The 125,571-nt window shown below is 42.7% G+C and overlaps 1 protein-coding gene and 1 long non-coding RNA gene across 3 annotated transcripts; one reads left to right on the plus strand and one right to left on the minus strand.

Moving 5' to 3' along the window:
* Positions 1-29,684: 29,684 nt before the first annotated feature.
* Positions 29,685-33,591, plus strand: LOC148123636 (uncharacterized). Its single transcript, XR_015740615.1, has 2 exons — positions 29,685-31,866; positions 31,933-33,591. It is a non-coding gene; the product is annotated as an uncharacterized LOC148123636 (long non-coding RNA).
* Positions 33,592-49,264: 15,673 nt separating this feature from the next.
* On the minus strand, positions 49,265-108,069 carry LOC113451858 (F-box/LRR-repeat protein 19-like). Of its 2 annotated transcripts, XM_087919156.1 has the most exons (13): positions 107,751-108,069; positions 107,531-107,573; positions 96,576-96,780; positions 94,010-94,153; positions 93,833-93,919; positions 92,638-92,847; positions 89,943-89,975; positions 88,360-88,500; positions 67,748-68,448; positions 64,843-65,006; positions 62,587-62,748; positions 52,586-52,804; positions 49,265-51,485 (listed from the first exon to the last, which is right to left on the minus strand). In XM_087919156.1, the coding sequence occupies exons 3-13, from the start codon at positions 96,747-96,749 to the stop codon at positions 51,268-51,270; spliced, it is 2,253 nt and encodes a 750-aa protein (XP_087775282.1). In that variant the 5' UTR covers positions 96,750-96,780; positions 107,531-107,573; positions 107,751-108,069; the 3' UTR covers positions 49,265-51,267. The 2 variants fall into 2 exon arrangements, with proteins under 2 accessions (XP_087775282.1, XP_087775283.1); XM_087919157.1 differs by lacking the exon at positions 107,531-107,573.
* Positions 108,070-125,571: the final 17,502 nt, after the last annotated feature.

A 125,571-nucleotide genomic window follows, 5' to 3' on the forward strand; every position in this document is an offset into this window, starting at 1 on the left:
GTGCTGACCCGGCCCGTCTGTCAAATTTTAAAAGTCAATGTAGCCCCCGAGTCAAAAAAGTTTGCCCACCCCTGCTTTAAGAGAATCCTAAAAGTGTAATTGGGTGTGGTTTCTCAAATGGCCATAAGATAGAGCCAGAAACCTGGGTTGTCTTAGTCTCAGAAGTGAGTGAGTCTCTGTTTCCTTCTGTTGGAGAGTTTTGCTGTTCCTAATTGACTGTTATTCATGGATCTGATGTAAGTCTGATACTGAACTGTTTTTGATACTGGACTTTGTTATTGGATTATCCCTGGACTGACAACTGACTGCTTTAACTGTGAATGACTTGGACTGCTTGTTTGGACTTTGCTTAAACTTTTATTGGAAGTAAAAACCTACATTTACTGTACAGTGTATCTGTGCGCTGTGTGTGTATTATTCAAACACTTCTCTCAAATACGTCTCCCTGTATGCGCTCATTCTCCTAACGGGAAATTACCTCAATACTGGTTATGGGCCCAGGCCATACCAGGCTCAGATAACTGAGAGTTCGTGTGAATACACAGTGCTGTATACAGACAGCTGTTTACTGTTTAATTGTGGGTTACTATCCTGGTAAAGATGGCACAAGACACTTCAACAAGTCTATCACTGATAACCCGGTTGGATGGAACAAACTATGTTTCCTGGTCTATGAAGTGCAGTCTACTTCTGCGTAGAGAAGGTTTATGGAATGTAGTTCGAGACCCACCGGATGTAAATGCTTGGGATGCAAATAATGAGGATGATGCCAAGAAGCTTGCTGACTTTAATCGAACCAACGAACGAGCTCTTTGTATAACTGGACTAACACTGAGTGACCAGCAGCTAGTCCAGATTTGTGGAGAAGAGTCTGCTGCTAGGTGTTGGGAGAATTTGAAGAGGATTTTTGTTTGTGACAGTGTAGGTGCACATATACATCTTACATGTAAACTGTTTTAGAGCACGTCTTCTGAAAGGTGGAGATATGTTAGCTCATTTAAACTTCATGAAAAGAATTTTTCAAGAGCTACATGAAAAGGAACTGATATTTTCAGAGCTGCATCAAGTTTACATCATTCTTTCCTCATTGGATGAAAGCTATGATGATTATGTATCTTCATTGGAAGTCCTGCCCAGAGATAAACTGACATTGACTGACATAACCAGAAGATTGTTAGAAGCAAGAAGACGGCTGACCTGCATCTTGTGAGAATCCAGCGGGTGTGATTGGTTTACAGTAAGAAAAGGGGTGTGTTGTGTGAGTCCCTTGGCTCATTTGGGCTAAGCAGAGAGAGGTTAACCATGTGAAGGTTGGTTCACAGTTCAGGGCCTTTTGTGTTTCCCACGCTGGTTGACACGATCCAAGTCAGTAATTGATTGATTATCTGCCATCAAGTTGCTTTTGACTCTTAGTAACTTCTACTATGAGAATCTCTGTAAATTGCTATTCAGGTCTGATAAGGATGTGACCCTATTGCTGTTGTCATTTGCGGCTTTGTTCCGCATTAGAGGGCTTCTCATTGAGTCCAATGCATCAAGAAAGACACCAAGCCGGTTCAGTCTTGATGAGCAGCCCCGAGCACGCTTCAGGAAGCCCTTTTATTGAACAAAAACGTCACAAAAAGAGAGTTCAGCCTACTTTACATGTTAAAAGGGTTGGGGTCTCAGTGGATATATTGTAGCACCCAATCACAGTGCTTAAGGGATACAAAATAACCAATCCGTGCCTGCAGTCCAGCCAGTAGCCCAAGGTGGGCAGCATCCTTTTGTTCCCTGATACCTGCTTTCAGCCTCACGTGAGGCCTTGCAGGTATCGAAGACTCCTTGCTCACGTGAGGCTTGGCATATATCAAAACTCCTTGCCTACGTGAGGCTTTGGCATATGCCCAGGCTGTTAGATGTGGATTCGCTGCTGCATCTCCTCTGTTTTAGTTTTACGCAGAGGGATTTCTTCTGGTTCTTCGCTATAGTCCATACAGAAGCCCCTGCGCATGTTCTCATCGGGGTCCTCTGAGGGTATAGCTTGTACAGAGATTCTTTTTCCCAGAGGGCATTGACCTGTGCAATGGCGCATTTTTCTGCTAGCAGTGACAGACTATTAGAGATGGTGCGAACAAAGATTGGTAATATACATGGAAGAATAACACACCCAGCAGCAATAATACCTATGAGCGCTATTATAGCTTGTAATCCTGGCAGTTTTGGGAGCCAGGAGCCAAAGATATTTTTGAGGTCCATACCTCGCCATACTTGATCTGGATTGTAGGTTAATTGTCGCATCTCAGTGGTTAACTGTGCTACAACTTTGCCAACCTTGTCAATTTGAAGACAGCAATTTGTGAGATTAAACCTTCCACATACCCCCCTTCCTTGGCTAATAAATAATCCAAAGCCAAGCGATTTTGATAGACAGCTGTGCGTAATTTGTCTGTAGCAGTTGCAAGAGTGTTTAGAGCCTTATCTATTCGTTGACCTGCTAAATCTAAGACAGCTTGCAAGCGAATGATTCTATTAAGCATATATATGGGGTCCTGAATACCCATAAGACCCGTCTTGGGCCCAAGTGGCCATGCCATAGGTGCAGACGATTCTCTGTGAGGTCCAGGTGTCCCCTGTGTATTCTGATTGGCAGGGGAAGCCTGCAAAAAGTATTGTCGGCTTCCCTTTTTTGCGTGAGACAACATGTCATAAACAGGGATGCCTAGTTCCTGCTTCACTGAGATTGGAAGGAGGAAGAAGGAAGGTCTTATCCATCCCAATACACATGACCCTTGCCAATCTGCTGGGAGGATGGGTAGGCTAGGTTACCGCAGATCCAATACATGTCATTGGGTGCAGTCCAGTTCTGGGAGGATGAAGTGTCCCTGAGATAAGGGAGGAGGGTTGTGTTGAATTTTGTGGGTGTGGTAGTAGCATTATCAGGTGCTGTCCAATTCTGGTAGGAGATGTCCCATGTACCTAAACAAAGGAGATGTCCTACCGGAATGGACCCATTTCGGGAGAAGCAGTTTCTACCGATTAGATTGGTAGTAATTGTCCAGATAAGGGGGTCAGGGGCAGTTCTGGCTGTTATGTTTCCTATAGAAGACATGTTGTTGAACAGTGATGGCGAGGCTTCTAAGGCTTGCCATGGCCACTGTTCTCCTGTGGTGGTTCCCCCGCAGACAAAGCAATTGGTTATTGCAAGTTGTTTTGCAATTTTTTCTGCCATGTCCATGAATAGGTTTTTGCTATTATGCTGGTATCAGGGCTTTATCTAACTTCCTTAAATTATTATACACTGACCAGCCTAATGATGTTTCCTTACCCTCATATATCACTTCTGTTTTTATAGTAATGTAGGTGTTTGGGTCTGCTCCTATGCCATCGATCCCTATACCATAGGTATCCATGGCAGGGTGTTGTCTGGAGATAGTGATCTCTACCTTGTTGTCCTTGGTAGACCCTGATACTCGTTTAAAATGTGACAGATGATTGCAACCTGAGTATCCTCCCCAGTGTAATCACAGACACAAGACCAACCCGAGCATTCAATGGAGCCCCGCAAGGGATCCAATGATTAGGGTTTCCTACAGCCCAATTGATGGGCGTGGGACACAAATACTTATGATCATGAGCATATTTGGTTTTCCAATCATCTGACCCACAAGGATATCCCCTGGTTTGGAACAAGCAATGCAAACATCAAAAGTTAAGACAATTGGGTCAGTACCATCCTTAAGCACAGTGGTGTGATTTAGGTAGTAAAGTTTTCCCTCCTTCAGGATCGGCTCTGCCAGAGGCTTTTGGAAGTCCGGCCCACAAAGTAACATTGAGGCGAACAGCCGCCTTGGGGTCATAGCAAATAGTTTTGAGTTCATTTTGCATAACTGATACATAGTCCCGTTATTCTGGCAAGTTTTCCCAGTAGAAAGGCATCTCTGAGGTTGCTGGGTATGGTAAATGAGAGTCAGTCGAGTGAAGCCTGCTTGTGTGGTTTTGGTCAAGCAGGGGGTGCAGTCATCTGGTTTGGTGGGTTTTGTGATCTTTTAATCCTACGCAGCAAAGGGGGTTCTGAATATGAGTGTCAGGCTGATTCACTAATTGTCTGTGATGATGATGAGATGAGCGAGTCTGAGGATTGTCCAGGAGCTGTAGGTGTTGCGCGTAGAATCATGGAGGCGCCGACCTGAACAATAGTAGGTGGTTGTAGTAGGATGGGATATGAGGAGTGTAGCTCGAGGGGTTGTTCAAAGGTGTTGACCCGGAAAGAGGCGTTGCTGGAGATGTAGGACCATGGCTGAGGGCGTTGACCATCTGAGATAAGGAGGAAAAATGTCCCAGGATGCAGTGCAGGTCAGCAGGAGGGGGGTGTCTGGCGTGAAGTATGTTACTCTGGATGGAATGGAAACTTTGAGGCGTGCGCAGCAAGGTGGAAGAGGAGGAGGAGGAGGGGCCAGCGAAGCAGCAGGGCAGATCATGTTGATATGTCTGCAGCTGGTGGTTTTGCTACCTTGGGGTGGTATGGCCTGACGTGCGTCCAGGAACCCACAGGACACGATCTGGAAGCTGGATAGCTGCGCAGCTACGACCCCAGGTGAGGAGATCAGCAGGACCCTTCCAAGCAGGGTCTGGCAGTTGGCGGTAGTACACCTGTGGTTTGGGAGAATCAGGAGAGGGGAGGAAAAGTGCGCTCCGCTGCTGTTGTAGCAGGGGTGCCAGAGAGATTGAGGAAATTAAGCGTATAAAGACAAAGATTAAGGGTGTTTTGCATCGCCGGGAGGCCAAGGGGTTTTTTCCTTTGGCCAGATGTCGTTCTAGTGCTGTCTTTAAAGTTAAATTGGCTCTCTCTGCCAGGGCTTGTCCCTGGCTGTTGTAAGGGATCCCAAATTTGTGGGTGACCTGCCACTTAGAGCAAAATTCTGACATAGCCACACTAGTGTATGCAGGACCATTGTCTGTTTTTATTTCGTTTGGGCGTCCCAACGATGCAAAGGTGCGAATGCAGTGGTTAATGACATGTTTAGAGGCTTCTCCTCTCTGCATGGGTTGCCATTATGAACCCTGAATAAGTATCAATTGTGACATGCAGATACTTCCAGGGGCAAATGGGGGAAACTGAGTAACATCCATTTGCCATATTTCACAGGCTTTCAACCCGCGGGATTTACTCCTAAGGGGATGGAATTGGCTTGCTGACTGCAGGTGGGGCATTGCTGCCTGATGGCTGAGGCTTCTGCCATGGTAAGGTTAAAATGTTTCATGAGGGCTTTGGCATTTTGATGAAAGTAAGAATGGCTTTCCCAGGGAGTTAGGGTGTGCGTGGTCATAATACCTGCAGCTGCTTGATCGGCCACGTCATTGCCTTCCTGGAGAATTCCTGGGAAAGGCTGGTGGCTGCGAATGTGGCCTACAAAGAGAGGGTGTTGTCGTTGTGCAACAAGCTGTTGCAGTGTAACAAAAAGAGAGAGAAGGTTCTTGTCAATAGCAGGAGAGAGGTAAGAGTCGTGGATGGTAGAGACTATTTGGGTAACATACAGGCTGTCCAAGATCAAGTTGAGGGGTTCGCTGAAATTTTGAGGACTAGTATGGTTGCAGCAAGCTCAGCCCTTTGTGGTGAAGTCTGCACAGGGGTGGTTTTGGTGTGCCATGCTCCATTCTTTTGCCAAGCACATGCCCCTCGTTTCGCTGCCATCAGCAAATATAGTCAGGGCACTGACCAAAGGTTGTTTGCTGATGGGAGAGGAGAAGGAGATGGGTATGGTTCTAATGATCTGAAAACGTGGGTCAGCGGGTGGGTGGCAGGGAGATAGCCCAGGCCAGTCGGATAAGGCCAACTGAAGCTCCTGGGAGTTTTGGAATAGAGGTTCCCAAATTTGCAGCGAGAAGGGGATAAAAAGTGTGGAGACATCTATCCCCATGAGTGCTTTTGTGCGGCTCCTGCCCTTTATGATTAATTGAGCCAATTGAGCTGGTTTGGAAGTGATGGAGCATCGGGGGTGTGGGAGAGATGGATCCACTCTAAGATGTGGAGCTTTTGGTCCTTTGGGTCACTGCCGCAGTCAAGAGCCTTGGGGTGGCTAGAATGACCATATCTAGAGGAGTATTGGCAGCGGCCCTATCCACCCATATTCTACGTATGTTCTCTTCTATATGGGTCAGCGCTTGAAGCTGAGGTTGCTGCAAGGATATTTTGTCAGCGGGCCCTTTTCCCCAAGTAAGGGCTTCGAATAGTGGAGAGAGAGTGTCAGTGGTTAGTGACAGGAAAGGTCGGGCCCAATTAATGGTGCCCAGATATTGTTGAAGCTGAACCAGGGTAGGTTGAGGAGGCAGAGAGAGTGAGGGGAGTGAAGGATAGGCAGTAGTTGAGAGCATTTTATAGCCTAGATATGCATAGGGAGTCAGCACTTGCACCTTTTCAGGTGCTATGTGCAAGCCTCCTTTGCAAGGATGGCTTTCAGGAAAGAGAACGAAGCAAACACTGTACCTGGGGGTCCAGGAGCAGCAACAAGGATGTCATCCATGTAATGATACACCAGAAATTGTGGATAGGCAGAACGATAGGGTAACAGGACCTTATTTACATAGTGCTGACACATGGTGGGGCTGTTGAGCATGCCCTGAGGTAGGACTTTCCATTGAAAGCGAGAGGAGGGAGAGGAGTTATTCAGACACATGGGGAGAAAGTACACAGTTCCTGGATGTCAATTTCCATATCTTCAGAAGCAATTAATTGGAAAGATATGGTGTCAGCCTTTGGAGTGGGGCTGGCTGACTGCCCCCTCTAGTTTTCCTGCAGTTGGGGGTGGTGCTGCAACACTGGTTTGCCCAGTGGTACCCTTTTTTTTGCACCTTGGGTAAATTGTTTTTGGCTTGTTGTTGTTTTGTGGATTGTCCCTAGCCCTACATTGTGCTTTGAAGTGGCCTGGTTTCCCACAATTGAAGCAATTCCCAGCCGGCCTGTTTTGAGAATTTGCGTGCTGCAGGGCCATTGCCAGGTGTTTCATATTGTAGGAAACAGTCCCCACGATTCTGCAAGCCTTTAGATAGTCCGAGAGGGAAGCCCCCCCTCGGGCAGCCAGAGGCTGCAGAATCCTTTTACAATCCTCATTTGCATTCTCAAAGGCTAATTTCAACAGAAGCTCTCTGCAGGCCTCTCCATTTGAAATTTGCCTCTGGACAGCCTTTTGGAGAAAAAAGGAGCTGCTGTTGGTGTTAATGAGACCTCTGACATAAGGTGCTTGAACGCCATACATGGCCACAGCTTGTTTTAAATCTCTAATTAATTTCATGGATAAGGGTTCAAGCCTGGGCACCAAATTCCCAGCTCTATCCCCTACATATTCTATGGGGCAGAGGGAGAGCTCCTCTAGGGTAAGAGAGCCCTCCTTGCGCCCCTGTGCCATGGCTTGTGCAACTGCTCCCATGGGTGTCTGATCCCCCACAGGATTTAATTTAGGAGGAACCAAGGGTTCAGGAGCTGTGGGGAAGAGGCTTCCAGTGGGAGAGCATCTTTGGTTTTGGTCTCAGCAGCATAGGGAGGGGGACCTCCTGCAAGGGGGGGGCTGCCAGCGTTAGTCAGCGCTGAGCTCTGAACTATCAAACATTCCATTACCACCCTCCAAGTGGTTAAAATCTTTGGCGGAGCCCTGGGAGTATCATGAAAAAGTCACCCAAACGTTGCCATGTGGAGACTTTTAAGGACCCCTTTTCCGGATAAGCCGGACATTGCGTGTGGATGTATTTTAAAAGGGCTCTGAGGTCCTTTTAGTTGGAGCCAGGAGCTTTTTGCCCTGACTCCTAAGAATCAAAATTGAACTCTTCGTTAATTCCTTAATTCTTGCAGATGCACCATCTGCACTTTAGAGAATTTCCCGCCCATACTCACCTGAAGGGAGGATTTCTCCTGGGGAAGGATCCGTGACTAGACGGCGTCCCTGGGTTGCAACTGGCTCGTCCGGCCGGGTGAGATGGGAGGTTGAAGGCAGGCGGGTCCGCTTCTTTTCAGCAGATCACGTCGGGGTCACCAGATGCGGCTTTGTTCCGCATTAGGAGGGCTTCTCATTGAGTCCAATGCATCAAGAAAGACACCAAGCCGGTTCAGTCTTGGATGAGCAGCCCCGAGCACGCGCTCAGGGAAGCCCTTTATTGAACAAAAAACGTCACAAAAGAGAGTTCAGCCTACTTTACATGTTAAAAGGGTTGGGGGTCTCAGTGGATATATTGTAGCACCCAATCACAGTGCTTAAGGGATACAAAATAACCAATCCGTGCCTGCAGTCCAGCCAGTAGCCCAAGGTGGGCAGCATCCTTTGTTCCTGATACCTGCTTTCAGCCACGTGAGGCCTTGCAGGTATCGAAGACTCCTTTGCCTACGTGAGGCTTGGCATATATCAAAACTCCTTTGCCTACGTGAGGCTTTGGCATATGCCCAGGCTGTTAGATGTGGATTCGCTGCTGCAGTCATTGAGTCAGGAAGGAAGGAAGGAAGGAAGGAAGGAAGGAAGGAAGGAAGGAAGGAAGGAAGGGGGAAGGAAGGGAAGATGGAAGGAGGGAAGGAAAGAGAAGGGAAAGGAAGAAGGAAGGAAGGAAGGAAGGAAGAGAAGAGAAGGGAAGGGAAGGGAAGGGAAGGGAAGGAAGGAAAGAGAAGGGAAAGGAAGATTGAAGGAAGGAAGGAAGAACGGAGCAAGGGAAGGAAGGAAAGAGAAGGGAAAGGAAGATGGATGGATGGATGGAAGGACGGAGGGAGGGAGGGGAGGGAGGGAGGGAGGAATGCAGGGAGGGAAAGAAAGATGGAAAGAAGGGAAGAAGGAGGGAAGGAAGGGGAGGGAGGAAGGAAGGAAAGGAGGAGGAATGCAGGGAGGGAAGAGAAGGGAAGATGGAAGAGAGGGAGGGAGAGAAGGAAAGAGAAGGGAAAGGAAGATGGAAAGAAGGAAGGAAGGAAGAAGGGAGTGAGGGAAGGAGGAATGCAGGGAGGGAAGGGAAGGTGGAAGGAAGGGAGGGAGGAAGGAGGGAGGGAAGGAAGGAGAGAAAGGGAAGGAAGACAAAGGAAGGAGGGGAAGGGAAGGGAAGAAATGAGAAAGAAAGAAGGAAGAAAAAGAAAGGGAAGGGAAAGAAGACAAAGGAGGGAAGGGAAGAAGGAAGGAAAGGAAAAGAAAAAGAAGGAAAGAAAGAAAGAGGAAAGGAAGGAAAGAAAAGAGAAAGAAAAGGAGGGAAGGGAGGAAGGGAAAGAAGGCAAAGGAGGGGAGAAAAGAAGGAAGGAAAAAGATAGAAAAGAAAGAAAGAAGGAAACATGGGAAAGAAAAGGAAGGAAGGAAAGAGAGGAAGGGAAAGAAGACAACAGAGACAAAGGAAGAAAGAAGGAAGGCGAAAGGGAAAAGAGGAAAAGGAAGGCAGAAAAGAAACCAAAGGAAGGAAGGAAGGAAGGAAGAGGGGGAAAGAGCCAAAGAGAGGAAGAAAAGCAGCGGGGGCCGGCCCCTTCCAGGAAGCCTCCTGGCTCTGGCTGTTGCTCTGGACCCTCCCCCGCCGCCCAGGGCATAAATCCAGGTGCGCTCACCTGGCGCGCAGGTAAAGGCAGTGGCGTTCGCTTGCTTTCCCCTCGGCTCTCCTTCCTCCTTTCCCACCATGGCCAACTCGAGCTTGCAGCTGCTAGGCTTCGTGCTGGCCCTACTGGGCCTGATCGCCGACCTGACGGCTACCATCCTGCCCCAGTGGCGAGTCTCGTCCTTCGCCGACGGCAGCATCATCACCGCGCAGTCCTACTACCTGGGCCTCTGGATGGAGTGCGTGTGGCAGAGCACCGGGCAGCTCCAGTGCAAGGTCTACGACTCCATACTGGCCCTGGGCGGTGAGTGGGCTGGGGGGTGAGAGGGGGGAGGTCTGGAGGCCGCCCACGGGGGCCTGGGTGGTGGGGGGGTGAGAGAGAGAAGGAGAAAGAGAGAAAGAGGCATACCTGTTGGGCCGGGCCGGGCCGCGCCTTTGCCCTTTCGACCCCGCCGTTCGCGGATTCAACCCGCAGCGGCTGCTTCGCGCCTTCGGGCGCAGCTGGCCACGCGTGGGAGGCCGGAAAAACCTGTGCGGTCGGGCGCCGCGGCCTCTCCCCGCGGGGCCCGATCGAAAGGAGAGAGAGAGAGAGAGAAAGAAAAGAGACAGAAAGAAGGGGACAGAAAAAGAGAGGGGAAGAGAGAGAAAGGGACAGAGAGAGAGAAAGGAAGAGAGGAAGAGGGTAAGAAAGAGGGAGATAGAGAAGAGAAAGAGTAAAAGGGAGAAAGAGAAAGAAAAAGGGGCAGAAAGAGAGAAGAAAGGGACAGAAAGAAAGGGAGAAAGAAAAAGGGACAGAGAAAGGAAGAGAGAAAGGGACAGAAAGAGAGGAAGAGAGAAAGAAAGAGGGAGGGAGGGAGGGAGAGGGAAAGAAAGAGAAAGAGGGAGATAAAGAGAAAATAAGAGAAAGAGTGAAAGGGAGAAAGAAAGGAGAGAAAGGGTTAGAAAAAGAGGCAGAGAGAGAGAAAGAAAAAGGGAGAGGGAGGGAAAGAGGGAGAGAAAGAAAGTGAAAGGCGGAGAGAGAAAGAGAAAAACAGAGAAAAAGAAGGGACTCCCCCACCCTTATTTTTTTAAACCGTGGGAAGAAAAGAACGCGGGGAAGAAGGGAATTTTCTGATCAGGCGAGGTCCGGCCGAGATCGCGGCGACTGGAGGGGCTCCCGGGGCGGGAGAGGAAGCGGGGTTTTCTTTCTTGCGGGTCGTGGGGGAGAGGGAAGCAGAGAAGCCCCCTGTGCATGCCCCGGGGCACTTTTGGCTCGGTTTCTCCACTCTCCTCTTCAAAATGGCCCCCGTCCCCTCGAGTGGAGGCGTGAGGGTTGTTCGTTTCTAAGCCAGTCCCAATTTTTGGGTGGGTGGGTGGGAGACACGCAAACTTGAAGCGAACCCCGACCTCCCACCCAAATATTCCGCGCGAGGATATTTCTCTGCCGTGGGTGGGTCGTGGGAACCTGCTGGACGGCACGCCTCCGGGAAGGGAGAGGGTGTCTCCCTCCCCTCTTGGCCTCCCCCTCCCCTTTTTTCTACCTTTCTTCCCGCCCCCTCCCCATTTTCAACAAGAAATCCCTTTATCTCCCCAGCTGGCTCTTTAAATCTCGGAGGCTTAAATGGAGATTTGTCGCATTTCCAGCCGGGCGGTGGGAAGATTTCCAAAAGGTGCTGTTAAAGCCTTAACTCCTGCTTTAAAGCAATTCCCCTTGGCAAACAACGCGGCCCCTCCCTCTCTCCCTCCCACCCCAAACAGCGCCCCCACACCCCCAAAAAACATCTCCCCGGCTTTGGAATTCTTCCAAGCACCTGTTACCGGTTTGTCTGCCTTAATTTTCTTAAGAGAGAGAGTGAGAGAAAAAGAAATAGAAAGAAAGAGAGAGAGAAAGAACAAGAAAGACAAAGAAAAAGAAAGAAAGAGCCTTCCACTTTTTAGCTGAGTTTTTCCTCTCTTTCTTTTTCCCCTCTTCTCAAAAACTGCCAGGGCTGGTTGGGTCAGTTGCTTGGGCCTTCTTCTCCTCCCTTCCTCCTCTCCCCTCCCTTCCTCCTCAGATGGGAACCGGCCACACCTTTAAAGGTAAAGGTGACAAAAGACTCAGGATGACTTTCTCCCCCACCCCACCCCCAGCGGTCTTTGAAGAAGGTGGGGCAGAAAGGGGGAGGGATTGCTTGCTCTCTTGAGGAAACAAAAAAAAAAAGGCTTTGGGGCTGGCCTTTTTGGTTTTCCCAAACAGGGACCTTTGGTATAACACACACCTGGCTAGGTGGGAGGGGGAAATCACAGGTGAGGGTGCTGAAAAATCCAGGTTGCCAAATTAAAGCTTGAGTCACTGCAAATTCAGTTCGGACAGCAAATTAGAACTCAAAAGAAAAAAAAACTTTCAAGAAAAGCTCTTTTTTTTTTCAACCAGGGGCAAATTTTAAGACCAGTGGACTTCAAAACTCCCAGAATTCCCTAGCCCTCCCGGCTTCAAGTTTGCCAAGTTTGAGAACAGCTAGCACTAATTAAATTTAATTAATAATAATAATAATAATAATAATAATAATAATAATAATAATAATATTAATAATAATATATCCTCCGGCGCTACCTGAACAATTCCTAGATCCTTGGTTAGGACTTGAGTTGTTGAGCTACCAACCAGCCCCAAAGGCTGTGAATCTCACTAAAGATTTAATAATAATAAATTAATAATAGAAAAAGGTTTGGTTCATTGACATTGCAATACCTGGTGATGCACGAATTGAAGACAAGCAGGAAGAAAAAATCATACAGTACCTACAAATTGACTTACAAATTGAAGTTGAGTGACTTTGAGAAATTGTGCATTATCCCAATTGTGATTGGAGCCCTTGGAGCAATACCTAAAGGGATGCCTCGCTATTTGGAAATTCTGAATTTATCAGGCTTGATAAAACAAAAAGACCACTCTACTTGGAACATCTTATATCATCCCAGGCTACCTGAACAGTTCCTAGGTCCTTGGTTAGGACTCGAGCTGTTGAGCTATCAACCAGCCCCAAAGGCTGTGAATCTCATTAAAGATTATAGAATAATATTAATATTAATAATTAATAATAATTGCATAATCTGCCGATACATCACACAGTCCTAAATGCTTGGGAAGTGTTCGACTAGTGATTTGTGATACGAAACCTAGCATAGTTCTCAGTTGCTGTGTACACTAGTTTTTTGTGTATAATATTGTTGAAAGGCTGGAAAATGCCTTTCTTTTGAGGATTCGATTTTCCTGCTGGGAGGGCTCCGGTGCAAGGACACAGACAACTGCTTGGAAGCTGGTTTATTTTTCAGGAAGGCAAGAGATAGCAAGAAGTCTGCGTTCCTGGGGCTAGCTAGCTAACCTTGAATGGTGAATTCCTGGTTCTTTATACCTTTTTCCTCCCTTTGTGTGTGAATGTTCGTTTAATGTTTAGATATTAAAAATCCTGTCAGAGTTTAATTTTCACCAGAAGGCATACTTAGCGAGGTGTGGAAAATAACTCTGCGGGGTGGCTTGATTGCCCTATCGGTTCTTTCTTAATCTCCTACCTTTATAATGGTTTTTTTCTATTTGTTTCCTGGCAATCTCCTGTCTGTTTCCTATGTAATTTATTCTGTGTCTTTTGTTTGTTTTGCTGATTGGGCCTGTTTTCTTTTCCTAGCTTTCTTAATTACTTGGCTTTTGTCTAGGGGGCTCCTTTCAATACTTTTTATTAAATTTCTTCTCCTATGCAAGTTTGTTTTTATGGCTAGCCTAATGTTCCCCTCGGGTTTTTCCTGCTTGGGTGTCACCACTGTCCTGGTGAAGTTCCCTTTCCACAATATAATAATATAATCCAGGAATTGGCCAGGTTTTCACATAGATGCTACCAAAAACACACACACAGGTATTTCAAAGATATCTTAAAAAGTTGCCAAAATTAGGGAAAAAACTTCATTAAATGAATGAAGCGGATGAAATTCTGAATCAGCTAATCCAACCAGGTTGAATTTTATTTATGGATGCATTTATTAAATTGATACGCTACCCCTCTCGCTATCGAGTGGTTCCAGGTGGTATTAAAATTGGTAAAATAATTATTGCAGTCCAAAAATCCCCCCCCCCCATGAAGTCTGGGTAAATATCTCCTTGGGGGTCACTGCTCCCAAAATTGGGGGCGTGGGAGATTTTCTCCTGAGTGAAAAATAAACCCTCATCCTCAGCCATTCCCAGTCCTAAATGGCCCTGCATGGAGGGAGACTCCCTTACAAGCTTGGTTTTTCTCAAGATGGCATCATAAAAAAGGTGCCAAGGGAAACTCTGCCCAGCAAAGTTTAGTCCAGATCCTTTTATGCGGGAGTTTCTTTGCCAAAGAATTTAGGATTTTATTTGAACATTGTTATTTTTAACTGCAGAATGGAATGCAGTGGGACAGAATTGGGTGCCAACTCCAAAATCTGATTTTCTTTCTTTTTTTGCTCCTGCTTAGGTTGGCACTGTGCTGTAGCTTTGTTGGCCTGCTAAAATAAAAACAATCAAATAGAAAATAAAATAGAAACGATCAAGTAGAAAATAAAATAGAAATAATCAAATAGAAAATAAAATAGAAAAGATCAAATAGAGAGGAAAAAGAATAAAATGAAATAGACATAATAAAATAGAAATGAAAATAGTAATATGAAATAAAAAACCAATAAAAATCAAATGAAATAAAAAGTAAAATAGAAGTAAAAATAACATGAAAGAAAAACAAAACAGAACTTCAAATAATAAAATGAAATGGAAATAAAAAAAATTGGTAACTCCATCCAATATCCACAACTGCCTATCCCAAGTTCTTGGAAAGGACTTGATAGACAGACAAAAATGCCAAAAATCCAGTCTATCTGGGTGGCAAACCATAGCATAAAATAAAACTAATCCTATGAAATGAAATCAAAGGAAAGAAAAAATAGTCAAGTAAAATAAAAAATGTTCAAATCAAAACAAAAATAAAATTAAAAAAACAAAAAAAATCTGGTCCTGGTAACCAATCCAGATTGGCTCCTGCAAATAAAGAGTCCAATAAAATAAAAAAGAGTCAAATGAAATCAAAATGAGAAAATAAAAAGAGTCAAATGAAATAACAAGAATAAAATCAAGAGTCCAATGAAATCAAAATAAAACAAAAATAGAAATGAAATAAAAAATAAAAATAGTGAAATGAAATCAAGAGTCAAATGAAATAAAATGTTAAAGTAAAAATAGCCAAATGAAATCAAAATAGTCAAATCAAAATAGTGAAATGAAATCAAAATAGTCAAATGAAATCAAATGATAAAATAAAAACAGCCAAATGAGATAAAAATAGTCAAATGAAATCAAAATAAAACAAAACAGTCAAATGAAATGTTTTTAAAAATGAAATCAAAATAGCCAAATGATATTTTAAAAAATCAAATGAAAATAATTAAAAAAACAATAATTGCAAAAATTAAAAAAAAAACAATAGAAAACAGAGCAAAACTTCAAAGGGCAGCACAAATTTTTTTCCTGCCCTCTTTGCTGGGTTTCTACCTTGTTTCTCTTTTGCTTTCAAAAGAGGTTTGCAAAACCTCTTAATAAAGTTTTGCAAGCCAGGAGACCTCAACAAGTCTGGTTTGGTTGTCGAGACAAAAGTCAGGCCCAGAAATGAGGAAATTTGGATTTGGACGTTCCCCAGAAATGGAGCAATGTTTTCATAGGTGTGATGTCAGGAAGGGTGAACCAGGTGTGAAAAACATATATTCGGTCTTCAGGATTTCCCAGTGAGCGGGAGAGGAAGTAAAAATTCTGGTTGACAGGTAGGGGAAAGAAACTGGGAAGAGCTGAGCCACGATTTCCTGGGCATATCGTGTTAAAGGTGCCAGGATGCCCGTCGCCAGTTCAGCTAAATGCCCTCAACTAGATAATTTCTGCCCTTTCTCATCTCTGTTTATATAAAACCAAAGTGTACACCTGATACCTTATCAGGGTTTCATTACTTGGGAAAACAAACCGAGTTTACCTTCTAACATAATTCAACCGCGGGGGTCAGCTAGCCAGGGCAAGGGAGAGGGCAGGTGGGAAGATGGGGAGGGGTTGGGTTTGGTTTGTTGTGGTGGGGGGGCACAGAGGAGTCCTGGACTGCACTCCTTTCACAGGTGTGATCCACAGGTGGAAAACTTTGACTCCGTCGTGCCAGGAGCGAGGTTGGGAATTGGGCAGAGAGGTGCAGGTGCGTTAACAGTGGCCCCAAACTCACCAAAGTTAGGGAAAAGGGGTGCATCAGAAGAAGGGGAGAGTCCTCATATGGGTGTGTGTGTGTGTGTGTTTTGTAAAACAAAACAAAAGGGAAACAAATCAGGTTTTTGGGGAGCTGAAAATGTGGATGAAACGAACGTTTGCTTGGATGGCCATGTAAGAAGAAAGTTGAGAATTAGGGGCACCTGAAAAAAAGACAGTAAGGAGGGACCCCTCCTTCAAGCCAAGGAATCCTGGTTCCTTGCACTTTCCTCCTTCAACCTTTACACACACAAACACACACACTAGGAGCAGAAAGGGTAGCAATAGAAACATTTTCTGTGGTGGTGGGCCAGTTGGTTTTGTCGAAATGGGCACAGAGCTCTTTGTTCAGGTAACTGTTGCTTTGGTTTTGTACGTGTGTGTGTGTGATGACCTTGCGCCTGAGTGCAGTTGCTGGCATACCTGCCCCAAGGGAGGGGTGATGTCACCTTGCCACCGAGGGCCTCTGTGGGGCGAGGAAAAGGTTGGGGCCAAGCTGGATGGTGAGACAGCCTCTCTGGAAGGAAGAAACAAGCACAGGTGGTTTTGAAAGCACTTGAGGAAGTTTGTGGGGGCGGGCGGGCATGGAAGGGCCCCCTGGTTTAGGGGAGGGGAGCGGGTGAAAAAGGCTTCCCCTTGGAAGGGTCTCCTTTTTCTCCCCCTGCCCCACAAGGCCAGGGTTTTTTCAGCTGGATTATTGCTAGAAATTGCTACATAGGGGATTTTCCAGGGGTGTCTGCGGGATGTCATTAAAACTAGATAGGTGATAGGAAATAGATAGAAAATAGAATAGATAGATGGATGGTTGGTTGGTTGGTTGGTTGTGTGGATAGATGACAGATTGATTAGATGATAGGAAGTTAGAAAATAGAGAAATGATATAGATAGATTATAGATTGGTAGATAGGAAGATAGAGAAGATAGATGATAGATTGATAGATAGGGAGATAAAAGAAATGATATTCATAGATTGATAGGAAGATAGAAGAGAGAGCGAAATGATATTGATAGATGATTGATAGAATATAGTTGATAGGTAGATTCCTACATATATAGATACATATATAAAAGTAGGATAAATAGTCAGATAGAGCTGATAGAACTGATAGAAGTTGGACAGATAAAATGTATGGATATGATATAGATGATAGATGATTGGTATAGATAGATATGATGGATAGATACAGTGGATGGATATGATAGAGTTAGATGATAGATAGGTGGATGGATGGATAGATAGAGCGAGCTGATAGAAGACAGATGGACATATATGATGTATGGATATGATAGAGATAGATAAAGCAGATAGATATAGATAGATAGATAGATAGATAGATAGATAGATAGATAGATAGATAGGACAGATAGGACAGATATAGAGATAGATAGAGATAGAGATATAGAGCTGATGATAGATAGATAGATAGACAGACAGACAGACAGATCATAGAACAAAGGTCTTCAAACTTGCCAAGTTTAAGACTTGTAGACTTCAATTCCCAGAGTCCCTGAGCTAACATGACTGGAGGAGGAATTCTGGGAGTTGAAGTCCACAAGTCTTAAACTTGCCAAGTTTGAAGATCCCTGTCATAGAATAATAGGGTTGGAAGGGACCTTGGAGGTCTTCTAGTCCACCCCTTGCCCCTGGCGGGAGATACTACACCATTCTGGACTTTCTTGAGGCCTTGGTGGGACGGATACACATGCCCATAGAAAGAAGAACAGAACAGAACAACAGAACAGTTGGAAGGGACCCCAGAGGTCCTCCAGCCCAACCCCCTCGCCCAAGCAGGAGTTAAGACAGTAGACAAAGACAACGCAGATGACCTTATCCCCCCCCCCCAAAGGAAAATAAGGTAAGACATTAGTCTTAGATACACATTGAAGTTTACGACATGCAAACCATTTGAGTGTCATAGTTTATAATATAAAACTTACCGGCAGGATAAGGCTGTGTCGACTCTCATTTTGGGGGGGACTTTGTGCTACAAACCAGGGACTGCAACCCCCCCTTGAATTACTATGGCTGAGATGACAAGGAAGGCAATTAAAAGGGGGACTCCAGGCGCTCCTCTTCGATTTAATTTGAATTAATGAAAAGGAGTTTATAGGATTCTGCTCCATCGCTGTTTCATGTTTGTCCTGCAATTCAATGACAACCCACAAAGGGGCTGTTCCCCCCCCTTGAGATTTGAGGGGGCTCCTTTGCCTCCCCACCCCTTTTTTCTTGCACATGTTTGCAGCCGTGGGTTTGAAATCTTGACATTTCCGTGTATCCCACAGATAGTTTTTGATGCATTCGACAAGAGAAATAAAAATTTTGCCTTCTGGGATTGTGTGTGTGTGTGTGTGTTTCTGATTCAGAGCGCTGCCCCCCCCCACACCTGTACACACAAATACTCTGGATTTCTTGCTTTCCTGGTGTCCATGGAGTTGTTAAGACAAGGTGTGGCTTTATAGTTGTAGTGTACAAACGGATCCCATATAGACTTTGTTACCTGGATTCCGTTGCGGAGGGAGCAAAGGTGAAAACTAAGCAGTGATATCTTCCCCATCTGGTTTGTGTGTCTCTTTGTCCGTGTGTGTGTGTGTGTGTGTGTGTGTGTGAGACAACATTATGCTGAGCCATGCCAGGCTGGTGACTCACTGCAGCGGCCTGGGGAGGCTCCCCCCACCTTTTAAATTTTTTTAAGGAAAGGGGTAGATCAACCCGTCCAATTGTGGTTTATTTCTGGCTAAGGGTGCAACTTAAACCATAGATCGTTGCGTGTGCAGAGAGTGTCAAGATGAATCCAGGTTTCTCAGGAAGGGACCTAAAATGGCGCCGAGGAAGGGCGGGAGGCAGGTAAAAATAAAAAGCATTTGTGGCTGTGATTGGAACGAAGAATCCCAGGGTTGGAAGGGGCTTTGAAGGTCCTCTAGTCTAACCCCCCCATTTCAAATAAATTGTGTCTTTTTTTTTTAAAGGCAAATTTTTATACCTCTAGGAAGTTGCAAGGAATGTAATTTACTCCGTCGTGGGGGAAGGATCAGTTTGTGCTTAAAAGAATAGTACAAGCCTTTCTTTGTTTTGGAATTAACTTTTATTTAGTTTGGCTTTTCTGAGTCAAATGTGGAAAGAAGCGGATAAACATGGTTGCACTGCCCGGCTTTATCCGTGCAGTTGCAAATTGATTTTGTTTTTAATTTTCATTTTATTTTAGACTCTTGATTTTCCAAGGGGTCCTTGACTTAACACCACCCGCCCAACCGAGCCCCAAATTTCAGTCGCTAAATGAGACACCAAGCAGGTTTTTGCCCTGCGCCCTTTTGCAACCTTTCTGAGGAAGAGCCACTGCATGGTTGTTAAGTGAATCACTGGCATAAATATGAGTCGGTTGCCAAGCGTCTGAATTTGGGACCACGAGGAAGCCACAAGGGTCGTTAAGTGTGAAAAAACCACCCCAGTGATGTCGTAACTTTGAAACGGTCCCTGTTGTACATCAAGGGCTGGGTGTACTTTTCACCTGAATTAAAAAAAAACAAGTTTACTTTGGGCAGTTTACTTTTGACTTGGCTGTAGTTTACTTTATTGCTACTTCAGTTGTCACAAACCGCCCGTCTCAGGCAAGGGAGTCCTGTTTGCCTTCCTTTGTGGGATGTTTTTCTTTTTCATGGAACCTAGCGGGGCTCAGTTTGTAAAGGCTCAGCTGGTTTTACACGGCGATGCCCCCCTAAAAACTTCTTTAAAAATAATGCCCAGGAACTTGTCTGCAAAATGCTGGAATTGTAACCATACCCCTAAGGGCAGTGATGGCGCCATGGGCATGCCTGTTTTTTGGTCATTTTGGGGGCCCTTTTCAGGCCGTTTTTGGGGTCATTTTCAGGCCGTTTACAGGCAAAAAAACCCCACAACAACAGCCCGAAAACGGCCTGAAAATGGCCCCCAAAATGATCCAAAAACAGCCTGAGAAAGGCTCAAAAAATGGCCTGAAAAAGCCCCCCAAATGGCCCAAATACAGCCTGAAAAAGGCTAAAAAAACCAGCCTGAAAAATGGCCTGAAAACAGCCTGAAAAGCCCCAAAAATGGCCCAAAAACTGTCTGAAAAAGCTCCCCAAATGCCCCCAAACTGCCTGAAAAAGGCCCCAAAACCTGCCCCAAAACTGCCTGGAAAAGGCCCCAAAAATGGCCTGAAAACTGCCTGAAAAAGGAAAAGAAAGGAAAAAGATAAAAAGAGAAAGATGGAAGGAAGGATGGGAAGGAAAAGAAAGATGGAAAGAAGGAAGATAAAAGATCAAAAGAGTAGAAAGGAAGAAAAAGAAAAGAAAAAAGAAGGGGAAGGAAAAGAAAGGAAGGAAAGAAATAGAAAGAGAAGAAAGAAATATAAAAAAGATGGAAGGAAAAAGAAAAAGATGGAAGGAACGAAGATAAAGATCGAAGGAGAAGGAAGGAAGGGAAAGAAAGGAAAGGGAAGGAAGGAAAAAGAAAAGGAAGAAAAAGAAGGAAAAGAAATATTAAAAGATGGAAGGAAAAGAAAAAAAGAGGAAGGTAAAAAGAGGAAGATGGAAGAAAGGAAGGAAGGGAAAGAAAGATGGAAGGAATGAGAAAAGTAAGATAGAAAGAGAAAGAAAGATCGAAGGAGAAAAAAGAGAGAATTGGGAGTTGGCGAGGCAAGTCCAGGATGTTGGGGGACAAGAGGGTGCTTCACTGAACCCCCAACCAGGGGGCTCCATTTTGTGCTTTGGAGCAGAGGGAGGCAGCCATGTGAGGGCCAAGGCCAAGGCACCCTTGGGTGCCGAGTGACGGAACCTCTGGTGCCGAGGTGCCCTGGGGTGGCCCCGAGTTTCTGGTGCTCTTGGGGGGGTAACTCATGGCAGCCCCACCCTCATGTGGTTTGCAAAGGTCCTCTCTCTCTCTCTTTCCTTCCTTTCTTTTTTCTTACCCAAAGATTGCCTCTTTTGTTTCCCCATCTTGATTCATTGGCCTCCTTTGCCAGCTCAGTTCTCCCTGCAGGGAAAAAAAACAACCCTGGCAGGTAGGATGGCTGACCGATTATGCCGGATGAATTGAGAACGTTGGCCAGCTGCTGTAATCCCAGCAATGAGGGTGTTTGTTTTATCTTCCCTCCTCCTTTCCTCCTTCCCTCTCTTTTCCTTCTTTCTCTTCTTCCTTCCTCGCTTCCTTTTCCTTCTTCCTACTTTCCTCACTTATGTACTTCCTCTTTTTTCCTTCCTTCTTTCCTTTCTTCCACCCTCCTTCCCTTATTATTTCTTTCTTTTCTTTCTTTCTTTTTCTCTTTCCCTTCTTTCCTCCTTCCTCCCTCTTCCTCTCTCTCTCCCTCCCTCTTCCTTCTTTCCCTCCCTCCAGGTTTCTGGCTCCATCTTATGGCCCTTTGAGGAACCACACCCAATTACAATTTTAGCATTCCCTTAAAGAGACAGTATTAAAATGTCTATCCTGGTTTATATATATCCAATCCAAATGTTAGGTGACTTACATTCCTAACAGCCTTCCTTGACTTCCCCAAAGCTATGCCCTCCAGTCTGTGCTCTGTGGGGGTGCCATGGGCCCTGATTTTGGAGAGGGGGGGCTAATGTAATGCAGAAGGCTGGACCGGAGGCTGTTATTGGGGTCCTGGGATTAGATATTGGATGTTGGGGTGGGTTTTGGAGGACCAGGAGTGGGTTTTGGGGTGCATACTGGAGTATTGAGGGTGCCAGGGAGGGGTATTGGGATCCTGAAGTGTGTATTGGGGTGCTGGGATGTATATCAAATTCCGGGAGTGGGCACTGGGTGTCAGGGTTGGTTTTTGGGGTGTTGGGGTTTCTATTGGGGTCTCAGGTTGTGTGTTGGCTTGTTTATTGGGCCAGGTGGGGTGTTTGGATATTTATTGGGGTGCCAGGTTGTATATTGGCATGTTAAGGTGTCTATTGGGGTGCCAGGTTGTGTGTTGGGGTGCTGGGGTGTTTATTGGGATGTCAGGTTGTGTGTTGGCTTGTTTATTGGGCCAGGTGGGGTGTTGGGGTGTTTATTGGGGTGCCAGGTTGTATATTGGCATGTTGGGGTGTGTATGGTGGTGCCAGGGTGAGAATTGGGGTGCCAGGGTGGATTTTGGGGTGCTGGGTGGATATTGAGGTGCAGAGGTTCTCCATCGGTGGCCAGACTTGGTGGGGAGGGCATGGCTATCAGGACAGACCAGCTTACAAAAACGGGGTGCTGGGGTATCCGGAAAGCAATACCAGCGAAACCCCCCATTCCTGTAGTCAACCCTCCTGGCTGCCTCATTATCAACCCTTTTAATCAATCAGAATGGAGTGGGAAGGGACCTCAGAGGTCTTCTACTCCAACCCCCTGCTCAAGCAGGAGACCCAATATGATTCCAGACAGGTGGCTCTCCAATCTCTTTTTCAAAACCTCCCGAGAGAGAGCGCCCACAAATTTCTGGTGGCAAGTTGTTCTGCAGGTTAATTGTCCTCACTGTTAGGAAGTTTCTCCTTAATTCCAGGTTGCTTCTCTCCTTGGTTAGTTTCCACCCATTATTTCTTGTCCTGCCTTCTGGTGCTTTGGAGAATAATTTGACCCCCTCTTCTTTGGGGCAGCCCCTCAAATACTGGAAGATGCTGTTGTCAGCTTTGAAATTCAGCTGCCACATTTTTTTGAGAGAGAGTTAGAGGAGTTGAAAAGTTCAAGGTTATTCTGTATGTCCTTTTAAGAATGTCCAGTTGCAGTTAATTGGTTCTCGTGATTTATGAAGTGTAGAAGAGGGAGGAGAGAAGGAAGGAGAGAAGGTGGATTCTGTGTAACGTGCAAAAAAACTTTCACTTGGGAAATTGCTTTTGACATACCAGATCTGTTTCTAATAAATCAATTGGAGAGATAACGTCTCAGAGTGATTGATATCATGGATACTTTATGGATGCCTTACATTTATTTCCCAAGTCAACTTTTTTAAAAAAAAGGCTTGGCTGATACCCGGAGTTCTTTTTCCTGAGATGGAGAATTAACAACAATCAACCGAGGTTGGAGGTGTGCAGGGGGGAGTGTGTGGGGACCCTCCCTCCAGAGCATTAATTGAACCTGCCAACCCTTGTTGGGAGGAGATGATGGATGCTTCCAGGATGGCAGTAGGAGAAAGAGATTTGGGAGCTATACCGAAGCGTTTCAACTCAAGAAGTTGTTATAACCCAGAGGTAACCCAGCTGTCTGAAGAGAAATCTTTCTCTAGCCCCAAGCATATGGCTATTCTGTCGGATTGGAGGGAAGAGAGACAATTGGGGTCGGAATTCTCTCAAGAAGACAACCCCCAGATTATTCCTGGAAGTCCATCAAGGGCAGATTTACATCAACAGTTCCAGAATTTAAAGGTGACAGGTTTGGTCTCCCAGTCTGTTTGGACAGGTGGAAGCTTGAGACCACCCAAATTCACTTACCCAAGTATCGTGAGGAATGAGGAGACTATACAGATGCCAGTTGGAGGAAGCCAGAAAGAAGCATCAACTAACAGAGGTATGTTGCAGCCTCAGAGGCAATCCCCTCATTTTCCAGAAGGAATTTTGCCCCCTGCAGAGAGTATCCCTCCATGGTGAGGATTTTATCCAGGCCAGGGGTGGATTCAATGCCAATGGCAGCCAGCACCAACACAGCCCTGATCTGAAGGGGGGTTGCCAGACAGCAGACAGCAGACACATCCCTCCACCCGACCAGGGAACCAGGCCACACCCATCTTCCTCCTGGCAACCACAATTGCGGCCCCAACCAGCAGCAAGACCACAGGGACCCCTATTCCAGAGAGGCACCACCCAGCCAGGATTCAGGGGGCCTACCCAGCCTACGTACGCCACCCGGCCTGTTCCTTCCATTCCAGTACAACCTGCAGGAGCCTGGCATGTGCTACCTCTGCAACCATGACCCAGGCTGGACCAAATACCCTTTGAGGCCGTATTCGATGGCCGCCATGAACATTTCAATTACTTCCTCACTCGAATCCGATCCCATATAGAACAATTTGGAGATCAATATGCCACAGAGCGCGATTTGGTTACGGCCATAACAAATGGGATGAATGAAGGGGATGCTTCAGACTGGGTGGCCCAACTACACAACGAACAAGCCCCCGAATTATACGATGTAAACGGATTTATTCAATTATTAAGACTCAGATTTGAAAATCCAGACAGGGTAGCAGAGAATGAAGAGAAGTTAATGGAAATGAGGCAAGGCAAGCAACCCTTGTCAGAATTCATTTGGGACTTTAGAGGGGTCACAAGCCACCTCATGGATTGGCCTGAAAGAATGACTTTACACTATTTTTAAAAAGCCATTGATCCAGAAGTAAAGAAGGCCTGTGAAATTAGGGGAATCCCAGAGACCTTACAATCATGGTATGTCGCATCCCTCAGCTTAGATCGCAGCATCAACCCACACAGGAAACCCCTTCCAGCAGCCCTGCCTAAGAGAATTGTGGCTAGGAGACCGCCAACCGGATCAGCTGAACCTGCTCATACCCAACCTACCAGGGTGCTGAAATGTTACCGATGTGGCCAAGCCGGCCATAGATCAGCAGACTGTCTGGCCTCTGCTCCTGTACCACAAGCTCCGCAGTCGAAGCCTAATCCAGCTGTTAGAAGTCGGAAGAATCAAAGAAGACCTCCGGCCAGGAGAGGGTTCTCCAAACACAGCTGGGAAAGCCCCCTCTGCGCAGATGGGAGCAACAGACCACCAGACCGACACCACATCCCCGAGAACCCGACCTGCGAAGACGACCCAATGGTGAGTGATCCCATCATACCTTTTACAGTCAAGGTCAAGTTAGTGGTACCAAACACGGGGGAGGCCGGGGAGTTAGAAGCTGTCATTGATACTGGGTGTTCTAGATGCCTTATCAGACTCCCCATCGTTGAACAATTGGGCATAAAGACTAACCCACTAAAACACGCAATCAGATTTGAGCAAGTGAATGGAACCTTAATTGAGGGGGTGGGGCAGCCACTCAGATGACTGAATTGATCAAGATGGAATTAGGGCCCCATTGCGAACTCATACGCTTCATAGTGGCCCCCAGGAGGTCAGAATCAATCATACTGGGACATGCTTGGCTAGACAAATGGGCCCCGATGATCAAATGGGAGGATGGATTCAGAAAAATCTTCATTGGACCGGGCCCATTGCCCCCTCTTCCACCCACTACAAAGCCACCGGTCAGCTTGAACCCAGAGCCTGAGCCAGCATCCATGGCATCCCACCTTCTCCCAGATAACCCCCAGGTACCCAACCAATACAAAGACTTGGCTGAAGCATTCAGTGAAGAAGAGTGTAATGTCTTACCTCCCCATCGAGCCACTGATTGCGCCATAGAATTAGAGCCCGGGGCGAAATTACCAAAACCAAAGATGTATTCCATGACGCCTGCTGAAATAACTGAATTAAGGAAATACATCGACAGCAATTCAGAACGAGGTTTTATTGAGCTTGCCAAATCAAGACTAGCTGCCCCCGTGTTGTTCAAGGAGAAGAAAGATGGTGGGTTGAGATTGTGTGTTGACTTTAGAGGCGTGAACGCCATATGCGTCAAAAACATGTACCCTCTCCCCCTTATGAAGGACTTATTGAACCACCTGTCGAAGGGCAAGATATTCACCAAGCTAGATCTCAGGGAAGCTTACTACCGGGTCCGCATCAAAGAAGGAGATGAGTGGAAAACTGCTTTTAACTGCCCTCTGGGTAGCTTCCAATTCAAAGTCGTACCTTTCGGATTTCAGGGGGCTCCTGCAGTGTTTATGCAGCTCATCAATGAGGTGCTACACCCGCACCTTTACCAGGGGGTCCTTGTGTACCTGGGTGACATCCTTATCTTCAGCAAAACCATGGAAGAACATGTTCAATTGGTCTGACAGGTTCTAGAAAAACTTCTAGCCGCCAAATTATATGTGAAACTCTCAAAATGCGAATTCCACAAAGAGTCGTTGGACTACTTAGGCTACCGAATATCCAACCTGGGGATTGAAATGGACCCTGGAAAGGTGAAAGCGGTGCTGGACTGGCAACCCCCCAGAACCTGAAAACAACTTCAAAGTTTCTTGGGGTTTGCCAAGTTCTATAGGCAATTCATTCCGTCCTTTGCTGAAGTTGCCCTCCTGTTGACGGAGCTGTTAAAAACGGGCCCATCGCCCACCAAACCAAAGCCAAGTCAACCCCTGGCTTGGACTATGGACTGTGAGAAAGCTTTCGAGGCCTTAAAGCGCCTTTTCCCAGCTGAGCCCATCCACCAGCACCCAGACACGACCAAGCCTTTTATTGTCCAAACAGATGCAAGTGATGTAGCGGTGGCAGCTGTTTTGCTGCAAAAGGACTCTCAAGACTGACTGATGCCGTGCGCTTATGTGTCCAAAAAGCTGACAGACACAGAGTGAAGGTGGGTGGTCTGGGAGAAAGAAGCATTCACCATACTATGGGCTTTGTTGACTTGGAGGCATTTTCTAGAAGGGGCGCCAGAGGCCTTTGAGGTATGCACTGATCATAAGAACCTTGAGTCTCTAAAGACCCTTAGGAGATTATCGCCCAAACAAGTCCGCTGGGCCCAATATTTCAAGGGATTCAACTTTAACATTAAATATATCCCCGGAGGGAAAAACGTACTGGCGGACTCTCTGTCCAGAAAACCTCAGTTTGATAGCCACCGAGAGGATATAGTACAAGCCTTAATTTCGAAGCTCAATCTGCAGGCCAAGTGACCACTCGAGCCCAAGCCAACCACAACCCCAAACACCTGGAAGATAAGCTGACTCCAGAATTAAAAATGGCCCTATTGACCAACCCTTGGTTCCTGGACCATCAAACCGAGTTGACAATGAATGATGGACTAGCTTGGAAAGGGACTAAGCTTTATGTACCCACAACCCTAAGACTTCTGGTACTAAAGCGTAGCCATGACTCCCGGCTGGGAGGCCACTTCAGATTCCTAAAACCCTACATTTACTGAGAAGACAGTTCTGGTGGCCAAAAATGAAACCTGATGTCGAGGACTATGTAACAAGTTGCTCAATTTGTGCCACAATGAAACACAGAACTGGAAAAACCCCTGGCCTCCTGCAACAAGTTGCTGAACCAACCCAACCTTGGGAAGAGATCACAATGGACTTTATTGTTGAATTACCTAAGAGTGAAGGGAATACGATCATTTGGACTATGATTGACTTATTCTCTAAACAGGCCCATTTTATAGCCTGCAAAGGACTTCCATCTGCGAAAAAACGTGCAAAGCTGTTCGTGAAACATATCTATAGACTACATGGAGTACCTCGTTGAATAATATCAGACAGAGGGGTACAATTTACTGCAAAATTTTGGAGGGAATTTCTGAAATCCATTGGTTCATCTCAAGGGTTATCCTCAGCTTTCCATCCTGCTTGTAACGGAGCAGCGGAGAGGGCTAACGCCATGATTGAACAATACATTAGATGCTATGTAAATTTTCAACAAGAAAATTGGGCTGAGTTAGAAATACCTGATGATTGCCTGGGGAATTCTGGAAGTTGCACACAAACTTACTAAGATTGACAAACACTGCCTAGATAATGGAAATAAAAATAGAAAAGATTTCTCTCTCTCTCTCTCTCTCTCTCTCTCTCTCTCTCTCTCTCTCTCTCTCTCTCTCTCTCTCTCTCTCTCTCTCTCTCTATATATATATATATATATATATATATATATATATTAATCTCACTTTCTGTTTCTCATATCTTTCTATCCCTATCATCTCTTATTTCTATCTATCATCTATCATCTCTATCTCTATTTCAATTTGTCTCTATATCTCTTATTATTTCTATGTCTCTATCCTCTATATCTCTATCTCTATATATCTGTCTATCATCTGTCTATCCTCTCTATATCTCTGTCGATATATTATTTCTCTATATCATCTCTATATCCCTATAACTCTATCTTACTTATCTCTATATCATCTCTCCTCTATCTCTATCCACCTGTCTCTGTCTCTATATACACTGCTTAAAAAAATAAAGGGAACATAAAAATAAGACATCCTAGAGCTGAATGAATGAAATATTCTTATTAAATACTATGTTCATTACATAGTTGAATGTGCTGACAACAAAATCATTCAAAAAATATCAATGGAAATCAAATTTAGCAACCCATGGAGGTCTGGATTTGGAGTTACACTCAAAATTAAAGTGGAAAAAAACACTACAGGCTGATCCAACGGTGATGTAATGTCCTTAAAACAAGTAAAAATGAGTCTCAGTAGTGTGTGTGGCCTCCACGTGCCTGTATGACCTCCCTACAACGCCTGGGCATGCTCCTGATGAGGTGGCGGATGGTCTCCTGAGGGATCTCCTCCCAGACCTGGACTAAAGCATCCCCCAACTCCTGGACAGTCTGTGGTGCAACGTGGCATTGGTGGATGGAGCGAGACAAGATGTCCCAGGTATGCTCAATTGGATTCAGGTCTGGGGAATGGGTGGGCCAGTCCATAGCATCAATGCCTTCGTCTTGCAGAACTGCTGACACACTCCAGCCACATGAGGTCTTGCATTGTGCATTAGGAGGAACTCAGGGCCAACCGCACCAGCATATGGTCTCACAAGGGGTCTGAGGATATCTCGGTACCTAATGGCAGTCAGGCTACCTCTGGCGAGCACACGGAGGGCTGTGCAGCCCTCTAAAGAAATGCCACCCCACACCATTACTGACCCACTGCCAAACCGGTCATGCTGGAGGATGTTTCAGGCAGAACGTTCTCCACAGCGTCTCCAGACCCTGTCAGGTCTGTCACATGTGCTCAGTGTGAACCTGCTTTCATCTGTGAAGAGCACAGGGCGCCAGTGGCGAATTTGCCAATCTTGGTGTTCTCTGGCAAATGCCAAATGTCCTGCACAGTGTTGGGCTGTAAGCACAACCCCCACCTGTGGACGTCAGGCCCTCATACCACCCTCATGGAGTCTGTTTCTGACCATTTGAGCAGCCACATGCACATTTGTGGCCCGCTGGAGGTCATTTTGCAGGGCTCTGGCAGTGCTCCTCCTGTCCCTCCTTGCACAAAGGCGGAGGTAGCGGTCCTGATGCTGGGTTGTTGCCCTCCTACGGCTTCCTCCACGTCTCCTGATGTACTAGCCTGTCTCCTGGTAGCACCTCCATGCTCTGGACACTATGCTGACAGACACAGCAAACCTTCTTTCCACAGCTCGCATTGATGTGCCATCCTGGATGAGTTGAGCCACTTGTATGGGTTGTAGACTCCATCTCATGCTACCACTAGAGTGAAAGCACTGCCAGCATTCAAAAGTGACCAAACCATCAGCCAGAAAGCATAGGAACTGAGAAGTGGTCTGTGGTCACCACCTGCAGAACCACTCCTTTATTGGGGATGTCTTGCTAACTGCCTATGCTTTCCACCTGTTGTCTATTCCATTTGCACAACAGCATGTGAAATTGATTGTCAATCAGTGTTGCCACCTAAGTGGACAGTTTAATTTCACAGAAGTGTGATTGACTTGGAGTTACATTGTGTTGTTTAAGTGTTCCCTTTATTTTTTTGAGCAGTGTGTGTATGTATGTATGTAAAATGATCGAGACAGTACACTGTCTATTACAGCATCCATTGGTATTCATCTGGCTAGCGTCCTGACAGTGAGTGAGAGAGAGTTGAGGGCTGTTTGGAAACTGAAACTATTTGCTGTGTGAGCAAGAAGGAGACAGCAAGGAGCCTGGGCGTGGCTTAGCTCAACTGTTCTGGACTAAAGCTGCTTGGTGCTCTGAAACTGAAACTGAAACTGCTCTCCTCTGCTTGTGTTTTGCATTTGGAGCAGATTTCTTTTCAGGTGGGGAGGGTGAATGGAACCCCTTAGCATCAGATAATAATAATAATAATAATAATAATAATAATAATAATAATAATAATAATAATAATAATAATAATAATATAGGAAATACTCTTAAATGCTCTGATGGGTATTTGGAAAAATCCTTTCTTAGTGAGCCCCTAGAAGCCAAGAGGAACATATGTGCCCAATTTCAAGTTTGTAGGCTTGACAGTTGTGGAGATTTTGTGATGATGCATGAGTGGTCTTTCGCTTTTATATATATAGAAGAAGATATATATATATAATATAATTTTATTGTCATTTTGCGTGTACACTAATTGGCATACATTAAAATGAGATGTTGTAATTTACACTACATAAACATGACAAAATGAATACGTAGATTGATGGATATCAAAGACCAGTCATTGTGCAGGGTGCCAAGATGTCTCACTGCATGGGCAGCATTTATTACATTGATAGGTTTTTTACAAGAAGACAAAGGCAACATAGATACAGCATCTGGATTGGAGAATAGATACCACATGGGTGAAATCTCCTAACCACATTGGTACAACCTCCCAACCAATCCTTAAGACTAGTGGTGATGTTAGTAAATGAGATCACCTGTAAGTCCAGAAAGTCTGGGACTTTTCAACCCAACAGATAGAGGATGAGATCATGTAACAAAGAGGTTCCATTGGTATCTGAGACACTGCCATTTGCTGCTAGCATCTAGCGCCATCTATAGGATCTCAGTAGCTACTACAGTAGATAAATACAAAATTAGGCATATACCCCCATACATTTTATGACAGAAACAACACAGTCTACATTAGGTTGTATGAGTCAGGGAATTGGAAGAAGAGAGAGAGAGATAAAGGAGCTGAGTTTATTTAATCCTAGATAAAACCAACAGGATACCTGGACTGATAACATGGGCAGATTGCAAAATATCAGAAGTCCCTGACCTTTGGCTTACCGGATGCAAAAATATCCCCCCCCAAAAAAGGGTGTGTGGTGGTTTTGCAACTGAATGCTAGGGGAAAAACAAACAAACTCTAATTGTTTTTAATCATAGCTGTCCAGAGTTACCATGTGGTAATGATGGGCAGTCAATAAATGGGATCAATAAAACATACATAAATAAATAAGATGGAAGAGCAAAATGGCCAGGATGAATCTCTAACAGTAGAAGATTATATCTATATCTATCTATCTATCTATCTATCTATCTATCTATCTATCTATCTATCTATCTATCTATCTATCTTCTATCTAGAAATGGGAGATGTTCATATTGGAGCCAAAAATGAAAAAGGAGAAGCAATCATATTATTGGACAGTGAAGAGGGGGATGTTGTTATTCTAGAACCTGAAGTAACACCAAATAACAGAACAAACCAAAAATCAGAAGCCACAATGAAAAAAAACAGTCCTGCAAAAATAAGAAAAAACGAAGGGTTTGTTCAAAGTAATGAATCTTATTTTTTGTGTATTCTGTTAAACTTTTCATGCTTAAAAGAAGCATTTGCATTATGTAATTCATCGATGAATTACAATGCAATGACATATATAAATAATTTTCTAACATACCTTATAATGCTAAAAATAATAATAAAATAAAACATACATAAATAATTGGAAGAGCAACTAGATGGGGCACTGCCTGACCCACAGAAATGGGGACTTGGGGTTTTTTTTTTTACATCGCCATAAAATATAAAAAAAAGAGAGGATGAGATTCTGGAAAGAGTACAGAGAAGAGCAAGAAAAAGGATTAGAGGACCGGAGAATAAAATATACGAAGCACGGTTTCAGGAATTGAATGTATTCAATTTAATGAAAAGAAGGACTGAGGGGGACATGATGGCATCTTCCAGTATTTGAGGGGCTGCCCCAAAGAAGAAGAGGGGCTCAAGCTATTCTCCAAAGCACCTGAATGCAGGAGAAGCAACGGACGGAAACTAATCCAGGAGAGAAGCAACCTGGAATTAAGGAGGAATTTCCTGACAGTGATGACAAGTAACCCGTGGAACTGCTTGCCACAGCCATTTGTCTGAAATGGTGTATGGTTTCCTGCCTGAGCAGGGGGTTGGACTAAGACCTCTAGGGTCCCTTCCAACTCTGTTATTCTGTTCCACTATTTCTGGGGTAACAGAAATTACATGGGTAATCCACAGCCATAGACAATGGACTCATAGTCCACCAGTATTTCTCAAATTCTGGCCATGCTTTTGGCCAGATAGTGTTGCTAATCTTTCAAGTTCCAAGTCACCCAGCTGGCTTTCATGTCTAAGGTGGGACTAAAACTCCCATTCTCCTGGTGATTGGACCAAAGTCACCCACTGGCTTTCATGCCTAAGGCGGGGCTAGAACTCACCATCTCCTGGTATGCTTGGACCCACAGAAGGAATTTTGTCTCCTGCGCATAAACTCTCAGTGTACATAAAAGCTAGAAGTGATAAATCAGAATCATAAGTCATCCTAAAAATACATTCACCATAAATCATAGGATACAACACTGAGTGATAGTCACGGGAAACTAAAGAAGCAAACTTCAATCGGTTTATAATAGTGATCAATAATTATTAATCATAATTATGAACAGATAATAATCCTAAATAATTCAGGTCAGATAGTCTATTGTTTGGAAATCTTGGTCACTCTAAGAGAGGCGGGCTCTTGTGAGGTCATCATTTTGCTTGACACCCCCCCCCCCCAGGCCTGTCAGTCAGGGCCCTCTAAGGAAAGAAACTTGTGATCCAGAAATCTTCACATTTTTAAAACCTCCCTTTAATTTTTATTTTAAAGATTATAAAAGGGGTTCGGGGGAGGGGTGTCAATTCCTGATAAAAACCAGGCTGCCTCTCTATAAAAGTTTTATTTGGAGCCAAATCGGCCACATCCTCAAGTTTTGCACCTTTGTTCTAGCCAGCCTTGGTGTGGGGGAGGGGGAAGCTAAGATTGGTACTTGGAAAGGAGACCACAAGGAAATCCCAGGGCTTTGATCGGGAGGTTGAAGGAAAGCAATCCAAATCCTTGCACTTCCTTTAAAAAAAAATCTATATACAGTATAAAAGCGAAATGCCACTCACGCATCATCACAAAATCTCCAGAACCATAAAGCCTACAAACTTGAAATTTGGCCTGTCTGTTCCTCTTGGCTTCTAACGGCTCACTAAGAAAGGATTTTTCGAAATGACCATCAGAGCATTTAGAGTATTTTCTATATTATTATTAACGCAAAACACAAGCAGAGGAGTTTCAGTTTCACAGCACCAAAACGCTTTAGTCCAGAACAGTTGAGCTAAGCCACGCCCAGGCTCCTTGCTGTCTCCTTGCTCACACAGCAAATACTGTTTCAGATTCCAAACAGCCCTCAACTCTCTCAGACACTGACAGGACACTAGCCAATATAATATTGTGTATAACATATAAAGATTCCATTTTTAGTTCAACAGTGTGTTGTACGGGTACAAACATTTTTAGGAGAAAATAAAGTGTTTACAACAATATTCATTACATTGGTTTTAGTTCTATAATAACAGCAGTAATAATATTTGCTTATCCATTTTAATAAACCTCCCTCGTATTATTTGTCCTTTTCTTCCATCCACGTTTCTAACTTCTCTTTTTATTAGACACTGATAAAATAAGTCCCCTGTCAAAAAGTGTTCTGTTTCTCTTCCTTTTCCTTAATTGTAAGCGTTAATCTATCCATTTCTGCCCATTCTAATGGTTTTTTTAAAATCACATTTTCCTCCATAGGGATCTCTTCCCTTTGTTCCATTGTTGTGCAAATACAATTCTAGCTGCAGTTAATACATGTAGAATCAAATTTGTATTACCTTTGTGATACCTTGATTGCTTATTGTACCCTATGACTATTATTAAGTGTTGTACCTGATGATTGACTCTTGACGAATGTATCTTTTCTTTTATGTACACTGAGCACATTTGCACGAAGACAAATTCCTTGTGTGTCCAATCATACTTGGCCAATAAAGAATTTTGTTCTGTTCTGTTCTGTTCTGTTCTGTTCTGTTCTGTTCTAGTCTAGTCTAGTCTAGTCTAGTCTAGTCTACTCTACTTATCCAGTAAAATGCCTAACATAAATATTTCTGGTTTTAAATAGATATATGTAAGAATATATACTGTCAACAATATCAATATCGGACTTTACACGAATATAGATTAAAATGTATAGAGTGATAAATACAATAGAGTGTTATGGTACAACTATGAAAACTATAGTTATAATGATGATGTACAACACTGTATATTTAAAAGAGACTATATGTATGTGTTCTGGCCTTTACAACCACTAGCTGATTATAAGGCAGACAGATTAAACTCCACAAAAGCATCCATACAAAGTCTCTTTATTGGTTCATCAGGCATCCTCAAATATAACTCACGGTTATGTCGAGATTCATCTCAATGTCCAATTCTCTGCATAGCTGAACTTTATGGTGTAAAAGGATAGTTCTCTTTTCATTCCGATAATGGTGGAGCAAGGGGGTGAGGCGCCAGCATGCTGCTGGGGTTCAGGCAAGAGTGAAGAAACCTCCCCCAACCCACCAAGGGTCAATTCAGTGACCAATCAGAATTACAGATGTGGCCACATGACAAGGACTACATTTCCCAGGTTACCTTAACTACATTTACCCTGATGCATTCCCTTAAGGGGACAGCTCCCAATTCCTAACTAACTATCCCAATTCCCAATTAACTATAAACTGTCTGGACAGTACAGTATGACTGTGAGAATAATAGTTATAACCAGGGTGTATAATATGATCTATATCTAAAAAGGACTTGATATAGCCAGTTGCAAAACTGGAAATGTTATGTATAATAAAGGAAAATGTGCACTAAAAATATTTTTTCTAAAGAAATATTTCTGGTTTTAAATCTATATGTTGCTTTATCATTTTTTCCCAACCACGTGGAAAATCCTATATATACATACATACATACATACATACATACATACATACATATTTTTTTTTCTTAAGTTTTCGCTGGTACTTACATGTATGGTATTCAGCTTTGTTCGGGTATTTTCCCACGTCATTATAGTTGTGCTTTTAAAGTTGTAGCAACGTTTCGGCAGAATCTCATCTGCCATCATCAGGCTTCTGTATTGTGTTCGTCTGTGAGTCAGACTTTCACAGCTGAAACACAATACAGAAGCCTGATGATTGCAGATGAGATTCTGCCGAAACATTGCTACAACTTTAAAAGCACAACTATAATGACGTGGGAAAATACCCGAACAAAGCTGAATACCATACATACATACATACATACATATATGTTTTCTGAGGTTTTTGCGGGTATTTGTATGTGGATCTTTGGTTATTTGGGTTTTCTCCTGTGTAAAATTGGAAGTATCTAGGCGACATTTCAATGAAGTCTCATTCATCTTCAGGATGCTTTAGCCTGAATAAAGTATTTTTTAATCTTATTTGTTACACGTAGCAAACAGACACATATTCATATTGAATTAGAATCGTTCATTATTTATTTAATCGATGGTTCAAGATATTATTTTTATGCCCATCCATAATAAATTTTAAATACTTTTGAACTGTTTCCTGGGGGAGAGAAAAGCACTCTGCATGAGCCAGAAATCCCTGCAAGGCCACCTGTGAGTTTTGCACATGTGACCCAGGGAAAAAAAAAAGAAGCTAAGATTGATGTTTGGAAAGGAGACCACAAGGAAATCCCATGGCCATCCCAGCAGCTCAAATCACCCCCCCACCCCACCCCTTTCCTGTTTCCCCCAAGCACAAGTTTTCCCGGGAGGGAACATAGAACAAGAACAATAAAGTTGGAAGGAACCTTGGAGGTCATCTAGTCCAACCCCCTCTGCTCGAGCAGAAGAGTCTATTATTCCAAATATTAGCCTCTACCTAGGATTGAACTCACAAACCTCCTGATTGTGAGGCGAGAGCTCCACCTCCAGGCCACCGCACTGGACACAATTTTTTTTGTGGGGTAGCCATTCCTTTTTTGAACCCCTTCCCCACAAGATTTTCCCACGCTTCCCGTGGGGCTTCAAAGGCGTGGAGAGCGATGGAAAGAAATGCGGGGCTTAAGATGGTCCCATGTGAGATGCTCCTACCTGCCGGCCAGGTGAGAGGCAGGTTTGCCCGGAAGGAGAGGGGAGGCAGGTTTCTCCCCCCGCCTCTAACCAGGGAGTCGCACGTGGGAACGGTCCTCAGGCAGAGCGAGTCCCACCCAGCCCTGGCAGTGTGTCTGGGGTGGGTTTATGTGCTTCTGTGCTTGCATATTTGTGGGCTTGTGTGTGTGTGTGGGGGGGGTTCTTTGCTTGTGTGCTTGTGTACTTCTGTGCTTGTGTATTTGTGTGCTTGTTTGTTTGGGTGTGTGTTTGTGGGCTTCTGTGCTTGCTTGTGTGTTTGTGTGCCTGTTTGTGTGTGTGCTTCTGTGCAAACACTTTAATTGTGTTTATAATTTAATCTTCTATTTGTCCCATGTGTGTTTCAAAAAGCTGATATTGTGTTTGTGATCTATCTTTAGCACCTTCTTGTTTGCTTCCCCCTTGTCATTGTGGCGTTTCCTCCTGTATCTGCATTTCCTATTTTTCCTTTTACTATATTGGAATGTTTTAATTACTCTATTTTGTTTTTCTTCTTGGGCTGTTTCTACAGGTGAAACTCAAAAAATTAGAATATTGTGCAAAAATTAATTTATTTCAGTAATGCAACTTAAAAGGTGAAACTAATATATGAGATAGACTCATTACATGCAAAGCAAGATAGTTCAAGCCATGATGTGTCATAATTGAGATGATTATGGCTTACAGCTCATGAAAACCCCAAATCCACAATCTCAGAAAATTAGAATATTACATGCAATCAATAAAACAAGGATTGTACATAGCACAATATTGGACCTCTGAAAAGTATAAGCATGCATATGTACTCAGTACTTGGTTTGGGCCCCTTTTGCAGCAATTACTGCCTCAATGTGGCGTGGCATGGCATGGAAGCTATCAGCCTGTGGCACTGCTGAGGTGTTATGGAAGACCAGGATGCTTCAATAGCGGCCTTCAGCTCTTCTGCATTGTTCGGTCTCATGTCTCTCATCTTTCTCTTGGCAATGCCCCATAGATTCTCTATAGGATTCAGGTCAGGCGAGTTTGCCGGCCAATCAAGCACAGTAATCCCACGGTCACTGAACCAGGTTTTGGTGCTTTTGGCAGTGTGGGCAGGTGCCAAGTCCTTCTGGAAAATGAAGTCAGCATCCCCATAAAGCTCATCTGCAGAAGGAAGCATGAAGTGCTCCAAAATCTCCTGGTAGACAGCTGTGTTGACCCTGGACTTAATGAAGCACAGTGGACCAACACTAGCAGATGACATGGCTCCCCAAATCAACACAGACTGTGGAAACTTCACACTGGACTTCAAGCATCTTGCAGTGTGTGCCTCTCCATTCTTCCTCCAGACTCTGGGTCCTTGGTTTCCAAATGAGATGCAAAAGTTGCTCTCATCAGAAAAGAGGACTTTGGACCACTGAGCAACAGACCAGGTCTGTTTTTCTTTAGCCTAGGTAAGACGCTTCTGACATTGTTGTTTAGGAGCAGCTTGACAAGAGAAATACGACATTTGAAGCCCATGTCCAGGATCCGTCTGTGTGTGGTGGCTCTTGATGCACTGACTCCAGCCTCAGTCCACTCCTTGTGAAAGTCCCCAACACTTTTGAATGGCCTTTTCCTGACAATCCTCTCCAGGCTGCAGTCATCCCTGCTGCTTGTGCACCTTTTTCTTCCACACTTTTCCCTTCCACATAACTTTCTGTTAATGTGTTTTGATACAGCACTTTGGGAACACTTCTTTTGCAATTACCTTTTGAGGCTTTCCCTCCTTATGGAGCGTGTCAATGATGGTTTTCTGCACAACTGTCAGGTCAGCAGTCTTTCCCATGATTGTGATTGCTACTGAACCAGACTGAGAGACCATTTAAAGGCTCAGGAACCCTTTGCAGATGTTATGGCTTAATTAGCTGATTAGAGTGGGACACTTTGAGCCTAGAATATTGAACCTTTTCACAATATTCTAATTTTCTGAGGTTGTGGATTTGGGGTTTTCATGAGCTGTAAGCCATACTCATCTCAATTATGACACATCACGGCTTGAACTATCCTGCTTTGCATGTAATGAGTCTATCTCATATATTAGTTTCACCTTTTAAGTTGCATTACTGAAATAATTGAACTTTGGCACATATTCTAATTTTTTGAGTTTCACCTGTAAATATATTTTCCATTACATGCAAAGCATGTAGACTCATTACATGCAAAGCAATCTGTGTTTCATTGATTGCATGTAATATTCTAATTTTCTGAGATTGTGGATTTGGGGTTTTCAAGAGCTGTAAGCCATAATCATCTCAATTATGACACATCATGGCTTGAACTATCTTGCTTTGCATGTAATGAGTATCTCATATATTTCACCTTTTAAGTTGCATTACTGAAATAAATGAACTTTTACACAATATTCTAATTTTTTGAGTTTCACCTGTATTGGTTATCTTGATTGTTCAAGCTTGATAATCAATGTTTCTAGAAGAACTGGGCTGAGGAGAAGATGGCTACCTTAAGAGCAATCTAAATTTGACTAAAGCAACCATGAGTCTTGCAGTATTATAAAAAAATATGATTCTGATACAGTGCGTCACTGATTGCCATCTACTCATTCAGAAATATAGAATGGGATCCTGAGAGATCTCAGTCAGGCCAATATTCAAGCAATGAATTAAAATGGACAGCCTTCCACAAAAGTTAGACTGCCATAAATGTGTTTTCCCTCAAGAGACCCACATGATTCTTAGTTGTTTCTTCTAGCACTCAGAAACCTCACAGAAAATGTAGAAAGATACAATTGGACATGGGGCACAAGTTCAACCACTATTCATGAAAACAGGTGCGTAATGGAGGAGACAGCTGCCTCCAAAACAACAAGATCTTGTCCATTAGGTTCAATATTGTCCAGATAGGAAGGTGGCATCTCAGCAAGATTTCAGAAGGAACTCTTCTCTATCCTTACCTGGAGATAACAGAAACTAAACCTTGGTCTTTTTGCTGTCAGGTATGCCCTCTTCTACCAAACTACATTAGTTCATGCTCCATTTGAGTAGGTTTCTAGAACCTCATCCTGCAAAGTCAGGTCTCCCAGAGAGCATTGGCTTGTAGCTTGTCACCAAAAGACCTTTGTCTTGTGGTAGGATACCAATCTGATATTGCAAAGGAAATGAGTGCTTCTGAAAATTAGAAAGGTGTGCTGCCTCTGACTTTTCTTAAGAATTTTCCTTCTTAGCAAAAAACAGAAGTTATTCTGCCTCCTTGAGAGGTGAAGAAACAAACTCCTGTGAGATAATTCTCCATTTTGGTTAGTCTCATCACCACTACCATGGCACTTAGTGGCCATCAGAATCGTTCTCAGTCTGTCTCAGGGCTGTGATGACCCAGAGTGTTCCACAAATGTAACAAAAACCAAAACGTAAATAAATGTTCTTTAATGCCTTCAACTTGGCTTCACTGTTCAATTGTTCACAGTTGGAGATTAAACTCTTTCCAAAATAACATTCCAAACAAAAGAAATACAGACCAACTCAAAGAGCAGATAACAAGCAATAAAAAAACCAAAACACACTGAAGAAAGTTCCATGACAGACCAGGATAATTAATTACAAATTTCAAGATGATAACCAGGTATAGTCCATAGGAAGAACGCCAACCAAGATAAACCTCATCCAGGAATAAAACACACTTTGTTTCCAGCGTTTGCTAGCACGCAGGTCCAAACTCTTATGCAGTTCTCACACCTGCATCCCATGAAGAGGATCAAGGCCCTCTCCTCCTGAGTAGACCACATTTTTCCCTTATCCTCTCCTCTCTGTGTGCCCTAGGATGGATAAGGGATGGGCCTGGGTCCTCCTCTGCCTGCTCAGCTGGCCTCTGCCCCTCCCCAGCCTCCTCCACAACCTCTGGAGCCACACTTCCGGAGCCACACTTCCACTCCCTGTCGGCTGTTCCTCCTCTCCCTCAGAGTCAGTGTCCACCAGGGGCATGACACAGCTGAGGAAAAACAGATTGAACTCTGGACCAGTGCTAACATCAGACAATATGAGGCAGCCAACTAGTACAGGTAGTCTTGGACTTAATAACCACAATTGAGCCCAAAATTTTGGTTGTTAAGCAAAACAGTTGTTAAGTGAGTTTTGTCCCATTTTACCTGTCTACCCAGTGTTGTTAAGTGAATCAGTGCAGTTATATTAGTCACACGGTTGTTAAGTGAATCTGGCTTCCTCATGGACTTTGCTTGTTAGAAGGTCACAAAAGGGGATCCTGTGACCCCAGAACACGGCAACGGTCTGGTTTTTGATCACATGATTATGGGGATACTGCAATGGCTATGCAAAAAATGGTCACTTTTTCAGTGTTGTTATTTGGAACCGTCCTCAAACATGATTGTAAGTCAAGAATACCTGTAGCTAATTTTGACTTTTCTGAAATGTAGCAGATTTTTCTACAGGTAGTCCTTGACTTATGACAACAATTGAGCCCAAAATTTCTGTTATTGAGACATCTGTTAAGTGAGTTTTGCCCCATTTTATGACCTTGCTTGACAGTCATTAAGTGAATCACTGTAATTGATAAGTTAGTAACTCGGTTATTAAATGAAACTGGCTTCCCCATGGACTTTGCTTGTCAGGTCCCAAAAGGGGATCACATGACCTCAGGACACAGCAATGGTCATAAGTATGGACTGTTGCCAAGCAGCTGGATTTTGATCACATGATCATGGGGATGCTGCAAAGGTCATAAGTGTGAAAAATGGTCAAGTCACTTTTTCAGTGCCATCATAACTTTGAATGGTCACTAAGTGAACTGTTGTTAGTCAAGGACTACCTGTACTGGGTTGGAATTGTACTGCCAAGGAAGTGTTAGCTGGCGCTAAGCTAGAAGGTGGCTTCTTTGCTACCACGACTACATTATAAATCAGAATAGAAGAATTTTCACATCTCCTCTTTGGCTTAGTCTTAAGTATACCCCAATTTAAGCAGTTTTGCCTTAATCTGGGAAAGGAGGAAAAATGCTGTAACAGAATAACAGAATACAAAATAATAGAATTGGAAGGGACCTTGGAGGTCTTCTAGTCCAACCCCCTGCTCAGGCAGGAATCCCTATACCATTTCAGACAAGGGGTTATCCAATCTCTGCTATCTTAAAACTGGAAGCTGTTCCACAATGGTTGCCCAATCTCTTCTTTAAAAATTCCAGTTTTGGAGCACCCACAATTTCTGGAGGCAGGTTGTTCCACTGATTAATTGTTCTGTCAGGGAATTTCTCCTTAGTTCTAGGTTGTTTCTCTCTTTGATTAGTTTCCATCTATTGCTTCTTGTCCTGCCCTCAGGTCAGAGGTAGTATTCAGCCGGTTTGGACCAGTTCTGGAGAACCGTAGCGGAAACTTTGAGTAGTTCGGAGAACTGGCATATCCCACCTCTGACTGGCCCCTCCAACCCCATCTATTCTCTACCTCCCATTGAGTCCCAGCTGATCAGCTGGGTCTTCTTTGGTTGCCCTGCACAGGAGAATGGAGCTGGAAAGCATGTTAGTGGGGTGGGGAGGGAAGTGGGATTTTGCAGTATCCTTCCCCTGCCACGCCCACCAAGCCACGCCCACAGAACCAGTAGTAAACATTTTTTTAAAAAATAAAGTTTTATTGAGTTTTAACAAAACAAATAAAACATCTTATTTGAGTACAGCATCATTCCGGGTTATCACATTTCCATACAGACACAATTTCATATGCATATTCATCTTATGTATTCAACTTCATATCTTATTACTCTTTTTCCAACTTCTCACTATTTCTCCCTTTACTTCTCTTAATTTTCTTTTATGGTTATCTCATTTTCTTCTTATTCAATTGTAGTTCTTTTACCTAAATTTCTATATATTTTTATTCATTGTACTTATACTTTCGTCTGTCTTGTTTACAATTTCATATGTTCTGTTCCAACATTCTTAAGAAGCAAACCTTTAAATCTTATTATCATATGAAATCTCATTAAACATTGAATTTGTGCATTCTAAAATTATAACATTCAAATTTCTAATATCTATTTTATATCATGTAGATCTCATCATTCAGTCTCTGCTTGGTACTTTCCCTTGAAAATGTAAAAAGAAAAATTCTAAAAACATAGCAAAAACAATATATATATATATATAAACATTAGTAAACAAAATAGTTATTCAAGATCATTCTAGTACTAGTATGAACCTTGTAAATCTTTCACATTTCTTTTCAATATCTATCAATCTTTGAGAACAATTGAAATGTTTCCCTCCCTTCATTATTACTTAACTGTTAATAAGCATACCATTGGATAGTCAGTTTTATCTTATAAATTATTTACTATTAATAAGCAAAATAATTGTTCAAATTCATTCTAATAACTGGTATAAATTTCCTTATAAATCTTTCACATTTCTGTTCAATATTTTATCAATTGCAATGTTTTTTATCAATTGCAATATTTTATCGATCGCAATATTTTAACAATTGCAATGTTTCCCTCTCTTCTTTATTATTGCATTAATTATAAACAAACATACCATTACATAACAATAGTTTTATCTCATAGATTTACTTATTTCATTTCTAACTCATTACAGTATTCTACTGTCACAACACTATCTTTTGTACCTTTGCAGAATCCTCACTTTTAACTAAATTTAACCATTGTCTCTGTGTTTTCTAGCTGAGCAAATACCTTTAATCCCAGTACGTTTCCCCTTTTTCTTTATTTCCTGTTTTTGTCCCTCATAAGTTCTTTCCCTTTCTATCTTTCCCCCCTTTTTCTCATCCCTTTTTTATACCCTTCTCTAATTTTCCCTTCTGTAGTTTTCTTTTCTGCTTCTCCTTGCTGTTATACTTCTTTTTCAGACTATTTTTCTTTTTGGCTGTTCCCTTCAATCTCAAACTTTTAACTCCTTTTCCCCTTTTCCCCCTTATCACACTTTGCATGATTTGATCATTGAAAATGGCTTCTTCTTTGTCCTGCCCTTCTTCTTGCTCTTGAAGCTTTTCCTTTTGCTTTTCATAGTTCAGGATCTCCATTTCAAAAAATTCAAATACGAAGCCAAAGGATCTTCCTCCCCTTTCTGCATCTTCTTTCTGTTTTTTAAGACTCATTTTCAATTCCTCCAGGAGTGAAGGCATTTTAAACACTTTTGAACAACCACCCGATTGACTTTAAGTAAAAACAGAAAAAGAAAAATGAATGCCAAAAACTTTTTTTTAAAATCACCAAATGATCCCAGACTGTTCCTTCTTGTTTCTTTCCTTCACTTTTCCTTTTGGTGGGTTACTGTATCTTTTAATAAGATTTCAGTTACAATGTATCCTTGGGAGTCTTCGAAGTTTCACTGTTAATCCTCTTTATTTTTCCAGGTGGCACTCCATTTTCCCATTTTTCCAAGTCCCACCCTTTTGCCTCCACTCTTCTTCTTTTTAGGGCTTTAAAATGACCAAGAAAAAAAAAACTTTATTCTCCTTTTGACGCTTAGATTTCAGCTTAAGGTTGCCTATTAGTGTCAAAATAGATAATATAAATTTCTTTCCATACCATTTGTAATTGTCAATATAAATGTAAAAAAAGGTTTTTTAACCTCCTTTTCTCTCTCCTTCACTGGTTAAAGATCTTCTTTCAGAAGTATCCCGCTAGGTACTTTTAGATTCAGGGTACCTTGCTTAGATGTTCTCTGTTGTTTACTCCAGCCTGTCCTGCTTTCCACTTTGTCTTCCTCCTGCACAATCTTATCCAGTCGGGTTCTTCTTTGAGGTGGCCATTTCTGACCACCGCTGCAACCACCTTCAGGGAAGGGAGTTTAGACCAGCCAAGGAGGAGAGATGCGGCTCCCCTCCACTCGGCTAGCAATCTCCCCCCTCTTCACCACCTCTACAGGGTGGCTTCAGCCCCGAACCCAAAGGATTGGGCGCTCCAGCGGCGAGCACAGATCAAAACCATGCACAATCACGGATTTCGGTCTGTTGCTGAAGACCCAAACTGGAAGTCCTCCTGGTTGTAAACATTTTTGAATCCCACCACTGCCTCAGGTGCTTTGGAGAATAGCTTGACTCCCTCTTCTTTATGGCAACCTGTGAGATATTGGAATACTGCTGTCATGTCACCCCTTAGTCCTTTTCATTAAACCAGACATCCCCAATTCCAGCAACCATTCTTCATATGTCCCCTAATCATCTTTGTTGCTCTTCTCTGCACTTTCTAGTCTCAACATTTTTTTTTACATTGTGGCAACCAAAACTGGACACAATATTCCCAGTGGGGTCTTATCAAGGCATTATAAAGCAGTACTAACACTTCACATGACCTTGATTCTATCCCTCTGTTAATGCAGCCTAGGACTTCAAGCATATCTGATTCAGCCTTGTTCTGAATGCCTCTACATCTCCAGATGGATGGAGAAGGGTCACTGCTTGTAAAACTATGCATTAGAGCCATGCAAATCTCTCCCACAAAGTCCTGCACAATGAATTGGAAACAAGTCTATGAAAGAAGTAGCCCCATTTTTCCCCTTCAGATTTGCATACAGCAGCTGCCTCCTAAGATGCTCTTGGCTGTGCATGTGCTCACACAGCTGCTTTTCTTTCTTTTTCTTCCTTCACAGTGACGCCAAAGAGCTGTGTGCACATACGAAGAGGAGGTTACAAAGGCTTTGGTGTGGAGCTGCTTCAATAATTCATGGAAAGGTATTTAGCAGAGTTACCCATTGCAGAATAGTTCTTTGGAAGGACTGACAGATGTTAGCAAAATGGGTCATTGAATTTTCCTTTTATTTTAGCCAATCCCACCCCCCTCCGCCCCCATACACACACCTTCTAGTCGGGTAGCTTAAATATTGGAGTTGATCTTCCACAACTCACATGTAAGGAGGAAAGGGTGACTGCGAATGGTAGTAATAAGCCAAGCACTGCCAAAGCATCACACAACCAATAGTGAAAAATTTAAAAAGAGGATTGTTGCTATGTTTTTAGCAATAGCAATAGTGCTTAGTTATATACTGCTTTACAGTCCTCTCTAAGTGGTTTACAGTCAGCCTCTTGACCCCAACAATCTGGGTCCTCGTTTTACCCACCTCCGAAGGACAGAAGGCTGAGTCAACCTTGAGCCTGGTGAGATCTTAACTGCCAAATTGCAGTCAGCTGGCAGTCAGCAGAAGTAACCCTGAAGTACTGCACTCTAACCACTGCGCCACCGTGGCTCATTTTTAATCCCTTTCAACTAGAATCTTGATTTTTTGGCACACTTGCAACCATTTCTATGTTGGCCACAACTGCACCACCTGTTCTCAGCCAGAGAGCTTAGAATTAAGGGACCTTGGAGGTCACCTAGTCCAGCCCCCTGGCTTAAGGCAGGACGACCTTATACCATCCTGGACAAAAGGCTCTCCAGAGTCCAGACTATCAATCAACTAACAATATATCCAGTTTTGGTCACTTTACAAAAAAGATGCTGAGACTTTGGAAAAAGTGTGCAGAGAAGAGCAACTAAGATGATTAAAGGCCTGAAGAATAAAACATAGGAAGAACGGTTGCAGGATTTGAGTTTGGCTAGTCTAGAGAAAAGAAAGACTAGGGGTGACATGATAGCAGTATTCCAGTATTTGAGAGGCTGCCACAAAGAAGAGGGGGTCAACTTATTTTCCAAAGCACCAGAAGGCAGGACAAGATGCAATGGATGGAAATTAACCAAGAAGCAACCTGCAACTAAGGAGAAACTTCCTAACAGTAAGGACAATTAACCAGTGGAACTGCTTGCCACCAGACGTTTTGGGTGCTCCCATCACTGAAAGCTGTTGAGACTGGACAGCCATATGTCTGAACTTGTATAGGGTCTCCTGCTTGAGGAGGGGATTGGCTAGAAGACCTCCAAGGTCCCTTCCAAGCTCTAATCTATTCTAAAAATACAAGCCAGGTTCTGCTAAGGCTTGTAATTAGGGTGGATGGTAGGGAAACATTTCAAGCTGGGTTTTGCTAATTTAACTTTCAATTGGGCTCTAGACCCTCTTAGTGACTGGACAAGGAGCATTCAGCATTAGAACTGTTTCATTCATTCTTTGGACCCAAGTGCTGGGACAAAAATGAACATGATCAGAAACTGGCCTCAATATGAACAGGCAAGGATTTTTCATTTTCCACTAAGACCTTGGCTAATTCAATGTAGACAAGTGAAAATGTCAAAATAGTTGTGTCTTTTGGGGAACCTAGTCAGATCTTTGGATCTCAAGACATTTTAGTTTATTTATGGGACCAAATCACAAACAATGTGGAGGGTGTTGCCAGTACACAATATAATCAAGTCTGCCAGAGTGGTTAAATTTTCTTACCCTGAACTAGCTGATCACAGCCTAGAATTAACAAATCCTGCTGTTGATTAATACATGGCTAGGCTAATCACGCAAACACATTCAGTGTGTAGAACTAAGGCCAAAGAGAGGGGTGCTTCCAATGGTTTCTAAAATGAATTAAGCTACACTGCAGTAGCAGCTGTCATCCCCACCTATCCCCAGAAGGCTGTTGTGAGAAAAGGGACAAGGATGCTTTGTCCATCATCATGGGCTGGTATCTTACTGGTTCCCTTGCCCTCCTCTTTTGAATTTCCCTTGGGAAGTGCCTAATTTTGATGCAAATATAATATGGAAAACCTTTTCATCTCATGTTGTGACTCTTACTGCAAATGACAACTGTTGCAGAAATCTAACAGAGGCACCTCTTAAAAGAATCAGGTTATTGATTCACACCTAAGGCTTTCCTTCAATTTTAATTTAACTGATTAAAGGTACCCCGGTACCATCAACCCCAAACCAGAACCCTGAAGGCAGCATGCTAACAATAACGGAAATGAAAAAATAAAACCTTTGAAAAAAACAAGTTTAAAAATGTTTTTTCCAGAAAATATAAAATAGAAACCTATTGAAAATTTTTTAAAAAAAATAACACCCCCCCCAAGCATTTTTTTAATTCACATTTCTTTTGCAAGTAGATAGAACTAAATATATGTTTGACTGTGCAAGATATGTAAAAGGAGGGGGAGGGAATAATGAAAAACAGGCCTTTAAGATCAAAACACTCATTTGTTTTGATTTTTTTTTATATAGCAAACAGTTTATACAATAGAACCCCTGAAATTCAGATTGGAACCTGGTGTCACGTCCCCCTCCCTCCCCATCTGTAGTGTCAAGGGGCTGGGATGGAGATGTGCAGATCAAACATCACGGAGATGCATTGCTCCAAAAACTGGATTTTTACATTTTTATTTCACCCCCTTGCTTTCTTTCCCATCCCCAGCAGTCTTTGTCTCAATTTCTAGGTGAGGAGCAATACGAGTCTATTGAAGATTAAAGTTGTAGCTGGAGGATAAACAATTAAATTGGTGGGAGATGATGGTTGTGGTAGAAATATAGCTTTGGTCCACTGGGTTGAGGAGCTGCACTGGGCGTGTTTGTGTGAGTGTTTCTGTGGGTCAGAGAGACCTATGGAATAGCTCAGCCTTACCCAACTCAATCTTCTTTAAGGGATGGTGGACCACAAATTTACCACTTGCAGGCAACAAACAGGCTGGTTGAAAACACCGGGATGTAGACTCCAACACATCTGAGGTTCAAGGTTGATGCGAGTCTTGGAATACTTTCTGAAGCTACATCTGGGGGTAGGGACATGTTTCTGGACATGTTTCTCCATGTTCCTTTTCCATTGGGATTGAGAGACGGGCCTGTACCCTGATGCAAGTGCCTGTCTTTGGAGTGATGATTGAGGTGAGGGTTAGGGCGATGGAAGGGAGAGCGATCACGTGTCCATCTCTACCCAGCACTGAGCCATGGATGCCTCTCCACACTGGTCCAGTGGGCTTCCTACCCAACATGTGCAGTCCCTAAAGCAGCAATCTAGAGCAGGAGTGGGCAACTATGGCCCCTTTATGACCTGTAGACTTCAACTCCCAGAATTCCTGAGTCAACATGGCTGGCTCAGGAATTCTGGGAGTTGAAGTTCATGAGTCTTAAAGGGCCATAACTGCCCACCCCTGCTCTAGAGCAGGGGTGTCAAACTCCCGGCCTGTAGGCTGGATGTGTCACGTGCTGGCCATGCCCATGCCCGGTTTAGTGAAAGGGAAAGTCCCAATACATCACGTGATGCTGCCATGACATGAGTTTGACACCCCTGCTCTAGAGTAATGTAACCCTGGGATTACATTCTGTTTTCCCTCTTACTCTTCACCATTTCTTTTTAAACCTGAGGTATTCTTTTCTTTTTTTTCAAGAGTTAAACATCCATTAAAAAAAAAACGGTAAAAAAAATAAACCTCAAAAGATATGCTTGAAAAGAGCACTTCCCTTGGCTGTTGCCACTCTCATTTGAGAAGGAGAAGAGGACAACAGGAGGGTCACCATGGCAGGCCTCCCTCCCAATATCTGGAGCTAGATGACTCTTTCCCTCTTAGTGTACACATCTCCTTTTACATGAAATGAAGAGTGGAGGCCCCAAACTAACAAGGAGGCTGGTTGTGTGGAATGCAACCCAGTTTCCTTGTTTGCACCATGGAGTGTGGGAATGGGATGCAGGCAGGACCACTAAATTGAGGACATGCCACACAGTACATATTTATGCTGTGCCATAAGTTCTGGAAGAGACCCATTGATACCCTCCCTCAAATATACAATATTTCCACCCAAACGTAGCCCCAAAGCCTCCACTTCTCAAAATTGTTTAATACTTGCTCTGTAAGAGTTGTGAGTAAAGGAGAGAACACTCCTAGACAGAAGAAAAAAAAGAAACCCTCCAGAAATGGAGGTGGAGGAGGAAAAATTAAGATACCTTGGCCCTCTTTGGTTAATGGAGTGAGAGGGAAGGACTTTGTTGAATCAGACAAATCAAAAAAAAAGGAAACAACAAAACCAATTTTCTTAAAACAATAAAAAAGCACCCAACAGAACTGTAAAAATAATAAAAAAACACAACCCAACACCGAAAACCTTGCCTCCAATTCCACAAGCTATCGCTGTCTTTTTTCAAGTAATGCTTTAGTAATAAATGAACGTTCAAGTATATATTAAAAGAAAAGATACGTGACCAAATTGAAAATCAGACTTCTGCCATCCTCCCCTCCCCAACACGCACAGAAAGGTGGTGTGTGTCTGATGCCATCTGAAAATTCAGGTGAAGCACAAGGTGAGAAGGATGGCGGGCAGGGTGAGGGAGGAAAAATAAACAGAGGAAAGGGAAGGAAGAGAAGAGGAAGGGAGAAAAGAAGGGCTTTTGGGGGAAAAAACATTCTAGCCAAGGGAGGAGGGTTTCTGGACTGGATGAACGATTTCTTTTGCTATACTTCCCCAATCCAGTCCAGACCGTTTGTAGCAAGACAAAAGGACAGCAAAAAGATTAATAATGGTGGGAAAGACAGAGATGGCAGAGAATGAAAGAGTGAAAGCGAAATGGACAGAATTGGGCACCTTTGAGAACGAGTCCCCACCTGACCCCAAAGACGAAGGTGGCCAAAGGAACGGAGAGAGCAGCACTGAGCAATGTGCTTCCACCTCCGAGCAGAAGGAACAAAAACGACCGACAGCAGGTGCAGTGTCAGTCCAGGACATTCGTTTTGCACCACTTTTCTTTTCTACAGTACTTCTCTCCCCCCTTTAAAAAAAAATATTGGGGGAGGGGGGGAATCCCACATACATACATACCCAAGCACACACATATCCACACCCGAACAGCTGGACGGGGGTTCAAGTTTGAGATTCAGAGGCAGCAGAGAGCAGCCAGAATTAAGAGAAGGCCCGTCTGACTCCTGCTCAGCAATAGTTGGCACTGTGGGTAAGGAAAGCAGGCAGGACGCCCCCCCGTCCCCTCCCGTCCCCAAAGTGGTTATTAAAGCTTATGGTCCAAAAGAATAATAACCAAGGAAAGGAAGGAGAAGATTGGAGGGGGAAGCTGTGAGGATTTTTCTATCCAGAGTCGAAAAGGAGGATTTTGAAGAAGGGAGAAACTTGGAAGGAAGGATGCTTCTGGGGAGAAGTGCTGGGAAGCCTTGGAGCAAAGCGGTGGGCACAGAAGGTGGGACAACAGAGTTGAAAAGAGCTGCCCGATCCACCCAGCCTGCCAATGTCGGATGAAAACAGCCTGGGAGGGAATTTCCTCCAGGAACAGCCCAGGGACCTGAAAGAATACTGTAGACTTGTGTTTTTCAACCTTGGCAACTTTTAAGACATGCAGACTTCAATTCCCAGAATTCATGCTGGCTGGGGAATTCTGGGAGTCGAAGTCTGCACATCTTAATGGTTGAGAAACACTGTGCTGAGCAGACGTGTTGCCCAAGGGCTGAGGGGGCTTGGAGGGAGAGGGAAGAGTGGACTGTTAAGGCCTTTCCTCCCAGAAGGATCCCAACGCATGCCAAGTGAGACAGGAGGTTTAGCACCTCCCTTTCACACATGCTAGTTTACTCCTTTCTTTTGGACGAAGTATTCTCCCTTGTCCCTCTGCTGGTACACAGCAGCAGATACACTGTGCGTACAGAATGCAGCACATGTGTTTCACAGTGTGGGCATCTAGTGAAGCACTGGGGTGAACATTTGGTGGGGCTGCATCCCCAGGAGGCCTCAGCTGCATACTGGGATTGGCTGGGAGGGAGAGTGAGGAGAAGAAAATCTAAAGGGAAGAATACCTATAGAGAAGTTTTGTGGCCTCCAATTGATGGGTGAGGAGAGAATTATGGGTACAAAGGGCACTGATGCAGGAAGCAGATCAAATGGATGTGCCAGCTCCAGAAACTATCCAGTGCTGTGGGAAAGAGAGAAAGCGGTAGAGGCAGGAGGGAGCCCCAGCAGGTACACAGTGGGAAAAGACAGGTCAAAGGAATCCGGAAATCAGCTGCCTGGTTCTTGCTTGGCCCCCTTGGAAAATCACACTGCAGATGCACAACTGGGGAGAGGGCTGGAAAAAGGAACTGGGTAGGCAGGCTGACAAGTACATGCACGTGTGTGCGCAAACACACACACACACACCCTTTAAAAATAATCAAGGCAGCATGTGGGGGGGGAGGATCAGTGAGGTTGGAGTGCACATTTGCATTGAGCGAGGAACAGGGCAGGAAAAACATAATATATCTGACCCCATCAAAGAAGCTGCCTTCTTCCTGAGCCAGCATTTCAAGGCTGAATGTCAACTCCCACCCTCCCCCACCGCCTGCTGCCCCGAGATAGTGGGGTGTACCAATGGTGGCTTGGATGGACATTTGGAGGTGGGAGGGGGAGAGAGGGGAACAACGCAGTGCATGGTGGGAGGAATATGCATTTCCCCAGCATTGTAAAGCGACAAGGCTACCTCGGACCCCACTTACTCCATGGCTGTCCAGGAACAAGTGGATGGGGCAAAAGGCCACCTGGCCCTCAGCAGGCCAGACCTGGGGAAGGGGGCATGACCCCCCCTCCCCCAGCACCCTCTTTGCTGCACAAGTAAGGGGGTGGAGATGCCACTCTGGTTCAGTGCATGGCTTTAAGTAAAAAGGTTCTCCCAGAGTCCGTGTCCAACAGTTGGATTGATGAAGCTGAGTCTTTCTGCGCCTCCACCCCAGGGCGAGTATTAGCTGTCCTTCAGCAGCAATTTCTCCTCGGGGCAACGAAAAGGAGGTGAGGATGCTCTGGGGGTTGGTGGCACGGCGCTGCTGTTGGAGACAGAGTCCTCAGCAAATCGGGCACAGGCCTCCATTGTGATGTGGTGACAGGAACGCAGGTCGATACGGGAGAGGCGTGGACAGCGGCGGAAAAGGGGCAGACACTGATCTGTCAGCCGGTTACATCCTATCAGGGAAGGAAGAAGGAATAGCAATAGCACTTAGAGTTATATACCACTGCACAGTGCTTTAGAGCAGGAGTTTCCAACCCCCGGTCTGTGGACCAGCACTGGTCTGCAGCATGCCAGAAACCAGTCCACGCAAACAAATGAAGCCCCATCCGTGGGATGCAGGCAGCATGTAAAACCATGCCCCCTCCTTTTCGTGGAAAAACCTCTCTCCATGGAACCAGTCCCTGGTGCCTAAGAGGTTGGGGGCCACTGCTTTAGAGCACTCTCTTGATGGTTTACAGAGTCCGCCTCTTGCCCCCAACAATCCTCATTTTACCCACCTCAGAAGGATGGAAGGCTGAGTCGACCTTGAGCCGGTCAGGATCGAACTCCAGGCTGTGGGCAGAGTTTGCCTGCAATACTACATTCTAACTTCTGCGCCACCAAGGGTCCTCCAGAACAGGAGACCATGAAATAGCACTGGTTTGAGAACATGTTCTGAGATCATGAGATAGCACTGGTTTGTTCAGATCCTGCTGTGGGGAGATGGGGCCTGGCTCAGGAAACTGGGCAAGAATTGGGGCTGCTTTTATAGGGGGAAAGACAATTCACCCCCCCAAAATTAGCAACAGCCATATTCTTGGGAACATAGACAATAGGTGGCACAGTGGGATAATGTTATGGCCACTACAAGCAGCCCTCAACTTACAACCATAATTGTGCCTGGAATCATGGTTGTAAGTCATGATGGCTGTTAAACAGATTTGTTTAATAACCATGTAGTTTGCTTAATGACTGCCATAAAAATTGCTGTAAAATTGGGTCTGGCTTGACTTATGACTGCAGCAACTTACAGCAGAAGCTACAGTCTCAATTGTGATCCTAAATCAAGAACTACCAACATTGTCCAAAGTCCCTATCTGGTATTGGGACCTGGACAAGGGGCAACAGGAGACAAACAGGGTTGCAAGGGTGCCATGGAAGAAAAAAAAGATTGAGAAACATTGGGATAGATGTTCAACTCCTTAACCACTATAGTGCACTGTTCTTCTCTCAGGAGGCTGCATCGTTTTGGTCAAGCAGGAGAGGTGGAATTGCCAGTAGGGATTTGACTCACCGGTGAGGTTGAGTTCAATTAGGGTCTCTCGGAGTGGAGAATTAGCAGCAGTCAGCAGGTTAACAGACTGGTCACATACATGGTTGCAGTGGCTCAGGTCCAGTTTGGCAAGCTGAGGGGTGTGCAGGATTACCAAGCGCAGAGATGCATCTGTGATGTCCAGACCGGAGAGCCGTAGTTCAGAGACATTCTGGAGCCGGCCCCGGCTGTCTGTCTGGCCTAGCAGGGTGAGAATAGAGAGGAGAATGAGCTTCACAGGACAAGCCAGGACCTCTGCCCTAAATGGCAGATGCATGAATTGGAAAGCTTATTTTAACAAGCTTGGGCAAAACGACGCACATTTGTTTCACTGGAGTGACTTGGACCACGGAGTCAATCAGATTTTCTTTCCTGAAATGAAGAAGCCATCTGGCTGTCGACAACCAAATAAATTAAATCAAACAGCTTTTTGGCATAATTGCTTTGGGATTGTTCACACTGTCCGTGAAGATTTGCCATGCTCTGACAGGGCTCCAGGTGAAGGATCTCCAGTGCACAATGCATTTGCTGAAGCTTCCCAGCCTGGAAGCACTCAACCAGCAGTGCAGGGAAGGATCCTCTTAGCCTTCTCCCATGCCTTTCAGTCCTTGCTCACCTCTTCCCTACAGGAGGGCCATGAAAGGAGATTTTCTGCCCTGCTGCCTCTCCCAGTCACTTGCCAACAGTAGCTGCAGGGTGAGTGAGAGCCCACACATTCTGAGGGAGCTTCAGGCTAGCGACCCTTAGAACTTGCAGTTTTAGCAGCCCAAACTTGAAGGCTCCTCAGGGCATGGAACGGACACTGGGCTTGATGCCTCAAGCAAGCATCCAGCATCTGCCGCTGTTCAGGCCTGGGACACCCCAGTTCACAGATCAAGAATCCAGACTGGGCTACTCCAGCCTGCAACATGATAAGCTCCAAGCCTTAGTGTGCAGAGAAGGCTCTTAGACTGGGCACTACTGCTAAGTGAAGAAGGCTTGGGCTTACCAGCTCTGACATACGGAGCAGAATGGGCCAGCAACTGCACCAGAGCCCCACAGTGTGGTAGACCAGAAGGTTTGCAGAATAATTCTAAAGGAGAAACATCTTGGTGGTGAGATCTGTACATCTGTGGGTTTCCATCTCTACAGCTTTTTAAGAAGAGTCTGGACAAGCCACTTCCCATGGATGGTTTAACTGGATCACCTGTGTGTAGCAGAGGACTTCAGTAGATGATCCCAGTCATTCCTTCTGATTTTACAATACCTGTAGGAGATGCCCACGCTGAGGGAGGGGTCAAACATGTCATCAGTCATGAGTCCCTTTGCACCCACAAGATATATAAGTCCAGACCATCATGAATTCCTTATTTACCACCAAATTGCTTTAACCGTGAATAGTTCAGATTCTTGACTACCAGCAGTGATGTCACAGCGAAGCAGACGGGGGAAACAGACCTCCGTTATTTCCACCCGATTTCGCCTGTCTGGAGACCTTTAATGGTCAAACTTAACTCTGGAGGGGTTGATGAACGTAGAGGGGAAGCCCCGAAGACTGCGTGAAGAAAGGCAATCTCCTGTTAGAACTAGGGGAAACCCCTTGGAGCTGACTGGAGAGAAGACCGTCAACATGGCCGACCTGAAGCTGTGACAGCTTGGCGAGAGACAGGAAGGGAAAAACCAAGGAGCAATGTGGCTGTGCTGGGTGAGAACTTCCTAACTTTCTGCAAATGAACCTATCCTGATTTAATTATTAAAAACTTTTAGGAAAGTGAGACTCAAAAAAAAAAAGGTGGAGCAGGATTTCTGCTCCCCGAAAATAGCAGTGACTAAGCTTTCAGAGCTACTGACAGATCTGGAAAAGAATGGCAGAAATGACCATAAAGGAATTAAGTTTAAGTTAAATGAAAGCCCGGACCAACTACCTTAAAATAATCTTAAATATTTGAAGATTATTAGGAATACATTTATTAGTACTTTTGGACTGACATTTGATTTGGACCACTTAAGGGGAAACCTTTTGAGCACTTAAAAGAGAGTAAGGGCGCTATCTACTGACCAGAAGAGTGTGTAAGAAGAGGAAGTGACGGTTGTTATATCTATAAAGACCCATAAAGACTCTTGAGATATCCAGAGACAATTGGTGAAGACATTGAGCAGTTTGAGCTGTGGAAAATTGGAAAAAAGAAGGGGAAGTATCCACTTTGAACTTGGAAATTGTGTTTTCATCTAGATACTGTTTTGAAATGAACGCTTGGTGAACTGGTGGGTTTGGGGGCCTTGGTGAATTATAAATTTTGAATCTTAAAAGGAAAAGAAAATATTGGCAGCTGCTGAGATGTAAATCATACAGTATAAAGAAGAAAAAAAGAAGAGATACAGCGACAATTGTAGCTACTGGACTTAGAGGTACAGACAGTGAAAATAAAAACTCTTTACTGAGGAGAGATATACATATAAATAAATCCACTAAAGGGAGACTAAGAATCAGCTTAGATCCTTGATGGCGAACCTATGGCACATGTGCCAGAAGTGGCATGCAGAGCCACTTCTGCTGGCATGCAAGAGGTCACCCACAAGAGCCCCACTGTGCATGCGCCCCCGCCAGCCAGCTGATTGTCGGGTATCTGCCACGCATGTGGCATGCGGGGGGGGGGTTGCATGTGTATGCACAGAGGTGTGTAGTGTGGGGGTTGCGCATGCATGCGCAGAGACGCACGGTGCATGTGCAGGGGGTTGCGCGCACATACGCAGGGGGCAGGGGAGTCGCGTGCGCACTGCATCATGGGTGCAGGCTTGCAAGCGCACTTTTGGCACGCAGTGTGGAAAAGGTTCGCCATCACGGGCTTAGATGGACATTGGACATAAATGAAATTTCTTTGTTTTTGGCTAGCATAAAGGAGACATCCCAGATCCCTGCCAGAGATAGGATTATAACAATAGCAGTGTGGACAGATCTACGTGGATTATAAATTTAAACTGTTGGAGGAAGAAGAATAGAGGAAGCGCCTAGCCTTAAGGGAATTACGAGTAATCAATGGACTCGATAGGACTATTAATTCTGTAGACCAAAGATAGATTTTTGTTAAACAGTGGTGAGTGGAAATTTTAGATTGTGGGAATATTTTTATAGATACTATACCAGAGAACTGAAGGAGGTATATTTGTGGGTGTGGGAAATAGTCTTTCTCTGTGCAGATATAATTCTTTGTCTTTCCCCCTTTGATCAGCTCCTTTCTGAGTGGTAGAGATGACAAGTATATAGAATATGTCTAAGATAGGAAAGAAAGCCTCATCTACACCCTCATCAGCAACATCAGCATCAGCATCAAGCCCATCCAATCAAAGACCAATAGAAAGCATGCTAGGTTTGGAGAAATCAAATTCCCTTCAGAGTATGCAAGCGATGCTACAATAAATCCAAGAAGCCATGATCAAAAGTAAAAAAAAAAAGCTGTCAAAAAACCATGACGAGATTAAGAATGAAATGGGGGAGATGAAGCGGGAGATATGGAATATGGATGAAAAGATAGGGAATTTTCAGCAAATGATAGTTGTTAGGAATGATAGTCACCTAACTGTTGGGTTGGCAATATATAAATCAGGATAGTCATTTAATACTGTTGTATCTTTAAGAGAATGCTGTAATTGTGATTGGCTGAGGTTCCTCCGATGGCCATAAGATGGAGCTAGAAACCTGGTTTGTTCTCTTCCTGCATTTTCCCTATTGCCTTTTGCCTGATCGTCATTCTGCTGGAATTGCTGTGAGTCTTGCAAACTGTTAGCAAACTCCATTTACTGAACTTTGTTTATGATACTGGACTTCATTTTTGGATTATCCCTGAACTGATTGTATTGAATACTACCTGCTTTAACCATGTATGATTTGGACTGTTTGTTGGACTTTGTTTACCCATTTACTGGAAGTAAACCCTACATTTTACTATTCAGTGTATTTGTATGCTGGCTGTGTGTTATTCAACACCACTCTCACTACGTTTCCCTGAGTACTCATTCTCCTAATGGGGAATACCTCAACAATAGTGAAAAATGAACAGAGGATACAGAAAATAGAAATAAAGGCTGAGCAAACAGGAAAAAAAATGGAGGAAATAGATCAAAAGCTATTACAAGCTAACAGAGAATTAGAAAATACAGTAATTTTTCTGGAGATGGAAAAGGCGGCCTACTGACTGAGATTCCAGAATATTGTGGAAGAGAAAGAGGAAGACCTGGCTGATCTGATGACAGACCTGCAGGCTGGAGCACTACAGAAAAATGAACAAGACATACAAAGGGAAATAGATGAAATATTTAGAATCCATATGAATTATGCAAGAAGACATAAACTACCAAAAGAGGTGCACGTGAGATTTACCAAAAAGACATTGAGAGATGAAATATATAAAAGAACTAGAGATGAGCCTTTGAAGTATAAAGGGAGAGAAATTGTGACTTTAAAACAGATCCCTAGGAGAGTCAGAGAGCAGAGAAGACAATACCAATTTTTGACAGCACAACTGATTAAATATAACGTGACTTTTAGATGGCTGATACTAGAAGGAATTCTGGTTACCTGGCAAGATAAAAAATTTAGGGTGGATAAAGCACCCTAGATCAGTGGTCGCCAACCGATGGTCCACAGAAAATTTTTGGTGGTCTGCAGAGAAATGGTGCCCCAAAACAATCTGGGCCACGCGGGAAAACAAGGCTGCTCCACCCACATGCTGACCCCCACCCTTCGGCTGAGCACAAACCTTACTAGAGACTGAGTAGAGAACCATGAAAGCTGGAACTGGAAGGTATGTGGCGCAAGCAGGCCGAAGTGGTGGTGGCTGGAAGAAGCGCTACTCACATTTGCATCTCCTTCGCCGTGCTATATTTTCAGCAGTTGGTGGTGCCAAGGCAGCCCCTTGTTTCTTGCCGCGTCTGTAGTGCAGAGAGAAGCAGCCGGAGTCAAATTGCCCCCCTGCAAACTGTTGTTTCTCTCGCTGAAGTGGTACAAGAAACTTTGGCCAGGCTCTTGAGAGACGAGAGTGACTCCGGCTGCTTCTCTCATCTCTCTCTCGAGGAGTGCTTGACAGCTTGGTTGGAGGGGGAGCCTCTCTCATTCCCCCGTGGGCTCTGCGAGGTGGGCGGCGAGGAAGAAATGCTTGGGAGGAGTGGATTGGTCACCATTGGGCTCCGGGGCGGGTTTCTCTCCTGCTGAGGGTGCAGCCATCGGGTGGGGAGGAAACGGTGCCCGGCTCCCCTCCTGGGGCAGGAGAGGCAAGGAGCAGCAGAAGCAGTGGATGGAGGGCTGATGGAGGAAAGCAACTCTCCTCTTGGGGGGGGGGTGAATGTGTCAGCCTCCCCCCCTTTCCTTGCCTCCCTCCAGGTGAGGCTGGAAGAGCCCCTACATCACTGTCCTGTAAGCTTTTCCTCAGCTGCAGATCTGAGCTCTCTCAATCCTCCCCCCGGAATCTGAAAGGAGCCCCACTTTCTCCCCCTCCCTTCCCCCAATTAATCACCGAGGGCGGTGGTCCTTCTTCAGGAAGCTGCCGGCTGAGAAGCCCCTGGAGGGGCAGCCGAGGGGCGCTGTCCCCCAAGGAGAGCAAAGCCCCCTTTCTGCCTCTGCTTCTCCCAGCAGCAGTTGCCTCAAGGCCCCTTAGCTCAGACACCCCCCCACACACACTCTTCTGTCTCTTTGGAAGGTGCAGGTGGGGGAGGGATGGAAGCAGCTTGGCCTTCCTTCCCTCCCCCAACTCCAGGCAGCCACACCTGGCAAAGGAGGGAGAGGTTTCCTCTGACTTGGGGGAGATATGAAATGACAGGAGACCAGATTTTTTTTTTGGGGGGCTCTTCTCTATATATATATTTATATTTATATCTATATCTCTATATCTATCTATATATATATATAATTTTTATATTAAATATATTATCTTTTATTAAAAAAATCATTATTAGTGGTCCTAGGGATTTAAAAGTATGAGTTTGGTGGTCCCTGAGGTCCAAAAGGTTGGTGACCCGTTTTAGATAAAGCACATGAATTCTTTGAACACCATTTTACTGCAAATGAAGAACAGGAAAGCAGAGAAGAGATAGAAAGTAAAAAGTCAAGACGAAATACAAATAGAAGAAAAAACTCTAGATCAAGAAGAAAGAGAGGAGAAAAATGAGCAAGCAGAGTGAGAAGGTGCAAGAATAAAAAGACAGAGAGAGATAAGAACAACTAGAAGGGTAAGACCTATATATAAATGAAAAGATAGAAGAAGAAATAAAGATGTTATCTATTAACATAAATGGATTGAACTCCCCCATGAAAAGAAAAAAAACCTTCACAAAATTACAAAGATTAAAATTGGACTTAATTTGTCTCCAAGAAGTGCATATTAAAAAGCAACATGGTAACCTATTGGAATACCCCAAAATTGGGAAATTATATTCGGCATTAGGACTTCAAAAGAAAAGAGGGGTGGCACTATATGTTAGAGAACCATTAAAAGCCAAACAAATATATGCAGATGAAGAAGGGAGAATATTAATGGTTGAGGTGCTAATAAACCAGAAACAGATTCTGCTGTTTGCAATATATGCTCCAAACAATAAGCAGGAAGGGTTTTATAAAAGACTCCACAAAAAGATAACTGAAATGGACTACGAAAACGTATGTATGATAGGGGACTTCAACGCAATTGCGGATGCCAAAATAGACTACAGAAGCAGTAAAAAAAGTAAAAAAAATAAGGACACTTCCAAAAACCATTTTTGATATGACACAAGAAATAGGCTGACAGGATATATGGAGAGAGCTAAACCCAAAGACAAACCAGTATACATTCTATTTGAATAGACATCAATCATGGTCGAGAATAGATATGGCGTGGATGACATCAGAAATGAGAACAGACGTTCAGGAGGTAGATATAGAAACAAACGTATGGGCAGACCATAACCCGATAAAAATTACATGGAAGGGACAAAGGAAGAAACTGAGGTGGACACTGAATCAAACTATTCTAAAAGAAAAGGAGTTCATACAAACAGTGGAAAAAGAAATGGAATTTTTCTTTAAAGAAAATAGAAAAGAAGAAACATCATTGCAAACTGTTTAGGACATGGCAAAAGCATACATACGATGGTTAGCAGTAACATATATAGCAAGAAAAAATAAGAAAAAGAAACAGCAGCAAAATACACTACAAGATGAGCTTAAAAATTGGAAACAGAATTGCAGAATGATCTGCAAAAAAAATAAAAGAGAAAACTGAACTAATAAAACATAAACTGAACCTACAACCCTTTTTGTGCCATACAAGATGAAACGGCACAAATAATTAAAATGGCAAAACAGAACTTTTTTGAAAATGCAAATAAGCAAGGTAGAAAGGTAGATGGCTAGTGTATAAGTTGAAAAAAGAGAAAGAGAAGAAAATGATATACAAAGTGATAGATGAGAAGGGGACTCTTCATTACCAGAATGAAGAGAAAAAGAAAACAATCAAGGAATTTTTAGGAAACTTTACAGTCAAGAAAAAATGTCAGAAGAAACAACAAAACTGTCAGATCCGTGTATTTGCCATTCTTCAATGGAAGAAGAAAGGGGCGGGGGTGGGTGGGTTGGTAGAAGTAATCCTTTTTGAAGTAACCTGAACATCTTAAGTCTTGTATCGAATCTGTATAACTTGCACATGGTATACAACTGGGGACTGGAGCCCAGAGGCCTGGAAACCTCTTGGAGAGATAGCAAGAGGAGAAGGGGCCAAAAAATTCCAGCTCAGAAAGAAACTTCCCAGAAAAAAAGAGGGGGGGAATTAACATGTTGCTTCTTTGTATTTGATGAAATCCACATCAGACTAAGGGGAGGAGTTCTAACTCCTTTTATGTATGCTGCATGCCTGGAGGCATATTAGACCCTGCTTTGAATATCACCTGGATAACTTCCTTTTCAATAAAGAATTCCTTTTGAAATACCTAGTTTTCAAAAGTTCATTCTTATCGTTTCAAGGGGAGTCTGAGCCTTACAAAAACAATATTTGGAAAAGGCTGATCTACCTAAAATACCAGACACAGTGAGAGTAATGTTAAATGAAAGAATGACAATGGAAATAACAGAAGCAATTAAAAGACAAAAAAAGAATAAAACACCTGGACCAGATGGGCTTCCGGCAGAACTCTATAAAAATTTACAAGAGACACTAGGACTGTCAATGCTGGAGGTCTATAATGAAGCGCTATCAAGCTCCCCAAAACAAGGACAGAAGCATATATTACCTTAACACCAAATGAAGATACAGATCCTCAACAGATAAAAAAATACAGACCAATATCATTATTAAATATAGACTATAAAATATATGCCTCCATAATTTCAGAGAGACTAAAAAGATTTCTAAACAAATTCATATATCCTGACCAGAATGGTTTCCTACCTAAAAGACAACTGAAAAATAGTATGAGGATTATCCTGAACACATTACTTTGGAATATTACAAAGCCCATTCTGAAAAACAGCTAGCGTTGATCTTCTTGGATGCACAGAAAGCCTTTGATAATATGAACTGGCAGTTTATGACACTACAATTAAAACGTATGGACTTTGGTGAAAACTTCGTAAATATGATCCAAGCAATATATTCAAAACAAATGGTGAAAGTGATAGTAAACAGGGATATAATGGAAAATTTTAACATAAGCAAGGGCACAAGACAAGGATGTCCACTATCTCTAGAAACGGGACCCAAACTAATAAAAAGAACAGAAGAGTTTGGTGAGGTGGCAGGACTAAAAATAAACAAGAAAAAGACTAAGAAATTGACAAAAAATCTTACAAATAAACAGAAAAATGAACTGTTGGAAAAGATGGACATGCAGATAACTAAAAAAGTTAAATACCTGGGAATATGGCTAACAGCAAGATGTACAACCCTCAAAGAAGACAACTACATTAAATTAATACAACAAATAAAGAGAGACTTGGAAAAATAGAGAAATCTACAGCTGTCATTGGTCAGAAGGATAGCCACAAAAAAAAAATGAATATCCTACCAAAATTGCTATTTTATATTTCAAGCAATTCCGACAAAACTAGGAAAAAAGTTTTTTGAGGACTTAAATAAATTGATTCTAAAGTTTGTCTGGCAAGGCAAAAAAGCAAGAATCAAACTGAAAATGTTACAAGAGACCAAAAATTAGAGGGGGTGGGGGGGTGGGCTACCAGATTGGGAGCTGCATTACCAGGCCTCAGTGCTCACATGGTTGAAAGAGTAGATAAATTTGAACAACAAAGGAATAAAAAGCATGCATTTATGTGGTATGCGAAAAGTAAAATACATAGGTACTTCCAAAGGCACTAGATCAGGAATGCTCTGCTTTCAGTATGGGAAAGAATCAAACAGAATCATTACGTGAAAATACCAGTTCTGGCTATCCACGATGGAAGCACTAATACATCCAATAGTTCAGATTCTTATAGAGAGCTTAAACTTATAATAAATCTTTATTCCCATTTGAACTGCCTGGAACTCCTGATTTCTCTGGTGCCTGACAGTACCCAACAACTTAATACAAAGGCCCACATAACACTCTGAATCATAAACTGCTGCTATGGACTGCACTGTGCAATAGGAGAGGTTAAAATGGGAACGGCTAATTTGCAACTCAGTGCACTGTACAAGTACAGTCTATGTTGGCCAACTTAGAGCAGGTGCTGACAATTTTTCTAGAGGCTTACATTTAGCCTGCCTCCACAACCAGTTTTAAAGATTGGCAAAGCCTTGAGAGATTTCATGTCGCAATGTCAACATCCCACAATAATTCAGCCGTTCTTACACGCAGGTATTTTACGAAACTTCTTTACTGTGGGGAAAGTAAAAGAAAGCTGGTGCCGGAGGGTACATATGGATTGCCTTGCAGGTTTTTCCACTTCCTTGGGATGGGAAGAAAAGGTGGCAAAATCTGCCCAGATATCCCTGACCTCCCTCTGTCCTAGAGACCGTTCCCTCCGGTACAGGTAGCTTTACCAGGCTTGGCATCTGTAGCAGGCAAGAGCAGCTCGCGGAGGTGAGAATCCTTGACATCCTCAATCCAACACAAATCTAGGAGCTGTAGGGAAGGGAAGTTGGCTGTGCCAAGGGCCGACACAGAGCACCAAGAGCAGCCTGTTAGGATAAGCTCCTTAAGGCCTGTTGGGAGAAGAGAACATTAAGTGGGGAAAAGAACCTCACATACAAACTATTCCTCCCTGGTTCTAAAGAAACCCACAGCTCCTTCCTCTGTATTCCCACCATGAACTCACCTTTCTACTCTGAAGTTTTGATTTCTGGCTCCCAGGTCACATCCCGTCCTATATGACAGAGTTCCCCAATATTTCTGGCTTTGTGGACCACTACTCACACAAGTGAGATGTGCAGGCATACGCATATGCTCGTCAGCCATTTTTGTGGCCCAGTTGCAAACCCGTCACAGCCTACTAGTGGGTCATGGCCCACAGATTGGGGATCCCTTCTATATGAGGTTTCCTGGAAAGCTCTTCTCTTTCTTGTGGGTCAAACCTTTTCTTTATCCCACAAAACAAGATGGCTGTCCTGATTTTGCTCGTCCTCAAATTCCACCCCTTCCCACAAATGAGCTGCGTGACTTGCATCAAGACTAAATTCTCAGCCACATGCCACATCCCTACCTCCACTTGAGAGGATGCAAGTGAAAAAAAGTTGCAGAATTCAGAGCTATTAAATCTTATCAAACCTTCCCTGTCCAGATATCTTAAGATTGTTGATTGTGGTTTTGGCCACATGAAGAAAAACAATGTTCTCAACCAATCAAACAGAATAGAGCTGTAAGGGACCTTTGAGGTCTACTAGTCCAACCCTCTGCACAAACAAGAGACCCTATACTATTTCAGAAAAGTGACGATCCAGTCTCTTCAGTCCTTATGCCATCCGTCTTGTAAATTTGCAGGACTTTTTTTTTCCGTGTACATGTATACACTTGAACAAGACTGTGGTATTTCTCTGTGTCATATATGTGTGTGTATGTGGGTTTATGCATAATGGTTATCTTTTGAGAGCTGAATGTAATGAAATTTCATTTTAATGTATGTTGATTAGTTTACATTTAAAGTGACAATAAAGTTTTATTCTATTCCATTTCATTCTTTCTTAAAAACCTTCAGTAATGGAGCACCCACACTTCTGGTGGCAAGCTGTTCCATTGGTTGATTGTCCTCACTGGTAGGAAGTTTCTCCTTAATTCCAGGTTGCTTCTCTGCTTGATTAGTTTCCATCCCACCACCACCACCACCTGTCATTTGAATTAGGGCATCAACACTGCAGTGGAAATTAGCCTGGCGCAGGCTCTTTGCTTCTTGAATTTGTTTAATTTCATGTGCCCAGAAATTCTGGCTATCTGTCCCTTGTCCTTTGCCTAGACCATTCAATTACCTTTTCCTACATCCAGATTAACACAAAGTGCAGGGTTTTCAGACCGTGAAAAACCTCACTCCACAATGCCCCCCAATCCTAAAGGGTTAAGCCAATTTAAAGAGAGGAAGCCTTGAGGACTTTGTTCAGGTTTAAACAAAGCCACTGGATTCACTTTTCCTTAAATAAATATGCAGAGTTGAATACTCTGGAATAACCTTTGGAATTTGCATTTCTTGATTCGAACACATTCTTGTTCCAAATGGCTTCACTGTAGCTAGTCGACTTACGACTGCAATAGAGCCCAACATTTCTGTTACTAAGCAAGACATTTGTTAAGTGATTTTTTGCCCCATGTTACCTTTCTTGCCAGAGGTAAGTGAATCACTGCAGTTGTTAAGTTAGTAACACAGGTTGTTAAGTGAATCTGGCTTCCTCCTTGACTTTGCTTGTCAGAAGGTGGGAAAAGGGGATCACAGGACCCTGAATACTTCAACCATCATAATTATTAGTCAATTGCCAAGCATCCAAATTTTGATCACGTGACCACAGGGATGCTGCAATGGTTAAGTGAGAAAAACTGTCATGTCACTTTTTCCAGTGCCATTGTAACTTAAAACAGTTACTAAACAAATGGTTCTAAGTCAAGGACTACCTGTAGTGATTTTAGCCAGGGTGTTTTTTTAATGTGTGGGTTTTCATCTCTGGATAGCATTTGGGAGTTTTGCAGAATTGTCAAGCCCTTGAACAACTGCATTTGGAAATAAAATATAAGTGCTCCAAATAAGGAACAGTTGGCTACCACTTAATCTCTCTCCCTTAAACCTCCCCACCACTCCCAATTTGCCCTCCAAATACCTTGCAACCTGTTCAGGAGCCACATTAACTGCTTCTTGGAGATGTTGGTCCAGCTCAGATCAAGACTGGCTGGCTGTCGTCGGATGATTCCGCTCAGCATGGAGGGAGTGATAGATTTCCGATGGCTCAAGTCAATGTATGTCCAAAGCCGCTTGTCACAGCACCTGGGAGGAGTGAAGGACAGCCAATAGGCAATGATTCACTGAGCTCCAGAATCATAAAGTTGGAAAGAATTACAGGTAGTCCTCAACTTACAACTGCAATAGAGCCCAAAATATTATTGTTGAGACATTTGTTAAGCAATTTTTTCCCCATTTTACAACCTTTCTTGCCACAGCTGTTAGGTAAATCAAGGCAGCTGATCAGTTAGTAATCCAGTTGTTAAATGAATATGGCTTCCCCACTGACTTTGTTCATTAGGTCGCAAAAGTTGATCACATGACCTTTGGGACACAGCCATGGTCATAAATATGGACCATCTGCCAAGCATCTGAATTTTGATCCCATGATCATGGGGATGCTGCAAAGGTCGTAACTGTGAAAAACAGTCGTCCCTTTTTTTCAGTACCATTGTAACTTTGAATGGTCACTAAACAAACTGTTTTAAGTCAAGGACTACCTGTATTTCTGATTCCTCAGCAGCAGAATCCAAATGAAAGCATCCCAGAGAGATGGTTGTCCAGCCTCCATCTGAGTGCATGCATTGAAGGTCTCCCACCACTTCTGCAGGTTCCATTGCTTGAACTGCTTTCATAGTCAGGAACTTTTGTCCTAGCAATTAGGTAACTGAAACCTCCCACCTTAGAACTTGGATTCTGGAAAGTTTGGACTCTGACATCTTTTCAAATACTTGAAGAATGCTACAATATCCCCACATTTTCTGAAAGGTAATCATACCCAGATTTATCAGCCTCTCTGTGTACAGCTTATTTTCGAATCCCCTAAATTTTTTGCTGTTCTTGTTACAGTGTGGATCCCCAAACTAAACACGGTGTTCAAAATAAGCCTGAACAAAGCAGGATAAAACAATTACTTCCTATGATTTGGAAAGTATACCTCTACTAATAGCAATCCCAAACTGCACTTCTACATCTCATTGCTGGTTCGTCATCCAAAATCTTTTTCAGAAGTTGTGTTACCAAGTCAGGTATTCTCCTTTCCACCCCTGTACATTTTCTGAACAAAATTTAACTTATTTGGGTTAAATTTCATTCTGAAAGTTTCTGGTACATTTGTTCCATTTATCAAGGCTGAATTTTGTTTCTCAAGGATATATGACAGAGACTGTTTCTTGGCTGTGCTAACTGCATTTTTGTGTGATTTTTGCCAGCTGCTGTATATATTTTTTTGCACACACTTTTTACCTACTTTTAATATGGTTAGTCTCCCATGCATTTGAAATAGTCATATCAATCTAATAAAATGTACAAAATACATTACTCATGAAAAATAAAATAAAAATTAATTTTTGCCCTGACCCCATCTGTTACTGGGCTGTGTGGTCTCTGACATGCTATTCAAAATGCAAACAAAGCCATCTGCATAAAAGTTATGTATCCCTCAATTAAAGCTTTGATTCATTAATAGCCATACTATATTCTGAAAGTTATTCAGAGGCAGGTACATATTATCTATTTGTACAACGCTGTTGAGGTCAGCTGAAACAGAAGCATTGATATTTTATGACATATTATAGAAATAGGTCTTCAACATTGACATGTTGTCTGAGCCAGGTAGTTTTTCAATATGGAGAGAACTCATTCCATACAAAGATGTTCAAGCATGAATAAGTGGTGATTTCCTGGTATTTAGGAAGGAGAATGCCGAGGGTCACATGTGACATGATGCACAAAACAGCTCAGGGAGTAACCTGCAGTGGTGTACAGAGCAGGATTCCTTGGTGCATGCATATAAATTGTACCTCTGTAACCTCCATGTTAATTGCCATGACAAGTTTGTAATGTTGCAGGATCCAATCTGGGTTGGTCACCAGGACCAGAGGGTCAGTCTTCCGAGCTTTTGGACTCATGCTGAGCCCATCCTCAGGGAACTTCTCTCTCACCTTTCTGTTTACCTGAGGATGAGCTCCAGTACGAGTCCGAAAGCTCGGAAGACTGAACCTCTGGTCCTGGTGACTGACCCCCAACATTATCCTGGGACACGTGTATTTGCCTTTATTTGTGAGTTTTTAATGCCATTAACAGTTGGCCTCATAATGGATTCCTGAGTATATGAGCTGTGGTGGTGCAGTGGTTAAAATGCAGTACTGCATGCTACTTCTGTTGACTGCCGGCTGCCTGCAATTTGGCAGTTCAAATCTCGCCAGGCTCCTGGTTGACTCAGCCTTCCATCCTTCCGAGGTCGGTTAAATGAGGACCCAGATTGCTAGGGGCAATGTGCCGACTCTGTAAACCACTTAGAGAGGGCTGTAAAGCACTGTAAAGCGGTATATAAGTCTAAGCGCTATTGCTACCTCTGCCCACTGCCAGGAGTTTTGATCCTGACCGGCTCAAGGTTGACTCAGCCATCCATCCTTTCGAGGTGGGTAAAATGAAGAGCCAGATTGTTGGGGGCAAATATGTTAACTCTGTAAACCACTTAGAGAGGGCTATACACACTTATCATTTTTCTCCCTCCCCTCCTCTTCATTCACAGAATGTGCTTGTTGAACCTGAGGCTCCTATCCGACTGGAAGGAAGGCTGGCCAAACAGTCAAGACAGCCCTGAGGTCTGATGTTCATTGCACGGAAATGGGTCAGTAGGCAGCTGTCAAATTTGATCCCACGGCCTCTTCTCCCCTCTTAATCGAACTGCAGAGCCTGCTGTGTTGTTCCCTCCCTCCATTACTTCTCTAGCTTGCCAGGTCAACTTCTCCACTGGCCTGCCCGCCCACTTGCTCACTCACCAACGGCTCCATGTCCGGCACACCCTCATGCAAACGCATAGCTCCTGATAGCTGAGATACTGGAAGACAGCCAACCAAATGTCCCGCTGCATGATATGATCAGAGCCGCTGTCCAAGGGCAGGGAGTCAGGTTCAGGGCTGTCTGGGGGAGGCCGGATCACGTGCCTCTCCAACTGTAGCAGAGGTTTGGGAGGTGACAGCACCAAAGGCCAGTTCAGAAACTGAGTCCGGGCTACCATGCGGAGCCCTGTCTGTCCAGCAGGCCGGTTGGCTTTCCGGCCTCCCACCTGCTGCTTGGCCCGTTCGTTCCCCCTGCTGGATGGGCAATGATTGTTCTCCTTCTCCTGAGAGTTCCCCCGAGCTTTGGGCTGCTTCCCGTTACGTGTTGTCTCTGAGCCACCATTGCGCCGCCCACCCTCCTCCTCGTCCTCCTCTTCCTCACTGGCACTGAAGCCCAGGGCAGCCAAGTGCTGCGAACGGGTGGCTGGGGAGTTGGCTTGGCTCGACACTGCTCCACTAGAACAGTCAGAGCCCCGTGAATCTGTGTCAGAATCTGAGTCTGAACTGGAACTGGAACTGCTGCTGTTCTTCACCCGCTCCAACATCTGGCACATCTGCTTGAAGCGCTCCAACTTCTCCCGCTGATGGGACTTGTCTGTCTGGGCAGAGGGCTCCAAAGGCCCGGGTGGTCCCTTTGGTTTCTGGCAGGAAAGGAAAGAGTGTGGTGAAAAATTTCACAACCTATTCAATACAGGTCCTTGACTTACAGCTGTTCATTTGGTGACCATCCAAAGTTACAAAGGTACTGGAGTGACTTATGACTGTTTTTCACGCTTATGACCGTTGCAGCATACCCATGGTCACATGATCAAAATTCAGATGCTTGGCCACTGACTCATATTTATGATGGCTGCAGTGTCCCCAGGGTCATGTGATCAGCTTTTTGCGACCTTCTGACAAGCAAAGTCAATGGAGAAGCAAGATTCACTTAACAACCATGTTACTAACTGAACAACTGCGGCAATTCACTTAACAACTGTGGCAAAAAAAGTCATAAAATGGGGCAAAACTCACTTAACAATTGGATTTGGCAGCATCAGAAATTTTGGGTTCAATAGTGGCCATAAGTCAAGGACTACCTATAACTGCTTAATTTCGCTTTTTGCAATCTTATCTCCTTGTAGCTGACAGCATCTGTGTCTCTCCTCAACTAATACAGCTACAGCCATTTTGGGAGCAGGGAGAGAGGACACCACCAGGATAGGGAAACAACTTGTAATGTCTTAAATCTTCCTTTTGAATGTTTTTGTCCTTAAGTCAGCAAAATTAAAACTAGAAATTTGGAAACTTAATAGGAGGTATCTTCAGAGTCCCTACACTTTTACTTGTTCATATAAACCACATGCCCTTCACAGGAAAACACAAAAAAGACAATACCTCTGCACCCCAGCCAAGCCTCATCCGCACTCCTTTTGATTTTTATGCCGAATATCAACCCACTTTATAAATAAAATTTTCCAGAATGAGAAGAAGGCAACCTTTAGTCAGTTCTCTAAATATGCTAACCACAGTTCATGGCTACATAGTCAAAGTTACTAAGAATGTGTTATCTGTGGGACTACCAAGCAAAAAGCATTCTGTAATTCTGATTGGTCAGACCTGTAAGGGGAACATATAGTAGAAAAGTAAAATAAAAATAACTTTGAAATAAACAAAATTGCCTGCAATTCCCCAGAACTCAACCTTTAGAAGCAGTAGGCAATTATTAAAGCCAACAGCAGACAGGAACAGCATGAAGGCCAAGAACTGGGCTTTTTAAAAATGTTTTTGTGATGTTATGGCCTGCCTGAAGGGTTTATTATGGTAGAGAAATTATAAATCAAAATCATGTAAAATCATGCTGTTCTCCTACTGGCTAAAATTTTGTTTTGCTGTTTTAGTGGATTGTTGTATGCTACTCGGAGACACTTTTTGTGAGATCGGCAGCCATATAAATTTGATTAAAAATCAAAATAAAGGTGCTTCTATCCTTGATGGCCTTCAAGAGGAGGATCATTTCTTTCCCATCTGGTGCACCTATGCCCACTTTGAGATCATTCAGTAGGATGCTGGCCAGATCATGAGAAAGGGGCTCATCATAGCAATACACCTAGAGTACTGCACCCAGTTTTGGTCACCGCGCTATAAAAAAGACGTTGAGACTCTAGAAAAAGTGCAAAGAGCAACCAGGATGATTAGAGGACTGGAGGCTAAAACATACGATGAATGGTTGCAGGAACTGGGCCTGGCTAGTCTAGTGAAGAGAAAGACCAGGGGAGACAGGATGGCAATGCCCCAATATGTGAGGGGCTTCCCCAGAGAGGAGGAGGGGGTCAAGCTTTTCTCCAAAGTACCTGAAGGCCAGAGAAGGAATAATGGATGGAAACAGATCAAGGAGAGATTCAACCTGGAAATAAGGAGAAACTTTCTGACAGTGAGAACCATCAACCCATGGAACAGAAGTTGCCTTCGGAAGTTGTGGGAGCTTCATCACTGGAAGCTTTCAAGAAGAGATTGGACTGCCTTCTGTCAGAAATGGTGTAGGGTCTCCTGCTTGGGCGAGGTGTGTGGGGTGGACCAGATTACTTAAGGTCCCTTCCAACTGTTATTTTGTTGTACTGGAAGCATTCATTCTTCTTACCTCCAGAATGGCTAGTGCTATGAACGGCCCATCTTACATGACTACAACTCCTTCTAGAAGTCCAAGAAAAGTGGGGCAGAGCATGAAAAACCAACATACACTGAAAGCTATCTAAGCCTCTGATATACACATCTACAGCCTCCCATTCTAGTTCCTTGCTCAGAATGTGGTGTGTGACAGCATGGTGGAAGCACTGGAACCAGGGGGATGTGAATCAGGGGTGGGATTCTACCTGTTCTGTCTGGTTCTATAGAACCGGTTGTTATGATTCTGCGCAGTTTGGAGAACCAGCAAATCGCACTACTGGCTGGCCCCACCTGCTCCTCCCTCCGTGCCCAGTCAGTCATTATCGCACAAGTGTGGCATTCCCTGCGGCCTGCTTTTGCCCACCCATGCCAGCCATTGCTGCATGCCTTCCACTGTGGCCCTGCCTGATCTCCCTGGGTGAGTGAGGCTCTGCAAGCTCCAGGGCCCAGTCACCTACCTGCCACTGCTGGTCACCTTTCCCCCCCCACCCCACTTGCCTTTTGACACCGCCACCCACCACACTAACCCCCAGAAGGGTGAACCCCCAGCTGCAGTGAATCCAGGTGGGGGGCGAGATGCAGACTGGTGGGGACCTGAGCTAAATTTCGCTGTACTGGAGAACATGTGGAGAGGCTTGTGTTCGGCTGCTGGGAGAGCAAGAGAGTCTTTCCCAGCACAGCTCCGGGCAGCAGAGAGAAACAGGATTCAACTGGCCTGCTTCTCTGCTACCCGGAGCTGCCTGTTTCCCTATGGGAGGAACTTGCAAACTTTTCACTGGGGGATAGTGAAGCGACCGGGTCCCTATCTTCCCCTCTCTCTGTCTCTCTCTCTCTGTGTGTCTCTCTCTCCCTCAAAGCCGCGGCTGGGCCAAACCAGCAAGCTTTCCTTGGCTCTCTTCACTACTTCTTTCATTTCCTTTTGGAATCCAGACTGGCTGAACAACGATCGTCAGCCACAGTGGAAGCATCCCTTCGGGTGACCATTCTCCTCCTCCCCCTCCTCCTCTCTTGACCAGTGGCTGTGGCGGGGCCAGGAGGGTACACATGCGTGGGGAGATGCTCCTCAAGCAAGTGCCAAACCACAGCAAAACCGGGCGCAGGGTGGGCGGCTGCTCACTTGAGGAGGGACTCTCCCTGCGTGTGTGCACCCGGCCAATCTTGGTTATGTAGTAACCTTTAGGGGAGATAACTGTATAATAGAGAAAGAGGGTAAAAGTGTTACTGCTACAATTGGAGAGGGGAGGAGCTGGCGTCGCGATGGTACGGTCTGCAATCGAGCTCCAAGATTGCAGCCGATATCTTTGCCCCTGGCCGGTCCAAACGGACCTAAACCGTCCCGTAGAGACGGTGACTGCGAAGGGCACATCCTGTGGATCCTGGGGATACTGCAAAGTCCCTGGTTGATTCAGGAGAAGTCCCTTTTGCCAGCGGCGGAGAGGCAGCCCCAAAGCTGCTGAAGTTGGGACAGCTCCGGAAAGGAAGAGGCTGAAAGAGAAAGTGTGTTGGCTGGGTGAGATTTTTTTTTTTTTTTACTAATATTTTGAGACTTGAAAGGACACTCTAAGTACAAGAAGAAATCTTTAAGATTTTTGACAAAATTGAATAAGCGGCGATTTTTAAAGGGAGACGTCAAAGTGAGGCTTGGCTTTTTTTTTCTTTCTTTTTTTTTTTTACTGGACTTTATCGTGACTTAGCAGTTAACTGGACTGAATTTTCCTTTATATATATATATATATATATATATATATATATATATATATATATATATATATATATATATATATTTCTCTTCTCTTTGATTTTTCAATTTTTTAGATCAGAGGCTCCCTTTAGTTACTTTTCTTTTTATATATATGTGTTGTGATTGGAAGGTCCAATCCTGTTAGGAACTTTGAATCTGATGACTGTTAGATCATGGATTGACGTCAGAACCAGGGAACGTTACTCCCTTTAGTTTGATTTGATTGTGAAATGACTGTTGAATTTCAAAAGGGAATCTTAACAGTTTTGCTTGCAGTTTTGAATGAGAACGTTACTCCCTGTAGTTTGATTTGATCGTGAAATGACTGTTTGAATTTCAAAAGGGAATCCTAACAGTTTTGCCTGCAGTTTTGAATGAGAATGTTACAAGGGAGGACATTTGATTTGCAGGACCGCCTGAACCTTCAACCTCCTCGGCTTCTCAATCAGGTTATCAGCCGGGAAGTCTTCAGGTGAAAGTAATAATTTAGATAATCGCTGGGTGGATATCAGAAGCAGGCGTCCTGTGACGAGAGAAACCAACGGGAGCACAGGAGGAGGGCAGATCAGTAATTAGACTAATTAGCTGCTGCTCTATAAAAGGAAGAGGGATGACTCTGCACTCTTGTCGGGAACAAATTGTCTGCAAGGAGAGCTGAAGACTTTGACTTGGAGGATTTGGGTCTGAAGTATTTTTGTTTGAATTGGATTTGTTGGAACTATTATTTTGGATTGTTTTGTGGAGGCTGGCCACAGCTGTGATCGGTGGAGACTCCTGGTTGCTGCCTTTGTTTGCGAGGACTTCTGCTTTCAGCCTTATCTGTTTATTTTTGAAGGTGGGACATAACATATATGTATATACTTTCTCTATTTTTTTAACCTCAATTACGTTTTTCTGGGAGGAGGGGGAAAGTGAGAACAAAGAAACTTCGCAACACTGCCAACTAGAGGCTTGAAAATATTTTACTTGAAGTGGAGAGAACTGTGAAAGACTCCTTCTCAAGGACATTTCAACTTGATAAGATAGAGGGAAGAGCGCGGCAGAATATTATTACAGGTGTTCTTCTGGACTTCTATCAACAATCTAACACTTGAAGCTTGGCTTTGAAGTTCATGGAGAAGAGAGTCATAATAAGAGCCTTGGATAATTAAATAAAGTGCAGTGTGCTTTCTTCTATTTTCTTTTAGTTGTGTTACCCCTCCTTACCAGCTTTACTGTAAACTTTTATTTTTGCAATATTTTTATGTTTGCTTTTTATTTTAAAGGGAAAGCCTCAGAATTTTTCCTTTTTCTTTTTTTTTTTCCTTTTTTTCATTGGGATTTCTGCTCCTCCATTTATGTTCTTGGTCTATTTTGGTTTCTTTTTATTATTGAGATTTCTCAATTGGATTAAGGTGTGAAGAACCCGAAGAAACTTTTTTTGTTTTTTTTTTTCTTATTATTATTGGGCTTTTTCCTCCTTCCTATTTTTCTTCTTTATTGTGGATTATAATTGACTATTTCATAATTGGATTAGGGTCCAGAAGAACCTGAAGAATTTTCCTTCTTTTCCTTTTTCCTTTACCACTATTGGGTTTTTTACCATTGGCCTTTTTACTTTCTACTATTTTTATTTTTCATTTTGGATTATAACTGGCTACCTTACCAATTGGATTAAAGTCTAAAAGAACTTGAAGGTCTTGAATCATTCAAAGTGAGTAGGAAACTCATACCTTCTGGCGTCTCTACCTCTACTTCTGCCTCCCCACCATCTGAAGGACAATGTTTAATTCAGACAATGTTAAAGCAAGATAAAGAACAAGAAAAAGTGACTCTACAGATGATTATGCAAGGAATCCAAGATTTTAAGACAAAATCAGACACCATTGAACAAAGAACAGAGAACATTGAACAAAGAACAGGGAAGACCGATGAAAAAATTGAAAATATCCAACAAATGATGGCGAAGTATGATGAGAGATTCCAAAAAATTGAAGAAGATGATAAACAAAGAGAGGAGAAGATCGGAAATATTGATAGCAGATTAACAGTGGTTGAACAAGATAAAAGTGGGATGCTGAAGTGGGAGATGGAGAGGTCAGAATTCTATCTCAGATTTCAAAATATAGAGGAAGAAAAAGGACAAAATTTAGCTGTGATAATGATAGAAATTCTGGCTAAAGCTTTGGAAATAACAGAGGAAAAGATGATGGATGGAGTAGATGAGGTATACCGAGTCTTTACAAGATATGCGATGAGAAACAATTTACCAAGAGAAGTTCACATCAGATTTACCAAAAAATCCATTAAAACACAAATATTGCAAGTGGCAAGAGAGAAGACGTTGAAATACAAAAACAAGGAGATTGTGGTTTTAAAACAAATACCTAGAAGAGTGAGAGAGATGAGAAGAGAATATCGATTTTTGACTAAAATGCTACTGAAAAAGGAGGTGAATTATAGATGGTTGATTCCAGAAGAACTAATGTTTACATGGCAAGAACAGAGACAGAGAATTGATTCAATTGAGAAAGCAGAACTTTTTTACGCAGAATTTTTTGGAAGGAGAGAGGAAGAGGCAGAAAAAGAGATCTCACTAATTGAATTCCAAGAGGACCAAATGGGGACTGAAAAAGAAGAAGGCGCAGTAGGTGGACAGGTGGAAATCAAAGAACAACGTGAACCAAGATCCACGAGAGCTGTCAAAACTAACTACAAAATATAATCATGGAAGAGAAAAAACTGATTACAATGAATATAAATGGACTAAATTCAGCTGTTAAAAGAAGGAATTTTTTTCATAAATTAGAGAAATTAAAATTTGATATAATTTGTTTACAAGAAGTACATATTAAAAAACAATATGAACAATTGTTAGTACAGCCAATAATATTCACTTCTTTGACTCAATGTAAGAAAAGAGGAGTGGTTTTATACATTAAAGAGGCTATCCCAGCAAAATTGATTTATACTGATGAAGATGGAAGAGTATTAATGGTGGAATAATGGACAATAATATAAAAACACTCTTGATTGCAATTTATGCTCCGAATGATAAACAAGAAGAATTCTATAAAAAATTACACATGAAAATAATTGGTCTGGACAATGCCAATATAGTTATGATGGGAGATTTTAATGGAATTGTGGACAATAAACTGGACTATACAGCAATAACAACAAAGCAAAACAGAAAGACTCTCCCTAAATCCTTTTTTAAAATGATAGATGAATTAAATTTAAAAGATATATGGAGAGAAAGAAATGCTAAAACTAAACAATACACTTTTTATTCAAATAGACATTTATCATGGTCCAGATTAGATATGATTTGGATCTCAACAGAATTAATATCTAATATTCAAGAAATAAATATTGAAACAAGTACTTGGGCAGACCATAATCCAATGACAATTAAATGGAAAGGACAAAAAAAAAAGATCGAGATGGACGCTAAATAATACTATTTTAAAGGAAAAAGATTTTACACAATGGATCGAGAAAAAACTGGCTTTTTTCTTTAGAGAAAATAAAAAAGAAGATACTTCAATTCAGAATGTCTGGGATACAATGAAGGCATACGCTAGAGAGGCTTGATAATAGACTACATAAGAAAAAAGAATATCAGGAAAAGGCAAGCCACTAAAGTCTTGGAGGATGAGTATAAAGGACTTGAAAAAGAACTACAGAAAATGCCACAGAAAAAACTAAAATTGGACATAATTAAACATAAAACGGGTCTAATAGAGAAAGAAGAACTGGCACAGAAAATTAGAAGTGCTAAACAGAACTATTTTGAAGATGCAAATAAACCAGGTAGATGGCTAGCATATAAATTGAGAAAGGAGAAAGAATCAAGGAAAATATCGCAATTAATAGATGATCAAGGCCAAGTTTGCCACAGTAATAAGGAGAAAAAGGAAATTATTCGAGACTTCTACGAGCAACTATATAAGCAAGAGAATATTGATGAGGAAAAAGTCAAACAGTATCTACAGAATGATAATCTACCTAAGATATCTAAAGAGACTGAAGAAATGTTAGAAAGCAATATAACAATGATGGAATTAACTGAAGCACTTAAGAAACAAAACAATGGGAAAGCACCAGGTCCAGATGGGCTTCCGGCAGAATTCTATAAAAGGCTACAAGAATAATTGAGCATTCCATTGTTAGAAGTCATGAATGAAGCTATGTCAAAGATGATGATACCTAAAACATGGTCAGAGGCTTATATTACACTTATTCCAAAAGAAGAGGCTGATCCACTGCAAATTAAGAACTATAGACCTATTTCTTTATTAAACGCAGACTATAAAATCTTTGCTTCAATCTTAGCAGAAAGACTTAAAAAATATCTAAATAACTTTATTCATCCAGATCAAAATGGATTTCTGCCAAAGAGACAAATTAAAGACAATATGAGAGTAATCCTGGATACTTTGGAATATTATGAGGCACATCCTGAAAAGCAAATGGCTTTGATATTCCTAGATGCCCAAAAGGCATTTGATAATGTGAACTGGAGATTTATGTTACTACTATTGGAACAGATGGGTTTTGCTAGAAAATTTATTCAAGCAATAGAAGCCATATATCATAAGCAAACGGCAAAGGTAATGATAGAGGGAGAATTCACAGAATTTATTAATATAAGAAAAGGCACAAGACAAGGATGCCCCCTATCACCTTTGCTATTTGTATTGACTTTGGAAGTGTTGAATAGAAATATTAGAGATGATAAAAGCATAAAAGGAATGAAAATTAAAAAGGAAGAATTTAAATTGCAAGCCTTTGCGGATGATTTAGCCTTTATTTTGGAAGACCCTTTAGAAACAGCTCCAAAACTATTGGAAAAGATAGAGACATATGGTGGGGTGGCTGGTCTGAAAATAAATAAAGATAAAACAAAGATCTTGACAAAGAATATGTTACTAAGACAAAGAGAAGAACTGGCAGACCTATTGAAAATTCAAGTCACAAACAAGGTCAAGTATCTGGGGATATACTTGACATCAAGATGTAGTACATTAAAAGAGAATAATTATATTAAACTTAAACAACAGATAGCCTTAGATTTGAAGAGATGGGAAAATCTACAATTGTCATTAATAGGGAGAATTTCAACAATCAAGATGAATATTTTACCCAGAATCTTATACTTGTTTCAAACAATACCAATTAGGCTCGGAAAAGATTATTTTGAAGATTTAAATAAAATTGTGTTGAAGTATATATAGCAAGGTAAGAAAGCGAGAATAAAGCTAAAACTCTTACAAGATGCTAGAATTAGAGGTGGTTTTGGTCTGCCTAATTGGGAGTTGTACTATCAAGCTGCAAATTTGATGTGGGTCAAGGAATGGATAACATTAAGAAAAACCAGATTGTTGACATTAGAAGGTCATGATTTGCTGTTGGGTTGGCATGCCTTTTTATGGTATAAGGGAACTAAAACACAGGGTTATTTTAGAAGACATTATATACGGGAGTCTTTGTGGTTAAGTTGGGAGAAGATCAAAAGACAATGTTATTTGAAAATTCCAGTTTGGTTATCGACCATTGAAGCATTTTCCTATCCTATAATTTATAAGAAGGAACAAACAATTAGATATGGGGAAATATTGGATGAAAAGGGTGAACTTAAATCGATGAGGAACAAGGTATAAAGACGAATTGGTTTTCATATGCGCAAATACATTCAAGGTATGATGAAGATTCTAAAACAGAGGGATTCTATGATAAACTGACTGATTTAGATAAGATTCTGACAGGTACTGATGAAAAGGTGATTAAAAAATTATATGGTTATTTACTGGGAATTAAACTAGAGGAAGAACAAGTTAAAGAAACTATGATTGCTTGGGGGAAGAATTTTGGATATGGGATTGATCTAGAGAAATGGCAAAAATTGTGGTCTCAAAATTATAAAATGACAATGTCAACAGCATATAAAGAAAATTTGTATAAGATGTTTTACAGGTGGCATTTTTCCCCGACAAGAATAGCAAGAATGTTCAAGAATAAATCTGAAAAATGCTGGAAATGTCATCAGATACCTGGCTCATATTACCATATGTGGTGGACTTGTGAGGACGCTAGAAAATACTGGACTAAAATCCGCATGTGGTTGGAAAAAATGACAAAGAAACACATAGATTTGAAACCAGAGATCTTTTTATTGGGAATCCTACCTGATACATACAGTAAAGACTTGAAATATCTGATTGTAAATGTATTAACAGCGGCTAGGATTGTATTTGCTAAAAAATGGAAAAATGAGAAAATACCATTGCAGGAAGAAATTATTAAGAAAATATTGGAATGTGCTTAAATGAGTAGATTGACATTTGAAATTAGAGAACAAGAGGATAAACAATTCTATAAAATTTGGGACCTTTTCTATCAATGGTTGGATGATAAAATACAACAATATAGAATTTTAGATAAGGAATATATAAAAAGATATTTTTTCTTTTCTTTGTTATTTGATATCATATTTATAAAATGTTTTTAGGATAGATTTGGTATGACTATATGATTTGTTATAAAATAAATTATGTAAATTATAGTTATCTCATAAAGTATGAATGAATAAAATTATAGTCAAATGATTGTTTAATAGTGATACTAGGATATATAATTTTTGATTGATAATATGAGTTATTATGTAACGTAACTGTAACTGAGACTACAAAATGAACTTTTCACTGGGGGGATAGTGAAGCGACCGGGTCCCTATCTTCCCCTCTCTCTGTCTCTCTCTCTGTGTGTGTCTCTCTCCCTCAAAGCAGCGGCTGGGCCAAACCAGCAAGCTTTCCTTGGCTCTCTTCACTACTTCTTTCATTTCTTTTTGGAATCTAGACTGGCTGAACAACGATCGTCAGCCACGGTGGAAGCATCCCTTCGGGTGACCATTCTCCTCCTCTCGTGACCGGTGCAAAACCGGGCACAGGGTGGGCGGCTGCTCACTTGAGGAGGGACTCTCCCTGCGTGTGTGCACCCTCCCGGCCCTGCCACAGCCGCCGGTCATGAGAGGAGGAGGAGAAGGGTCGCTCGAAGGGACGCTTCCATCGAAGCTGGTGATCATTGTTCAGTCAGTCTGGATTCCAAAATGAAGAAATGAAAGAAGTAGCGAAGAGCTCAGGGGAAAGCTTGCTGGCTTGCCCCAGCCGTAGCTTTGAAGGAGAGAGACAGACACACAGACACAGAGAGAGGTGGGGAGAGAGGGGAAGATAGGGAGAGGGGCAGAGAGAGAGACAGAGGGGGTGGTGTTAGGAAAATAAGTCACCTAGCAGCTATTTGGGTTGGAAATATATAAACCAAGATAGACATTTTAATACTGTATCTTTAAGAGAATCCTAAAAGTGTAATTAGGTGTGGTTTCTCAAATGGCCATAAGATGGAGCCAGAAACCTGCTTTGTCTTAGTCTTAGTCTTAGTCTCAGAAGAGTGTGTGTCTGAGTGAGCCTCTGTTTCCTTCTGTTGGAGAGTTTTGCTGTTCCTCCTAATTGACTGATATTTTTGGATTTGATGTAAGTCTGATACTGAACTGTTTTTGATACTGGATTTTGTTATTGGATTATCCCTGGACTGACAACTGACTGCTTTAACTGTGAATGACTTGGACTGCTTGTTTGGACTTTGCTTAAACTTTTATTGGAAGTAAAAACCTACACTTACTGTACAGTGTATCTGTGTGCTGTGTGTGTATTATTCAAACACTACTCTCAAATACGCCTCCCTGTATGCGCTCATTCTCCTAACGGGGAATTACCTCAACACTGGTTATGGGCCCGGGCCATACCAGGCTCAGATAATTGAGAGTTGGTGTGAATGCACAATACTGTATACAGACAGCTGTTTACTGTTTAATTGTGGGTTACTATCCTGGTAAAGATAGCACAAGACACTTCAACAAGTCTATCATTGATAACCCGGTTGGATGGAACAAACTATGTTTCCTGGTCTATGAAATGCAGTCTACTTCTGAGTGTAAGAAGGTTTATGGAATGTAGTTCAAGACCCACCGGATGTAAATGCTTGGGATGCAAATAATGAGGATGATGCCAAGAAGCTTGCTGACTTTAAACAGATCAACGAACGAGCTCTTTGTATAACTGGACTAACACTGAGTGACCAGCAGCTAGTCCATATTCGTGGAGAAGAGTCTGCTGCTAGCTGTTGGGAGAATTTGAAGAGGATTTATGTTCGTGACAGTGTAGGTGCACACATACATCTTACACATAAACTGTTTAGAGCACGTCTTCTGAAAGGTGGAGATATGTTAGCTCATTTAAACTTCATGAAAAGAATTTTTCAAGAGCTACATGAAAAGGAACTGATATTTTCAGAGCTGCATCAAGTTTACGTTATTCTTTCCTCATTGGATGAAAGCTATGATGATTATGTATCTTCATTGGAAGTCCTGCCCAGAGATAAACTGACATTGACTGACATAACTGGAAGGTTGCTAGAAGAAGCAAGAAGACGGCTGGATAGGGACCAACTGAGGAAGGAACAATCACAAGAAGAGGATTTGTCTTCAACTGCCTATACTGTTAGGAAATGTTTTTCTTGTGGGGCTAGGGGACATATAGCTAGATTCTGTAAGAAGGGAAAACGACAGAATACTGGCAAACACCAGAAGGCTAAGAAGAATGTTAGTTTAGCTATGTCTAGCAATTCAACTGTAAACCATGATTTGTGGGTTGCTGATAGTGGAGCATCGCAGTGCATTACTAAAGATAGAAACAGATTTGTAAAGATGTCTACGAGTAAGCAACATGTATCATTGGCAAATGGATGGAAGATTAAAGCATCAGGTGAAGGTATTGCATATTGTTCTTGTATAAATGAACATTTAACTATGTTAAATGTACCAAAACTAAAATTTAATTTATTATCAGTAAGGGCTTTAGTTAATCTTGGTTATGTAGTAACCTTTAGGGGAGATAACTGTATAATAGAGAAAGAGGGTAAAAGTGTTACTGCTACATTAGAAAATGATTTATATGTGATACATGATGACCAGTTGAAGATGGCTAACTCAGTTTATAACAATGTTAAGACACATGAAGAATGTATACATTTACTGCATAGCCGTCTAGGGCACATTAATTTCAAAATGCTCAAACTGTTAAACTGTCAGAGGGAGTAAAATTGAAACCCTGTAGCAAGTATTTAAACTGTAATGCTTTTAGCCAAGAGAAGAGTAAGGTTACTCCAGCAAACAGACTTAATGGGTTTAAGACCAAAGAACCTTTGGAGGTTGTGTTTGCTGACATAATTGGTCCTAAAACACCAAGTTTAGGAGGTGCCTGTTATATTTTGAGTATTATGGTCCATTACTCATGATATGGTTTCTGCTATCTTATGAAAAACGGAACAGAAACATTCCAACATTTCTTTAACTGGCTAAGGTTTGCTGAGAGAAAAATGAAAAGTAATTACTTTAGTTACTGATAATGGGACTGAGTTTGTTAACAAAAGATTCCAAACTATGTTGAAATTGGCTGGTGTTGAGCATAAACGTTCTGCACCTTACAGACCACAACATAACTCGTTTGTAGAACAAAGAGGGCAAACGTTGTTAGGTATAACATTGGTCACCTAACTAGTTTGGGTAAGATAATATATATATAAGCTATGATTCTTAGTTTAAAGTGTGTGTTACTTTAAATGCAAAGCATGTATTTTGGGTGTGGTGTGAAAACACCATAAGAGGGAGCAAGAGATGCTGACGAGAAGCTGACGATTCCCTGACGCTTTGCTGGCAATTACTGGAGTTGCAGAAAGGAAGAGAGGAGTTTCTGAGTTTGTGCATATCTCTCTCTACTGCGAGGAGATAAATTACCGGACTGTTATTTTGTAAGTGTACCGACCTCTCATTTTTCGGCATTGGAATTTGCAAATGAATAATCCCTGGACGGACTGAACTAAGTGTATGATATATGGACTGTTTTTGACTATGTTTTAACTCTTGCTGGAATAAAACTACTTTAATTGGCACTGTGTATGGTTTACTGAGTGTAAGCTACACAACACGATATCTCACATATTTTGCCTGCCTGCCTGACTGCCCTGCAGATCTTGCTAGGGTATATCCCTAACAAACGTTACAAGCCATGGCTCGCACTATGTTATCTGATTCAGGTTTACCTGAAACACTGTGGGGTGAAGCCATAATGTGTAGTAACCATGTTTTAAACAATGTAGTTAACACAACAACTGGAGAATTGCCATTCACTCGTTGGCATGGCAGAAAACCAAATTTAAGTTACCTACACACATTTGGAGCTTCAGCATGGGTGCATATTCCCTCACAAGTAAGACTGAAAGGGCAACATAGAGCTAAGAAGTTATTTTTTGTGGGTTATGAAGCCAACCATAGATCGTTTAGATTCTGGGATCAAGGCACAGCTCATGTTTATTGTAGTGCTAATGCAAAATTTCTTGAGCATGTTGGGTGGGATAAACTGGAACAGGAATCCAGCAATGATGTTATTATTGACACCCAAATAGTCCCTAAAGATAAAATCAGTAAACCACGAATAGCCATTAAAGAGGAAGCACAGGAGGAAGTAGTAGAACAAGCACAGGAAGAGGTAGGAGAACAGGAGCTGGTGGCACAGGGAAGTCCACCAGTTAGCCCTGTATTACCAAGACGTTAAACCCTAGTAACATGACCACCTGATAGATACTAGGCTAGTGTTGTATGCCAAGTGAATACAGTTCCAAGTAATTATAGTGAACTAAAACTGTATCCTGCTAAGGATCAGGCTGCTTGGCAGAAAGCAATGGATAAGGAACTGGAATCATTAAAAAAGTTGGAGGGATACAAAAATGTTAAGTTACCACCAGGTAAACATGCTATAGGATGTAAATGGATATATAAGCTAAAGACAGATGTAGATGGGACTATTACCCATAAAGCCAGGTCAGTAGCACAAGGGTTCAATCAGACAGCAAATGACTACGATGAGGTGTTTGCACCTAGTCTGAAAGCTACTACATTAAGGGCAGCATTAGTGTGGGCAGCTAAGGAGAAATACATTGTGAATCATTTGGATGTAGAGATGGCATATCTGCATGCACTGTTGTAACACACTATATACACTGCTCAAAAAAATAAAGGGAACACTTAAACAACACAATGTAACTCCAAGTCAATCACACTTCTGTGAAATCAAACTGTCCACTTAGGTGGCAACACTGATTGACAATCAATTTCACATGCTGTTGTGCAAATGGAATAGACAACAGGTGGAAAGCATAGGCAGTTAGCAAGACATCCCCAATAAAGGAGTGGTTCTGCAGGTGGTGACCACAGACCACTTCTCAGTTCCTATGCTTTCTGGCTGATGGTTTGGTCACTTTTGAATGCTGGCGGTGCTTTCACTCTAGTGGTAGCATGAGACGGAGTCTACAACCCATACAAGTGGCTCAGGTAGTGCAGCTCATCCAGGATGGCACATCAATGCGAGCTGTGGAAAGAAGGCTTGCTGTGTCTGTCAGTGTAGTGTCCAGAGCATGGAGGCGCTACCAGGAGACAGGCCAGTACATCAGGAGACGTGGAGGAGGCCGTAGGAGGGCAACAACCCAGCATCAGGACCGCTGCCTCCGCCTTTGTGCAAGTAGGGACAGGAGGAGCACTGCCAGAGCCCTGCAAAATGACCTCCAGCGGGCCACAAATGTGCATGTGGCTGCTCAAACGGTCAGAAACAGACTCCATGAGGGTGGTATGAGGGCCCGACGTCCACAGGTGGGGGGGTGCTTACAGCCCAACACCGTGCAGGACATTTGGCATTTGCCAGTGAACACCAAGATTGGCAAATTCGCCACTGGCACCCTGTGCTCTTCACAGCTGAAAGCAGGTTCACACTAAGCACATGTGACAGACGTGACAGGGTCTGGAGACGCCGTGGAGAACGTTCTGCTGCCTGAAACATCCTCCAGCATGACTGGTTTGGCAGTGGGTCAGTAATGGTGTGGGGTGGCATTTCTTTAGGGGGCTGCACAGCCCTCCGTGTGTTCGCCAGAGGTAGCCTGACTGCCATTAGGTACCGAGATGAGATCCTCAGACCCCTTGTGAGACCATATGCTGCTGTGGTTGGCCCTGGGTTCCTCCTAATGCAAGACAATGCTGGACCTCATGTGGCTGGAGTGTGTCAGCAGTTCCTGCAAGACGAAGGCATTGATGCTATGGACTGGCCCACCCGTTCCCCAGACCTGAATCCAATTGAGCACACCTGGGACATCTTGTCTCGCTCCATCCACCAATGCCACGTTGCACCACAGACTGTCCAGGAGTTGCGGGATGCTTTAGTCCAGGTCTGGGAGGAGATCCCTCAGGAGACCATCTGCCACCTCATCAGGAGCATGCCCAGGCGTTGTAGGGAGGTCATACAGGCACGTGGAGGCCACACACACTACTGAGCCTCATTCTGACTTGTTTTAAGGACATTACATCACAGTTGGATCAGCCTGTAGTGTTTTTTTCCACTTTAATTTTGAGTGTAACTCCAAATCTAACCCTCCATGGGTTGCTAAATTTGATTTCCATTTATAATTTTGCATGATTTTGTTGTCAGCACATTCAACTATGTAATGAACAAAGTATTTAATAAGAATATTTCATTCATTCAGATCTAGGATGTCTTATTTTTGTGTTCCCTTTATTTTTTTGAGCAGTGTATTTAAAGAAACCTTTAGGTCTTAAAAATGGTAATACTGATAATAATGACTGCTGGAGATTGAAAAAGAGTCTTTATGGTTTGAAGCAATCAGGATATGAGTGGAATCAATGTATAGTTAAAGAATTGACTAAGATAGGCTTTGTGGCTGGCATGGCTGATCCGTGTTTGTTTAAAAGAGAAAATAATGCTGTAGTGTCATTGTTGCTATTGTTTACTGATGACATAGCATTAATCACCAAAACTGAACAAGAAACTACTAAAATAATCTCACTGTTAGAGAAGAAATTTAAAATAAAACAATTAGGAGAAATCAAACAGTATCTTGGTTTAAAGATGGATAGAACTAGGGGAGGATACAAGATCTCAAAAGCTGATAAAATTAACCAATTACTAAAAAGTTTTAAAATGGAACTTTGTAAGCTGGCTAACACACCAATGAGCCAGGAGTTTAGCCATAGTGATGTTCAAAGTCCTATTTTGATAAGAACATTTATCTTTGATTGGTAGTTTATCTTATCTCAGTAATTGGTCAAAGCCAGATATTGCATACTGTGTAAATCAATTAGCGAGATTCAACTGAAAGGCACTGGCAAGCTGCTAAACATGTGTTAAGATATCTGAAACAAACAATGCATTATGCATTGTATTTGGAGCCTAAAGATGAACTGAGTTTGACTGCATATGCTGATGCAAGTTTTGCTACAGACATAAATACACGAAAATCTACATCGGGTACTGCTGTATTATTGGGAAAAGCATTGATTGGATGGAGATCTATTAGACAGAAACATCTAAGTTTGTCAACAATGGAGGCTGAATTCTCATGTTTGTCTTTACTACGTAGAGATTTAGTTTTGGATAAACAATTACTAATTGACATGGGAATTGATGTAACAGATTCTATTGTTATTTACGAAGATAACCAATCAGCAATACAGATGGCTTCAAATATTGCTGTTAAAACAAGAACGAAACACACAGATTTAAGATATTTAAATGTGAGACAATGTGTGCAAAGTAAAATGATTACGCTAGAATACTGTATGTCAGAAAACAATATAGCAGATCATTTTACAAAGGCCCAAGGCTCTATAAAGCATAAGGCTTGCTGTGAAGATTATGGACTTAGAATGTAAGGTTGTATATATTGTCCTACCCAAAAGGGGAGAATGTTAGGAATATAAGTCACCTAACAGGTATTTGGGTTGGAAATATATAAACCAGGATAGACATTTTAATACTGTATCTTTAAGAGAATCCTAAAAGTGTAATTGGGTGTGGTTTCTCAAACGGCCATAAGATGGAGCCAGAAACCTGCTTTGTCTTAGTCTTAGTCTCAGAAGAGAGTGTGTCTGAGTGAGCCTCTGTTTCCTTCTGTTGGAGAGTTTTGCTGTTCCTCCTAATTGACTGATATTTTTGGATTTGATGTAAGTCTGATACTGAACTGTTTTTGATACTGGATTTTGTTATTGGATTATCCCTGGACTAAAAACTTACTGATCTTACCTGTGAATGACTTTGGACTGCTTATTTTGAACTTTGCTTGAACCTTTCTGGAAGTAAAAACCTACATTTACTGTACAGTGTATCTGTGTGCTGTGTGTGTATTATTCAAACACTACTCTCAAATATGTCTCCCTGTCTGCGCTCATTCTCCTAATGGGGAATTACCTCAACAGATGGGGAGAGAGGGAAGGAGGGAGGAAAAAGTGAATGAGAGATATGGATGGATGGATAGATACATGGAAGGAGGGAGAGAGAAAAAAAAAGGAGAGGAAGGAAGGACACAAACCCTAGCTTCAGAAGAATCTGAAACAGCATAGCAATCTAAGGCTGGAAGGGAACTTGGAGGTCATCTTCTAGTCCAACCCCCAGCTCCAGCAGGAGATCCTTACAGAATCATAGAATAGCAGGGTTAGAAGGGAGTGTGTGTGTGTGTGTGTGTGTGTGTGTGCGCGCGCGCGCATGGCTGTCAAAACTCCAAAAACAGGTCAAGTAGCTCTGGGGAGGTCAGTTGTAAATTAGAACACTTGCTAAGCAACCTGCCATTAAGCGAGGACCACTTGTATTTGGTTTGCCAGTCACATGGCCACCTGGCCACGCCCACCGTTACGTGACCAAGCCATGCCCACAAATTAGGCCATGCCCACAGAACCGGTTAAGAAATTTGGATCCCACCACTGATGTGAATCTTTCGTAGTTATCGGAATCAACCCTGCACTCTTAACAGATTGGTTAAATAAACCACAGCTGGATGGGTTCCCACAACATATTCAGCCACAAACCAGAAGTGGGCAGCCACAGCCTTCAAACCCACACACCCATGTGGGAAAGACAGGCAGACGGTAGTGCGATGCATTTGAAAGACCCCGGTAGTTAAAAAAAATGACAAACAAAATCTCCCAAAAATCTCCTTCCCAAACCATATGGAGATGAATAATATGGACTTGCCCACTTTGTTTCAATGACACACACACAAACATTCATGCACACACACAAATACTAAGCACAGCCCATGGCCACCAAAAGATTGCCTTCTATAACTGTAACTGACAAAACAGAACAGCTGGGTTCCCCAAGAGGCTAAGTCAAACCCAAGCAATAGGGCTCAACAAAAATAAGCAGTATCACACCCTGCTAAGCAGGCCTGAAAAGGAAATAGCTCCTCCTGCCAGGCCAACCCAAGGCAAGGAGGAGTAACAGAGGACAACTCTGAGCAGACTACTAATCCCTCTTTTTAGGCAGTATTGAAAGCAAACCTTTGGGTGCCAAATGCACACTCTGGCATGGTGTGAGACAAGGAATGATCACAGGTGGACCAAGGTCACAAGAACACATGTACCCTCAAACACTGAAGGTTGCCCAGCCTGGTAGCCAAGTGGTCATTTGCAAAGGGGGAAGTGGGCAATATAGAAGAATACGAGTGGCCCACATCTGTTCTTTCTACTGTTCCCCTACCACCCATGAGCCCAAACATTTCCTTTCTGGTGACATGGTCAAGCAGCTGAGCTCTATCCCCACTTCTTCAGAAGCTGTTCAGGCTAAAACCTGCTTTCAAAATTATGAATCATTGCAATTAATTAACTAAAACTAGACGTTTCCTTTTATAAATTTTACCTGGTTAGGTTTGCCTGACTTGCTGTGCCAATGCAAAATGAACTGGATTGTGACTTAAAGCAGGGGTCCCCAACCCCTGGGCTGCAGAGCAGCACCGGTCCATGGTGTGCCAGAAACCACGCCGTGCAAACTAGCGAAGCCCCATCCGTGCATGCACAGGATGCAAGCAGCATGCAAAACCATGCTCTATCCAGTCCATGGAAAAACCTCTCAGAACCAGTGCCTAGCACCCAAAATATTGGGGGTTGCTGGCTTAGAGTACTGTGTGAATACAGCTAACCTGTCTTGCCCCAGATTTGCCAAGGTCTTAAGTAAGGGCACAGTTTGTCCCTGGGGTGTGAGCTGATACCCTCCCTCTCTCCCTCCCTGCTCACCTCTAAGTCACTGGTTGTGATCTGACTCAGGTGAATAGACGGGTGGGAGATGGCCCCCTTCACCTCAAAGTCACCACCGCCCATGCGGCTCCAGGTCTGCATGGAATCCAATTTGTTTCCATCAAGTGGTTGCTCAGCGCCCTGAAAAGACAAATTCACAAATTGACTGTGAGAAGGAAAAAAAAAAGCAGGTGGAAAGATGAGTGAGAGGAGCCAGTCAGCTTCTTACATGCTACTGCTTTTTTTTAAGAGCACCACATTCCATCAGCTGCTTGGCAAAGCTTGATGCAGGAGCTGAGAAAAAGGGCTCAGCGCTCACCCTGCAACAGTGCCCAGGATGGAGTCGGGAGACCTCTGATGGCCCTTGAGGGTTGTGCAGATCACTTCTGATTTCCAGTGCCCAAATAAAAAGACATCTGTTGATGAATCAGTTCTTGGAAAAAGGGCCAAAGTTTCAAAAAAGAATTGGCAATGAGATGCCAGCCATTACTTTAAAAAAAATAAGTAAACAGGATGGAAGGGCCTCATGGATGCCATGAGGGTAAATATCACTCTGGCAATGATCTGCCTGGAGAACCACACCATACTGCAGTCTTCCTCAGCTTCCAAGCATATAGGTAGTCCTCAACTTACGACCACAATTGAGCCCAAAATGTATGTTGCTGAGAAATTTGTTAAGGAAATTAAATTAGTAACACCATTAAGTCAACCTGGTTTACCCGTTGATTTTGCTTCTCAGAAGGCTGCAACTGATGACATAACCCCTGGGACACTGAGATTGTCATAAATGTGAGTCAGTTGTCAAACATCCAAATGTAAATCATGTGGATGCTGCAACGGTCATAAGTGTGAAAAATGGTCATAAGTCCCTTTTTTCAGTGCCGTAACTTTGAACAGTCACTAAGTGAACTGTTGTAAGTTACGGATGACCTGTACTTAATTCCTGTTTTTATTAGTCCCAACAAGATCAGGCACTGAATATGTAAATGCAAAGCTCATGAACATCATCTAAGCACATCCTGTACATGTAGTCCTCAATTTACAACCAATTGTTTAGTGACTGAACTTACAACGGCACTGAAAAAAAGGGATTTTTCACTTACAACCGTTGCAGCGTCCCTGTGGTCACATGATCAAAATTTGGCTGCTTGGCAACTGACTCATATTGATGACGGTTGCAGTGTCCCAGGGGGGGTGTCACGTTATCCCCTTTTGTGACCTTCTGACAAGCAAAGTCAATGGGGAAGCCAGATTCACTTAACAACCGTGTGACTAATTTAAGAACTGCATTGATTCATTTAACAAGTGGCAAGAAAGGTTGCAAAATGGGGTGAAACTCACTTAACAAGTGTCCTGCTTAGCCACAGAAAATTGTGGTCATAAGTCAAGGACTACCTGCATAGATAGTCTTGTGAGCCACACTGGTGGAGGATAAAAGATCCCCAGATGGATCCATGACCTGCCTGGCTCTTGTATCAGGGAAATTCTTCCTCCATTTCTTTTTTTTTTTCCTTTGGCATCTTATCCGCAGGCCCTTGTTGCATAATGAAATCCATCCAAGTTAGAAAATCCAAACCACTCACCTTTTTCAAATGTTTCTCCCGGGTACCTTTTAGCTGGAACGACAAAGAAAGAAATACAGTGAGAATTCTTGACCAGAGCATGTTACTTAAAGCAGCAATTGCCGACCAGTAGACTGCGGCCCACTAGTGGGCCGTGAGAAAATTTTGGTGGGCCACAGAGAAATCTCACCCCCAAGCACCCCCAAAGCAATTAATCCAGGCTGCACGGGAACACAAGGCTGCGCCACCCACATGGCCCATGGGAACCCTCTCCACCCACTCACTCCTTACCTGGCAAACTTGCATGCTAAATTGCTATTTTTCCTTTTTCCGACCATCAGCTGTTCTGCTGTGCCCGGAGATTTAGATTAGCTAGAAAGCAGGAAATGGTTGGATTTCTAGCTAGTCTTTAGATCTTCGGCTCTGCTTTTAAGCACAGCTGAACCTCCCTTAGGACTGAAGCAGTGCACACTCAGATAGCCGAGGGCAGAAACACAGATCTCTGAATTCATCTGTGATTCTGTGAGCAACTCAATCTGCCTGCCTGCTTTGCCTGATTTTGGGTAAAAGTTGCTTTTTTTAATAAAAAAGTTCAATATTTACATACATGGTGTGTTGTGAATTAATTTTGTGAGTTTGCTTGCAAGCAAATTTTATGTGAGACTCAGCTGATGGCAGAAACACAGATCTCTGTGATTCTGCAAGCAACTCAATCTGCCCACCTGCTTTGCCTGATTTTGGGTAAAAGTTGCTCTTTTTTAATAAAAAAAATCAATATTTACATATTTATATTTACATACAAGCCATGCCCAGCCAGTCACATGACCAAGCCACACCCACAAATTAGGCCATGCCCAAGAACTGGTTGTTAAAAAATTTGAATCCCACCCCGGCCTCTGTGTGTTGGGGGGGGGGGGGTAGAGGTTAGATCAGATCTCTCTCTCTCCCACCAACGTCAGCAAGCCACCGTCAGTCAAAATTCATATTAGTGGTCCCCGGGATTTAAAATTATGAGTTTGGTGGTCCTGAGGTCCAAAAGGTTGGCGACCCCTGACTTAAGGTAACCTCTTCCAATATCAAAAGTAAGGAGCTTGGGGTGGAGAATATTGAAAAAAACTGGAAACCCAAATTAAGCACTGAAAAAGTTCAGAGATCCAGAATGACTTTCCACTGGCTGGGCAATTCTGGGAGTTAAAGTTCACAAGTCTTAAAGTTGCCAAGTTGGACACCCAATTTAGTGCACTGGCAAAAAAGAGTATGACTTGCTAATGTATCTTTGAGTTGTCAGAGCTTTCCCAGAATGGAAGTGAGCAAAACAATCTGGAAAACTGGAATCCTTGTCTCACCATTTTTGTTGGACTGTGACACTTTGCTGCACAAAGCCCAGGATGGCTCTCAAATCCACAGCATTTAACACACCCTTAATCCAGAGATTCCTACCTTTTAAGACTGGAACAGAAAGAGGTGTAGTTTGTACAAGAAATACAAATTGAAATAGTGCATTGTGGGTAGAGGCAGAAAATCATAAGGCAGGACTGAGTATAATAACCCCTGGTGTGGTTAGCATGATTTATTCAGAGAATCAGAAAGTTTCACTTGATCATCAACTCTGATAGTAGTAGTTCAAAGACCACAAATCAGGATCTAGCCATGTAATCTCTATGGGTATGGATCCATCACCACATGAAGGAACACCCATTCTCCCCAAAAGCATCATGTGACTCACCAAGGTATAACAGATGAGATCAGAAAAACTGAGTAGTAGCTAAGATGCCCAAATGTTACTTATTAAAAGTTATTTGTATGCTGCCTATTCAGTTTGCAATAAAACAACATGAGTGTTGCTAAAACCAGTTAACAAGCAACACCATAACAACTTTTGTTGCCCAAGCCAATAGCTTCCCCTACAAAAATGCTATCCATCCCCACCACCCAAAAGCTTTGCAGAAAAAGTATAAGCCTTAACTGCTTTGCTAATTAACAGCCTCAGTTGGAACAGGGAAGGGAAAATAATTTAATTGGGATCAAGTAACAGATGTCAAGAACTTTTGGAAGGGGAGTAGGGTAGACACAACAATGATAAAAAGTGCCATCATTGGGAGGCATAAGGGCATGGGAGACAAAGGGACAAGAACAAAGCTTTGATTCTTCAAAGCCTCCTTGCAATGACCCTGGAGCCTATCAGGCACAGATATGACGGGTAAAAAAAAGTGGGGGATTTTTGGACTACATGGGAAAGGAGAGACAGAATTGAAGGAGGGCTAAACAGGTCAAAGAAAATTACTTTGCCGTAACAAAGAATGAAGCGATTGGAAGAGACCACCGCAAGATGCAATGGAGGTTGTCCAACTGATGTGAAGTGGTGGGATATCCATACTGGAGGTTGGGCCTATCAAACACATTCCTGATGACTGCTTTTATACCCCTCTTGTAAGTCTGCTAAGATCATCTGGCTGACCAGCATGAGAAATAAAACTTTTGAATAGTCTAGGAAGAATCTTCTTGGCAGCTTCCCTGCTCCACTGGACGGTTTGGAGGACACTGCCTTGTCCTCTTTAGCCAACATACCCAGGCTGAGGAAATGGCTAGTCTTGTGTCAAGAGGGTTTTAAGCTTGCCCAACAAGGGCAGATTGAGTAGGCTAAAGCATGAGAAAGATCCCAGCCTTGCAGACACATGGGGCCTGACAGTCATAGGCTGAGCCCATGGCCATTCACCTTCTTCTTGGGTCCTGTCTCAGGAGCTGGGAGCTCCTTTTTGCGCTTGTGAGCACCCATCTGGATGAGACTCTCCTCAGAGGGTGGCGGGGGCAAAGGTGGTGCTGGTGGCAACTTCTTCTTGTTCTGAGCAGGCTCATCAGTCAGCTTCCACCGGACCCCTTCCTCACCATTGTCTGAACGCCGCTTCCCTGTGCCATCCCCCGAATCCTGAGAGGGTGGACAAAAGAGAGGCAGAAAAAGGCTCACAAACTGTGCGTAGCTTCTCATTTTTTCATCACTTTTTGCTGAATAAGCCACAAGAAGAATGCCTTCACCAGGCATGCTCAAGTCAAAACCAATCATATTATGGCTTAACCCAGGGGTCCCCAACCCCTGGTCCATGGACCAGCACCAATCCGTGGCATGCCAGAAACCAGGCCACTCAAACAAATGAAGCCTCATCTGTAGGATGCAGGCAGCATGCAAAACCACACCCCCTCTGGTCCACGGAAAAACCTCTCTCCATGGAACCAGTCCCTGGTGCCCCAAACGTTGGAGGCTGCTGGCTTAACTCAACCTGTCCAATTCTCACCAATGCTTTCAGGACATGAAAACATTGCTCAGAGGCAGGGCTGAGGAAAGCAGGCCAGATATGGATTTTCTGGACAGCACATCAAATAAAGCCAACCAAATTGTTCTGCACAAAGGTCCTAAGCAGAGGGGTCTATCTGAGAGACTGTCCTCATCCTTACAGGTAGTCCTTGACTTATGACTGTAATTGAGCCTGGGATCATAGTTGTAAGTTGTGCCAGTCATTAAGCAGATTGTCGCATGACTGACCCCATTTGATATTTTTTCTTGGGATCATTAAGCAACTGTGATTGTTAAGTGAACTCATTGTCTGCAATTGGCATTTTATTTGCCAGAAACCTGAAATAAACACCGGTTTCCAGCTCCCCCCAATCATGGTCACATGACAGTAAGATGCTGCAAATGGCCATTGTGGATACAAGCAGAAAGTATCCAAAATGCAATCACATAACTGTGGAGAATGGTGGTAGCTACAAGAACCTTTTTTGGGGTCCATCATAACTGAACAGTCGCTAAGCGATCAGTCATGACTAGAGGACCCTGTGGGGCTTCTAGCCCACACACTCTTTGATTTTCCCTTCTCTAGGATGGCACACACACACACACACACCAAACCACATACTTTCATTGATTTGCCTTCTCTCTTGCACTTGGGGCATTCCCAGCAGTTTGGAATTTCGTTGTTGATGACCGCTTCAGCGATTCCCATCTGCAAAGAGAATGACCAGTGTAGGTGAAGGGAATGGGTGTGGTACTCCTGAGCAGGGTTGGTGACTATGCAATGGCTCGCCTTTCTCACCTTCAAGCAGCCTGGATGCACAATCTCGTTGCAAATGGTACACTCCATGAGTGACAGGTTGAACTTCTCCTCTTCACCCTCTACTGTGTCCTCTTTCCCAGCCTCCCCACAGACCAGGCACACAGCCGTGTGAGGTAGAACTGGCTGCAAGGAGACAGAGGACAGAAGTCAGATGTAAGAAATGTAAAATAGCAATAGCACATAGACTTCTATACCACTTCACAGTGCTCTAAGCAGTTTACAGAGTCAACTTATGGCCCCCAACAATCTGGGTCCTCATTTTACCCACCTCAGAAGGATGGAAGGCTGAGTCAACCTTGAGCCTGTAAGAACTGAACTGCCGAACTGCAGTCAGCCCACAGTCAGCAGAAGTAGACTGCAGTAATCAAGCAGGAAAGCTCTTTCTACTACCCCTAGTAGACATCAATCGTCTTTGGGAAGTTTCCTGGAGGCAACAGAGTCAAGGGAGGCCAGTTGGGACACTGTTCACAAACCCTCCTTTGCACATCTTTTAGCAATGAATAAAGCTGGACTTTAAAAGCTGCACTTAAAACATTACACATCCAAAAGGAAGGGAGTTTTTCAGTTCTCATCTCACAGAAAGTGTTCTAAATAGGGTGCTTCCAGCTTACAATATTTTCAATGTGAACTATTTTGTACCTCTTATCACGTTCTGTAGTTCAGCATCAAGAGACATCAGACAACACAGTTCAGTTTGAAGCATTTATCCTTGAAAGCGTGAAACCCAGCACAAAGTGACCAAGCAAAGAAGCAAAACAAAGTCAGCACTGAGGTTTATTCCTTCACCCTTATGTGCGTCTACCCCACCCCCTGGCATCCGCCCACATTTAGTCAGGCAGGATCTTCGTGTGCGCACCCGCCCCACCCCCAGGCTTCTGATTGCCTATGGTCAGCTGTTTCAGCCAGGTCTGGTCTCTACTCCCCAGCTGATGGCATCTCCAAAGGCATTCCCGGCAGCTCACAGCCCAAGAGTAGTGGCCTGGTGTTCACCCAGTGCTCGGCCATTTCGCTCCTCAGCTGACAGCTCACATAGCAATGGTGGATCCTCCCCCTCCGAATAGCAGCCCCGGGATGGCTCGCTCATGGCTGGCCGTTTTGGGGCTGACACCTCTTGCTTTTAAAATAAGGGGGCCAGCCACAGGAAGAAATGGGACAGGATGGAAAAGAAAACAGGAGGAGGGGTTTGCAGCAGCCTAGTGGATGAAACATAACTTTGGTCACAGAGATACCATAGAGGTCTACACCTGATTTTCCAGAACAACTTCAGACATGCACAAAAGGCCTCGGATGACTCAGTTTCTGGGCTGCACCGTATCAGGGAAGGGGAGTTGTATGTCGGAATGCTCAACGAAGAAATGGCTGTATGCAGAAAACTAACATATGAAGTGAGTAAACCACCTTAACATTCTAGCTTTTTTGAGACAATATGGCTTATTTGCTTTACACAGTACGTCTCTGCCTTTACTTACAGCTCTCAGATGTGAAAGATGCAGAAAAAGGATGCATAGTATTAAACCACATCAGTCCACAGACAAGAACTATATGGAAAAACTAATCATGTCAAGAAAACTAGTTTGAAACTCTTTGGGCATATTAACATTCTGTGAACTTTAAAGCTTTTTTTTTTAAATCTGAGAGATTTACGTAAACTCTAGAATCGGGATCCTGAAGACAGTTTAGGGATGAAATGTACATTCTTTTTCCTCATTATTTAAGCAATGGGAGAGCTGGAGGTAAAACATGTGTCTCTGTTTCTTTTCTATTCCAATTTGAGGATTCAGGAATATTTAGCTGAGGCAGATCAGATCTGGAGTGCATTTTTCTTCATCCTCAATAGGATGAGGAACCTGGGCCCTTTAAGATGAGAGGTTCTACGACAACTTGCCATGGCCAACACACCAACACACCATGGGACAACTCACCGTGGGACAAGTTACACTAATATCAAAGAAATAATGGAATTCATTAAATGATGCCAAAGGAAGGACAAAATGAAATGCAAACGACAAAAATTAAAATAATTTTTATTTTAAATAATTAAATTGAATTGTTGAATTGTCCCACAGTGAGTTGTCCCGTGGCAAGTTGGCCATGTTGAATTACCCCACAGTGAGTTGGTCATGGCGGGTTGACTGTGATAAGTTGGCTGTGGCCGGTTTGCTGTGGCAAATTGTCCTATTCCGAAGATGAGACACCCCCCCAGTAAGCTTCACCAAGTTGACTGATTGGAAGAGCTGTGGTGGTGCGGTGGTTAGAATGCAGGATTGCAGGGTAATTCTACTGACTGCCAGCAGTTTGATTCTCACTGGCTCAAGGTTGACTCATCGTCCCATACTTCTGAGGTCTGTAAAATGAGGACCCAGATTGCTAGGGGCAATGTGCTGACTCTGTAAACCACTTAGAGAGGACTGTAAAGCACTGTGAAGCAGTATATAAGTCTAAGCGCTATTGCTATACAGGAGTCAAAGAGCCAGTCATTACATACAAATAGAAATTCATGCCATGGGTCACCATTGGCGGTGGCTGCCGCACCTCTCTCACTCACCGCTGTGCACTGCCTCTGCAGGCAGGACTGCTTCATGCGTCCAGGACCCCCAAACTTCTTCATGTCCTTACAGAAATGGCACTCCCCACACTCTGATCGCAGGCACGCTTTACACTTCCGGCACCGCGTCCGCCGCCGGCGAGCTCCAGCCCCTGCCCCTTTGCTGGACGACATTGGCTATGTCCCGCTTCAGCTACTCTCTGGGCTGCAAAAGGAGCAAAGGCAAAATAGGCCAACCAGGCAGGTAAATATGGTGCTCCAGATCGGCAAGATGAGACGGACAATGAAGTGTTTGGTGTTTTTTTTTTTTTTTTTGGGGGGAGAAGGACATGCAACACAAAGGAATCAAGATTTTTACATAAAGGTAGTCTTCGACTTACAACAGTTCATTTCGTGATCATTCAAAGTTATGATGACACTGACTTATGACCATTTATGACAGTTGCAGTGTCCCATGGACACGTGATCACCTTTTGTGATCTTATGACAAGTCAATGGGGAAACCAGATTCACTTAACAGCTATTTTACTAACTTAACTGTGCAGTGATTCACTTAACAACTGTGGCAAGAAAGGTCATAAAATGGGGGCAAAATTCACTGAACAGATGTTTTGTGTAGCAATAGAAATTTTGGGATCAACTGTAGTCGTAAGTCGAGGACTACCTGTATATGCATAAGAAAACAACACATTGCAAGGAGAAAAATGTCCTGCAATCAAAGGCACACATCATCAACACTGGGCAGGGGGGAAAAACCAAAATTAATCACAGCAAAATGAATATGAGTTAAAAAATATTGCATCACTTTTTGATTTAAAAGAATGATTTAAAATCAGTAGTACAGGTAGTCCTTGACTTACGACTACAGTTGATCCCAAAATTTATGTTGTTAAGTGAGAATTTGTGAAGTGAGTTTTGCCCTATTTTATATTTCTTGCCACAGTTGTTAAGTAAATCACTCCAAGTGACAAGTTAGTAACCTGGTTGTTAAGTGAATTTGGTTTCCCCATTAACTTTGCTTGTTAGTAGGTCATGAAAGCATATCACATGACCGTGGAATGCTACAACAGACCTAAGTATGAACCAGTTGCCAAGCATCAAAATTTTGATCATGTGACTGTGGGGATGCTGCAAAGGTTATAGCTATGAAAAACGGTTGTAAGTCACTTTTTTCAGTGCTGTTGTAACTTTGTACAGTCACTAAATGAATTGTAAGTCAAGGACTACCTGTACATTCCCATGGAAAATAAGTGAGATGATATTAACTAGCACACTGATCCAAGAAAATCAGTTCTATGAAAATAGAGAGCCAAATCTAGGGGGATTCCTTCACAAATTTTGAAGGAAAAGGAGTATGATCAAAAGATAAAAAAAGAATTGGAATTATTTTTAAGGTAAATCTGAAGCAGGATAACACCCTGCAGAACTCATGCGACACCACTAAAGCGTACATTAGAGGGAAGAACTTCAGGGAATGATCAAAAACTTGAGTGCGAACTCCAAAAAGATCCTAAAAGCATGGAAGCGAAGAAGAAAATGACCCTTGCTAGCCATAAATTAAATCTGACACTACAAGAAGAAAGGGCATGAAATTTAAAATTTGTAAAGCAAAACTTTTTTGAATTTTCAAATAAGCCGGGCAGATGGTTGTCTTATAAGTTGAAAATAGAGAAAGAAAAAAGGTTAATACAGCAACTAAGGAATGAGAAAGGGAACGTATGTCACCAGATGGAAGAGAAAAAAAAATGTGCAAAGTTATTTTGGGGAGCTGTACAAACAGGAAGAGTATAATGCAATATTTGGAGGAGAAAGGTTTAACTCCAATTTCGGAAGAAAAGAGAGAGATACTAAATAAAGAAATAACATCAGCAGAATTGAAGAAAGCAATTCAAAAACAGAAAAATAATAAAACCCCAGGACCGGACGGTCTCCCCAGTGAGCTATATAAAAACATGTATGAAATTTTGGAACCAATAATATTGGAAGTATATAATGAGGCATTATTAGAAGCCAGACTACCTAAATCCTGGTCCGAGGCATACATCATCCTAATCCCAAAAGAAGGTACCGATCAGCAACTAATTCAGAACTATAGACCAATCTCACTGTTGAATCCCGATTACAAAATATTCATGATATTAGCAGAAAGGATGAAACCAATATTGAGTGAAATTATACACCCCGACCAGAATGGTTTTCTACCAAATAGGCAGAAAAGGAACAACATAAGAATAGTGTTAAATGCTGTTGAGTACTATGAAGCCCATCCCGAAAAGCAAGCGGCGCTAATATTTTTAGACGCACAAAAAGCTTTTGATAATCTAAATTGGCAATTTATGTTACAGCAAATTAAAAAAATGAATTTTGGAACGAATATTGAAAAAACATTATGGGCAATATATTCTAGACAAAAGGCAAATGTACTCTTAAATGGGGATCGTACGGACGATTTTAAAACAGCCAAGAGAGTGAGACAGGGGTGCCCATTATCGCCTCTGCTATTTATCCTGTCCTTAGAAGTGTTACTAGCCCAAACCAGACGAAACTCAGAAATAAAGGGGATTAAAATTAGGAAAGAAGAGTATAAGGTCCAAGCATTTGCGGACAACTTAGTATTTATTGTAGAAGACCCACTAAATACTGGACATATGTTGTTACAAGAAATAGAAAAATTTGGGGAGGTGGCTAGACTTAAAATTAATAAGGATAAAACTAAAATGATAGTTAAAAATTGTACTGCAAATCAGAAAAGAATTAGAAAGAAAAATGGGATTACAGATGGCAAAAAAGGTGAAATACTTAGGAGTATGGTTATCCTCTAGATGTTCTTCAGTTAAAGAAGACAAGTATAGTAAATTAGTAAAATAAAAAAAGATCTAGAATCATGGGAGAATTTACAACTGTCATTACTGGGAAGAATTGCAGCAATAAAAATGAACATTTTGCCCAAATTATTATATTTATTTCAAATGATTCTGATACAACTGGATAAGTTTTTCAAAGAACTAAATAAAATAACAATTAAATTCATCTGGTTAAGCAAGAAACTGCACATTAAATTGAAAATGCTGCAGGATAGTAGGAGCAGAGGTGGTTTTAGACTACCGGAGTGGGAACTCTACTATCAGGCAGCGGCATTAAATTGGATAAAGGATTGGGTAAATTTAAAAGATAAGAGAATTAACAGTAGAAAGTCATGACCTCCAGATAGGCTGGGATGCATTTTTATGGGGAAAAAGGAGTAAGGTATATTCTTACTTCTACAGACATCAAATAAGAGATTCACTCATCCAGATTTGGATGAAAATCCAAAAGAAACATTATATGAAGATACCCCGCTGGCTGTCAACTATGGAGGCCATGATCCACCCGAACAGATTGGATATAAAAAAATGGTAAGTTAATAATGAGTTATTAGATAACCAAGGGAAGCTGAAAACAAATCAGGAGCCGAGAGAACAAGGAATTATAATTGATCAGTGGCCATATTTACAAATACAGGGTAGATATAAAAAAGTATCTTTTATCACATGTGGTGGTTATGCCCCGAGACCAGGAAATATTGGGTCAAAATAAAGAACTGGCTTCAAGAGATCACCAAACACCAAATTGAACTTAAACCGGAATTCTTTTATTAGGAATAATTACAGACCAACACCCTAAAAAGATTAAATATATTATACTACATATTTTGACAGCAGCCAGAATAGCTTTCGCACAATTATGGAAAGGAGCCAATATCCCCTCAGAAGATCTAGTCATACAAAAAGTATTGGAATGCGCGGAAATGGATAAGCTCACATTGGAAATGAAAGACAAGGAGAATTCCTAATATTACGCAATATGGGAGAAATGGTATGAGTGGCTAAAAATAGATATAAAGATTAGGAAGAATGGATTATTGTAAATAAGGTAAGAGACCTGAAGAGATTGTTACTGTAGATATGTATATAATAAGGTATATAAGATATACGTATTTGTTGATGTATATAATAAGGTATATAAGATTATGTATTTGTTGAAATACAGTATATACGGTATATCAGATATATGTATTTGTCGATGCCAAAACGTTGTTACAAATATAAGTGAGATTTGTATTTTTGAAAAATGTAATAAAAACAATTTAAAAAAAGAAATCAGTTCTATGAAAAAAAGAGAGCCAAATCTAGGGGGATATAGAGTTGGATGACTGGATTTAGTTCTAGCAGGGCCATTCAACAGAATTTTCAAGGGTCATTCTCAAGTTTTCAGTTGATCATAGATCATGAGTTGTCCACTGTTTGTGTGAACGCTGAGGGTTATTGCAAAGAGCTCAAAGGCAGGAACTACTGGAAAGCTAACTGGAATTTCTCTGCTACCTTAACCTTGGATAAGTTAGGACAATGTTCCTCAACCTTGGCAGCTTGAAAACATCTGGCTGGGGAATTCTAGAAGTTGGAAGTCCACGTCTACAAGTTGCCAAGTTTAAGAAACACTGGTTTAGGAGCTAGCTAGGTGAAAACTCCTGCCTCTTTAAAGAACTCTGGGCCTGTCTAATAGTTGTTTAAAAGAACACAGATTTAATCCAGTGTTTTTCAACCTTGGCAATTTTAAGATGTGTGGAGGTCAACTCTGAGAATTCCCCAGTCTGAAGGTCATATATGTTAAAGTTGCCAAGGTTGAAAAACACGGGATTGATTAAAGAGCAGAATAGACTACTCCTTATACCACTACATACACAACAATATTTATTCAGCTCTGCAACAGGAGAAAATTATCCAAACTCACTGGAAGAAGCTGTCAACATGCACAGAAACACTTTTCCTCTCAAGAATAACATCAAAACTTTTGCATGCAGCTAGTTTTTTGACTGTGCTCCTCAAAAATGTATTTGGGTCTCAGTGAGAAACTATTTTGCTAGAGCAGGAAAAAAGAGTGATTTTATAGCCTCCTAATTTCCAAGATATTTTCTCTACTAGGGTACAGCTAAGATCAGAGGCAAATCTTAATGATGGTTACACACATGGCAAAAGTAAAAATAATTTTTTGACAGGCATTTGAAGTTCTGTTCTCCAAAGATGAACGTATCATGTCAACTGCTGTCGTCTAGGTATGATGAATAAAATCCAACCATGTTTTTCTAGGTACTGTATATACTCGAGTATAAGCCGAGTTTTTCAGCACATTTTTGTGCTGAAAAACCCCTTCGGCTTATACGCGAGTCAGATTCCCTCTGAAAAAAAATGGTGTGGAGCTCCAGAGCTGGGCAGCCGCTTCCCTGCTTCCGTGTTTCCTTTGCAACTTGTAAGCATGGGGTAATCGGAAGCAGAAAAGTTCTTGCATGAGGATGTATTGTTTTTCTTTATTTAACTGTTTTTAGGGGGAAGTCCCACCGTCATGTGAGAATGCTCAGACACGAAATCTATCCGCCTGAAAATAAGTGTGTGTGTGGGGGGCGATTTTAACAGAGGGAAGACATAGGGAGAAGGCAAAGCGACGGAAGATCCTTCAGGGGAAACTGAGGGGGAGACTCACCCTGGTCCAGATGAGCCCCCTTCCCCACCCCTAAGGAAGCAGAGGCAGCCAGCAAGGGCAGGCAAGTCCTGCTTCGCGGACTCCGTTCGTCCTCGCTCTCACCCAAAGCCACAAAGTCCCCAATCACGCAGCCCAGATCGCCCTCCCTCAGGGGCAGCAGACGCTCGGTGTTTCCTGAAACAAGAAGCTCTGCCATGCAATGAAAGCGCGCCTGGCTCTAGGCTCAGAAAACAACGGGAGCCGAGGTGGCTTTCGCTTCCCTTAGCCCTAGCTGCTTTCAGTCCGCTCAGGAGGAGGAGGGGAGGAGGAGGGGAGGAGGAGGTGGTGGCAGCGGCTCGCATTGTTTTCTGAGATCACGAGCCGCTGCCACCACCACCTCCTCCCCTCCTCCCGAGCGGACTGAAAGCAGCTAGGGCTGAGGAAACGAAGCCACCTCGGCTTGCGTTGTTTTCTGAGCCTAGAGCCAGGGCGCTTTCATTGCACGGCGGAGCTTCTTGTTTCAGGAAACACCGGGCGTTGTTGCTGCCCCCTGAGGGGAGGGCGATTCTGGGCTGCGCGATTGGGGACTTCGTGGCTTTGGGTGGGTGGGTGGGAGTGAGGATGGAGTCCGCAGCGGGCTTGCCTGGCCTTGCTGGCTGCCTCTGCTTCCTTAGAGGCGGGGAAGAGGGCTCATCTGGACCAAGGGTGAGTCTCCCCCTCAGTTTCCCCTGAAGGATCTTCCGTCGCTTTTGCCTTCTCCCTATGTCTTCCCTCTGTTAAAATCCCCCCCACACACACTTATTTTCAGGCGGATAGATTTCGTGTCTGAGCATTCTCACATGACGGTGGGTCTTCCCCCCCCCCTAAAAACAGTTAAATAAAGAAAGAACAATACATCCTCACGCAAGAACTTTTCTGCTTCCGATTACCCCATGCTTACAAGTTGCAAAAGGAAACACGGAAGCAGGGAAGCGGCTGCCCAGCTCCGGAGCTCCAAACCATTTTTTTTTTCAGAGGGAATTCATTTGAGTATAAGTTTAGGGGTTTTTTCAGCACAAAAATGTGCTGAAAAACTCGCTTATACTCGAGTCAATAAGTTTTCCCAGTTTTTTGTGGCAAAATTAGGTGCCTCGGCTTATATTCGGGTCGACTTATACTCGAGTATATACGGTATATAGGTAGTCCTCGATTTATGACTGCAATTGAGCCCAAAATTTCTGTTGTTAAGCAAGACAGTTGTTAAGTGAATTTTGCCCCATTTTATGACCTTTCTTGCCACAGTTAAGTTGATCCCTGCAGTTGTTAAATTATGAACACGGTTGTGAAGTGAATCTGGCATAGCATCCTGAGCACCATTGGGGGCAAAACATTTGGTGCACTGTATTACATCACAATTAATATATCATTGTGATTAGCAGCAGCTGACTACAAACTAGGTGTTGCCATCTTCATTAAGGGTATTATGCAAATAATGTACAAGTACTCCTCAACTTATGCCCACAATGGAGCCCAACATTTATGTTAATGTGAGACATTTCTTAAGTGAGTTTTGCCCCATTTTAACAACTTTTCTTGCCACATTTCTTAAGTAAATCACTGCAGTTGTTAAATTAGTAACACCGTTAAGTCAATCTGGCTTCCCCCTTGACTTTACTTGTCAGTTCACAAAAGGTGATCATATGACCCCGGGGACACTGCAACCCTCATAACTATGAGTCAGTGGCCAAGCGCCTGAATTTTGATGTGACCATGGGGATGCTGCAATGGTCATAATTATGAAAAATGATCATAGGTCACTTTTTTCAAGGCTGTTGCAACTTTGAACAGTCACTAAATGAACTGTTGTAAGGGCTACCTGCAGACGAAGAGAGGAAGAAAAGGCTTTTTTAAAAAAAAGAGATACGTACAGCAAAAGGGAGAAAACAATTATCATGCGGTTATAAAAATGTCAGCACATCATTGTGAGTTACAGGACTGAAGTCCCACACCTTCAGATTGTGGAAGACCAATATAAGAACAACTTTTTGAGAGAAAACGTGAAATGGTTAGAGAGTTGGATCTGGTTTCACATTTATGGCAGCCAGAGATTTAGGACATAGATGCAGTCATGCCGTCACTTACAGCCCTGTACATAAAGCAGTTAACGGCATAATTTCTCATATTGTTAGGGAGTTCAGAGAGATTAACCCATATGGATTACAGGCAATGTATACTAATGCTGTAGGTGATTAAAAAGAAATTGGACTTAATTAAGATTCTGAGGGAGATGGGAAGCTCAGAAATGTGATGATAGATAGATAGATAGATAGATAGATAGATAGATAGATAGATAGATAGATAGATAGATAGCAATGGATCTATTATATTAAATCAAATGATAGGGCTCTTTTATTTCTCTGTCTTCTCTCACCAATGTAACGAAAGTCACCATGGTTTATAGATATTCTCACAGACACGTTTTTATAAAAGAAGCTAAAAAGAAAATAGGCCATTTTTTCCCAAGACACAACAAACAGGAAGGAGGTAAAAGAGGAGACAAGAATCTATAAATTAAATAAAAAGAGCCGCTTTCTCTGTTGCTTTAGAATGATTTAGAGATATGCAGATCCTGTTTTGATGTCATTATCCAAAATAGGACTGTTTCAGAAAAAAATTATTCTTGACAGCAATTATTTCAATCTTATGAGAGCCAATATAAAGAAAAAATAAATTTGTTGTGCAAACTGAGAATAAGTGATGTCCCCAAAATCCCTAGAGCCTATTTTTTCTTTTTAAAAAAGGAGTTTTCCGAGGATATAAACATGCCAAATTCGAGACTTAACAGTGAAACACACATAAAAATCAGACCCAAAGCTGAGATTTATTCTAGCTCACCCAGCAAGGTTAAATGTGTGGACTTTAACTCCCAGAATTTCCCAGTCAGTATGCTGGGAGTTGAAGTCCACATATCTTAATGTATCTGATTGAAAAATACTGGTCCAGACTGATTTCAAAGACATAAGAGCTTGAGTTCTACTTTCAGAAGAAGAAAGTGCAACTGAAAAGGTGAAGGTGGAATTTGAGAAAAGTGTCAGGAAATCGAGATAGCATGAACTAGCAAGGACAATGGAAAGAAAAAAAAACAAGTAGAAATCTTGGAGATCAACCCTCAGTCAGACCCCATGTAGACCTGTAAACCAGAAAATCTGTGAATTATGGAATCTGAAGGCAAGATGTCTAGAAGGCAAAAGTGTTCTCTCTGCCTTTCTTAAAAAATGGCAGCCTAATAGAAAAGCAATATATTTCTCAGTGCTTTTTTCTGTTGTTCAGAAAGATAAGAGAAGGATGGAATAATGGAAAAACAGAAATTCAGAAGGAAGCGGGCAAAGCAACTTTCTATTATCAACTGCAACTACTACAAAGGACATGCTTATATATAAAAACTCCACTGATGAGTGTATGGCTTAACCATGTAAGAAAAAAGACATAATTCAGGAGGCTCTCTACCACTATAACTTAAGCCCGTCAAGCATCAAAGATTAGCGGCTCCAATTACTTTTTTAAACCTATTTTTCACACAAATAACCAACAACCTTTAGGTCCTATCACTGCCAACCAATGCTATGAGGGGGACAGGAGAATACAGAATGCCACAAGTCAGGACAAAATTATTTCAGACTTTATGAGAGAAAAAAAATACAGCTGCCATTTTCAAATCTCAAGCTGCTTTTTTGGTTTCTATTTAAAAAAGAAACCATGCAATTTGGCCCTTAAAATGTATTTTTTTATTTAGCATATGGCATGGCCCTTAAAGATATTTGACTATGAGACAACAGGAAAGAAGGGACACAGCAAAAGAATTAACTATATTGGGGACTCATCTCATCTGAGGGTCAGAAATGAAACAAACCAATTCCAGACTGAATGGGAAAATAGTGAACTACTAAAATAAAATGCAAATATTGTGAAGAGAAGATACCTTCATAAGCTGCACAAGGTCTGCATGTTCAGTTCATCAATATCCCAACAGAGCTGGGAAAACCTCTTGATTTCTTATAAGGAAGGGGAGAGAATGAGACTCAGAGAATGAGAGATATCTACAATGAATAGTTTTCTATTTTAAAAAAAACACAACACAGGAGAGAGCAAGAGACAGTAAAACAGAATCAATGAGGATGAATGACTCTCTCCTGCTTGAGCAACCCGTACTCATCCTACCTAACATCACACACTCTGTTGATGGAACATTTTGTCTCCTACCATCATTTCACCCCACCCCTACCTCTTTCTTCCAAGCATTTAAGACCAGGCACAACACTGAAAGGGAAAATAAATGTATAAAGGAACTTGGCTCCGATACCTCATCACACCCCAGACTGGCTTCAGAGCTGACAGGCCTGGTCTTGGCAAGGGTTCCCACACACCTCAACCTGGCCTTCCATGATGCCAGTTGCTGGGTTCCCCCTCAATTCTCTCCACCAGCTGCAACCTGCTTGACACATCTTTTCTGCTTTCCCTCCCTTTGAAAAGCCTTTAAGTCAAGCTGTTTGGAGGCGGTGAGCCTCCTCACTCAATCCTTCTGGATCACACTGCTTCCTGATGGACATAACCGGAGCCATCCTCTATAGAGGGGCCCCTGAAATTGGTGTGAAACGGCACCTCCCCTCTCTTCCCTTCCTTTCCTCCCCAGTTAAAACATGAGAAATACACAGAGGCAAGAGCATTTTACGGCTGGCAATTCCTTCCCCTGGAAATCATAGAGGAGAAACTTTGGTTCCATGTTTGCCCCCACATACCCCAAAGCCACACTGCTCATCCCCTCTCCTTGCTTTCTCTCAGCTCGAGTCTACCTAGAGGTGACCAGATCCCTTGAAAAAACACCTGGCAAAATACAGCTTAATCTTGGTTTCTTTATTTTTCCTTTCACGGAAGAACAACAAAAATCTAAACACTCCAGCCCAAGGTGACAGAACAGAAGCTGGAAAGGAAAGAATATCCAAGAAAACAAAACAAAGGAGATTAAAATGAATAAGAAAAGGAGGAAAACACAATAGTAGATCAGGCAGAGGAGGGGAGAGGAAAGAGAGGCAACAGAAGCTCTAGATTCTACCCTCAGCAAAAAATATTTGTGCAACCAGCCTGATAGCTTAACATCCCTCCCTGGTTTCTGCATCTGAGTTGTTGTGATGCTTTCACTTGCTGTCTGCATTCCCCACAATCTACCCATGTACAAATCTATATTTTGGGAAGTGGGTTTGCAAAGCATTGGCAGTCCTGCTCAAAACACTGAGCTCTACTGGGCTGGAAAGAGAAGGGCTAATTAATTTGGAATGGGAAGATTAAGATGTGAGGGGAAGGGAGAAATAATGTGTCCCTAAAAAAGAGACAGGGGTTTTATTCCTTGAAAAAAACATTTTTGGCAAAGCCAAAAGAAGGGGGAGGGAGAGGGGGAAGGAGGCAAAGGAAGGATACAGACTTACCTTTGGGAAGCACATCAAACACTCTTCCCCGTCCATCAGCAGCCTCCGAAAGAGAAATGCTGCTGCACATCTTACAGTTGTTACACATATCTACACACAACCCAGGCAGACACTGGCAAAAAGGTGCCTGAGGATGGGAGGAAAATAGAGATGGGGAGTTCCCTTCTCCTAAAACCCAAGGAAAGGCTTGGAAGTAAGGTAGGGGAGATGGGTTACTCACCTGCTGTGTGGCCATGGGGTGGATGGCGATTGTAATGCTAGATTTGTTGTCATGGTGGAAAGTGGTGGTGGGGAGATAGAGAGGAGATCCAGCCAGTTGCTGAAGGATGTGTGTGTGTGCGCGGCTCCAAGTCACACACCCCCCAAAAAAAGAGTGGGGAGGAAAAAGGGGAAGAAGGGCAGGCCAATCTCCCCAAAGAGGCTATTACAAATTCATAGCAGCGGCCAACCCCCCCCTCCCCCTCTCCAGTTCTATCCTCTACTATTTCCTGCTTTGCCCTTGGGAGAAAACAAGGGAATGATATATGAGAAGAGTTCTTGCCCCCCCTCCCACCGTGCAGTAATCAGAGAGGAAGCTCACACGCTATGCCACACACCTACTTGCGGGGACACACCTCCTGCACCCCTAATTTGGGATAGAGCCTTGGCATTCCCTAGGTGGGTGCACCCTCCAATCCCCCCCAGCATTCCTGGCTTCCTCTTGACTCCTCCTCCTCTTCTGCCCACCACTGAGATTTTCCTCAGTTGCCTGAACACCCACCCTCCCCTTTTCAAATGCAGGCAAGACCACTCCCCTCGCTCTTAGTAGAGGAGGGCTTCTTCCTCCAACTACATCTTTACTTTGCAGCAGGAAGGGGAGGGGGTCTGAAGTTGCGCCCACCCAATGATCAGCTCACAGCGAGTCCTCCTTTTCAATTAAGGGCTCATCTAGGGCATGGCTGGTCCTCCTCCTCCCCAGAGTCCCCCCACCTGGCACCGCGGGTCCCACCTCCAAAGCAATGCCAAGGGGTTTTGGGGGGGAGGGGGGAGGTCTGTTCACCTTGCGAGACCCTGCGAGATTGGGCGGGATGGGGCTCTCTTAGCTCTTCCCCTCCCCGTCCGCTGAGAGACGCTGGTGCCACCCCCGTTCCTTCCCTCAAGGGAGAGCCCGGGTGTCCCGCCCCCACATGAGGGTTTTAAACCCACCCACCCCCTCCAGGTTGGCAAATCGGGGAGTGGGCTTCTGACTTTGCCACAACTCAGAGCAAGGCTCAATCCCTTTTCCCGTCACACACACACACACACACACACACACACACACACACACACACACAAAAAACCATCATGGCGGCCCCAGGAAGCCCAAAGGGAACCCTCGCCGCGCGCGGGCAGATGGGAATGGTAGTTTTTCGACCCGGCCTGACACATCCGGCTGAGTGCTGGGGAGAAATAGGGAGTAGTTAATACGGCAAGCAAAGATTCAGCGCAAAGCAGTATGGGGAGTGTGGTTTTATTTTCCGGCTCAGCGCCTTGGGTGCCTTAGTTGCTTTGGCCAAGAGGTGTTTTGGACTACAGCTGGGAGCGCAAGCGGCAACAGGAACAACACTGCTTCATGGGAAGGGTAGTTTGGCTTACCTACCGTGTCGTATTGCCCCTTGCTTTCAAAGCGAAGTATTCGGACTCCATGTAAAATAACCTCTAACCATCATGAGAATATACTTCTCTCTTCACGGCCCGTTCCTTCATATCTTTATACCATTGGTTCCTAAAACCTCAAGGACTACAATTAATGCGGGGGTGGGAGGAGGAAATTCAGTCGAATGTAATTGTGGGAAGTGGCTTTAACGGTTTCAAGGCTGGCCAGATCCTCACTTTCAATTGAAATTAATAATTAACTGTGGCTTATCTTGATTAACAATTTACACCAATCCACATGTGTAGAACCGCCCCTTTCTGTATGTCTGAGCATGTGCAGTTTTTTTTTTTTAACGAAGGGGAAGATATTTGCAGTTTTCTTAGAATTTGCAAGTAAAAATGGACCGGTTGCCAAAGTGAATTCAGAAAAAAAAAAGTTTAAGGAAATATAATGGTTTTTAATACCATTACAACATTCCATGTTCTGCAATAGAAAGCACAGTTCCAACCTGCTAACCACTCAGATTTATAAAGGCCAAAACCATTGAATTATGTTCCAATGGCTTTAAACAAGATAAAATTCATGAGCAATATTTCAAATATAAATATTTATATAAATCTCATATATGAGATAAATATTTCTATTATGGATATTCTAATTGCAACTGAATAGCAACATACCCAGAGCTAAAGCCTGAATCTGGCAATTTAAGCTTTCCTGTGGCTTGACTACAGGTAGTCCTCAAGTTAGAACCACAACTGAGCCCAAAATTTATTTTGCTAAGTGAAATATTTGGTGAGTTTGCCCCATTTCATGACTTCTCTTGCCACAATTAATTGAATAGTGAATTAAGTGAATAATTGCATTTGTTAGTAACATGGTTGTTAAGTGAATCTGGCTTCCCCATTATCCCCCAGGACACTGTACCCCTCATAAATATGAATCACTTCCAAGCATCTGAATTTTGATCACATGACCATGGGGATGCTGCAACAGTTGTGGGGAAAATGGTCATAAGTCACATTTTTCAGTAGCATAACTTTGAATGGTCACTAAATGAACAGTTGTAAGTTGAGGACTACCTGTATTTCCAAATAAAAATGTTATTTGTATATCTCAGAATTGGCTGGGAAGGCAACATTATGAAATAATGAAAAATGTCAGTCTAACATGTTTGTGTGAACATCTGTGTACATGTGTGTGGATTTGACATCAAAATGAAATAACTGAATATGCATAAAATCTCAAGAAAAGTGATAACTGTGTAAGCATAGAGAAGTTATGAAGTATTCTCCTTGAAGTAGAAATATATTTGAATATTTTGTGTGGAGGTTTGTTTTATTATGGTTGGTCAGTCAGCCTGATGTTTAGACTGGATTTGGTGCTTTTGTTCACATATCATGCTTTCCCAAGGATCTACGATAAGCACATGTTCTTGTTTAATGGTGTTAAAGGTATCATAGGATGTAAGTTGTTGCAAGTAAAGTTGTGTTTTGCAATTGACTGGTGGTGATTTTGTTAATGCTGATGGGTGTTCAGCGGGTGCTCCAGACGTTTTGGGATTGCACCTTTGGTATTATCTTTGCTTTCTTTTGCCACAATCATCCTACCTCTATCTGTGGGTCTTTGTATTTTGAATCCTTTTCTCCTGCTGTCCCCAAGTACTGTGACACATCTACTATCCAGACTTTTCTGTCTTTCTGATCGACAATTATAGAATCTGGGGTGCTTTGTGGTATTATTACTGTCTGTTCACAACAATGAGATATCACAGTTGACAATTCTTTAGTTGGTGATTGGTGTTTCTATGCATTAATTTCTTCCCAAAACCCAGGTTGTCATAATTTATTGATGTAGTTTATCTCTGGATCCAAGCAGTGTGTGGCCTTTTGAAATTGACTGAAATAAATTTTATCAGTGCAATTTTTTTAAGTGCCATCCAAGATTTTTGGCATGGCACCCAGTGTGCCAGTCACCCTGGGACTAACCACATCCTATTTATGCCATACTGTAATCTTTCAATTTCAATTTCCAGATCTTGATACTTTGTGATCTTCACCAATTCTTTGTTTTTGATGTTACTATCCCCTGGTATTGTCATATCAATTATCCACACTTTCTTTGCAACTAGTTGTATCTGGTGTGTTTATCATTATTACTTAACCTGTTCACCTGTGCAAATCTCTAGTACTTTGAATTTTCTCCCTTGAACCTCATGGAGATAAACCCTAACTAAATGTTGCCTCCTAGTGGTCAAACCTGGTTACTCTATCTGTGGGTCTTTGTATTTTGAATCCTTTTCTCCTGCTGTCCCCAAGTACTGTGACATCTACTATCCAGACTTTTCTGTCTTTCTGATCGACAATTATAGAATCTGGGGTGCTTTGTGGTATTATTACTGTCTGTTCACAACAATGAGATATCACAGTTGACAATTCTTTAGTTGGTGATTGGTGTTTCTATGCATTAATTTCTTCCCAAAAACCCAGGTTGTCATAATTTATTGATGTAGTTTATCTCTGGATCCAAGCAGTGTGTGGCCTTTTGAAATTGACTGAAATAAATTTTATCAGTGCAATTTTTAAGTGCCATCCAAGATTTTTTGGCATGGCACCCAGTGTGCCAGTCACCCTGGGACTAACCACATCCTATTTATGCCATACTGTAATCTTTCAATTTCAATTTCCAGATCTTGATACTTTGTGATCTTCACCAATTCTTTGTTTTTGATGTTACTATCCCCTGGTATTGTCATATCAATTATCCACACTTTCTTTGCAACTAGTTGTATCTGGTGTGTTTATCATTATTACTTAACCTGTTCACCTGTGCAAATCTCTAGTACTTTGAATTTTCTCCCTTGAACCTCATGGAGATAAACCCTAACTAAATGTTGCCTCCTAGTGGTCAAACCTGGTTACTCTATCTGTGGGTCTTTGTATTTTGAATCCTTTTCTCCTGCTGTCCCCAAGTACTGTGACATCTACTATCCAGACTTTTCTGTCTTTCTGATCGACAATTATAGAATCTGGGGTGCTTTGTGGTATTATTACTGTCTGTTCACAACAATGAGATATCACAGTTGACAATTCTTTAGTTGGTGATTGGTGTTTCTATGCATTAATTTCTTCCCAAAAACCCAGGTTGTCATAATTTATTGATGTAGTTTATCTCTGGATCCAAGCAGTGTGTGGCCTTTTGAAATTGACTGAAATAAATTTTATCAGTGCAATTTTTTTAAGTGCCATCCAAGATTTTTTGGCATGGCACCCAGTGTGCCAGTCACCCTGGGACTAACCACATCCTATTTATGCCATACTGTAATCTTTCAATTTCAATTTCCAGATCTTGATACTTTGTGATCTTCACCAATTCTTTGTTTTTGATATTACTATCCCCTGGTATTGTCATATCAATTATCCACACTTTCTTTGCAACTAGTTGTATCTGGTGTGTTTATCATTATTACTTAACCTGTTCACCTGTGCAAATCTCTAGTACTTTGAATTTTCTCCCTTGAACCTCATGGAGATAAACCCTAACTAAATGTTGCCTCCTAGTGGTCAAACCTGGTTACTTCCAATGTGAAATATTTTAAGTTCGAAAAAGCTTGTCATGCCCCTGTTGGAGTCTGACTCCAGGGAGAGATGGAACAGCTGACAGGGAGTGGGAGTGTGGCTCCAGTGGTTGTGGAGGAAATTGTGGAAGGGCACAGGCTTGATGGGCATTCAGAGGAAGACCCAGGCCCATCCTCTCTTCATCCTAAGGCAGTGGTCGCCAACCGGTGGGCCGTAGCCCACTGGTGGGCCAGGAGAAAATTTTGGTGGGCCGCAGAGAAATCTCACTCCCAGAGCACCCCCCAAAGCAATTAATCCAGGCTGCACAGAAACAAAAGGGCTGCACCTCCCACATGGCCTGTGACAACCCTCCCCACCCACTCACTCCCTACCTGGCAAACTTGCCTGCTAAGTTGCTATTTTTCCTTTTTCCAACCATCAGCTGTTCTGCTATGTCGGGAGATTTAGATTAACTAGGAAGCAGGAAATGGTTGGATATCTTGCTTTCTAGCTAGTCTTTAGATCTTTGGCTCTGCTTTTAAGCACAGCCGAACCTCCCTTAGGACTGAAGGTTCTATTATTCAGTGCAGACTCACGGCAAGCAAATTTTATGTGACAGACTCAGGTAGCCGATGGCAGATAGATACATCACTGAATGATTGTGTGAGCAACTCAATCTGCCTTCCTGCTTTATTTGATTTTGGGTAAAAGTTGCTCTTTTTTATAAAAAAATTCAATATTTATATAAATATTTATAATATTTACATACAAGCCATGCCCAGCCAGTCACATGACCACCAAGCCACACCCACAAATCAAGCCACACCCACAAATTAGGTCACGCCCACAGAACCGGTTAGTGGTCCCTGGGATTTAAAATTATGAGTTTGGGGGTCCCTGAGGTCCAAAAGGTTGGCGACCCCTGTCCTAGGGCATGCAGGGAGGAGCAGATATGGGAGAAACATGAGTGGCGTGTTGTGGCTTTTCACTGCCTGCCTCCTGGCGACGACAGGGTCTGAACTCAGAGCCCTGGGCCTCTCATGGTAAATAAATAAACACACGGCACCAGTGTTTACTCGGGATGAAAAGGCACTTTAATAATGGTGGGTACTCCTTTTATAGGCTACATGCATACGTCATAGCAGAGACAAAGAAGCTTTCTACATAATTATGCTAATGCAAACCTATGCCATAGCTGGTGTCTTATGCTCCTACTTCTTAGCCCCGCCCAGTTACTCTTATCTCCATAACTTTCGTTTCTCCCATATTACTCTCGTTTCTCCATATAACTTTCGTTTCTCCAGCCAGTATTTTTCCACACAGTCAGCACCTTATCACATGGCTACATTCCATTGTCCATCCATCACTTTTACAAGGTTGAGCATTGCAACGTTTAGCGTAACAGTACATTGCAACATCTCCTCTGTTTTTATTTTATTTGGAAAGTGATATTAACACTACCTAATGGTGATTCTTGCTCGCCCCCTCCTCTTCTGAGTCTGAGGCTTGCAAATGCATTAGGATGCATGTTTTATCCTTACCAACACTTTTGATGATTTCATCTTTGTCTGAGTCCAGGAGACTTTTGATGATTTCATCTTTGTCTGAGTCCGAGGAGAATGATAACAAAGGTTGCTTTTCTTGTGTATGGGATATGAGAGTATTTACCTGTTTCTGAGTTCGTGACAGGTTGGAATCCAACTGGCTTAATCTGCGTTTTAAGAAGGCCAAAACCTTGCCCAAAATACAAGGGCCAATGGTACAGAGCACAAGTAGGAGAATAAGAGGACCAGCAATGGCAGATACTAAGGTGGTTAACCATGGGGAGTAGTTGAACAGACCCTGATACCATGTGTGTTGAGCCTCTCATTCTCTTTGCCTTTCTTTTAGTCTCGTATCTAACTCTTTCATAGAATCTAAAACCACTCCTGAACTATCTGCATAAAAACAACATTCTTCTTTCAGTGCTGCACATAACCCACCCTGCTTGAGGAACAACAAATCTAAACCTCTTCTATTCTGTAAGACAACTTCAGATAGGGAAGTGAGGGAGTTCTGCAAAGCAACTATAGATTGTTCGATGCGGCGTAAGTCTGCATCTATGGTGGTGCTTAAATGGCGAAAATGCTGATCAGAAGTAACAAGGCCAGCTATACCTGTGGCCATCCCAGAAGCCCCCAACCCCAGCAGTACAGCTAGCATCAAAGCAGTTACTACTTCTCTTTTTGCCCTACAGTTATATTGTCTAGGTTCTAGTAAAGAAACAAAATCTTCTGAGTTATATACATCAATTTTGGGAAGCAATTGTACCTGAATACAAAATGATTTTTTTGTCAATAATACATAATCATTTCAGCAAAGTCAAAATGTAATTTGGGGAAATAGGAAGAAATCATGGTGTAATTAGTTGTAGAGTTGAGTATTTGTCCATAAGCGTCCTTGATCGTCCATGTGATGTTGTAGGGCCTATGGGCGTTAAAGCTGGTGGATGTTCCATCAGTCCAGCGAAGCGAACAGCCAAGCAGGAAGAAGAAGAAGAAGAGTGTTGTCATCTTCTTCGGATGATGGCTCCGCTGGTTTTAAACGGTGATATGGGCGGACACACCTTGCAGGAACCCAGAGAGTTCTGTCAGGAAGCTGGACTGCTGCGTAGCCTCGACCCCAGGTGATCAATTCGACAGGTCCTTTCCACGCAGGATCAGGTAACTGTCTATAATAGACAAGTGGTCTCGAAGTGGAAACAGGTGGTTTAGTAAAGTGTCGAGACGCAGCAGACAGGGGAGGGGTGCCAGTGAGATTGAGGAAGTTAAGCGTATACAGACAAACATTTAACACATTTTGTAATACTGGGAGGCTAGGGGGCCCTTAAGGCCTTTTGACCCCATGTATCGTTGTAATGCCAATTTTAAGGTTTAGTGAGCCCTTTCAACTATAGCTTGCCCCTGGCTATTGTAGGCGATCCCAAACTTGTGGATAATGGACCAGTGATGGCAGAACTCAGAGAATTGAGAGCTGATATAGGCTGGTGCATTATCTGTTTTTAGATTTTTGGCGGTCCCAGTACTACGAAGGTCCGAATACAATGATTGATAACGTGCTTTGACGTTTCTCCCCTTTGAGGGGTGGCCATGATGAACCCTGAATAGGTGTCAATAGACACGTGAAGGTATTTCCAAAGGGCAAAAGGTGAGAATTGAGTGACATCCATTTGCCATGTCTCACAAGCCTCTATGCCCCTGGGATTAATCCCTTGAGGAAGGGTTTTTGCTTGCAAACTGCAAGTGGGGCATTGTTGTATGATTGCAGTTGCTTCTTCCAGAGAAATGCCAAATTGTTTAACCAGAGCCTTTTTGTTTTGATGAAAATAACTATGACTTTCCCCTGCTAATAGAGGGGAAGGTTGAGGCATCTTAATACTGATGGGAAGTACTTTACAAGCAGTATCAGCTACCTGGTTCCCTTCTGAAAGGAAACCTGGGAGATGTTGATGACTACGTATGTGGGCTACAAATATAGGATGGGTCCTAGATTGAATGAGCATTTGCAGCTGAAGTAACAGTGTCATTAATGATGGTTGTATAGAAGGAGATAGATATGCCTCAAAAATATGTAAGACCAATTGGGAGACATATAGACTATCCGTTATGATGTTAATTGGTTGTCCAGGAAATGTCTTCAAGGCTAAGTTAAAAGCAGCTAATTCGGCTTGCTGTGCCGATGATTGGGGCTTTGTCAGTTGCTTGTGCCAGTTAACTTGATCATACCAGACACAAGCACCATGAGTTTTAGAGCCATCAGTGAAAACTGTGATGGCTTGAATTAGTGGAAAAGCAACTACTGGAGAGGAAGAGGTAATAGGTATCGTTTTAATTAGCTGCAAACGGGGGTCAGAAGGGAGATGGCAGGAGATGGGACCGATCCAATTTTCCAGAGCGTCCTGTAATACATCTGACGTCTGAAAAAGGGGTTCCCATTGAGAGAGTTTGAAAGGAATGTGTATAGCTTGAAGATCGTGAGCGAGCAAAGCCTTGGCTCGGTGACGTCCCTTGATACAAAGCAGAGCGAGCTGAAGGGCTCTAGAGGTGACAGTTGCTCTAGGAGTGTGAGGGAGGTGAAGCCATTCGATGATGTATAGCTTTTTTGTCTTGGGATCAATTTGGAAAAGAATGGCTGTGAAAAGGGCTGGTGTGGGCAAGACAGCCAAGGAGAGCAGACAGTTAGGGATGATGCAATCAAGCCCGTGAGGGCATGGAATAGAGGGGAAAGGGTTGCAGTAATAAGAGTGGCTACTATAGTGTTAGCAGGCAATGAGAAAAGTCTATCACCTCCAGCTGCAAGAGAGAGGCAATTAAGAGCGGATGAGTCATAAAGAAAGGGGGCAGCGACCGCCCCTTCCATGATCAAAGAGGAGTTTGGAATGAGTAAGATGGGTGTGTGAATAGCAGTTGAAAGCAGAACAGGGAAAGCTGTTTGTGTGGAGGGGGGTGCAGCCTTGGGGGTGGGGCTAGCTGCAGCAGCATATTGAACAGCTAAGGGATAGTCATTGTGCCAAGCGGCAAGTTGGGGAGATGTTAAAAGCAGAGATTGAGGAGCAGGATTTGCATTTCCACCACTTGCCGGGGCTTGGAAGACCATGGGAAAACAAGAGAGGTCCTCCGGATCTATTTTTCCTTGAATCAGTGCTTCCTGAAAGGTATTACGAACAGGCAAGGAGGCAGGAAGATCATTGGAGTGGATAGGGTTAACATCAGAAACAAGAGGGGGGTTGTAGGGAGGAGGGGAAGGGGAGGAAGGGAGAGTGGGATACACAGCAGGAGGTGGAGAAGTTTTTTCCGCAAAAGGCAGGGAATTTTTAGGAGATGGAGGAGGCTGATCCGAAGTTTGATCAAGAATTGGATCAGGAATTAAGTCAGAGGGAGGATAAAGAATATTAATAGCATTCATAAGAGCTCTCCAGGCGTAAAGGATTTCGGGGGGGGCTCGCGGAGGCTCGTGGATGTATTTTCCTATTTCTTCCCAAATAGATTGTTTTAGAGTGCCACCTTCTGGATAAGCGGGGCAATTTTTTTGAAGAAACACAAGAAATTTAGTGATGGCCTTTTTAGATATAGGATAGATCGTTGTGCCGCTAAGTTTCTGCGATTGGTTCACCTTCCTGACTAAAAAGTGAAGCTCTTCCACATGCTTGGACAGAGCCTTCGAAATTGGGGAGCCCATACTTACGATGCGCTTGCTGATTCTCCAGTGCATAAGATGAGAGTCAGAGCAACACACTTTTTTCCCTGAAAGACGTGTTGTGAAGGATGCAGCCAGATGCAGCTTTGCTATGGGAGGATATCTTCTTTGCTGAAAATTCCTGGGGAGGGACCCGTAACACGAACGGCGTCCCTGATTAAGGGAGGACGTCTTCTTTGCTGAAGATTCCTGGGGAGGGACCCGTAACACGAACGGCGTCCCTGATTAAGGGAGGATGTCTTCTTTGCAGAAGATTCCTGGGGAGGGACCCGTAACACCAAACGGCATCCCTGGGCTGCAGCTGGCTCGTCCTGCTGGATCACGTCGGGGTCACCAGTTGTGGCTTTTCACTGCCTGCCTCCTGGCGACGACAGGGTCTGGACTCAGAGCCCTGGGCCTTCTCATGGTAAATAAATAAACACACGGCACCAGTGTTTACTTGGGATGAAAAGGCACTTTAATAATGGTGGGTACTCCTTTTATAGGCTACATGCATACGTCATAGCAGAGACAAAGAAGCTTTCTACATAATTATGCTAATGCAAACCTATGCCATAGCTGGTGTCTTATGCTCCTACTTCTTAGCCCCGCCCAGTTACTCTTATCTCCATAACTTTCGTTTCTCCCATATTACTCTCGTTTCTCCATATAACTTTCGTTTCTCCAGCCAGTATTTTTCCACACAGTCAGCACCTTATCACATGGCTACATTCCATTGTCCATCCATCACTTTTACAAGGTTGAGCATTGCAACGTTTAGCGTAACAGTACATTGCAACAGCGTGTTCTACGGGGGAGGAAGGGGCCCTGATCCCCTTCATGGGCTGCAGCTGAGAAGACTGGTTAAAAGGACAAACTGTGCATGGCAAAGTTGCTAGAAGCAAAGTGTGTATTCTTGTCGGAGCTTATCTGTGTTTTGGCTTCCTCCCAACTGGTTGCTGGGTTATCTGGTAGAAGTCTGCAATTAATCATCCTTGCCTGCTGTAGTAATTACTTCAATGTGGTGTGTTGGTATTTTTATTTCAAGTTAACTTTACTTTGGGTGCTGTTGCAATGACGAGGCAGTCGAGGTGTTTGATCATGATCAACTGAATCATGATGAACTTTATTGGAGTCTAGTCTTACATTTATACACATTTTTAGTAATTCTCTAACATTGATTAACTTTAGTTTCTGCCCAGCTTTCGTTACTGTTTAACATAGTAATTAACACAATTAATTATCTCTAGTTAAAGTCTAACATATGTTTACTTCCTCTCTCTAATCCTTCTTTGCATTAGTGATTTTGTTTGCCTGAGTTGTATTTACTTGTAAACATTCTTAATCTGAGGTTTGCCATCAAGATAAGAGCATTCCTGCAATTACAACTCTACATATCTTCGTTTTTTATTTTAAATGTAGGATTCAAAGATTTATGAATGTATCTCAATTGTAGAGGAGTAAGAGAGAGGAAAGCAAGACAAAACAATGCGAATAAATTTAGAATACATTGAATAAAACAACAGGTTATAATTAGTACAATAATTATAATAATTATAGCATAATTGAAAAACTGTCTGAGCCAAGACCAATCAGGGAGCCAATTGGTTAGCCACTCAAAAGGTGAGTACTGAGCATGGATATTATTTTGAATGTATGATTGTAAATTGGCAAGCTCATCCTCAATAGTTTTATTCAAAGAATGAAAAATTCTGAGGATGAACATTAGTAGCATATTTATCAAAAAAGAACCACATTAAAAATAGGAAAATTGTCAGGATACATATCAGGAGCTATATTAAGTCCATACAAAGAAGAATTAAAGGTACCTGACAACCAATAGTAGTTAGAATAATAACTATAATTCCCTAGTTTTTTTAATATGTGCTGAGCAGCATCATAATCAGACCAATTATGAAGCCAAGTGTGTTTAGCATGACAACAGAAACACAGACCCCTTGTAAATTGACTAACTTTCAAGTAACGCCAACGGACAGAATTTAATTGCATAGGGGGTTTAGAAAATAGCCAGGAGTGTGAAATAGATTGTAGTTGTGAGACAATAAATGTAGAAGACACGATCAAGTTAGGGGTAAAAGAAATTTGACCAAATGCCATTGGGGGCTCATAGTATAAAGTAATATTTGTGCCATGGGTCATAAACTTGTATTGGGCATGACGAACCCACAGATTAGGGTTAAGACGAACCACAGAAGTGTCATTTTGAGCAGAAACACCATTAACCATAAACAAGAAAATACAAAGTAAAATTGTAACAGAATTAGCAGTAATAATAGCAAAAACAGCAGCAACAAGATTTTCAGGAGTCTGAGGTAATGAGGCCTGTTGCAGTTGTTGTTGAGCTTGATATGTAGTAGATTTAACCTGGCCCCAAGTGATGGGTTGCGGGTGCTTCAACCTTGGAAGCCGGACTTCTGTGTTCAGATGAAGATTGAAATCCGGAATCGGGTTCGACCCATTACAGCAAAATAGGATAGGCAATGAGAAATAACATCTGAAGTTATGTTCATGTTTTAAAACAGTAACCCAAAGGAAATGTGAATGAGTGTCAATAGACGTGTGAAGATAACAGTATGGCTTAAAAGTTGAAAATTGAGTTACATCCATTTGCCAAATTTGATTAGCTTGGGTTCCTCATGAGTTGACACCCACTGGAAAGGGAACTGCCAGTTGCTGACAAGCTGGACAAGCACGGACAATATCCCGGGCTTGAGATAATGAAATTTTAAATTGCTTTGCAAGCGATTTGGCATTTTGATGAAAATAGGAATGGCTATCAACAGGATCAGCAAACTATTCTTTAAAGATAAAAACAAGGATAACAAATTCTTATCCAAAGAGAGAGCACAATAAGAAAAAGGAAGAAATTGCATAGCTAAATACACATATTGAGTATCAACAATCAAGTTAATAGGTTAGTCATTGAACAATTGTAAAGCTAAAATCACAGCAGCCAGCTCAGCACTTTGAGCTGAAGTCTGCGTGGCAGTAAATTTAGAATACCATTGTTGTTGAATCTGCCAGACAACCACACCCCTTGTAGGTGAGCCATCAGTAAAGACTTGTAAGAGCTTTAGAAATAGGATTCCTCACAAAAATAGAAGAAAAGGCCAGATTTAAAGTAGTAGTAACCACTATTCTAGGATCCTTGGGTAAAGAATACAATAAGTTTCCCACATATTGAGAAAAGGCTATCTGATATGATTCTGAAATCACCATCAAATGCTCATGTTCAACTTTTGTACAAGTGAAAGCTATGCTAATAAGATCCTATCCTGTAAGATGTAAAGCTCGTTTACGACCTTTAATAATCAAATCCTCTAATGCTGATTTGATAAGGATAAATGTTTCTAGGTAGAGTAGCTGACAAATTAATCCATTCATGAATGTTGACTGCTTGTGGAGAGGCATTAGAATAAAGACATCCTGTGGATAAGGGTGCAGTAGGAAGAATAGCTAAACAAAGTCCTATTGTTAAGGATGTCATCCTGTCCACATATCGATGCTTAAATTTATTCAATATTTCTTGAAGGCATGTTCTTTGAAGATCAGTTAATACAACTAGATCTCCTGGTGCTTGTGCTCCCTTCAAAGACTGAAATAAAGGCAACATATCACCAGTTGTAATGTAGAAGAATGAGCGTGCCCAATTAATAATGCCAAGTAGTTTTTGCCATTGTACTAAAGTATATGATTTCTGTACTTGTAATTCAGGAAGAATTGGAATGGAGCAATTATGCAACATTCTATGTCCTAAGTAGGTATAAGGTTCTACCTCTTGAATTTTGTCTGAGGCTATGTACAATCCTTGTTGTGCCACAATATCCATTAACTCTTTTAACAATTTAGATTCATCAAAATCTGGGGCTGCTATCAATATATCATCCATATAATGATAGACTAAATAGGAAGGAAATTTATTCCTAAAGGGTTGAAGAGCGTTATCCATGAAATATTGACAAAGTGTAGGGGAATTAAGCATTCCCTGAGGCAACACGCACCAATGATATCGTTTTGTGGGCATGCTATTATTAAAAACTTTTCTTAAATCATGAAGGAAATGCCATTTCCCATTTTTCTTTTTTATAACAAAAACAGGAGTATTCCAAAGCTAGTAGAAAGTTCTATATGACCAGCAGCCAATTATTCTTGAACCAATTGTTGTAAAGCAGCAAGTTTTTCCCTTGATAATGGTCATTGTTCCACCCAAACCTGCTTAGAACAGAGCCATTTAAGAAGAAGAGCCCTCATCAAGAATCAAATGAGCATTAAGAAGAGAAAGGATATCATGGCCCCAAATATTAGTATGAATATCTAGAATGTATGGTTGTAGGAAAAAGGACTTACCAGCAGATTTCGTAACATTAATTTCTTGAACACTCTGCCAAGCAGCTGTAGAACCTCCTATTCCCCACAATGAAGAAACTGTTGTTTTTGCCACTGTACTGGCCAATGTAAAGAGGAGATGACAGTAACATCTGCTCCAGTATCCAATAACCCTTGAAATGGTTGTTTATTTAGGAAGAGAGAAGTTCAGCTGATGAAATAAGCCTACAGATAAAAAAGTTGATCCAAATCCTGCATCCACACGATTACCTATACCAGGATATGGATTTTCATATAGAAGAAGAAACAATTGAACAACAGAAGAATTACAAGGAAGAACTTGAGGAAAATTCACCCAAATCTGAATCACGAGGATACCAGTGTAATCTGAATCTATTACACCAGGCACAACAAAACAGCCCTTTTTGTGTGCAGAAGAATGAGGCAAAATTAAGCCAACTAATCCTGAAGGAAGAAAACCTTTAAATTGAGATGGAACTATTTTAACTTCTAAAGGAAATTTAAATTCAATTACCTCTTGAGTGATTAAATCAATCCCAACACTACCAGCTGTGGCTGGGGGGAGTGAGAGAGACTGCTGGAGGAGTCAGGTAATATTTGCTTCCAATCTTCAGGGATCAATGTATAACCATTTTTTATTCCTTCTACAAGTCCTCTTGTAAAATTTCCACTAATCCCATAGTCTGTACCTACCTTTTTTAACTCTCCTAAGATCTGATAAGGCAGACCCTCCCATTCTGCTACTTGCAGTCCAAGCTGTGGCCCCTGACCAGGATGATATTGTATTGGACAAACAGACACTAATTCTGCAAGTTCTGTTCCTGAGACAGAGGCATCTTTTTTACAATCCTCAACCATTTTCTGAAAAGAAGACTGAACAATAGAGTCAGGAGGCTTTTGCCCTGTATCTGCAACAGCTGAGGGAATGGAAGACATATATTCAGGTGAAGAAGGAGGACAAATGACAACATTAGTATAACGTGAAGGTGGAGGTGTTAAAAGAGAAAGTTCATTGTGACCAAATTTTTCAATTGCATGTCTACATAAATGCCACACCTGCAAAACTTCTATTTTTGCTGGAGGTTCAGTATGCAATGTTTTCCCTATACATTCCCAATCAGTTAATTTTAAAGACCCCTCTTCTGGGTACCATAAGCACTGAGTTGCAATCTCCTGGACCAGCCTTAAGAGATTTTTCTCTGGTACCTGAGTATTATTTTTCTTCAACAAATAGACTAATTCATCTACATGCTTCCTTTGTTCCTCAGAAAACGAAGCCCATACTTAGAGAAACCAAAAAAATGGTTGAGAAACCCCAAAGGGTTGAAGGTGCACCAAATCCTTGCCGGACAAAGTAAGAGGGTCCCTGTTCATGCGCCACTTGTTGCAATGACGAGGCAGTTGAGGTGTTTGATCATGATCAACTGAATCATGATGAACTTTATTGGAGTCTAGTCTTACATTTATACACATTTTTAGTAATTCTCTAACATTGATTAACTTTAGTTTCTGCCCAGCTTTCATTACTGTTTAACATAGTAATTAACACAATTAATTATCTCTAGTTAAAGTCTAACATATGTTTACTTCCTCTCTCTAATCCTTCTTTGCATTAGTGATTTTGTTTGCCTGAGTTGTATTTACTTGTAAACATTCTTAATCTGAGGTTTGCCATCAAGATAAGAGCATTCCTGCAATTTCAACTCTACAGGGTGCGGACTGCATTTACTCCCTCCGTAAACTGTTTTCTTTAAGAGTTTGATATCCTGCCGAGGATAATTGGACACTGGGGCCAAGTTGGAGGCATTAAAGGGATTTTCTTCTATTTTTGTGACTTGGTTATTTTTGTGTCACACTCCGGGTCATCACAGAGCTATTCCAACCAAGTTGTAAGACTGAATAAGCTGTTTTGAATGTGTAACTGAGCTGTTTTGCCTTTAAAACCAGTGTTGGGTTTCAAATTTTTTTACTACCAGTTCTGTGGGCGTGGCTTGGTGGGCATGGCAGGGGAAGGATACTGTAAAATCTCCAGTCAGAGGTGGTATTTGCCGGTTCTCTGAACTACTCAAAATTTTTGCTACCAGTTCTCCAGAAGTGGTCAGAACCTGCTGAATACCACCTCTGTATAAAGCACTTTTGGACTGTTGAGACCCCATAAGGACAAAACACCCAAGGTTATCTTGCATTTCACCAGTGCTCCCTTCCATTACTGGCTGGTTCTGTGGCCTTCAGTATTTCTGTGTCCCTGTCCTTGCCATCTGAGATACTGCCTATCTTGTATTTGGTTCTCATTGTATCTATTCCTATTTTCAGCCTTGTGTTTCTGCGCAGCCTGGATTAATTGCTTTGTGGGGGTGCTCTGGGGGTGAGATTTCTCTGCAGCCCACCAAAATTTTCTGATGGCCCACCAGTGGGCCGCAGCCCACCGTTTGGTGACCGCTGGCTTAAAAGATACAAGGAAGGGTCATTAAATCCCTCTACAGGCAAGCCGAGAGAAGAGGAGCCGTTAAGCAAATAGATGTTTACATCCCTGCTGTTTCTCTGTCTCTCCCTCCGAGCCCTCCATTTGGTACTTAGAAAGTTATTGTCTTCAGACCTTTTACAAACTGCAGTCAAAAGAGTCCAAGTAATCTTTTCTTGTGTCCTAAAACAAAGAAACTGCATTATTCCTTATCTCTGGAACTGCTAGAACAAAGGTTTGATTCCTCCCTGTTTGTTCCATGGAGGAAACAGGCAATAAAAAGGACCCCAGCTTTACTTTGAGTTTATGATGGTGGTCTCCAAGCAACCGAATCATAAATACCTTAAGCTACTCTGCATGGAAACCAAACCCCGCCCCAAGAGGAAATCTGACTCTGAAAAGCTGAAAAAAGTGTTCCAGCTTATAGCTAAAAGAAAGTTGCAATGGGCCTGGTCCAATGAGGATTTTTCTGAATCCATCCTCCCATTTGATCGTAGGGGCCCATTTGTCTAACCAAGCAAGTCCCAGTATGATTGATTCTGACCTCTTGGGGGCCACTATGAAGTGTATGAGTTCGCGATGGGGCCCTAATTCCATCTTAATCAATTCTGTCATTTGAGTGGCTGCCCCCCAATTAAGATTCCATCCACTTGCTCAAATCTGATTGGGCATTTTAGTGGGTTAGTCTTTATGCCCAATTGTTCAACGATGGAGAGTCCAATAAGACATCTGGAACACCCAGTATCAATGACAGCTTCTAACTCCCCAGCCTCCCTGTGTTTGGTACCACTAACTTGACCTTGACTGTAAAAGGTATGATGGGATG

This window comes from Pseudonaja textilis, unplaced genomic scaffold (assembly GCF_049901715.1).
Source record: "Pseudonaja textilis isolate UNSWEBS1 unplaced genomic scaffold, rPseTex1.2 PTEXSCF31, whole genome shotgun sequence".
In the NCBI taxonomy this organism is placed as follows: Eukaryota; Metazoa; Chordata; class Lepidosauria; order Squamata; family Elapidae; genus Pseudonaja; species Pseudonaja textilis.

Excerpts from the sequence above, each read along its gene's own strand:
- LOC113451858 (XM_087919157.1), bottom strand. The coding sequence starts at position 96,749 with ATGTCGTCCAGCAAAGGGGCAGGGGCTGGAGCTCGCCGGCGGCGGACG. Across the intron at positions 62,749-64,842 it reads GCTCCTGAACAGGTTGCAAG|GCCTTAAGGAGCTTATCCTA; the intron begins GTATTTGGAGGG and ends TTCTCCCAACAG. Across the intron at positions 52,805-62,586 it reads TGCTACAGATGCCAAGCCTG|GCCAGACAGACAGCCGGGGC; the intron begins GTAAAGCTACCT and ends TCACCCTGCTAG.